Source organism: Podarcis vaucheri (genome assembly GCF_965113315.1).
Source record: "Podarcis vaucheri genome assembly, chromosome: 15".
In the NCBI taxonomy this organism is placed as follows: Eukaryota; Metazoa; Chordata; class Lepidosauria; order Squamata; family Lacertidae; genus Podarcis; species Podarcis vaucheri.
In genome coordinates, this window is record NC_138753.1 from 732,360 (window position 1) to 866,814 (window position 134,455).

At 49.3% G+C, this 134,455-nt stretch overlaps 4 protein-coding genes and 1 long non-coding RNA gene across 8 annotated transcripts; 3 read left to right on the plus strand and 2 right to left on the minus strand.

Annotated features, from left to right (window-relative positions):
- Positions 1-1,533: 1,533 nt before the first annotated feature.
- Positions 1,534-17,683, plus strand: ALDOC (aldolase, fructose-bisphosphate C). Its single transcript, XM_082201921.1, has 9 exons — positions 1,534-1,777; positions 8,029-8,155; positions 9,292-9,503; positions 9,807-9,861; positions 11,588-11,748; positions 12,644-12,727; positions 13,550-13,724; positions 14,024-14,223; positions 16,859-17,683. Exons 2-9 carry the CDS (start codon positions 8,044-8,046, stop codon positions 16,952-16,954), a joined length of 1,095 nt encoding a protein of 364 aa, XP_082058047.1. The 5' UTR covers positions 1,534-1,777; positions 8,029-8,043; the 3' UTR covers positions 16,955-17,683.
- A 3,110-nt stretch (positions 17,684-20,793) lies between these two features.
- On the plus strand, positions 20,794-34,023 carry PIGS (phosphatidylinositol glycan anchor biosynthesis class S). Its single transcript, XM_082201813.1, has 12 exons — positions 20,794-20,910; positions 21,799-21,938; positions 23,027-23,138; positions 23,933-24,022; positions 24,957-25,048; positions 25,336-25,546; positions 27,574-27,716; positions 27,809-27,923; positions 29,977-30,122; positions 31,088-31,188; positions 32,393-32,603; positions 33,167-34,023. Exons 1-12 carry the CDS (start codon positions 20,868-20,870, stop codon positions 33,440-33,442), a joined length of 1,680 nt encoding a protein of 559 aa, XP_082057939.1. The 5' UTR covers positions 20,794-20,867; the 3' UTR covers positions 33,443-34,023.
- A 1,648-nt stretch (positions 34,024-35,671) lies between these two features.
- Positions 35,672-60,045, plus strand: UNC119 (unc-119 lipid binding chaperone). The gene is made up of 5 exons (XM_082201957.1): positions 35,672-35,864; positions 55,520-55,633; positions 56,722-56,824; positions 57,639-57,811; positions 58,518-60,045. Exons 1-5 carry the CDS (start codon positions 35,702-35,704, stop codon positions 58,628-58,630), a joined length of 666 nt encoding a protein of 221 aa, XP_082058083.1. The 5' UTR covers positions 35,672-35,701; the 3' UTR covers positions 58,631-60,045.
- Positions 60,046-61,117: 1,072 nt separating this feature from the next.
- Positions 61,118-64,739, minus strand: LOC309520349. The gene is made up of 2 exons (XR_014214225.1): positions 61,977-64,739; positions 61,118-61,942 (listed from the first exon to the last, which is right to left on the minus strand). It is a non-coding gene; the product is annotated as an uncharacterized lncRNA (long non-coding RNA).
- Positions 64,740-70,195: 5,456 nt separating this feature from the next.
- On the minus strand, positions 70,196-118,808 carry FOXN1 (forkhead box N1). Of its 4 annotated transcripts, XM_082201787.1 has the most exons (10): positions 104,438-104,734; positions 95,498-95,638; positions 93,624-94,130; positions 87,728-87,835; positions 84,561-84,688; positions 81,588-81,684; positions 75,167-75,374; positions 73,463-73,591; positions 73,094-73,276; positions 70,196-71,953 (listed from the first exon to the last, which is right to left on the minus strand). In XM_082201787.1, exons 1-10 carry the CDS (start codon positions 104,621-104,623, stop codon positions 71,661-71,663), a joined length of 1,980 nt encoding a protein of 659 aa, XP_082057913.1. In that variant the 5' UTR covers positions 104,624-104,734; the 3' UTR covers positions 70,196-71,660. The 4 variants fall into 4 exon arrangements, with proteins under 4 accessions (XP_082057913.1, XP_082057914.1, XP_082057915.1 ...); XM_082201788.1 differs by lacking the exon at positions 104,438-104,734 and adding an exon at positions 118,480-118,808 and having other exon boundaries at positions 73,094-73,591; XM_082201789.1 differs by lacking the exon at positions 104,438-104,734 and adding an exon at positions 118,367-118,522 and having other exon boundaries at positions 73,094-73,591.
- Between the last annotated feature and the right edge of the window lie 15,647 nt (positions 118,809-134,455).

Here is a 134,455-nt window from a genome sequence, read left to right on the forward strand (position 1 = left end):
GGGAAGTAATAGTACCGCCCTATTCTGCCTGGGTTGGATCACACCTGGAATACTGTGTCCAGTTCTGGGTGCCACAACTTTAAAATGCCATTGGTAAGCTGCAATGTGTGCAGAGGAGGGCAACAAAGATGATCTAGTACAGTGGTACCTCGGGTTACAGACGCTTCAGGTTACAGACTCCGCTAACCCAGAAATAGTACCTCGGGTTAAGAACTTTGCTTCAGGAGAGGAACAGAAATCGTGCTCCAGTGGTGCAGTGGCAGCAGGAGGCCACATTAGCTAAAGTGGTGCTTCAGGTTAAGAACAGGTTAAGAACGGACCTCCAGAATGAATTAAGTTATTAACCCAAGGTACTACTGTATATCTGAAGGAGCGTCTCCACCCCCATCGTTCTACCTGGACGCTGAGGTCCAGCTCCGAGGGGTTCTGGTGGTTCCCTCACTGCGAGAAGTCAAGTTACAAGGGAACCAGGCAGAGGGCCTTCTTGGTGGTGGCACCCCCCTTGTGGAACACCCTCCCATCAGATGTCAAAGAGAACAACAACTACAAGACTTTTAGAAGACATCTGAAGGCAGCCCTGTTTAGGGAAGCTTTTAGTGTTTGATGCATTACGGTATTTTAATATTTTGTTGGAAGCCGCCCAGAGCAGCTGAGGAGGCCCAGCCAGATGGGCAGGGTATAAATAATAAATTGTTGTTGTTGCTAAGTCTGGAAACCAAGCCTGATGAGGAACGGTTGAAGGAGCTGGATATGTTTAGCCTGGAAAAGAGAAGACTGAGAGGAGATATGAGAGCTATTTTCAAATATCTCAAATATCACAAGGAGGATGGAGAAAGCTTGTTTTCTCCTGCTCTGCAAGGTAAGACTCGAACCAGTGGAATCAAGTTTACAAGAAAGGAGATTCTAACTCAACATTAGGAAGAACTTTTGACGGTAAGAGCTGTTCAACGGTGGAACAACGGCCTCCCTTCCGAAGGTGGTGGACTCTCCTTCCTTGGAGGTTTTAAAGCAGAGATTGGACTGCCATCTGTCAGGAATGCTGAAATTCCTGCATTGCAGCGGGTTGGGTGACCCTTGCAATCCCTTCCAACTCTATGAAAGCCGTTCTTGCCGTCCCTGCCTCCTGTGGCAGTGAGTTCCACAGTTTCACACTGTGCTGTGTGAAAGAGGACCTCTTCCTTGGACGCCGTCTATAAAGTTTGGGTGAAAATAAAAAAATAATGTGGGCTGTGTGGAGCTGCCCAGCTGGGAACTCCAGATGTTCTGAGTCTTCCTCTCAGCCCCAGCCACCAGGCTGAGAGTTGCTGCGGTCCAGAAAGGGCAGTCACCTTTCTCCGCCTCTAACCTACCTCGCAGGGCTGTTGTGAGGATAACAGGGGGAGGAGGGAAACCACGTACTCAGAAAGGTGAGATACAAACAAACAAACAAACAAACAAACAAACAAACAAACAAAAAGATGCTCAAATATACAAGCGAGGCTCCCCATCGCCGTTGCGCATGGCGCGCTACGCCCTTCAAGGCGGCATCTGTGCCCCTCTCCGTCGAAACCGGCGTCGGCTCCGTCCCGGGCAAGGCTGAGCACGGGGGGGACCCTCCTTCCTCGGGTCAGGGGAGGGGACGGCGGGGGGTGGCTCCTCCCTCCCTCTCCCCCGCCTCCCGCGCCGGAGTCACGTAGCTCTGCGGCACCGCAGCCTCTTTTTACAGCCGGAGCCGCGCCGCCCGCACACGCAGCTTGCTCCAGCCTCGACGACAGACGGACGCACGGACGGGAGGCCGGTAAGCCCGCCAGGATCGGGTCCCAGAGACCCCCCACACACACCTTCCTCCTCCGTGGCACCGTTGCCTGTCCCCCCCTCCCCATAGGAAGGCAAGACCCCCACCATTTGCTCGAGGGGAAGGACGCACTGCACCCCACCAAAAGACGGTCCGAGGACAGGACACTTGGTGGTGGGGCTCCCCTGTTTATTTTTTTCAGCCCCCCAATTCCTCATCTCTGCCTGGTTTTCTGGGGAGCGCCCTACACATATTTCTTGGAGGGTTTTTTTTGGGGGGGAGCAATCCCCAGCCTCCCCCTCTGTGCTGAGGTGCAAAGTGATGAAGAGGTGTCATATGGGAGGAAGGAAAGGAACGTGGGGTTCAGATGGAGCCCCTTAGCGAGGTTAGGGGATTGCTGTGGGAGTGGTGGCGGAATGCACTCTGCATGTTCTCAGAGGCACCCGCCGGGCAGGCAAAGTGTAGGGCAGGATTGGTTCCAGCTAATGTGCGTGCGTGGTTGAGGAGGGAGGCCCACCCATCAAATTCCTCCAAACGCCACCCCCTTCCCATCTTTTGCTAATTCCGGCATCCTGTCTCCTGCGAAAAATACCCCTTTAAAATTATTATGTTTGCATTTCTGTAACCCAGGAAGCAAAGTCCCAAATGGCGGGGAGGGGGTCCAGAGAGGCAAGGGGGCAGACTTCCACCCTGGGGCTCCCCCAGCTGCTGACCGCCGTGTTAGGGTCCGTCTTGGTGGTCCTGCCAGCCTCCACTTGGATTTGGGGCTCCTGTTCTGGGCCTCCCCACTTGGTAGGTATAAAAATATGTGCGGGTATTTCTTGCACCCGGAATTCTGGAATGGCGATTCCTCCTTGCCTGCCTGTTTGCTAGTCGTTCCCTGGCACCCGTTGCCCAGGGATGGGGAGGGAGCCCTGAGTCCTTTGGCGCTGGCTGGGTTGGGGGTGCGGAGCTGAAAACAGCTTTTCTGGGACGCTTTCGGAATGGCAACATCTCTTGTTCCTGGCTCAAAAAAAGCTTTTTTTGTGAGCCTGGCAGATTGATGGCTTGAATTAAATCTTCCTTTCTGGACAGATGGCTAAGAGGCAAGTCTCTCCTGCCCCCCCCCATCACTTTTCTTGCCTGTGGCTCAACTTGCTTTCTTGAAAGCAGAAAGCACCAGATGAGATGTTGAATTTTAATATATTGATCGATCGGTTGGTTGCTTTCCTATTCCATCTCTAAGGAACTCAAGGTGGTCTACAGGGTCCGCCCCCCCCCCACAACAACAACCCTGCGAGGCAGGCAGTGGCAGGCCCCCAAGGTCCCCCACCCAGAGAGCTCCATGGCCAAGAGGGAGGATTTGCACCCTAGTATCTCTGACCACTATACCACACTGCCTCTCTGGCGTGCGTGTTACATTTACAGGGAATGTGGGGCACAGCTCAGCGCTCCAGAGCCCCTGCTTTGCATGCAGAAAGTCCCAGACTCAGTCCCCAATGGTAGGGCTGGGAGAGACTGCAACCCTGGAGAGGCACTGCTGCCGGTCAGTGTGTGCAATACTGGGCTGGATGGACTCTGTATAAGGAAGCTTCCTATATAGGTAGTGGCAAAGCACCTCCATTGCGTGCAGAAGGTCCCAGGCTTGGTCCCCAATGGTGTCTCCAGGTAGGGCTGTAAGAGAGTCTGAAATCCTGGAGAGCCATTGCTGCCAGTCAGAGTAGGCATTATTTAGCTAAGTGGAGCAAGCCTCTAACTCACTATAAGGCAGCTTCCAGAGTTTCTATGAACCAGCATGGCAGGGTGGGGAGAGTGTTGGACTGGGACCTGGGAGAGACCAGGGTTCAAATCCCTTGAGCTCCCTGGAGAAAAAGGGGAGATACAAAGGCAATAAATCCATGGTCCACCCCTATTTCATTCTCACAACAACCCTGCCAGGTAGCTTGAGAAGCAGTGACTGGCCCAAGGTCACCCACTGAGCTGAGGGGGAAGATTTGAACTCTGGTCTTTCTCAGGCTGACACCCTCGTCCACTGTGCCACATGGGGTGTGTTGGGGGTGTGTGTGAGCTTCCTGGGCTTTGCCAACCAGCCCTGAGAAGGGGGCACATGGTGGGTTGCCGTCTCCCCAAAAATGGGGCGAGAACCGGCTGGCGGGTTGGGGCAGCCAAGGACGTAGCAAGGTCACCGGGCCCCTGGCCTGGGGTGGGGGTCTCTGGCCCAGCTCTGGCGTCCAGTTTGGGGTTGTTGGTGCTAATAATAATAATAATAATAATAATAATAATAATTTATTATTTGTACCCCGCCCGTCTGGCTGGGCTTCCCCAGCCACTCTGGGTGGCTTCCAACAAAGATTAAAAATACAGTGGTACCTCGGATTAAGAACTTAATTCGTTCCGGAGGTCCGTTCTTAACCTGAAACTGTTCTTAACCTGAAGCACCACTTTAGCTAATGGGGCCTCCCACTGCCGCCGGAGCACGATTTCTGTTCTCATTCTGAAGCAAAGTTCTTAACCCGAGGTACTATTTCTGGGTTAGCGGAGTCTGTAACCTGAAGCGTATGTAACCCGAGGTACCACTGTACATTAAAATGTCACACATCAAAAACTTCCCTGAACAGGGCTGCCTGATGGGTATCTGGCAGCGTTGTGGGACCGCCTTGCCCCTTGTGTTGGTGAGGGAAGAGGGAGGGTGTTGGCCCCCACCTAGGAGGAACTTCTCCTCCCAACTGGAGATACCCAGGAAGCAGGATTAGGATCACGGAGAGGGGTCCAGTCCTTTAGGAGAAGAGCTTAAGGGGAGCAGTGTCTGCCTGCACAATGAGGACTAGCGCATCTTTCTCCAAAGGGAAGAGAACACACGACAGAGTCTTGGAAAAGGTTCTGGAAGGGGCAGCCCAAATGACCCAGGGGGTGGAAAGACTCCCCAGGGAGGAGAGCTTGCAGCGTTTGGGATGTCCCACAGTGCAGGGTTAAGCTGTGGAACTCCCTCCCACAAGGGCCCCCAACCTAGATGAGTTTAGAAGAGGATTGGGCAGATTCCTGGAGAGGGAGAGGGCTCAGCTCTGGCTGCGCTTCTGAATCCCAGTTGCTGGAACCCACAGGAAGGGAGAGCGCTCTTGAGTTCGAATCCTGCCACGGGTTTCCCATGGGGGCATCTGCTTGGCCGCTGTGGGGGCAGGAGACTGGACCAGATGGGCTATGGGCCTGATTCAGCAGCCGCTTCTTATGTTCTTATATTTCTATGTTTCCACGCTCTCCTGGAGCTCCCAGAGACAGGGATTGCTTCATGCTGACAGGTGGCTTTGATGGAAAAACCATTGTAGAATTGCAGAGTTGGCAGGGGCCCCCAGGGGCCATCCAGTCCCACCCCCTGCAGCGGCTTGCAGAGAGTTGGGGGGCAAGAAGTAGCAAACCCCCTTTCTCCCTTATGAGAAAGGGCAGCAAGGCTTGGGCCTTATTAGCTTAGGAAACCAGGCGAATTGCGGAGGTGTAAACATTTATGTGAGGTGTGATAGAGATGGCGAGAGGGTTCTTCCCCCCTTTTGTTTATTAATTATTGTCTATTTATTGTATTGATATCCCAAGGAGCTCAAGATGATGAAAATGATGATGATGATGATGATGATGATGATGATAATATATTATATATACCCCGCCCTTCCCGGTTCAGAAACCGGGCTCAGGGCAGCTAACAACAAATTTAAAACACTTAATTGATGCAACAAAAAACAGCATAAAACATGGATAACAATTAATTCAGAATTCAAAAATCAATTTGGGGGGGGGGGGGAACCATCCAATAAATATTAGATGATTACCAGGGCTAGCTGGCTAAATTTGGGCCAACGAGGAGAACAGGGGAGAATTAGCTGTGGGATCCCAGATCATAAAAGGGGGGGGGGGAGGGAAAAAGATGGCATGGAAAGTTCTCTTCCTCCTCATTTCATCCCCCCAGCAACCCTGTGAGGTTGCTTATGCCGAGACTGAGCGACTGGCTTCCAAGTTCAGGCAGTGAGAGCTTTGTGACTCAGCTGGGTAATTTGAACCCGGGTCTTTCCCAGGTCCTGGTCTGGCACCCTCACCACTAGGCCACCACAGGCTCTGCATAATGCGATGATCCAAAAGGGGCTGCCCAATGAAGCTCAGGACAGGCAAAAGGAAGGACTGCTTCAGGCACCGTGTAGTTGAACTATGGAACTCACTGCAACAAGATATTTATTTATTTTAAAAACGGCGTCCTGTTCTCTCTCTGCTTGCTCCATGCTGTGCGATGGGATGTAGACATCTGAAGGCATCCTTGTTTGGGGAAGTTTTTAATGTTTAATGCTGTATTGGGTTTTTAATATTCAGTTGGGAGCCACCCGGAGTGGCTGGGGAAGCCCAGCCAGATGGGCGAGGTATAAATATTATTATGTTGCGTTATCTCTAAGTCCCAAATGCTCCTGGCTTCTTGGAAGAATATTTGGGGATATTGTTGTAAACAAAATCTGCCCTTTTCCCCTTATGGGGTATCCAAGAGCCCATAAAAATCTTATCACTATATCCTACTGATTCTCTGGATTTGGGGCCTGTGCTGCTGATAATAATGATGATGGTGATGGTGATGATGATGATGATGATAATAATAATAATAATAATAATAATAATAATAATAATAATAATATTAATATAGCAATAATTAATAATGGGTCCCTATTTGGTGGCCGCAGAAAAGAAAAGCCCTTGCCGGGAATGTTTGTTTTGCAGGCTGTGCTGGAGAGGGGAAGGGTGCTTAATCCACAGGGGTCACTAACAGCAAAGCCCTCGGCTGCCTGTGGTTGGGAGGGGGGGGAGTGCCTGGCCGTGTGCTGCCATCTGGCTGGGGCTGCCACGAGACTGGGCACGTGTCTGGGCCGGTGGCTGTGATCGCCCTGCTCTCCGTTACGTAACTTGTCCTCTGCTACGTGCTCCCTGGATGGGCAGGCGGGCAGAGGGGGTGGCGGCTCTGTCTGTCTGTCTGTCTGGTTGAGTGGCGCAGCTGGGTGGGGGGCTTGGAAGTCCCCCACCCCCGCAACTGCCTGAGCAGATGAGGCCTGGCAGAGAGGGGGCTGGCCCAGCACCCGTCTTTTTAAATTTATATACTGCCCTTCATCCAAAGATTGGGGGGGGGGCGGCAGAATAAAATACAAGATAAAACACAGTACAGTAGTGTTACCTCGGGTTAAGTACTTAATTCGTTCCGGAGGTCTGTACTTAACCTGAAACTGTTCTTAACCTGAAGCACCACTTTAGCTAATGGGGCCTCCTGCTGCTGCTGGAGCACGATTTCTGTTCTCATCCTGAAGCAAAGTTCCTAACCTGAAGCACTATTTCTGGGTTAGCGGAGTCTGTAACCTGAAGCGTATGTAACCTGAAGCATATGTAACCTGAGGTACCACTGTAAATAATTAAACCAAAACAACAAAAGAATAGCTCCCCCTTCCCACTGATACCTTAAAAGGCTTTAGAATACTAATCAGCCAAAGGCGTTAAACTGTGGAACTCCCTGCTACAGGAGACAGTGGATGTTGGACTAGCTGGGCCATTGGCCTGATCCAGCAGGCTCTCCTTACGTTGTGATCCTGGAATCGTTGCCACTCCTTTTGCAAAACCAGATCCCCGAATTGTCTTTCCCAGGCCTGATCAGCTCGTGACACTCAGCAGAGCTTCTGTTTTAAGCTCTCTATCTAGCTCCATCCCCCAGCTGGGAACTGGTTTAAGGGGTTAGATAGATAGATAATTTATTACGGTCGGAGACCAGCTTATAAAGCACACTTGGGGGTACCGTCCCAGCAGGAAAGCAAACAATTAGAACATTGTACAACAATAAATTTAAAATTTATAAATGCGATAAGCGTTTACGGGGTTGAAAAATGGAATTAAACTGATTGTTCTTTCGATGCACAGATGTCGACTCGATCGATATTTGCACATAAAGTTTCCATGAGCTCTGTAGCAGATATTGATTGAGTAAATTGGAAATCCCTAGATTGGTTTTGGATAACAAAAACGTACAAGGTTGCGGTACTGACTTGCTATGCATATGGGTTGACTTTCTGTTTATTCTGGAAGCTTTTTGTCATCGTTTAAAGACAAGCAAACAAGGCTTGCATAAAAGCAGTGAGTGGACGGAGGCCTTGGCAAAGTTGGCGGGAGTTGGTGACCCCCATTTGCAGGGTGGGGGAGCCCTAGAAAGAGCTGCCCCCATGGGTAGGGGGTCTCTGCTAACTTGCTTCTTGTGCCTTCCTTTGGCACAGGAAAAACAAACCAAGATGACGCACCAGTACCCCGCCCTCACCACGGAGCAGAAGATGGAGCTCTCGGACATCGCCCAGCGGATCGTGGCCCCGGGCAAGGGCATCCTGGCAGCTGATGAATCCGTGGGTAGGCCTCTTTTTCTTTTACAAAGCACCCCTGGACATTTCCTGCACTGGTTCTCCACTTAGGCAGGAAGTCCCAGATGCACAACTATAGGATGGGGGGCACATGGCTTGACAACAGAGCATGTGAGAAGGATTGGGGTGTGTGGGGGGGTCTTAGGAAACCACAAGCTGAACAGGAGTCCACAGTGTGATGCGGCAGCAAAAAAGCGAATGCTTCTCTAGCCTGCATTAAGAGAAGTCTAGTGTCCAGAATCTCAGGGGTCAGTAAACTTTTTCAGCAGGGGGCCGGTCCACTGTCCCTCAGACCTCGTGGGGGGGGGGGCGGACTATATTTTGGAGAGGGGAAAAGAACGAATTCCTATGCCCCATAAATAACCCAGAGATGCATTTTAAGTAAAAGCACACATTCTACTCATGTAAAAACACACTGATTCCTGGACTGTCCACAGGCCAGATTTAGAAGGCGATAGGGCCGGATCCGGCCCCCGGGCCTTAGTTTGCCCACCCATGGTCCAGATCAAGGGTCCTATTCTATTTTGCCTTGGTCAGATCACACCTGGAGTCCTGTGTCCAGTTCTGGGTGCAACAATTTAAGAAGTACGTTGACAAGCTAGAAGGTGGGCAGAGGAGGGCGACCAGGATGATCAAGGGCCTGGAAGCCAAGCCTGATGAGGAATGGTTGAAAGAGCTAGATATGTTGAGCCTGGAAAAGAGGAGTCTGAGAGGAGATAGGAGAGCTATCTTCAAATATCTCAAGGGCTGTGACATGGAAGATGGAGCAAGCTTGGTTTCTCCTGCTCTGGAAGGAAGGACCCGAAACAATCCTGTCAGGGATTTTTTAGTTGAGATTTCTGCATTGCAGGGGGTTGGACTAGATGACCCTTAGGGATCCCTCCCCATCCTAGGATTATATGATACCAATTCTCTGCTGGCATTACCTGCTGGCTTTGGCTGACCTTCTTGAGTGACTTTTGATTCCCATTTTACATATGGCAACTGAGGCTGGGAGTCAAGGTCCCTCGAACTAGGGGCGCCGCAGACTCACATACCCCTGACCCTTCTGCTATTGCGCTTCCGAACATTTGCGTGGGTTTTTGGTTTGCTAAGCCCCCCTCTGCCTTCCTCCTCTTCCGACAGGGAGCATGGCCAAGCGGCTGAACCAGATCGGGGTGGAGAACACGGAGGAGAACCGACGTCTCTACCGCCAGATCCTCTTCAGCGCCGACAGCCGGGTGGAGAAGTGTATCGGAGGGGTCATCTTCTTCCACGAGACCATGTACCAGAAGGCGGACGACGGCACGCCCTTCGTCGAGATGGTGAAGGACAAGGGCATCGTTGTGGGCATCAAGGTGCACGAGGCGAATTGGGGCTGTGGGTCGCGAGGTTTCTCCCCTTCGAGGGAAAGGAAACAACCGCCAGCTCTCATTTACAGGGTGTCTCAAAGCCAGACCCTGGCGACTCCGTGCCCTCCCCACCTCTTGGACTACAACTCCCATGGGTGTATAATGCCGGGGCTGATGGGAATTGTAGTGCGGCAAGATCAGGAGGGCAGCAGGTTCCTGGCTTGTTCTGGGCCTTGGAGAGGGTCTGGGTCCCTAGAGGGTCTGTCCCAGAGGCGTCGGTCACCCTTGGGTGTCTTGTGTCTTTCACAGGTGGACAAGGGCGTCGTGCCCCTCGCTGGGACCGATGGAGAGACCACCACCCAAGGTAGGAGCCTTTGAAGCCCAACCAAACCCATCAGATGAGTTGCTAGCTAGATGGTGTTCAAATGTACATGCAGGTCAAAGCGATGTTTTGGAATAGCTGTTTCCTTAGCCATCCTAGAGACGATGTTGAGCTGGATGGATCAATGCTCTGATCCAGTACAAAGCACATTTGCTGCCCTTGCCCATTGTTCCAAAGGTCAGGTTGGGATTAACTTGATCTGCTCTTTCTGTAAGTAGATTAGGTCTTAGATGCTTCACGGCATGAAATTTTAGGGCCGAGGGTAAGGTAAAGGGACCCCTGACCATTAAGTCCAGTCGTGGCCGACTCTGGGGTTGCAGCGCTCATCTCGCTTTACTGGCCGAGGGAGCCGGCGTTCAGCTTCTGGGTCATGTGGCCAGCAGGACTAAGCCGCTTCTGGCGAACTAGAGCAGCACACGGAAACACCATTTACCTTCCCGCTGGAACAGTACCTATTTATCTACTTGCACTTCGTGCTTTCGAACTGCTAGGTTGGCAGGAGCAGGGACCGAGCAACGGGAGCTCACCCCGTCACGGGGATTCGAACCGCCGACCTTCCGATCAGCAAGCCCTAGGCTCTGTGGTTTAACCCACAGCGCCACCCGCGTCCCAGGGCCGAGGATAGGCTCTCATAAATAAATGAATAAATAACCAAGAGTGCTAAGAAGATGAGAATAGCCTGCTAGATCAGAGCAGTGGCTCATCTAATCCTGTATCCTCTTCTTGCACGTGCCAAAAGCCCCAAAGCACCTGGGAATCGAGATAGACTGCCTCTGGACCTGGAGTTTCCATAGGAACATCAGAAGAGCCCAGATGCTGGATCAGGCCAAAGGGGGGCCATCTAGTACAGCCTCCTGTTCTCACAGTGGCCAACCAGGTGCCTCTTCTGGGAAACTTGCAATCAGATCCAAGCCTGAGCCCTTTCCTTTACTGAGGTTTTCATCAACTGGTAGTCAGAAGCATTTACTGGCTCCAGCCTGGCTAACAGCCATCGATAGCCCTCTCCTCCTCCATGAATCGGTCCAATCCTCTTTTAAAGCCGTCTAGCTTGGGGGTCATCAGTGTTTCCTGTGGGAGAGAGTTCCATAGTATAAGTCTGCGCTGTCCTTTCTCACTAATAATGATAACATCTGCGGAAACCTCCTATTTCATCAGACCTGTGTAGGCATTAAAGACATGTCAACGGTTTGTTGATGCTTGTTTTAAAATAGTCTCTTTTGCTTCAAAATAGTTTTCATCTTTTTATGTGGTTCTCTTTTTTCATATTGTAACACGCCTTGATATGTTCTGTGATTTAACAGTGCAGAAATACCTTGATAAATAACTCAGGGCTTGTGAATGATTAACTGCCTCCATCAGGCAACTGAAAGCTCTTAAAAAAAAGAAAAAAGATTTTATAAAGCTTTATCACAATACAATGAGATAAAAGAAACTAATCTAAATAAAAATACAGAGAAAGAAAAAGGAAAATGCAGAGTCCTCTCTCAAAGGCAGCTCTTAATTGCGCAGAAGGTGGTTCACCCCCATAACTGTTTAATTGGAGTAATTAAACTCTGCAGCCCTAAACCCTGGTACCACCGGCTAATTATTTTAAATATCTCCAGCCCATCCTTTAGGGAGGTGCCAGTTAACAGGTCAGGCTTTTGATTTTTAAAATACAAATATATTATTGTCCCCCCTCAATTCTTCCCTTCCTTCCTCCTGCCAGGCCTGGATGGGCTCTCTGAGCGCTGCGCTCAGTACAAGAAAGACGGGGCGGATTTCGCCAAGTGGCGCTGCGTGTTGAAGATCAGCGATAACACCCCCTCCGCCCTGGCCATCCTGGAGAATGCCAACGTCCTGGCACGCTATGCCAGTATCTGCCAGCAGGTGAGGGCACCCGGCTGCCGGGAGCGTCTGGAACAGAGGAAATCTCCTTGCAATGACTATCTAGCTTGGTATTGTCTGCACTGGCTGGCAGCAGCTCTCCGGGTCTCTCACAGCTCTGCTTGGAAATGTCACTGAGGACTGGACCCAGGACCTGCTGCATGCAAAACAGGCCATGGCCCTTCCCCTACAAAGTTTCTAGTCCTCATGTGCTTAAATAAAGCTTCGCCTGAAATAGGAACATGGGAAGCTGCTTTATGTAGGGTCTGGTATTTGATATTTTCAACACTGACTGGCAGCTAGAGCCCTTTCCTTAAAAACCCCCCGCAAGGCTATAGTCCTTATGGTTCTAAATAAAGGGGCAAACAGGAAGCTGCCTGGTGCAGAGTCAGACTACAGTCCATTGGGACTGCGTACGCACTGACTGGCAGCAGTTCTCCAGGGTTTGAGCTGGGAGGTGTCATTTCCAGCCTAGATGCTGTTGGGGTTTGAAGCTGGGGCCTTCTGCAAGCCAAGCAGGTTCACCATACCCCTGGGCTCTGGCCCTGTGCTAGCCTCATGCCTTGCCACATGCCCAGAGTGGCGAGGGGGAAGATGGCAGTGTGGCCCAGTGGTGAGAGTGTCTGACCAGGACCCAGGAGAGATCCCCCACTCACAGGCCAGTCACGCTGCCGCTCTCTGCCCAAGCTACTTTGCAAGGTTGTTGTGGGGTGAATGGGGAGGAGGAGAACCAAGCTGAGTTCCTTGGGGATAAAGGTGGGCTAAATAATGGAATAAATAAATAAAAATGAAATAAAATTATGCGGCCGCCACACTGTCAAACTGGGAAATCCAGCCATCTTCCGGGGCAAAGAAGCCTCTCGCGTCTTAAGTGCTTGTGTTGGCCTTTCTGCTCTAGAACGGCATCGTGCCCATTGTGGAACCGGAGATCTTGCCCGACGGGGAACACGATTTGAAGAGGTGCCAGTACGTGACTGAGAAGGTGAGGCCTCTCTCTCTCTCTCTGTGTGTGTGTAAGTTTAGAAAACAGGCAAGGCTGCCCCATCCCTTTCAAAATTTCATTTTATAATGTACATAATACAGAACAATTATAACAGATGAAAAAAACTAAACTGTGAATTGGGTACATAGAACACAGCTGCACATGAGTTAAAATGGCAAAGTGCAAATGTAAATTCTCAACGTTATCAGATTATCAAGCTTGGTTTAAACAATGCTTCCATTGCATATGTCACAAAAAGAACACCAAATCACATAAACGGCACCTGGAAGCCTTAATTTTCTCCATTATAGCTCTATTCCAGAATGAGGGGTACCAAGTGTAAGATTTTGGGCTGGAAAACAGGGCTGGCTTAATCCACATGGTGAAAGGCTATCTTTGGGTTTTTATGCTTTTTCTTCTTAAAAGTTTACAGACTCCTCCAAAGTGTTTGGCAGAATGCCAGCAAGGCTGAGCGTCCAACATTCAGCGGCTTCTGGAAGGTTGCATAGCGGCCTCTGACCGTGGAGGAAGAGATCGCTGTTGTGGCCAGGAGCCATCAATAGTCTTTCCTCCTTGAATTGGCCCAATCCTCTTTTCCCCCCAAATTTTTTTCAATTCATTATAAAGCTTCTCCCAGAAGTCTTTCACCTTGGGGCAGGTCCACCACATATGAATTGGCCCAATCCCCTTTTCTAGCCTCCTGGGTAGGAGCAGTTGAGTCTCTATGGGGTTCCTTTAGAGCTGGGTCCACCTGGCACTAAATGGGGCACATGGCAAGAGCGTTGGGGAGTCTCACTGCAGCTGCACCTGTTGGATTTCCAGGTCCTGGCCGCCGTCTACAAGGCGCTGAGTGACCACCACGTCTACCTGGAAGGGACCTTGCTCAAGCCCAACATGGTGACCCCGGGGCACGCCTGCCCGACCAAGTACAGCCCGGAAGAGATCGCCATGGCAACGGTGACCGCCCTGCGCCGCACGGTGCCGCCTGCCGTCCCAGGTAGGCCAGCGCTCCCTCCCTCCCTCCCGCCTGCCTGCCCCACAGCTCCCCTGGGGAAGCCACACAAGGGTCTTCAAAGACAAGCCGTACCAATTGGTGCTGCCTCCAGCTTCTGGCACAGTCTACCTTTGAATGCCAGTCCAAGTGGGCAGGGGGCGCCGTTGCACCCATGTCCTGCTCCTCGGGCTTCCCAAGGGCGCTACTCCTTCCCCTGTTCCTCGGCCTCCCTCGCAGGGTTGTCGTGAGGGTGAAATCCCCGATTGCTCAGCCGTCTCCTCCTTCCCCACGCTCTCCTTCAGGGGTCACCTTCCTGTCCGGAGGGCAGAGCGAAGAGGAGGCGTCCATCAACCTCAACGCCATCAACAACTGCCCCCTGCCCCGTCCGTGGGCGCTGACCTTCTCCTACGGCCGGGCGCTGCAGGCCTCGGCCCTCAACGCCTGGCGCGGTCAGCGGGAGAATGAGGACTCGGCCACGGAGGAGTTTGTCAAACGCGCCGAGGTAAAGGGCAGGGGGGAGGCAATGTGGGGTGTGTGTTTCTCCTTTTCCTCCTGTGGGGCAGAGGGTCCCAGGACAGGCAGCGAAAGGCTCCTTCTTTCAGGGCAGGGAGCGAAAGAATGCGGGTGCCCCAGGCGAGGCAAACAGGCCAGTGACCCACCCAGTTCAGCACCCTCTTCTCACAGTGGCCAAAGACCCATAAGCCCCTAGGAGTTGAGATAGACTGCCTCTGGAGCTGGAGGTTCCACAAGAGCATCAGAAGCACCTGGTTGCTGGATCAGGCCATTGGTCCATCTATAATACAGTCATACCTCCGGCTGAATGTGCTTCAGGTTGAGCACGTTTGAGTTGTGCTCCACGGCAACCTGGAAGTAACAGAGCGCATTACTTCCGGGTTTCGCCGCTCGCGCATGCGCAGACGCTCAAAATGACGTCACATGCATGTGCAGAAGCAGTGAAACGTGATCCACGCATGCGCAGACGCGCCATCACGTCTTGCGTTCCATTCAGGATGTGAACAGGGCTCCAGAATGGATCCTGTTCGCATCCTGAGGTACCACTGTAGTAGTAGTAGTAGTAATAATAATAATAATAATAATAATAATAATAATAATAATAATTGTTATTTATACCCCGCCCTTCCCAGCCAAGACCAGGCTCAGGGCAGCTAACACCAGGTATAAAAACAATTGATTAACATACAATTTAAAAACAAGATTAAGTACAACGTTAAAATGCAGCCTCATTTCAGTAGAAACTCAAATCAAAAACTTTTGGAGGATGAAAACATCAAATCTTCACCAAAGCCAACTATCTAGACTGGTCCTTTGTGGGCCAGAAAAAAGCCAGGGAAGTCCCCAAATAGGAGTTCCATCACAGAAGGAGAAAGGAAAAAAAGAACGAAAGAGGGGAAGGGAACCAAATAGATCTAGTCTTCCATCCTCTTCTCACAGTGACCAAAGACCCCATAAAACCTAGGAATAGAGATAGGCTGCCTCTGGAGCTGGAAGCTCTATAAGAATATCATAAGAGCCTGATGGATCAAGACTGCGACCCACTTTGCCCGGCCTCCTGTTCCCACAGTGGCCAACCTGGCGCCCCCAAGGGAAACCTGCCAGCAGGAGCTGGGCACAAAAACCACTTTGGAGGGGTTTTAAAGCAGAGGTTGAAGGGCCACCCGTCAGGGATGTTCCAGCTGAGATTCCTGCATTGCAGGGGGTTGCGCTAGATGACCCTCAGGGTCCCTTCCCCCAGCATCCTTCCAGGGGCTCAGGCAGAAAAAGGCTGAACCCTCGTCCCCTGCTCCCTGCTCCCTTCTCCAACCGGTGATGCAGATGCTGGCACCAGGACCTTCCATAAACAAAAAGCAGGTGCTCCATTGCTGAGCTTGCTTTCAAAGTAAAGATTCTGGTCCAGAAGAGAAACCGAGGGAGCCGACTTGGATATAAACGGGCAAGAGCTATGGCCATTTCCATAATAATAATAATAATAATAAATTTTTATTTATACCCCGCCCATCTGGCTGGGTTTTCCCCTCTGGGAGCCACTCTGGGCGGCTTCCACAAAAAATATTAAAATATTAAAATACTGTAGTACACCAAACAAAAAAGGGGGCAGGATTCTAGTCTGAGGTCCAGCGTCGAGGGCCTTCTGGCGGTTCCCTCACTGTGAGAAGCCAAGTTACAAGGGAACCAGGCAGAGGGCCTTCTCGGTAGTGGCGCCCGCCCTGTGGAACGCCCTCCCACCAGATGTCAAAAAGAACAACAACTACCAGACTTTTAGAAGACATCTGAAGGCAGCCCTGTTTTGGGAAGCTTTTGATGTTTGATGTATTATGGTATTTTAATATTCTTTTGGAAGCCGCCCAGAGTGGCCGGGGAAGCCCAGCCAGATGGGCGGGGTATAAATAATAGGAAACTCCTTTATGCAGAGACCATTAATGGCTCCATCTAGCTCAGAGCTGTGCACACACTGAGCAGCAGTGCTGGCTTGGATTGATGGGAGTTGTAGTTTAAAAACTGTCCGGGTCAGCTGAGCCTGATGGGAGATGTAGTTTAAAATCTGTCCAGGTCAGCTGAGTGTGATGGGAATTGTAGTTTCAAATCTGTCCAGGTCAGCGGAGCCTGATGAGAGTTGTAGTTTAAAATCTGTCCAGGTCAGCTGAGTGTGATGGGAATTGTAGTTTCAAATCTGTCCAGGTCAGCGGAGCCTGATGAGAGTTGTAGTTTAAAATCTGTCCAGGTCAGCTGAGTGTGATGGGAATTGTAGTTTCAAATCTGTCCAGGTCAGCGGAGCCTGATGAGAGTTGTAGTTTAAAATCTGTCCAGGTCAGCTGAGTGTGATGGGAATTGTAGTTTCAAATCTGTCCAGGTCAGTGGAGCCTGATGGGAATTGTAGTTTCAAATCTGTCCAGGTCAGTGGAGCCTGAAGGGAATTGTAGTTTCAAATCTGTCCAGGTCAGTGGAGCCTGATGGGAATTGTAGTTTCAAATCTGTCCAGGTCAGTGGAGCCTGATGGGAATTGTAGTTGAAAATCTGTCCAGGTCAGCTGAGCCTGATGGGAGTTGTAGTTTAACATCTGCCCAGGCCAGCGGAGCCTGATGGGAGTTGTCTTTCCAAACTCTTCTTCTGCTTTCCAGGTCAACGGCTTGGCGGCCCTCGGCAAGTACGAAGGGTCCAGCGACGGTTCTGGCGCGGCGGGCCTGTCTCTCTACGTCGCCAACCACGCCTACTGAGGCCCCGCTGGGCTGGGAGCAGCCCCCCCACCCGCAGGTGGGGCCAGGCTTGTAGCCTCTCCCCACCCCCACCCCCACTGACGGAAAACCTCCCACTCTGCTACCTTGCATACCAGCCACGACAGCCACACCCAGCTTTGTCTCTACCGTAGCCGCCAGAGGAGCGAAGTAGCCGCAGAGGGTGTCCGGTGCCAGGGGCGACGTGCCAGGAGGAGCAGCCGAAAAAGGAGCCGGGTTTTGTGCAGCTGGGAGGCGGAAGGGGTGGAAATCCTAGCAGCGCCGTCCTACACTGCAGGGTCGTTCTGAGGATCCGGAAGAAGCGATAGGAAGACCCCCAAATGGGATGTTCCCATCCCGGAGGCGGAAGCGAGTGCGGGGTGTGGGGCGAGCCCATTGCACGGGGCGACAGGTTGTGGGGGGGGATCCCCTGGAGAAGACGTTTTGGGGGCCGCCCCTCCCTGCCTGTGTATTTGGGGAACCCCTTTTCCCTACCCCCTCCCATATGGCTCTGCACTTTGATGTTGGTCGTTGCTTTTGCAGAGCTGCGCCCCCTAAGTACTCCCACCACCAGGCGATGTCAGCATGGGGGGCTCCCCCAAGTCGCCATGGGGAGGCAGTTACCACCCTCTGTGTGTGTATGCTTGTGTGTCGAGTGTGCACTCTTTGCACCTTAAGTGTACCAAATAGACCTTATGACTAATAATAATAATAAACCGATAGAGGACTGAAGCCGTCCGGGTTTCGTTTTGTTTGCTTCTGAAACACCTCCGTCGTTTGCGATGCCGTCTAAGAAGAAGAAAATAATTTGTGCCCCGCTCTTATTAAAAATTTGGTTAGTTATTTTGCAAGATTTATACACTGCTAGACTGCAAATAACAACAACAACAACAACAATTTGTTTTGCATGCAGAAGGCACCTATTCCAATCCCCACTTGGCAGTATTTCCTTAACAGAGGAGGACCTCTCCCCCCAAAAAACCCCCTGGAGGGCTGCTGCCAGTCAGTGTAGACCGTTCTGAGCTAGATGAACCCTGTGATCTGACTCTGCAGCTTCCTATATAGAATTAGCAACAATAAATGATAATTTAACTCTTTTGAAGAGTTAAATCAACCATAAACCACAAACACATTAAGACTCACATTAACTTTCTAAATATCTGCGTAGGCTTAGCAACCAACTTTCTGGACTGTTAATGAATTTGTTTGTTTCCTTAAATCTATACACCGCTTGATTGTAAAATAAACTCGCCAAGCAGTTTGCAAAAGGAATAACATTATTGGTAACTGCTATTTGGCCTGTTCATACCCATATGCCTTGAAAGCACATTCCAAACTCGTGCTTTCCCTCAAAGGATTCTGGGTGTTGTAGTTTAACTCCCTCTCACAGAGTTTCCAAGCAAGCCCTTTACCAGGCATCCCCAAACTTGGCCCTCCAGCTGTTTTGGGACTACAACTCCCATGATCCCTAGCTAACAGGACCAGTGGTCAGGGGTGATGGGAATTGTAGTAAGAAAACAGCTGGAGGGCTGAGTTTGGGGATGCCGGTCCTTTACAAACTACATTACCCAGAATTATTTGAGGGGAAGGATGTGCTTTAAGCTGCAAGAGATTGAGTTGGAGACTCAAATCCTTATGGCTGGAGGCCGTGCAAGGGCCACATCACATCGTGGGATGACCACCTGGGGGCCACATGACAAGGGTGGGAGGAGCCAGTCAAAAGTGGGTGTGGCCAGAGGGAGAAAGGAGTGGGCCAAGAACTGGGACTTCTTCATTCTGGCTACACAAAAGTCAGAGGTTTTCACACAGACGTGCAAGAGGCATTGATCACACTTCCTAAGAACATGAGGGGAGCCTGTTAGATTAGGCCAGGGGTCCAATGAGTCCAGCATCCCGTCCTCCCGGTGGCCAACCAGATGTCTCTTCTGGGAAACCCGCAAGCAGGAGTCAAGCACTAGAGTCCTCTGCCCTCCCACAGTTTCCAGCGCCTGGGATCCAGAAGCATTGCTGCCCCTTACTGTGGAGCCATCAAAGCTAGGAGCCATCCATAGCCCTCTCCCCCTCCATGAATACGTCTAAACTATTTTAAAAGCCATTCAGGTTGGTGGCCACCACTGCCTCCAGTGGCAGGGAGTTCCATAGTTTAACTCTGTGCTGCACTTTCTTTTAAATGCAAAGGGGTTTGAGGAGGTTGGGGAGAGCAGAGCCCATGAAATCTACGGCCCAAGGATGGCTCTGGCCAGCCAGCAGAGAGGACCAGGGGCCAGGTGGAGAAGGGGCAGAGGGCTGCATTTCGGGCCCAGGCTTCAGGTTCTCAGCCCTGGAAGCTGTAACCAGAGCAGGACTGAGGGATCTTTGCCTAGAAATGGGAGTGGTAAATATCCTGCAATTGCCAGGCCTTGCAAACCCCAGTCACGAGGCCCTGTGACATTGCCTGCTTCTGTCGAAATGTGGTATGTATGCAGCCGGGCAGGCAGCTGGAATCATGGCACCGTTGTAAACAAAACCTGCCCTTTTCCCCTTAGGGGTATCCAAGAGCCCATATAGAGTCCTTACGTAGGTTCCCTATTGGTAGGATAGAATAACAGAGGCCAACCAGAGAATATTGAGAAGCAAAGCAGCTAGTGAGCCTGATCTTTATTGATCTGTTGCAACAGGGTCCTCACTCATCACACAAAGGAGAGAAGGAGGAACCCAGAAAAATGGAGCGCAAGGCCTTATAAAGACTTTTGAAATTGCCACCCTGTAGATCAAGACCACCCCCAGAAACATCATACATACATCACAGAAAGGGGTGTAACCTAAGACCACCCCTCAGATACATCATACCTACATCACAGAAAAGGCGGTGGCTCACACCCTATTCCTATCTTAAATGTGCCCTTAAGACAAGATTTGTGAAGGAAAAAGACCATGGGGAAGTTTCCCACTTTGACCTTGCAGAGAAATAACTGAGGTCAATTTGTTCAGAACTTTTTCTGTGGGGTTTTCAGACATGTGGTTTATATATTTATTTATGTATGTGTTTGCTTGGTACATTTATGAACATTTATTACATATCTAAGACCTTAAAACCTCGCCCAACCCCACAGGAAGGATCCACAGAGGTCTCCTGGGAAGGGTTTGGGAGGAGACTCAATGCACAGATTCCCCACTGAGCCTCTTAGCGCTCTTAGCCTCCAGGGATGTGGGCAGGTGGGGTTTGTATGGAGGGAAGAACTGGAGCCTCCTCTTGGAGCTGCCCCATTAGCTCTGTGGAAACAGGACAGTGCAATGGGATCCGTGGGTTTGATTCCCACGCTGAGGAGATGCACCCGAGGTCTCTGCAAGGGGGCTGGACTAGATGACCCTTGCGGGTCCCTTCCCACTCCACGGTTCTATGATTCTAAGGCAGAGCCATTAAAGTTGTAAAACAGGTCTTTAAAAAACATTTCACAGATGGTGAAAATCAGTAGCAACTAAAAAGAAATAAAACACATGTTAACTTCTAAAACCATGTTGAACTTTCTGGTCAACGTTAACAGAAGCAATTTGCCTTGAAGGAGAGGAGAGGGTTAAAAAAAAGCGTTTCTCCTTTCGTGTATTTTTTTATTCCCTTCAGCTTTCCGTACCGAAGGGTGGGCCTTACTTGGCTATTTCTTTTCTCCACTGGTCAGTCTAGCTGTCGCTCCGTTAGGCGGCGGCGTACGATTGGCTGACCCGCCTTCGGCTTCGACTCATTGGGTAGACCGCGGCTTGCCCTTATCTAGGGTCGGGCGAGCGGTCCTTCAGCCGGGGAGCGCCTTCGGAGAGCTCTGATTGGATGTTTTCCCTGCGGCTCATCTCTACCGCGCGTCTGATTGGGTTAATCGCTCCTGGGGGCCTTGAGCTCCGCCCCAGGGCTACGCCAGCCCGGCAGCGGCTTCCGGGAGCGAGGATGGCGGCCGAAGCGAGCGCCGTTGCAGCCATTGATGCGGCAGGTGCGAGGTTGGAGAGGGGACCCAGGTGTCCGGGAGGGGACCCAGGAGTCCGAGACCCATGTCGGCAGGGGAGGGGACCCAGGTGTCCGGGAGGGGACCCAGGAGTCTGAGACCCATGTCGGCAGGGGCACAGGGACCCAGGTGTCCGGGCACCGGAGTCACTCCAGTTTCGATCCGAATTTAGCAAGCCTCCTTGTGTTCAATGGGATTTACTCGCCTGTAAATCCTGTAAGGATCGCCTGGTTTGTAGGAAAATGTATTTTCTATCCCGCTTGAGTGAATGGGAGGTAGATTCAGTGGGGAGGGCAGGCGCGGGAGGGTTTCGCTTTACACATAGCCCTAGCTGAACTGTGGAACCCACCGTCACAGGACCTGGTGGCAGCTGGCTGCAAAAGGAGCCGAATCAAATACCCAAACTCCACAGTAAGACGGACTGGAATCTGGAACCGGAATGTCAAAGGCTGTCTTTGCGTGAGCTGTGCATGCCTTTGCAGGATTTGGAGGCTATTTGTTTTATTTTTATAAAATTCATAGAATTTATACACCACCTGAGTATAGAAGAAACCTCAGAGCAGTTTACAAAAAGAGGAAACAATAAAATCATCAAGGAAAAATTCACAACATTAATTAAAAACATGTGGAAAGTTAAAATACCAAACTGGGTTAAAATTCATACCAGCTTTCTAAGCCTCTGCACAGGCTTCTCTAAACAGGAATGTATTTGGCAGGTACCGAAAAGAGTACAGGGAAGGTGCCGGCTCAATATCAATAGGCAAGGAGGTCCAAAGGTTCCTCTGCCATTGGGAACTGAACCAAGGAGATCTTTGCAGGCCGAATGTGCCCTTTACAAACCAGAGACTCCCTCCCCTCCCTTCCGTGTCTCCCCAGAGAAGGCGCGAGGGAAATATGCTGCTCTCTCCTTCGCCGCCATCGCCATCGTGGTGGGGCTTCCGCTCTGGTGGAAGACGACAGAGACCTACCGCGCTGCGCTGCCCTACTCGGAGATCGCTGAGCTGGACACCCTCCTGGTGAGGACACACTCTGCCTCTTCCCCTCCTCAGCACTGTGCTCCAAGGGTCCCCTGCAGAGCCGGAAATAGGCCCCTCGTAGAATCATAGAACTGTAGGGTCCCCCACAGGTCATCTAGTCCAGCCCCCTTCAATGCAGGAATCTCAGCTAAAGAATCCCTGGCCGATGGCCTCTCTTTAAAAACCTTTCCGCTGCCAAACTGTCAGAAAGTTTATCCTGATGTTTGGTTGGAATCTCCTTTCTCCTAACTTGAATCCGTTGGCTCAGGTCCTACGCTTTGGAGCAGCAGACAAGAGTGGAAATTCAGATATTTGAAGACAGCTCTCATGTCACCTCTCAAAATCTGCTGAACAGGTGGGGTCTGACCAAGGCAGAATAGAGCAAGACTAAGACTTCCCTTCATCTGGGCACTAGACTTCTCTTGATGCAGCACAGAATAGCAATAGCCTTTTTTGCCGCTGCATCACACTGTTGCCTCCAGACTCCTCATATGTGCTGCTTGCTGTCTCAGGCAATCCTAGCAGGACGGGGGTCTGCCTTTTGTTAGGTGCTGACATTGAAAACCCTAAACAGCCTCAGTCCTGTATACCTGAAGGAGCGTCTCCACCCTCATAATCCAGCCCGGACACTGAGGTCCAGCGCCAAGGGCCTTCTGGTGGTTCTCTCACTGCAAGAAGTGAGGTTACAAGGGCCTTCTCGGTGGTGGCACCTGCCCTGTGGAATGCCCTCCCAGCAGATATCAAGGCAATAAACAACTATTTTACTTTTAAAAGACAACTGAAGGCGGCCCTGTTTAGGGAAGTTTTTAATGTCTGATGCTGTATTGTTTTTAACATTTGGTTGGAAGCCACCCAGAGTGGCTGGGGAAACCCAACCAGATGGGTGGGGTATAAATAATAAATTATTCTTATTATCATTATTATTGTTAACCTGGCCGTCCCACGAAATCTTCTGGACTAGGAACTTTGACCTGGATTTGATCAGCCCCAAACAGCATCACTACAAGTCTCGTGGGGAAAGCTCAGGTCCTCCTTGCGGGCTGGTTGCCCATGGTTGCACCTGCTGACGTTGCGCTTTTCGGATTCAGTTCCAGCTGACGGTGCCCGTCTCGGTGGTGTTTGCCAAGGGGACCCTTCCAGGAGATCTGGAGCGGAAACTGCCCTTTAGGAAACCGCAGGAGGCCGAGATCCCCTTGAACCGTGAGTTGGTTGATGTTGCTTCCGGGTCTGGCTCTGCAGGTGATGATCCACTGTGCGTGGGGCAGGTGGCCACCCAACCTCTGCTTAAAAATCCTGCCTCCCCCCCCCCCCACTTCTCTCTCAGTCCTGAGAGTTCCTCTTTCACCATCCTCTGAGAGAACGAAGGAGCCAGCATGGGCTGTCTCGATCTTCTCTGGTTTGGTTAGTTAGACTATACAGGGATCAGCAAACTTTTCCAGCAGGGGGCCGGATCCACTGTCCCTCACACCTTGTGGGAGGCCAGACTATATTTTTTTGGGGGGGAAAGAACGAATACCTATGCCCCACAAATAACCCAGAGATGCGTTTTAAATAAAAGGGCACACTCTACTCATGTAAAAACACACTGATTCCTGGACTGTCCACGGGCTGGATTGAGAAGGCGAATGGGCCGGATCCGGCCCCCGGGCCTTAGTTTGCCTACCCCTGGACTAGAACTATAAACGTTGCTGCCCAAGTTCTATATTTCCAACAATAAAAAACTTTGGTCATTTTCTTACCTGCAAGCATTTCCGGGGTTGCGTGATTTCAACGGATGAAGGGCCTTGTCTAAGCAAGAATCGGCGGCTTTAACGCTGCTCACTCTGCATCCCACAAGGCTTTCTGCTGTTAACTGGACCCTGTTATCCCCGAAGGAGTGCTGGGGGTGGGTGCTGGGGACCCAGTTATGTTTGGGTTTCGGAAGCAGCCCGGGGGTTGGCTGAGGACCGTCACCCGCAGAGCAGACGGCCTCATCCTGTGTCTCCTTCCTCCAGCCAAGACCAGCGTGACATCCCGCTATGAGGTCTCCTACCGCCGAGCCACTTCTCAGGAGGAGAAGACGCTGTCCCGGGCCTCGGTGCCAGGTAAAGGCTCCGATCTGTGTGATGGAGATGGGTGGACCACAGGTTCCCCAAGTGGGCGGTGGCGTCTCCTGGGGGGCAGGTGGGATTGCCTGGGGGCAGCAGGGGGATGCGGGAAGTGTCAATGACTGTCAGATTCTGAAGAGCCGGTATCGCTGGAGCAACTTCATCAATTGTATTAAGTTAATTAAGCTAAATGGCTTTTGACTAAACGTGCAATTCTTTGCTCCCATTTTTAACTTTACTGTGCTATTCTTCCTTAGTGGGCTGTGCAAACTGCTATTCTGAATAATGATTTTTTCATAAAGTTGGGTGGTAGGCTCTGGGGGGGAGTTTATGGGACGCAGGAAAAAGTTCAAGAACCCCTAGATTTCACCTAGGATAATAATAATAATAATAATAATAATAATAATAAATTTATCAGATGTCTTCTAAAAGTCAGATACTTGTTTTTCTCTTTGACATCTGATGGGAGGGCGTTCCACAGGGCGGGTGCCACTACCGAAAAGGCCCTCTGCCTGGTTCCCTGTAACTTGGCTTCTCACAGTGAGGGAACCGCCAGAAGGCCCTCGGCGCTGGACCTCAGTGTCCGGGCAGAACGATGGGGGTGGAGACGCTCCTTCAGGATTAGGATGCGATCCTCTCCATGAGGGATGCGGACAGAGGATTTTGGGGTGACTGCTGTGGGCACCATTACCCCCTCTGACTGCTTCTCCCTGCCCTATGAGACCCAAAGGGAGAAGGGGCCTGCACTGACATGTGACAGGAGTTTCTTTAGCGAGACCATAGAGAAGGTGCCTGTCTGATACGCAGTGGAAGGGAGTTCCAAAGGGGAAGGGGAGGTCCTGGTGAGTAGGTGGGCTTTTGGGGAGGGGCTTTCCCTCTGCATAGCTGGATGGGGGGAACCCCACAGCCTCACCTCCTCTTCTCATTCCAGAGGCGGGCGAGGGGCTCCTTCCAGCGCAGGAGGCTGCTGTGGGCTCCCTCACCATCTACGTGATCCCGAGAAACTCTCTTCTCCTGCCACAGGTAGACTGCCCCTCTCCTGCCCTCTCTGCTACTCCCCACCCTCCAGCGGGTGGGAAAGTCCCCTTTATGGAAAGGGGGCATTTAAATTATGCAGTAAATAATAATAATAAATCTTATTTATATCCCGCCCTCCCCGGCCAAAGCCGGGCTCAGAGCGGCTAACACCATTTTGGGTTGGCTCTCCATGCTTTATATGTTGTTCTAGCAAAATTGTGTGATTTGTCCCACCTCGCAGGGCAGAACTAACTCACTATAGTTTGCTCACTGCCGTCTTTCTTCCTCTGCAGGAGGTCCCCGTCTACATCGGCAAGCGGCGCAGCGCAGTGGTGCGGGCACCTCGGGGCTCGGGAGACGTCCTGGCAGCTGTGGATGCCCAGGTCCGAGAAGTCGCCCGTGCCATGTCCTTCAGCCTGGAATCCATCGCAGAGGCCCTCTCTGACCGCGTTCCCCTCGGCCAGCCGGGCGCAGAGTGGAAGCGCCCTTTCAAATCCAGTCTGGGTAGGGATTGGCGGGCAGAGAACCTTCCCTTTTCCCAGCCGGAGAGTCTTGTTGGAATCTCCGTTTGACCGAGCTCCTCCTCCAGTCGAGTCTTCAGATCTGCTCCGATGGTGATTAATGGCCTAAGCCTTTGATGAGGCTCCAGGCCTGTTCCCATTACGCAGAGTATACAAGTAGCAGCAGAAGGAAAAGAAATACGAGCTACATTGCTAAGAATTTTATTTCTAACTACGCAGAAAAGACAGAAAAGAAATATACATCCTCTCTCTGTGAAAGCAGAGAGGCAACTGGTACAAAGAAACAGGAAACCAGTAATATCAACATCCGTCTCCCATCTCCCGTGAGACTTCCAGCAGTCTGGAATGTAAACAGAGTCTTGTGACTCCAAGCACTGCACAGTGGCACAACAGAAACCCAACAAATCTCCCTTACCTGCTGGGGTTGCACCTGTGGGATTTCTGCCTGCCAGGAAGACCTCTCCCCCTTCTTTTGCCTCTGAGCCAAGCACACTGGCCTGTTGAGAGGATCCTGCCCCATCTATGCCCACTCAACCCGCTTTGATCGGCGGAACTGGCATTCTTTCAGCTGTGCTGCATTTGCAAGAATTTGATGTTTTAGTGTGGCAGCACCTGCACTTTGGAACTCTTGAGATGAAGGAAGCGCCTTTGCTGCCCTCTTTTCAGCACCTGCTGAAAACATTCTTCTTTGGGCAAGAACGTTTAGAAAACCGATTCAAGTCTTCGTCTGTTTTTAGTCCATTGCTATTTTTGAAAGTCTTAAATTATTGCCATTTTTTCATATATTTTTTCCATAAAATTTTGTTTATTTCGGTTTGCAATGTATATGAATCAGAGAGAACAGTTAGGACAACAGATGAAAATTGAAAGATGAAAAACAGAGCTGTAAATTAACACACAGAATGAGCACAGTTGCAGGTGCCAGCGAAGAATATCGCATTGATCTGGTTTATGAAATCTGTTTCCAGATTTGCTAAGTTTGGGTTAAGGTTGCCTTGGAAAAGATGGTTCTGCTGTGTATTTACTTGATTTATTTCATTAAACACCACTTGATTGTAGAAGAAACCTCAAAGCGGTTTACAAAAAAAGAGAAAACCATAAAATCATCACAATTTACAGCAGTAATTTAAAGAGTACAAAAAGTTGAAACAACAATGGATTGAAACAAATTAAAATTCACCTTAAGTTTCTAAGCACCTGGACTGGCTTGTCCAAACAGGAAAGCTTTGAGCAGGTACTGAAATGTTGGTGGCGAAGGCACCTGCTTCATATCAATTAGCAGGGAGTTCCGAAGTCCAGGTGCCGCCACGCTAAACAACTGAGTCCTTACGAATGTGAATGGGGTTTTATGTGGCACCCGTATGTTTTAATTTGTTGGGAGACATCCAGAGTGGCTGTGGCAACACATTGCGATGGGTGGTACTCAGAGACATATTGCGGTAAGAGTACCAATTCTTCAGATTAAAGAGGTTGGGTGGGCACATAACAAAGGAATACCAAATCATGTTAAAAGGGCCTGGAAGTTCTAGTTCCTGCTGAAGTCTCCAGCGTTGCCTAATTTTCCGCACTGTGACTCCATTCGGAGTGAGTGGCCCCAAGTGTCAGATTTCGGACAGTTTTCCATTCAGCCGCAATGGCTATTCAAACTGCCAAGATCAATTCTTTTGACCGTCAGAAACATTCAGCGATGTTAATTTTGGGCAGCAAACCATCGTTTCTTTAGTAGCATTTATTCTTGGTCAATTCTCTCAGTGGATAGTTTTATCATTTCCTTGTTTTTGTAAAGCCCCTTGTGGGTTCTTTTTAAACAATCAAGAGGTATATAAATTTTACGAAACAAGTAGCCCCATCCGTAGAGTGTGAGGCTCTTAATCTTGGGGTTGTGGGTTCGGGTCACACACTGAGCAAAAGATTCTCGAATTGCAGGGGGGTTGGACTAGATGGCCCTTGCGGTCCCTTCCAGCTGATTCTATGAGTAAGTCAATATATTCCCCCTCCGCTCTGCTGCAGGATACGAGGTCACCTTCAGCCTGCTGAACCCCGACCCGAGAGCTCACAGCGTCCACTGGGAGATTGAGGGGGCCATTCACCGCTACGTGGACCCCCTCCTGGGGAAGCTGAGTACACTGGCCGAGTTCTCCGTGGACTCTCAGGTGAGTGCCGGGTGCGAGTTTCCCGGGAGTCATGCAGCGCCCCTGCCCTGCGAGGGGGGCTTACGGACACATCTTTCCCCCTAATTCTGCAGATCCTCTACTACGCCGCCCTGGGGGTCACGCCCCGCTTTGACGCTGCTTCCTCCAGCTATATCCTGAGCGCCCACAGCCTCCCGCACGTCATTAACCCTGTGGAAGCCAGGCTGGGTGAGTCCCTCTTTCTCCCAACCAGGGAGGGGGTGGCTGGTTATTATTATTCCCCCCCAAAAATTTTATTGGTTTTCACAACATTATAAACAAACAAACACATAAGACAAACAAACATAAACCATAGCCTTATTGAAAATTACTCTTATTAGCATTGTTAAGTGAATTCCTCGCGTCCCCTTGGTTGAATTTCATTGCATATCCTTTTAACGGTTTTCCAAATCGCAGTTCTTATAAAATTTAACTTAAACATTAACATCCTTGGATCTTCACATTATGAAATTAAACATATTAATTTATCACTTAACATAAAATCCTAATAAATAAAATCCTAAGCCAATTAAGTATCTGCAAGCTGTTTTCAGTTAATTTAACTTAACATATTTAACTAAATAGTCATTAGATTTAATCCACTCTTCCGGATACGCCTCCTCCTCCTTCTGGTCGCGGACTCTTCCGGTTAGGTCGGCTAGCTCCGAAAAATCCATCAGGGGGTGGCTGGTTATTGGTTCTTCCCAAGAGATCCCAGAAGCCCTTGCTGCCCTCAGCCGGCCAGGCCAAGTGAACCAGTGTCCAGATTTGGCCCCTTAATTATTACGCATTTGCCTTTGTATCCCACCTCTTTTCTCCAAGGAGCTCAGGGTGGCGCCACACGGTTCTCTCCTTGTTTAATTCCCCCAATGAGGTGAGTTAGGCTGAGACAGGCAGTGAATGACCCCCAGTGTCATCCAGGGGGATTACATTTCATTTTCTGCCTTCATCTGAGGATCACAGGACAGTTTACATTATAAAAACGCAAAAATACATACCACAATATCAAAGAAAACCATAGCAAACGCATACAGTTTAAAAGGCCATCAATCTCAAAGCCCACACCCGGAATATCTTCCGACAACACCGTAAGGAAGAGGCCACCGCCCTACCCCCAGAATATTTCAGGTCTTAGAACTCACTGCGGCACCTATTTTTAAGAAAGAGATCTGAACATACCAACAAACAATGGAACAACTCCACTAGGCCAAACAATGAGATTTTAGTCCTTAGTTTCTGGGGCATTTAACACCAATGACTTCTCCTCGCTACTTATTTCGCCTAGTGGTTGATACCACTACTTTTCATTCCCCCCCCCCCCAAAGATCTTTACTGAAACTTAACATATATACATAATAACCAAAATTCCCAATGATTCCCTCACATAAAATATAATATCTAAATTACAACAGCTACTTAATTATACACTTAATTATAAAACCCACCCCCTACTTCCCTCCACAGCAACTCAACTCAATTTCTTTCTACCTTTTTTCTTTGCATTCTATAATAAATTATTTTTGTTACATTCTGATTTTTCCTTCTTTCTGTATTGGTTTTGTTATTGCTTACATTTTTTTATTCTAAGCCTATTAGCGCGTCATTTTTAGAACAGCATTTTGACATGTAATCTTCAAAACACTTCCACTCCATTCTTATCTTTTGATTTGATTGATAACTGAAGTTAGTTTTGCCAATTCTATATACTCACTTAATTTACAAATCCACTCTTCCTTTGTCGGTGTGTCCTGAGATTTCCATTTACCACTACTTTTCAAATGATCTCTTGCCATCATTTTGTGCAAATCAATGCCCCCGAGTGGCTCCCGGTTTCATCAGATGAAATAAAAATGTTAATTCCTGTTCAGGGAAGTTTTTAATGTGTGACAATTTAGTGTATTTTGGGTCTCTGTGGAAGCCACCCAGAGTGGCTGGGGAAACCCAGCCAGATGGGCGGGGTACAAAATTATTATTATTATTATTATTATTATTATTATTATTATTATTATTAGGCAAGGGAAAGCTGCTGGCTCAGATGGGATAGGCTCTTTAAACTAGACCCTGACTGGCCAACCTATTCACAAGGGTATATATGACTGGACTTATACCAGAGGCATGGGCAAGCGCAATCATTGTTCCCATATTGGCTCTCCATAGTGGGACTCCAGTTCCCCAACTAGCGCAGGACGATGGGTGTTCTAGTCCAAAACATCCTTCTCTCTCTCTCTCTCCCTTCCCGCAGGTTCCAGCGCCTCCTCGCTGTACCCGGTCCTCAATTTCCTGCTCTATGTGCCAGAGCGCCTGCACTCGCCCCTCTATATCCAGGACAAGGATGGCGCTTCCGTCCCCACCAACGCTTTCCACAGCCCCCGCTGGGGCGGCATCATGGTGAGGAAGTAGGTAGGGCTGCCACAAGCTCTGCAGGGACGTTGCAAAGTCATTTCTTGCTTGAGAGCAATGAGCAATCGAGCCTTTAGTGTTGTTGGCCCCGTGGAACACTCTGCCACTGGAGACTCGACAGGCGCCTTCTGTTTTGTTTTTTACTTTTAAGGCACCTGCTGAAAACTTTGTTTTCTTTTTTTGAAAACTAGTTTTTTAAATGTCTTTTTATGGTGTATGTAAGACAGACAGGACAGTTATAAAAAGAGAGGAAAATGAGAAGATGGAAGGCAAAACTGTAAAACAGGCCCACGGAATGAGCACAGTTGCACGTGGGTGAAAATAACAAAGCCCAAGGCAGGAAAGAAAGAAGCGAGGATAAATTTGGCCATCTCATAAAGAATATCAGCGTTATCTGATTGTCAAGTCTACTTCCTGGTTTGCCAGGCTTGCAGCAAGCGTTGTCTTGAACATGATGCTTCTGTTGTATATATTTCACAAAGGAGGACTAAACGGTATAAAAAGCGCCTGGAGGTTCTAGTCCTCATTAACATCTTAAATTATGCCCCATTTTCTCCATCCTAGCACTGTTCCAGAGGGGACCAAGCGGCCAGTCTCCTATTTTGGCCTGTTTTCCATTGAGCTGCAGTTGCTCTTAGCTGCCAAGATCATATATAAGACCAATTCTTTTGAAAATATATCTACATAGGTATAATCAAAAATACCCAGCAATGTTGATTTTGGAAAACAAACCAGTTTCTTTGGTAATATTGATCATTTCCATCAACATACTATAGAAAACTCTTTCTATTCCACCAGGTTTGTGCAGGCCTTCCATTGTGATTGATGTCTGCCTTTTAACATTTTTTGTATGCTTTTATGTGTATTTTTGTCATAAACCACTTGGAGATTTTTCTTTAACGCAATGGCGGCCCTTTTGTACGTGAATAAATGAATGGCTCTCTCGTTTCCAGGTGTACAACGTGGAGCGTGAGACGGCCAACGAGACCTCCCTCCCGAGGAGGGTGGATATCGACATGACGCGGGTGATGGAGGTGTTTCTGGCGCAGCTGCGGTGCGTTTTTACGGATCCTAGAATCATAGAGTTGGCAGGGACCCCCAAAGGTCATCTAGCCCAACCCCCTGAGAGCACCTGCTCCGCATGCAGAAGGTCCCAGGTTCCTCTTTCACGTTCAGCACCATGAGGACTAGGAACTTGCTTTTATTTTCAGGGGAAGGGCTGTAGCTGAGTGGCAGAGCATTGCTTTGCATGCAGAAGGCCCAGGGGCATAGGGCAGGGCTGGGATAGACTCTCGTTCTGAAACCCTGGAGAGTAACTGCTGCCAGTCAGTGTAGGCAATACTAAGCTAGATGGACCACCGGCCTGATGTCCCTATTTAAATGAACTGGGTTTTTTTTAAAACCATGAGGACTGGAAGCTTGCTTTTATCATCTGCTTTGCATGCAGGTCTCGGGTTCAGTCCCCAGCATAACCTCCACACAGGGCTGGGAGAGGCCCCTTGGCTGAAACCCTGGAGAGCTATTGCTGCCAGTCAGTGCAGGCAATGCTAAGCTAGATGGGCTGGTGTGGCGACTTGCTATATAAACACACACACACACTTATTAGTTTTTTAACATACCATTTTCAACAATAATTAAACATACTTTTACATCTTATTCATTTTTTTTTTACTTCCATCAGCCCTGTCTGAAAATTTTCCAATCTAATCTCTTAGTATGCATTTCTTATTTTCCCTATTGCATTTCAAACTCCTAACCAATACCTCTATCTTTTTCTACTTTGTAACACTTCGTATATTTCTCCTTACAAAACTTCTTGTAGTCCTACCAGCGTAATTTGTAGGTTACAGTTGCTCTTCAAATAATTCATATACTTCTTCCAATCTTCTGTAAATCTCTGGTCCCGCAGGTTTCGAATCCTTCCTGTCATTTGGTCCAATTCTGCATAGTCCATTAATTTCGTCTGCCATTCTTCTTTCGTAGGAATTTCTGGTGTGGCGGCTTGCTATTACGACAGCTACCCACATCCCTGTAGTTCAGTGTTTTCATGGGATTGTTTATTGTATATTTTGATTACAGGGGCTTGTATTCTAGTGCTTGTGTGTTGCTGATTTCTGTATTTTGTAATCTGCGTGGTTTTGGCATTAAGCCGTCTATAAATCTGTTGCCCTAAGCGGTGCATAAAACTGTTGTTGCAGAAGCAACAGATAAACCTGCTGGTGTCTAAATCGGCTCGCTGGGCCTCTTCCTCTCTGCAGCTTGCTGTTTGGGATCCTGCCGGGTCCCCTGCCGGAGGGGGCCATCCTCGAAAGCCCCGGGAACGAGGGTCTCTCCGACTGGGAGCTGGACCGCCTGCTGTGGGCTCGGACGGTGGAGAATGTGGCCACCGTCTCCACCACCCTGACCTCCCTGGCCCAGCTGCTGGGCAAGATCAGCAACATCGTCATCAAGGACGACGTGGCTTCTCAGGTAAACTCGCAGGCGGGTCTTCCGGCGCAGCACCGCTCCAGTTTGCCTCCCTCTTTGGGGCCCCGTGCTGAGCCCGTTGCTGCGGCCACAATTGCCAAGTCTCGTGGTGCCTTGAAAGGGGGTTGGTCTAGATGACCCCTGGGGGTCCCGTTCAACTCTGTGATTCTAAGCAGGGACTCTCCCACTCAGCTACAGCCCTTCCCCTAAAAATAAAAGATTCAAATGAAGGACAAAGGTTCCGAATTCAGGGCTGATTTAAACAGAAACTTTTCCTGTTGAGAGATAGCAAAGTGGGTGAAAATATAAGCAAACCAGAAACGCACGTTGGGGGAAGTCTTGGAGGGGAGGGAGAGAGGGAGGAATATATAGTAAATGTTAAGAATTTCAGGTGTATGTAATGAACGAAAATGAAAAATGAATAATTTTTTTTAAAAATAAAATAAATAGAAGTGAGGAAGCTGCTCTTTGCCAACCTTCTGCATGCAAAGCAGCTGTCCTGCCACCAAACTACGTCCTGGCCCAGCAAACCCGGCCTGATCCCTGTGCCCTTTTTTTAACCCTAGGTGTACCACGCTGTGGCATTCGCCCAGGAGGCGCTGGCTGAGCTCAGCCAGGGGCGCCTGGACTCTGCCTTCCAGGCCAGCAAGGCCGCCATCAACGCCTCAGAGAGGGCCTTTTTTGACCCATCCCTCCTCCACCTCCTCTACTTCCCTGACGACCAGAAGTTCGCCATCTACATCCCCCTCTTCCTGCCCATGGCCGTCCCCATTCTGCTGTCGCTGGTGAAGATCGGCCGGGAGATGAGGCAGAGCAAGAAAGTGGCCATCAAGGTGGACTGAGGCACACGCCCAGCGTGGAGAAGTTGGCACCCGGGGTGTGCGGGGGTGAGAGAGGGGTCTGGATGCAACCCTCTCCCTCTTCCTGGGATGGGGCCCCGTCCTCCTCTTGATCTGAGTTTCACGCTCTCTGTGTTGGAGAGTTTGCCGCTGGATTCAAAGGGTGCTGCCGAGACTGTGATGAGCCCATCCAAAGAAGAATGCTGCGGCGTTTGGGATATTATTATTATTGCCATTGGAAACAACTTCCGTTGTTTTATATAGAAGGCACAGTTGCATCTTGTTGCTACAAACACTCTCAGCGAAAACCAACCGAAAAGCCGAAATTCATAATCGTGTCCTCCCCAGCAGCCAGCTACCCCATCCAGACTCTCTTAATCCTACAATATTGTCTTCACTCTTTGCAAAGTCCACACACACACACAAAAAACAGGCGCCCACAACATAAATAAGTATAAATTTGTACTTTTGGATATAAGGAGTTTAAACGTGCCGAAAATGTCTTAGGCAGAGGCCAAATGAAGAAACGAGAAGTTTTGAGAAAACCACAAGCCAACGGCAAATAAATGATGTGTAATGAAATACTTCAGTAGCCAGCTATTGTTTCTAAAATTCGATGTAAATATTAATCGCATCACACACCCCCAAATGGATGAAATAAAAAAATTCATTCCAGTAGCACCTTAGAGACCAACTAAGTTTGTTATTGGTATGAGCTTTCATGTGCTAAAGCTCATACCAATAACAAAATTACTTGGTCTCTAAGGTGATACCAGAAGGAATTTTTTTATTTTGTTTTGACTATGGCAGACCAACACGGCTACCTACCTGTAACCCAAACGGATGGTTTGGGAAATATTATCTCCCTGGGGTTGTGGATTTGGTGCTTTTTAAAAAACAGATTTTCCTTTTTGCAGAAATAAGTTTAGGAAGAATGCAGTGGGGTGGAATGGGCCACTTCTCCTATTTCTGCCCCCCCCCCGGTCATTTTAAGGGTGGCCTCCAATAAATCTTGTTCACTTGCAGGGCTATGAAGGGGCTTCCTCCTTGGTTTGCCATGGAAAGTTTGCATGTTGGCATAAATTCTGCCCTTGTTGATGGAGAGGATGGCATGGACCAACTACCAAAGGACACTTAGGGATGTTCCATAAAAGTCTGGTTGGATGGATTCTCTTTCTGCAGGGTCGTCGTTCTTGGGCGGGTGGGGCAGCGGCACCCTCCTGTGGGTGTTGGGTTGGAGCAGCGAGGGGGCCCCTGTGGCCCTCCAGATGTTGAGGCCATCAGAAGGGCCCTGCTGCGGATGGATCAGGCCTCAGGGGGCCCATCTGGTCCACCTTCCTGTTCTCACAGCGGCCAACCTTGCTGTCCATAAGGAGGCAGGACCCGAGTGCGAGAGCAGCACTCCTCACTTGCGATGCTCCACTCTGACAGTGGAGGCAGAACACTGTTTGCTGGAGGGCAGCACTTTGGCTATCGCTGTGTTATAGGAACGGTGGGAGCTGCCTCTGTCAAAACTGAGCGAGACCGGTGGTCGATCTAGCTTAGTATTGCCTACACTGGTTGGCAGCTGCTCTCCAGGGTTTCAGGCAAGGGAGTCTTTCCCAGCGGAACCTAGAGAGGCTACCAGGGACTGAACCTGGGACCTTCTGCATGCAAAGCATGCACCACTGAGCTGCGTCCCTTCCCTTTAAGAGAAAGATGCTAGTCCTCATGATTCTAAATAATTTTTTAAAAAAAGATTTCTCCCTTACCCACCTGCTCCAAGGAGGGCGGGGCTGCCCTTCTTCCTCCTAGTCCTCCCTTCCTGCCATGTTCCTTTCACACTTTCACAACAGCCCTGCTAGGTAGAGCAGGCGCCCGGCAGCGAGCCTCGAAGCTCCAGACAGAGGCCCCTTTCCACTGTTTCCAATTGCCCCCCACCCATCTCTCCAAGGAGCGTGGGCTGCCCTTCTTTCTGCCATGTTCCTTTCACAACAGCCCGGCGAGGTTGCCAGCACCTCTCCTACCCCGCGCTCGCCGGCGCTCTGCACGCGCTCCGAGGCGCCCTTGCGTTCCCTCCTCCCTCCGCTGGGGAGGAGCCGGGCCCGAAGGGGCGGCCCGGCGGCCGCAAAGGCGCTTAGGGCGCGCGGCCGGGCGGGCATGAGCGAGGCGACCGTGGTCGCTGTCGCCGCCGCTGCAGCAGCCTCCGCGCGCGCCGCCGCCGCCGCCACTCGCTCCGCGGCCGTACAGAGCAGCAGCAGGAGCAGCAGGAGCGGCGGCGCCATGAAGGTGAAGAAGGGCAGCGGCGCCGGAGGAGGAGGCGCGCCCGGGGCCGGCGCTGGCGGAGGAGCCGCCGCCGCCGCCGCCGCTTGCACCGAGGAGGAGCTGCTGCGCAAAGCCGCCATCAGCCCCGAGGACGTGCTGGGGCTCCCCAAGATCACCTCCGGTAAGGCGGCCCCGCAGGCCCGGACCCCCCTGCACCTCTCCAAGCGCCGTGCGCCCTGGGCGCAGCGCCAAAGCGCAACCCCTCCGGACGCCACAACGCCAGGCCCCTTGCCCGCAAAGACCAGTCTTTTTGAAAGATATATATAGTGGGGGTGGAGGGGGTCCCTGAATATTCAGCCCCCCGATCTTCCACACCCCACCCACTTTCACTCGATCCCTCTAGGGGCCGCAAGGGGTGTCCCTGCTGCACCTCATTGGTCCTCCCCGGCAAAGTCGGCTGGGGGGGGGGCGTCTTCTGTCTCCACCCGCGCTTTTCCTACAGGGTAGTCTTTTCCGCGGGAGGGAGAAAGTTGAATGGAGGAAAGGAAGCAAATAAAGTAGAATAAATGCTGCTGTTCGTCTATTATTATTTCATTCCTGTTGGGTTATTAACATCCCAAGAGTGTCATTGTTTTGACTTTTTGCAAGTCTAGATGGTTATTTATGCTCCTTGTGGATAATTTTTTGTTGTTTTATCTTTTCTGGCAATCCACAATGGAATAAAGTATTGCTCCAGAGCCCCCTCCTGTGGTTGTTTACTCAGAAGTAGCCCCATGGGGCTCGCTTCCCCTAGGGCCTAGGTGACCCATGACCCAAGCAGTCCATGGCAGGTTGCGTAACCAGACACGCGAGTGCATGTCAGAAGCAGGCATGACACGAGTGTTACCGTCGCCTCTCAGTTTGCACCTGTGTTCTTCCAGGGGGCTTATGGCCTGCTATGGCTGGCTGGAGTTCTGGTGGGGCCCTGATGCTCAGAGGCTCCTGGATTCTGCCTGTGTCTGGCTTCCGCCCATCTGTGGAATCTCTCCCGCAAGGATTGACTTGCCAGGATACCTCCCTTGCATTGGAGAGAAGCGGAAAGGTGTCCCCACATTGAGTTTTCAAAGTTAGCATTGGAGGAGATGATAAGGCTTTTAATGTTTAGGGACTGGTAACTTGAAGTAGTCGTGCTTGATTTCCACCTCCTCCCTCCTCCTCCCCTTTTCCTCTTGTGCCATGTCTTTTTAGATGGTGAGCCTTAGTGCTGACTTTTTGGGAGCCACTTTCGAGAACATTTTGGGCTAAAGGCACAAATGCTGTCAAGAAAAGGGAGGTTTGCACGTTTCCAAGCTCTGTCACTTCCTGGAGTGTGCAAAAGCAAATGGGCTCTGTGAAGGTCTAGTCAGTGCATGGGTAGGCAACCTAAGGCCTGGGGGCCGGATGCGGCCCAATCGCCTTCTCAATCCGGCCCGTGGATGGTCCGGGGATCAGCGTGTTTTTACATGAGTAGAATGTGTCCTTTTATTTAAAATGCATCTCTGGGTTATTTGTGGGGCATAGGAATTTGTTCTTTTTTTTTCCTTTTCCAAAATATAGTCTGGCCTCCCACAAGGTCTGAGGGACAGTGGACCGGCCCCCTGCTGAAAAAGTTTGCTGACCCCTAGTCTAGTGTGTCCTTTGAGAGCTTGTCCAGGGCAGGTGTGCTTTTGACCTGCGTGGTTGCAGCTTTGTGGCTTTCCGCCCTCAGACAAGGCTCTGGCAGGGAGAGGAATAGCTCCGGTTTGAGAGCAGGGCTCTAAAGTTTCGGTCCCCAATGGCATCTCCAGGTGGGATTGGGAATGTCCCTCCTGCCTGAAACCCCGGAGAGCCACTGCTGCCTGCTGGTTAGCCTAGACCAGAGCTTTCCAAACTGTGTCGCGACATGTTTGTGTGTCATGCAAACACTGCTGACGCTCCTCTCAGAGCTGGAAAATGGTTAGTTTAACCAGGGGTCAGCAAACTTTTTCGGCAGGGGGCCGATCCACTATCCCTCAGACCTTGTGGGGGGCCGGACTATATTTTCTTTGGGGGGGGGGAATGAACGGATTGCTATGCCCCACAAATAACCGAGAGATGCATTTTAAATAAAAGGACACATTCTGCTCATGTAAAAACACACTGATTCCCGGACTGTCCACGGGCTGGATTGAGAAGGTGATTGGGCCGGATCCAGCCCCCAGGTCTTAGTTTGCCTACCCATGGTTTAACCTCTGGTTTGCTAGTAAAACTGAATTATGCTGCTGCGAAATGATGCGTGTCTAAAAAGTGTGTCACCTACAAGAAAAGTTTGGACTGCCCTGGTCTGAGGGCAGTGCCAGGATGGTCCAGTTGTCTGGTATAATATAGGGGAGCTTCCTATCTTCCTATTTAATCCAGCTCTTAATCCAGCCCCATGAGGACTGGAATTTTGCTTCTTAGGTCTAGGGCAGGGGTCAGCAACCCGCGGCTCCGGAGCCGCATGTGGCTCTTTTACACCTTTGCCGCGGCTCCGGGGCGGATACTAGCGAGGGGAGGAGGAGCATTGTGCGCCCCGACACTCCCCACTGTGGCGGGCGCTGTACTGGCTGTGACGTCGCATGGGGGCGGTGCGTGCATTAGTCACGCACCGTCCCGACGTTACCTTCCCGCCCGCTATCAGATCGCGGCTCCGGAGATATATTTGTTTTAAATGTCACAATGGTTTTGCGGCTCCCAGTTTTTCCCCCCTTCAGAAACGGGTCCAAGTGGCTCTTTTTGTCTTAAAGGTTGCAGACCCCTGGTCTAGGGGAAGGGCCTTAGCAGCCGCTTCCTCTCTCCCTTCTCTCTGCAGCCGCTCATGGTCTTGGTTTGACTCCTGTAGCTGTCTGTATATTGCTGAGGACTGCAATTCAAGCCTCCTGTATATTCCACTCTCAAAGTTTGGGTTTAAGTGCATGTGGCCTGAGATTTCCTCTGCTCCTGGCGAGCCAGACGGTTTTGTGGTTCATTTTTGGATCTCAGTTAATTAGGGGTGTATAAGATGTGGGAATGTAGGAAGTGACTTTGTCCCAGGTCAGACGGTTAACCCATCTAACCCAAATTTGTGCCTCCTGTTGATGCGTTGGACAGGTCATTCCCCTGCCAAACCACAGGGTGTAGAAAGCAGACCAGCAGTCCATCTAGCTCAGTATTGTCTGCACTGACTGGCAGCAGCAGCAGCTCTCCAGGGTTCCAGGCAGGGATCCTTTCCCCCAGGATTATGTGGAGATGCCATTGCGGATTGAACCTGGAACCTTCTGCATGCAAAGGAGGCAATCTACCACCAAGTTGCAGCCCCTAAAAAAAGCCATGCGAGAGTCTAGTCCTCATGGTTCTGAATTGTCTCTGAATTACCCCTGTTTATAAAAGGGCTCACACCGCATCATCTTCACGTCCCATATTTAGGAACACAAGAAACTGCGTTGTACCAAGTCGAACCATTGAGCCATCCAGTTCAGGAGTACCAGCACTGACTGGCAGCAGCTCTCCAAGGTTTTATGTGGGGAGTCTCTTCCAGCCCCACCTGGAGATGCTGCCAGGGATGGAACCTGTGACCTTCTGCAACTGAAGCCCTCTTGCTCCCCGCGCATTGGAGGATTGGAGTCGGGGGAGGGGCATCTTTGCCAATTTGATGCATCTTTGCCAATTTATTGATTCTGAAGGCTTCCCGCTTGGGCTGGGTGACCGTGTGCTAGGAGCTGCCAGGAATTTTGGCCCGCTGTTCATTCGCTCTATTTATTCAATTCTGTTTAATTCTTGACCTCCTCCCCGCAAATCATCCCAAAGCAATGAATGAGAATTTCAACGATTAAAAAACCCCACCCATATTCATCAATCAAATTTGCACCCAGGGAAGATGAGATAAGGATCTTTGCTCAAGAGATTTCTTTGAAAGGAAAGGTCTTTGATAGACCCTGGAAAAGCAGCAGAGATGGCATCTGCCTGAGACGTAAAAATAAGGCGTTCCAAAGGTTGGGTGCCGCCACACTAAAGGCCCCGTTCTGTAGGAAAGGTTCTGTGAGAGGCCATCTCCTGCAGAGCAGAGGGATCAGTTGGGCATATAATGAGTTAGAGGATCTTTTAGGATCCCTCCAGGCTGGTGGCGTGTTTTTGTGTGTGTGGAGTTGAGTTCTGTAGCATGACGTTGATGCAACAAGAGTGTATTAATAGCAGATTTTTACTGGACCGTCCACACGTCGTTCCGCAATATTAGCTGTTCTGCGATAACTACTCCAATGTTGCCACAGTATTGCCCTCTGAAGGGACACTCTTGGGCTATAGTGTAACAAAAGATAAACTGGAACTTGTGCAGCTATGGAAAGTTGGACGAAATTATCCAGAAACTTTGGAGCATGTGCCAGTGAGGAACTAAGTGTGTGCCCACCACGAAATCTTTGCAGGCACAGTGTCAAAAGTGTGACAGTCTAACCGCCCCGTTAACGTCTTGCGCGCAAATAATTATTTGTTTATTTCATAAAAATTATACACCTCTTGATTGAACCCCCCTCCCCCCAACCTCAAAATGGTTTACAAAAAGATGAACATTAAAGTCAGGGGGGAAAACTACAATGCATTGAAATATAAAAGCTGTTAAAATGCCACAGCGGATTAAAATTCACACCAGCTTTTGTGGGGAGGCTTGTATAAACAAGAATGTTTTCAGTAGACTCCAGAAAGAGTGCAGGTGACCTGATCTCAAGAGGCAGGGAGTTCCGAAGTGCAGGTGCCGATGGAAGTGGCCAACACTGCAACAGCTCAGTTTGTAGAGCACGAGACTCTTAAGGACATGGGTTCGAATCCTGCGGTGGGCAAAATATTCATTGTATTGCAGGGGGTTGGGCTGGATGATCCTCGGGGTCCCTTCCGCCTCTACAATTCTGGCATTCTAAGTTGAATGCATTATGAAAAGGGTGTCTGGAGGACCCCTTGGGTATCCGGTTTCCTTGTCTTGGGGAAGGGCTGCAGCTCATTGATAGAGCCCCTGCTTTGCACCCAGAAACTCAGATTCAGTCCTGGGCAGCATCTCTGGGTGGGGCTGGGAGAGACATCTTTTCCTACATCCTGGAGAGCCATTGCTGCCCGTCAGAGCAGACACTGCTGAGCTAGATGGAGCAATGGTTCCGGCTGGCAGAAGGCCACTTCCTATGCTCCTTTGGGTCCAGCCCCGACCAGGGTGAGGGCTACGGGGCACATGCGGGTGTCCTGTTGGGGACATCCGGGCAGCCGCTATGGGAAGCTGCCTGCCGGCCTCTCTGGGCCTTTCGTCCGACCCAGCAGGGCTGAGTCCTGTTCCTACTGCAAAGCGAGATCCTCTTTGTCTTAAGAACATCAGAAAACCCTCCTGGGCATGGCCAAGGCGGACCCACGTGTCCAGCCTCCTGCTCTCCCAGTGGCCACCCAGATGCCCCCAGGGCAAACCCACAGGCAGGATTCGAACACAAGATATTCCCACATTGCAGGGGGGCTGGGCTAGATGACCCTCGGGGGTCCCAGTTTTGTGGTTCTATGAGGAGCCTCGCTGCTTCCGACTGTGGAGGCAGAACATCAGATCAGGCCTGGCTGCAGGATCAGGCCAGTGGCTCCTCTGGTCCGGCATCCTGTCCTCAGATGGCCACCCCAACGTCCTGATGGGTAGCCCGCAAGTGGGATCTGAACCCGAAATCCCTCTCGTCTCTTGTGGTTTCCAGCCACCGGCGTTCAGAAGCCTCGCTGCCTCCCCATAGCCCTCTCCTCCTCTGGGAATTGGCCTGATCCTCTTTCAAAGGGGTTGGGGGCCCCTCCTGCTCTCCTGCAGGACGTCCAGTTCCCCCTGTCCCCTTCCTGAGCAGCTGGCGCTGAAAAGGTGTCCTTCCAAGGGATTAAGCCCAACTCGAACCCTCTGCGTCCCCTTCCCTGTTGCCCAGATTTGCGTCTCGCTCTCAGGGCCTCGCGCAAAGAGGGCGGCCGATTAGCCGGGCATTATCCCTGGGTGCCTCTCACCTCCTCGGTCAATAGTGATGCTCCCTGCAGAGCGAGGAATAAATAGACTGTTTCGGGCATCTTCTGCGACAGCTGGTTCTGCACGGCACTTTTTCGATTTCTCTTGGGCACTTTGCCTCTCGTCGTTTCCATTTATTTGCTTCCTAGAAATTCACACGCCGCTCGATTGCTTAAAAACAAAGCCGCCCCTCCAGGCCGGTTATGAAAAAGAGACAATTATCTAGGAGGAGAAGTAGCAACAACCGTAACCGAAGGCTGTTGAAATGTTAGGTGAAAACTCGCAGCAGCTTTCTGAATGTCTGGATGGGCTTGTCTAAATAAAAAAATGTTTTCAGTAGGCACTGAAAGCAGTACAGGGAGGGTGCCGGCATGGTGTCAATAGTCAGGGAGTTCCAAAGGCCACCACTCTAAGAGATTGAGTTATTGCAAATGCATGCGTGTTATTTATGCAATTCTTTGACCCAAACCTTTGCTGTAACTTGGTGCCAGGATGGATTTGTTTAAAATGCAACATTAAAATACTTGGGAGTCCTTTGTCCATTTCTAGGCACCCCAGTTTAAGAAGGACATTGACAAGCTGGAAGGTGTGCAGATGAGGGTGACCAAAATGATCAGGAAACCAAGCCTTGTGAGGAACGGTGGAAGTAGCTGGTCAAGAGGAGACTGAGAGGAGATACGATAGCCATCTTCAAATGTCTCGGTTGTTTTCTCCAGCTCCAGAGGGGAGGACTCAGAACAATGGCTTCAAATTGCAAGGAAGGCGACTCAACATCAGAAGAACTTTCTAACAGGAAGAACTGATCAAAGTGGAACGGATTCCCTCTGAAAGACCCTTTTAAGCAGCAGTTGGATGGCCATCTGTCAGGGATACTTTAGCTGAAATTCCTGCATTGCAGGGGCTGGACTAGGTTACTTTGGGTATCCCTTCTGACTCTATGTTTCTTCAATTTATCGGAGGTTATTAAAGAGAGCTTGCTCCTTCATGGATCACTGCCTTGCCGTGGCGAAGGGGCTTGAATAACTCAGAGAAGCTATGAGCTATGTTGTGCAGGGCCATCCAAGATGGACAAGTCATGGTGGAGAGTTTAGACCAAACATGATCCACCTGGAGCAGGAACCGGCAAGCCACTCCAGTATCCCAGCCAAGAAAACTCCATGGACAAAAACAACAGATGTATGGAAGTGAGAGCTGGACCATCAAGAAGGCTGATTGCCGAAGAATTGATGCTTTTGAATTCTGGTGCTGGAGGAGACTCTTGAGAGTCCCATGGACTGCAAGAAGATCAAACCTCTCCATTCTGAAGGAAATCAGCCCTGAGTGCTCACTGGAAGGACAGATCCTGAAGCTGAGGCTCCAAGACTTTGGCCACCTCATGAGAAGAGAAGACTCCCTGGAAAAGACCCTGATGTTGGGAAAGATGGAGGGCACAAGGAGAAGGGGACGACGGAGGATGAGATGGTGGGACAGTGTTCTCAAAGCTCCCAGCATGAGTTTGACCAAACTGCGGGAGGCAGTGGAAGACAGGAGTGCCTGGCGTGCTCTGGTCCAGGGGGTCACAAAGAGGAGGACACGACTAAATGACTAAACAACAACAAAGAGAGCTCGGAGGGCTACCTGTTAGGGATTCTTCAGCTGAGATTCCTGAATTGTAGGGTTTTGGACTAGATGGCCCTTGGGGTCCTTCCAGTTATAGGATTTTAAAATCATGTTTACACATCAGGTTGCGGGAGTGGAATTGGGAGCCGTTTTGTGGCCCAGGTGAGGGGGATTCCTTCCTCCGACCCGGGATGCACTTCAAAGGGAGCTCACAGGCCTCTCCTCCTCCTCCCTCCGCCCATCCATTTTTCCTTTTGCAGATCACCTTCCTATTTATAGCTGTGCTGTGGTAACTGCTAATGAACTTATCTCAGAGCCAAATCCCTCCGAGAGAGGGAATTATCTCCTTGCTACGCAGATGGGCTCCTGTGTGTTGATGTGGGGATTCACCGGGGCTCTTGCGTCATTAAGGTGGGATTCTTTGGGACTAGTAACTTACAAAACAACCCTCGCTGGTCCGTGTCGGCGGCTGGTGTTGACCGAGAGAGACCCAGGCACACCCTGGCACAGTAATAGCGCAGATATCTGTGGCCAAAGTGGATTGATTTACGCTGTGTTTAAATATGCAAAGTGCTTCTCCCCTAACCCCCATTTAAGATATTATTATATCAATCTCTATCAACTAATCTAGTTTTTGTTTTGTTACATATTTTGCGTCCTCATTTTGTATTTTTATGTTGTTAACTGCCCTTTGATCCTACGAAAATGTAGGTCATAATACAAATGTAATAAATAAATAAATAATAATAATGTAGCTCCCATTTTGCAGATGGGGAAAACTGAGATGGAGAGGGAGTTGGCTGCTGTGTAGAGCTGGTGGCCTACACAAAGTCCCTGGGTAGGAACCCCCTTATTTCTTGGTTAGAAGACTAGGACACTGGAGACAGGGTTCAAATCTTCACCTGACCTTGAAGCTCTCTGGGTGTGACCTTAGGCTGAGAGAGGCTCTGGGTGGCCCCAACCCACCTCACAGGGTTGTTGTGAAGACAAAGCAGGGAAAGGTGTGTGTGGAATGTCTGTCCCACCTCAAGCCCCTTGCAAGAAACCTGCTTTTAGTCTATTGCTATTTTAGCACTTGGAATGTCTCGACTTATTCTTGTTTCCCCCAAGGCATTGCTAATTTTATCGCATTATCTCCCCCCCACCCTTTTTGCAGACACGTGGTGTATAAGCGTTAAGAAGTACCGTAAATAAGCCTGGGATATGAACGCCCTAGCAAAAATAATAACATGAACGTCAATAAAATAATTTCATCTTTTAAAAAATGCCTCTTTTGGTGCTCTCAACACCAGAAACACTTTAAAAAATAAATAAACTGCAAGCAGAGACGCTTTGGGATGTCGGGTTCCTTCTCCTGACCTCAAGGGCTTGAATGTGCAACTTGTGTGCCCACTGTATCTGCCTGCGGCTTCCTATCGCTTCCTGTCTTGCCACTCCGAGCGAGAGACCTTCCTTCAACTTCCTCTCCCTAACACCCTAATCGCTGATTCTCTGGGCGTGGGTGTCCTCGCCTTATACCTGGCTTACCTCGACACTGCGGGGTTTTAAAAATAGCCCCTGAGCTTATCAGTTACCCGAGCAAAGCTTGTTAGGCAACAGGGCTTTGGGGAAAGGGGGGTTGGCCCGTTTTCCTCCTCTGGGGGTGGAAGAAGACGTGACGGCGTCCCACAGCGCTGTTTCCATTACGCCGCAGATTGCCTCCCTCCAAAAACGCCGACATGATTAGCCATCCGCCGTGGCAAAATTGCTTAACTTCTGCAATGGATCGAGGCAGCTTCCTTTGCAGAATTATGTCGTGAGTGACGTTTTCTCCCTGGTCCTTTCAGTGCAAAAGGAAGCTGTGTGTGTTTGTCAGCTGCGTATTTCTTGCAGACTGAAAGTTATAACAGTTGTGTCAACCCATTGATTCCTCCACTGCAACAGGTTGGGTAGATGGCCCAACTCTACCAATTCTTCCAACTCTACAATTCAATGATGATGATGATGATGATGATGATGATGATAATATATTATTTATACCCCACCTATCTTTGTGGCTTAGGGCCCTCGTATTTACGGGACCGGCTCTCCTGGTCTGCCTTGCAGAGGACCTTAAGGTCCATGAACAACCATAGTTTAGAGGTCCCAAGCCCTAAGAAAGTCAGACTATCCTCCACCAGGGCCAGGGCCTTCTCAGTGATGGCTCCGACCTGGTGGAATGCTCTGTCCCATGAGACCAGGGCCCTGCAGGATTTAACCTCTTTCTGCAGGGCCTGTAAGACAGAGCGATTCCGCCTGGCCTTTAATTTGAATTCAGCCTGATCTTTTATTCCCCTTCCTTCCCTCCCTCTCCCCTTTTTATGAAGATTTCCCGCTCTGGGATCCCACAGCTGGTAATTCTCCCCTGGTCTCCTCGCTGGCCCAAATAGGACTAATTTAGCCAGCTAGCCCTGGTGATCGTCTAATGTTTATTGGATGGATTTTCCCTCTAAATTGATTTTTGAATTCTGAATTTATTGTTATTCACTTTTTATACTGTATTTTATGCTGTTTTTTGTTGCATCAATTAAGTGTTTTAAATTTGTTGTTAGCCGCCCTGAGCCCAGTTTTCTGAACTGGGAAGGGCGGGGTATAAATAAAAATTTATTATTATTATTATCTGGCTGGGTTTCCCCAGCTGCTCTGGGCGGCTTCCAACAGAATATTAAATATATTACTCCTGTTTATGTTTTGTGCACTGCTTGATTGTAGAAAACCTCACCTCAGGTTCCTCTTATCTCACTAGCTTATCTAAGATGTAACTTATTTCAAAGAGTGGTGGTTTTCCTGTGACCTTTTTGACTCTCTTGAGTTTCGCATTCGGGGCTCATTGCTTTTGCGTAACGAGCGTCTCTTCCTGCACGTTGCGCAGAGCTGCTCGCCTGCGTGTTGCCCGGAAGCCGCCGGCCTCTCTCAGCATGTTAAGAAAGAACATACCGACGGCATTTGCACCTGGCGTTTTCCCAGTGTGCGCCTGTTCAGCAGCCGCTAAGTGTCACCAAATCTGCCATTCCCCCCATTTTTCAAATCTTAAATTCAGCTCCCCGCGTTTCCACATCCGGTTGTGACTTTTTTCCCTTAAAAGAAATTCTCAAGAAAAATCTGCAACATTTGGTGTGAATTTCTTGAATTTTTCTACACAATTTTACGATTACGATATCTTTATGGTCATTGTCCCATGCAGAACAATGAAATTGAAAAACTACATAAAACTACATAAAACCTACATAAAACTACATAAAACTACATAAAATCACATTACGTGATATTGTGTGTGGGGGGGTTGTGTGTGTTTGTGTATTTGCAAAGTGGTATTCCCTGATAGGGGAAACGGGTGGCGCTGTGGTTTAAACCACTGAGCCTAGGAGTTGCCGATCAGAAGGTCGGCAGTTCAAATCCCCGTGACGGGGTGAGCTCCTGTTGCTCGGTCCCTGCTCCTGCCAACCTAGCAGTTCAAAAGCACGTCCAAGTGCAAAGTAGATAAATAGGTAGCACTCCGGTGGGAAGGTAAATGGTGTTTCCATGCGCTGCTCTGGTTCGCCAGAAGCGGCTTAGTCATGCTGGCCACATGACCCGGAAGCTGTACGCCGGCTCCCTCAGCCAATAAAGCGAGATGAGCGCTGCAACCCCAGAGTTGTCCATGACTGGACCTAATGGTCAGGGGTCCCTTTACCTTTACCTATTCCTTGATAGACTGTTTAGGGAAGCTTTTAATATCTGAAGTACTATTGTATTTTAATATTTTGTTGGAAGCCACCCAGAGTGGCTGGGGAAACCCAGCCAGATGGGCAGGTTATAAATATTATAATTATTATTATTATTATTATTATTATTATTATTATTATTATTATTATTTTGCATTTTTATCTGTCCTTTTCACTTATATGTTCCTTTTTTGATGTACTGTTTACTGTAGCATATGTATTTTTGTACAAGTTCCCTGTCTGGAGATTTGCATTGCAAAAGTCAAAGAAGAGCAGATTTTGGAGGACAGCTACACTCTCAGCGCTTGCCTTGTTTATTTATTGTGCATTTATTCGCATCTCTCTCCCACCTTTTCTGTCGAGAAGCTCAATGTGCCTTACACGGTTCCCCCCTCCTCACGTAACCCCCACAACACCCCTGTGAGGCAGGCTAGGCTGAGAGAGGCAGTTTCTGACCCCCAAGGTCTCACCTGGTCTCTGCTTCATGGGCCAAGGGGGTGATTCGCACTCTGGTCTCTCCCAGCCCCTAGTCCTCATTTAATCCCCCCAACATCCCTGTGAGGTTGGTGAGGCTGAGAGGCAGGGATGGGCCCAAGTTCACATGCAGTGAGCTTCGTGGGCCAAGGCGGGGTGTGTGTGTGTGTGTGAATTCGAACCCTGATCTCTCCCAGTTCAGAGTCTGATGCTGTAACCACTCCACAACCGCTGCCTCTTAGAAACGGCAAACCGGGTAGGGTTGTTTTTAAATGCAAGCAGAATCGACTTCCTTTCTCCTCCTGACACATTATTTTGTTGGCTTGCCCACAAGGTGCGTTTGATTTAAATCAAATTGATTTTTCAAGTTGATTTAAATCACTAGTCAGTAAGACCTGATTTAAATCATTATTAATTTTTTACAGAAAGACTCATTCTTGCTGGTATAATCTTAATATTTCCAACCAGAGGAAGGTTTCATTTATGGAATAATAAATTTTCAGGGTAGTTTTTACAGTTATATCAAAAATTACTGATTTGGTTATACTATTAGAAATACATAGACAGATAATTATGAAATAATTGAGAGGTTTAATAAGGTAACTGTTTATATTTGGACAACTTTTCTGCTGTACTTTATTGGAAGGAGAAAAACAATCATTTCCTTAATAACAATTTAAACAATTTATTCAACTTAAACAATAACATTATAGCATATGTATCCATGTTTGTTAACTGATGTGGTTAAATATTTTTTTTTTGTTTAAAAAACTTTAACCGAGTTTTAGCACACATGAAAAACTTAAAACAAATCCTTATTTCCTGATGAATAGCCTTTGGACTACAATGTAACTTAAATAGAAAACAATCTTTAGTAAGATATTTCCTCCAAAAGCATTTTATTTAAAAAATCCAATTTTATTTTTTTAAAAAAATCCAATTTAAATATATATATATTTGATTTAAATAAAAAAAAATCCAATTTTTAATTTTTTTTAAAAAAAGAATCATTGATTTTTATCCACCCTGGTTGCCCATCTTCCTCATTGACAGCCTTGTGGGCACTCATCTCAGGGGGGGGGGCTGGTGATGGGTGCCAAGGCCCGATGGCTTCCTCTCGCTGCAATTCTCGTGTTGGCAGGGGTTGGACTAGATGACCGCTGGGGATCCCTTCTGTGATTCAAGAGCCTCGGAGCAGAGGGGCTGTGGGAAAGGGAGGATGAGCAAGCTGGTGGGAGCCCCTTTTGCTCCACCCTGGGGACTGGACCGCTCTATCTCCCTCCCACCCCAGATGAGCCATGGCCACACCATCTCCATGGCAACCGTTGCTGAGGGGAGATGGCCGTTGCCATGGTGCTGGGAGGGAGGGAGCAGAGTGGGCAACTCTGACTGGCCTGTGCCATTAACCGGGGCAGGATTCACCAACCTGGTGCCCCCACCGTGAGGTTTTACAGGAACATGCGAGATCGTGCAAGGGTTTCACCCGTCTCAGTATTGTCTGCACTGACAGGCAGCAGCTGCTCCCCAGGGGTTTCGCCAGGGAATATTTCTCAGCCCTACCTGGAGATGCTGCCGACGGGGATGGAACCTGGGCCTTCTGCATGCCAAGCAGCCGCTCTGCCGCTGATCTACGTGCCACCCTTAAAAGAGAGGGGCTAGTCCTCGTGGTTCTCATTAAAGGGATGCTTTGAATTAGCAACAGAGGAAGCAGCCGTCTACCGAGTCAAAGCATTAGCACATAAAGCCCAGTGTTGTCTACACTGACTGGCAGCAGCACCCTTCTAGGGTCTCTCCCAGAACTTCCTCTAAAAAGAGAATAAGTTTCCAGCCCTCATGGTTCTGAACTAGAGGCTGGTTTAAGCAGGGGCAGAGGAAACTGGCTTAATCACACGGCAGACGATTTGTGCACCTAGTTCAGTATTGTCTGCACTGGCTGGCAGCAGCAGCAACACCTCCAGGGTTTTGGGCAGCAGATCTTGCCAGCCGGCTTACTCACCAAGAGGGGAAGGAATCTGCACAGCTGTTTCCCACTGAGTTTCAATGACTATTTGCAGATAATCTAGAAGGACAATTATTTTTAAATATATCTACATTGGTATCCTCAAAAATATTCAGGAACATTAATTTTGAACAGTGTGTGTGTGTGTGTGTGTGTGTGTGTGTGTGTGTGTGTGTGTTTAAATTTTCTGCTTCATAATTTAAAATACTCATTTTACACCCTTCAGATATCAATGACTTCCCTTCTCGTTTTCCATGGTTCATTTTACATATCATATATCCCTGCATATTTTACAAAAAAACTATACTATTCACTATTCCATTATGACATCCATCAAAGCTTATTTGCACTGTTGAATTTATCTTAATGCTGCCAGCGTTTTCAGCTGTACACTGTTATTTCCCATATATTAAACGTTTTTCTGTCTTCTTTAAATGTACAGTGGTGCCCCGCAAGACGAATGCCTCGCAAAACGGAAAACCCGCTAGACGAAAGGGTTTTCCGTTTTTGAGCTGCTTCGCAAGACGATTTTCCCTATGGGCTTGCTTTGCAAGACGAAAACGTCTTGCAAGTGTTCCGATTTTTTTTTGCTCCCCCCCTTTTCTAATCCGCTAAGCCGCTAATAGCCTTTTAGCCGCTAATCCGCTAAGCCTTTAATAGCCGCTAAACCGCTAATAGCGCTAATCCGCTAATAGGGTTGCTTCGCAAGACGAAAAAACCGCTAGACGAAGAGACTCGCGGAACGGATTAATTTTGTCTTGCGAGGCACCACTGTATGTTTGTGCACAACTTCTTTCTTTTGTAATATTTATCCTTTCTGTCAAGATTAAATTAAAAAAACCTTGCCCAATTTACATTGCCACCATAAATGATAACACGCTGAGTTTATCACAACCCCTCCAACAATGGGGAGATATGGAAAGAAGCATTTTTGACACCTGGAAATGAGGAGGATGTCTTCCTTGTGCATTATTTTTCCTAAGGAAACTAGATACAGATTTCAAGGGTTGGAATTCCTATATTTCATTCCAACCTCCAGGAAAAAATTGTGTGCCGGTATCTGTTTCCTATGATGCGGGTGCCGCTGTGGGTTAAACCACAAAGCCTAGGACTTGCTGATCAGAAGGTCAGCGGTTCGAATCCCCACGACGGGGTGTGCTCCCGTTGTTCGGTCCCTGCTCCTGCCAACCTAGCAGTTCGAAAGTACTTCAAAGTGCAAGTAGATAAATAGGTACTGCTCCAGCGGGAAGGTAAAAGGCGTTTCCGTGCGCTGCTCTGGCTCGCCAGAAGCGGCTTAGTCCTGCTGGCCACATGACCCGGAAGCTGTACGCCGGCTCCCTCGGCCAGTAAAGCGAGATGGGCGCCACAACCCCAGAGTCGGTCACGACTGGACCTAATGGTCAGGGGTCCCTTTACCTTTCATCTGTTTCCTGTATCCTGTTAAGGGGTTCCATAATATTTGCACGTTATATTAACTCTGGGCCCCTGCGGCTTGATGGAGGTAGAAACTGTCTCTCAAGCCTTGTTACGCTACCGTTTCTACGGGGATGTACGCTCGGTATTTATTACCCCTGCTATGCAAAAATCTCCAAATGAATCTGAACTTCAATGTCTAAAATCCCTGGTAGAGGACAAGGATCCTGAGATCACGTTGAGGGTAGCCAAATTCTGTGCGACTGCCATAAAACTTAGGGAACAAGCTGTGCTATCATAATGATTAAGGCCTTAAATGATAATTTTAGGTTATATATTAGTGACTAAGTTTTAATTTATATATATTTTTAAACTTGCTACATGTGTATTGTCTCTGTTATACCGAATTGCAAATTCAAATGTATCCCTATCGTGTTTTGTGACTTCCTTGAAATTGTATGTGGGCTGGAACTGGTCTGTGACCGAAATAATAAAATGCATTCATTCATAACTTTGGCTGATTGACATCCGATGCCCTTTTTAAAATGTGTTGTAGAAGGGGAGGATTATTGGGTTGTTCTTGTTTTTATTATGTATTGTGTGATTTTATATTGTGATTTTTAACGCTTGACGCTTTATTATGTTTTTATATTCTGCTGGAAGACGCCCAGAGTGGCTGAGGAAACCCAGCCAGATGGGCGGGGTGTAAATAATACAAATTTATACTTTATATTATTTTATATTTTATGATCTGCCCCGAGACCTGTGGGGACAAGGCAGAATACATGTGCAGTAAATAGATAAATAATAAATAATAACAATTAATCAATTGTGCAGAGTACCATCTGGGGCTCTTGGGCTTCCTCCTTGAAATACCCTCGCAGCTGACCGCCCCCTGCTGATTCGCTGCATCCGATCCGGCCAATCTGGGATCTGCCCAGATGGTCCATTTGCCGATGAGGGTGGCTAACCTCGTTAGCCGTCCGGAATTAGAATCCTTTTAGGGCGCGGGGGCCGGGGTGGGCGGTCGCTCTGACAGGCTTAGGGCGAGCGAGTGCCGCGGCCTCTGGGCAGAAGGCAAGAGGGGAGCTACTCTCTGTTAGCAGCAATAACAATAAAAAGGCAAAATGCTATTATTGATTTATTGCTGTAATGTCACAGAGCACAGGTTGCAACTTTAAAATGCAATACCCAAAACAATTTGAAAGCACTTGCCTTGTTTACCTATGAGATTGACTTGAGCCCATTTGATCACTGTGATCGGGGAAGTTGGCGCTGCCAGGTCACACCCGTTCTGCCCTTGTAAGAACTCGGCTGCTTAGCGTGGCAGCGTTTGCACATTGGAACTCCCTGCCTCTTGATATCAAGCACCTGCTAAGAACAATTTTGTTCAGGTAAACCTGCCCATATGCTTAGGAAGTTAGGGTAATTCTAACCTGTTTGAGTATTTTACCTTTTGCATGCTTTGAAGTAGGCTTGCAAATCTTTCTTGGTAATCTTGTAAACCACTCTGACGTTTTTGCCATCAACTGATAATAATTGGAGTCCTGGGGTAAGTCCAGTTCTGGGCACCCCAATTTAAAAAGGATGTTGACAAGCTGGAAGGTGGGCAGAGCGACCAGGATGAGCAAGGACATAGAAACCAAGCCTTATGAGGAGTGGTTGAGGGAGTTGGGTATGTTTAGCCTGGATAAGAGGAGATTGAGAGGAGAAAGGATAGCCATCTTCAAATATCTTCAGGATATTCAAATATCTCACATAGAAGATGCAGCAACCTTGTTTTCTCCTCTGAAGGGTAGGACTCGCGCCCGTGGCTCCAAGTTCTAAGAAAGGAGATTCCGACTCAACATCAGGAAGAACTTTCTGACAATAAGAGCTGTTTGACGGTGGAACAGCCTCCCTTCAGAAGGTGGTGGACTCTCCATCCTTGGAGGTTTTTAAGCAGAGATTGGATGGTCATCTGTCCTGGACACTTTAGCTGAGATTCCTGCATTGCAGCGGGTTGGACTAGATGACCCTGGGGTCCCTTCGAACTCTACAACTCTATGATAAATTGTGCCACTAACTCACATGAGTTTTTAAAGCCCTGAACAATTCAGGCCCCACATAGAGGGAGGGCCTCCTCCTTCCCCACAGTCCCCATTGAGTATTGAGATCGGCAGGCGGTGCCTTCTTGGTAGTTTCTCCCCCTGCAGATTCTCAGCGGCTGAGGGAAAGAGGGCCTTCTCTGTGGTGGCCCCTAAGCTAGGCAACTCTCACCCCAAAGAAGTGCACCTGCCACCTTCATTGTCCTGCTTCCATTGAATGCTGAATGCCTTTCTACTCAGGCTCGCAACATTCAAGGTACGTATTTTAGGACCGACTTGCTTTTTGTGATTGTAAACTCATGGAAACAGAGAGCTATTGGAAGGGACCCTGAGGGTCATCCAGCCCAACCCGCTGCTGCAATGCAGGAATCTCAGCTGAAGCATCCTGGACAGGTGGCTGAGGATGGAGAGTCCACAACTTCCTGAGAGAGTCTGTTCCACCATCAAACAGCTCTTGCTGTCAGAAGGTTCTTCCTGATGTTGAGTCAGACAAAAAACAAACAAACAAAAAAACAGCTTAAAATACAGTATAAAACATGAATAACAATAAATTCAGAATTCAAAAATCAATTTAGGGGGAAATCCATCCAATAAACATTAGGTGATCACCAGGGCTAGCTGGCTAAATTAGTCCTATTTGGGCCAGCGAGGAGACCAGGGGAGAATTAGCTGTGGGATCCCAGAGCGGGAAATCTTCATAAAAAGGGGAGAGGGGGGGAAGGAAGGGGAATAAAAGATACTAGACTTCTGTGGCAAACAGAAGCAAACAAAGCAGCTTAGAATTGGCTTTTCTTGCCGCTGCATCTCGCGTCGAATCTGACTATGTACTAACATGAACTTACTGGATTCTGATCCAAACTTCTGACTTGCTCAATGATTGAAGCGAATTATTGTGTTATACATATCTTTATAAGTTTGAGTTTGTAATCTCTGTTAGAGTTTGTAATCTCTATTTGAGTTTGTAATGCTTGTCAGAATACATTTGAATGGATCAGTTTTTGTTAAAATTGACTATTGATTTGTGAGTAGGGACCACTCCCACTATGGAAACGAACATTGGCCTGAGGTCTTGGTGTGCTTTTTTCTTGGTATATTTAATAACAAGAACTCCAACTTATTTAGCGCATCTCACTGTTGGCACAGATTTCCCGGGGTTCCCTGGGAGAGCGCCTTTCTGTCGGGGAGGAGGGGGGCCCAGATCCGCCTCCTCTATTTAGGTGTATTGGGCTTAGCGGCTGCAAAGGAGCTTATCCTTTTTGTTCTGTCAGAGGGCAAAGCCTCTTAGGGTTGGCAAGGCCGCAGGGGCCGCAGGGGCCCCACATGCCAGCCTGGGAGAGGGAGGAGGCAGAAGGGAGAGGCTTTGCGAAGGAGGAGCTGGCCTTTCCTCGTGGGGGTGAGAGGCAAGGCACCATGCTTCCTTTGATACAAAAATAAAATAAAACAAAAATCCTGCGTTAAAGAATTTAAAATTGTTGCCGCTTCAGGACTCTGACAAAATAATAATAATAATTTAGAAGCTGCCATAAAGCAGTTCTAGAAATAAATTAGCTGGATTCTGCAACCTGTGTGGGAAATTTGAACGCTTTTTATTCTGCTTGCGGAATGGGGACAGGAGGAAAGGATTGTATTATTAGTTTTTTAACATATGATTTTCAACTATCATTAAACATACTTTTATATCGTATATAATTTTTTTTTACTTCCATCAATCACATCTGAAAGTTTTCCAATCTTTCCCACTTAATTTACATTTCTTACTTTCACTATTACATTTAAGTATCATAACTAATGTCTCTCTGCTTTCTCTTCTTTGCAATGTTCCATATATTCCTCCTTATAAAACTTCTTGTAGTCCTACTAGCGTAATTTGTTGATTGCAGTTGCTCTTCAAATAGTTAGGAGGAAAGAATTGTATTCACCTTCCTCCTCTGGTTACAAGCAGATGGCTTTGGCTGCATGTTTCCGGTGTCTGCTTCCAGTCATAAGGTCTAGAAACTTGCTTTGAAATTCAGTTTTTGCAGGATTATGGTGTACGCACAGCCACAACACCAAGCCTGTTTCCACCTGTTGATGTGGATTTAGGTTGAGTTCAGTCGCAGGCCTATTCTCTGCATAGACCCCACAGCAAGAGGAATGAGAGATGGGCGAATCTGGCAATTCTGATGTCTCTCATTTTCTCATTTCTCACTCAGCTCACCCCATTTCAGCATCGTAGAATGGTAAGAGTCGGAAGGGACCCCCGAAGGTCATCCATTCCAACCCCCTGCAATGCAGGAATTGCAAACAAAGCATCTATCAATTTGCAATTACTATTATTTGTTTAAGTCCCTTGTGAGAATTCATCAGCAACATACATTTTCCCTACTGTACTCAATTTATACATGCACTTTTAAAAAACAAATCAGTGAAATCTGACCTGCACCAAATTTCTCCCCCCCCCCATGAAAAGAAAAGCGGAGCAGCTTTCGAACCCTGCACCTGCCTATGGGGCTGGCCTGAACCCTTTGGCCCACCTGCCCTCCTAACTGCGATGACCCTTCTCTCCCGCAGACTACCTCTGCACCCCGGAGGAGAACGTCTACAAGATAGATTTCACCCGGTTCAAAATCCGAGACATGGAGTCGGGCACGGTGCTGTTTGAAATCACCAAGCCGCCGGCTTCAGGTAAGTTCCTAGTCCTCATTATTCTGATGGAAGGGACTGCTTCGGACAGGAAGCTGCCTTACAACTGAAACTGACCATTGGTCCATCTGCCTCAGTATTGTCTGCACTGGCCGGCAGCAGCTCTCCAGGGATTCAGGCAGACAGGCTTTCCCCCCAGACTTACCTTGAGATGCCTCTGGGGTTTAAACCTGGGACCTTCTGCATGCAAAGCTGTTGCAAGGCTCTAGTCCTCATGGTCCTGCTTTAAACAGGAGCCTCGTACTGTGTCTGCTCAGTGGCAAGGGGTCTACAGAGTTTCTGGCTGGATGTCATTCCCAACCCTACCAGGGATCGAGCTTGGGACCTTCTGCATGCCAAGCAGGGGCTCTTCCTCTGAACCACACCCCTTCCCAGAGGTCTGGATGCTTTCTCGCTTTGCCACAGATTTCTAGCATTTTGTTTTAGTGCTTTTTGCTGTTGTTAAACCATGGAACTCCCTGCCACAGGAGACAGGATCCCCTTGAAGAGCCCTCTGGTGTGAGACCCTTAGATACATCAGAGAAGGATCAGCACCCGCCTTGTCTTCAAGAATGGCGGTACCAAAAGATCCAGGTTCGGAACACGGGTCTGTGGTCTCCAAGCCACTGTGTTCCTAAGGATTCAGGGGGTTTCCTCATGAGGAAGCAATCCCTGGATCTCCTTCACAGCCGCCATTGGTGGTCCAGGTGTGGTTTAGGAGGACAGCGTATCTAAGGCAGCAGTTCTCCACCTGTGGGTCCCCAGATGTTGTTGGACTACAACTCCCATCATCCCTGAGCTCTGGCCTTGCTAGCTAGGGGTGATGGGAGTTGTAGTTCAACAACATCTGGGGACCCACAGGTGGAGAAAGGCTGTGATGGACCCCCTTGGCTTGGTCCAGCCAGACTCTCCCCTCCATCTCCTCCCAGAACTCCTCTTTAGAGAACTCGCTTTTGCTTTCAAGAGTCAAGTTCCTCGTCTTCATGATTCTGTGGGAGGGAACTGGGTGCTGGACTAGACGGGCTGGCAGGCTCCTCTTGCATTGGGATACCTGCCCTTTATTTTTCATTTCCTCTCTCTTCTCCTTCCAGAGCGAGAGCACAGTGACAAGAAGGACGTCGACCCCAACGCCGGGCGCTTTGTGCGCTACCAATTCACGCCTGCGTTTCTGCGGCTGCGTCAGGTCGGAGCCACGTAAGTGACCTGGCAAGGCCTTCGCTTGGATGCAGAAACCTTCCCTCTTCCATGTCTGTTTGAATAAATGCACCTTCTAGGCCGGGGAGGGGCAGCCTTCAGCTCAGGGTCCAAATGCTGCCTGGAGCTGATGGGAATTATAGTTTGCAACATCTGGATGGCACCCGGCTGGGGAAGGCTGTTCCACACAGGCTGGCAGCAGCTCTCTTGGCGTTTCAGACCAGGGATATGCCCAGCCCTAATGGGAGATGCCACCTGGGGCCTTCTGCATGCCAAGCAGGTGTTCTGTACCCACGAACTGTGCCAGGGGCTCTGCCACTTCGCGAAAGCCCTTCTCTGAAAGATCAATATTCTAGTCCTCATGGTTCTGAGCTCAGAGCTGGTTTAAGGGTCGCAGGAAGTTACCTTAGACTGAGTCAGACCGTTGGTCTGCCTAGCTCAGTGATGCCTACACTGACTGGCAGCCACTCTCCAGGGTTTCAGGCAAGAGTCTTGCTCTGCCCAACATTGCGGGTTGAACCTGGGGCCTTCTGCAAGCAAGACATCTGCTCTGCCACTGAGCTATGCACTTCCCCTCTCTTTGAGAGTTAAAAAAGTGACTCCTCGCCGAGAAATTGTCTCCCACTTTTTCACAGAATCATATAATTATTGAAAGGGGCCCTCAAGGTTTCATCTAGTCCACCCCGCTTCAGGGCAGGAATCGCAGTCTGCTAACGTTCTGTTCTGATAGTTTTATGACTCCGCTGTTTTGAAAAGTCTGCCTTCCGCCGCTACGTTTTGCAGGGACCTCAGCTTTCTCTTCCCCCTCTCTCAGGGTGGAGTTCACCGTGGGCGACAAGCCCATCAATAACTTCCGCATGATCGAGAGGCATTACTTCCGGGACCAGCTGCTGAAGAGCTTCGATTTCGAGTTCGGCTTCTGCATCCCCAGCAGCAAGAACACCTGCGAGCACATCTACGAGTTCCCCCAGCTCTCCGAAGACCTCAGTAAGCGGCTGCCAACGCGGGGGGGGGGGGGAACGGGGGACGGACAGTAGGGCAGCAGGAGCCGGGGCGGCGACCTCCGGAAGTCGTTGGACCCCACCTCCCAGCAGGCATTGCTTGGGAATGCTAAAAACTCACAAAGACCAGCCCGGGTTCGAAAGCTTCCTTCCGCCATCTTGATTCAAAATGTCGTCTGATTGTACCAACCTGCTCCATTTTGGGCAAGGTCACTATTGGCAAATCATTTTATCCATCTGTATTATTATTATTATTATTATTATTATTAATAATAACATCCCACCTTTTGCCCAAGGCTTCTGCCAATTAAAACAACCGCAACACAAAAGGCTAAAAGCATACAGAATCATTAATCAAACTCTTAACAGAAATGAAATAATATAAAAAACTGATCTATTAAAATATGGGTAATATAAGCAGCACAGGGCTATTTAAAAGCCCTTTCCTTAAAAAAACAAACCAAAACAACAACAACAGCCAGTCAGTCCCCAAAAGCCTGTTGGAACAGAGCGATCTTCTCCTGCTGGCAAAGGAAGCGGTGAACCTGGTTTCTCCAGTGGGCCTGTGAGGGTGGTGGGACCTAGAGGAGAGACTCCCCCTGGGCTGGGCATCTTTGTTTGGGGCGTTGCAGTCCACCCTATAGCCAGGCTGTCGGCTGTGAGCCTCTTTCTTTCCCCTTCCTCCTTTGCAGTTCAGGAGATGATCCTGCACCCCTACGAGACCCAGTCAGACAGTTTCTACTTTGTGGATAGCAAGCTGGTCATGCACAACAAAGCGGATTATTCCTACAGCGGGGGACCCTGACGCAGAACCGCCAGGCGCCTTCCCCGCAAATTCCTGTAGAAATGGGTTCGCGTTTCCGCCGGCCGGCGTTGGCATGGAGAGCCAGGATCCGAGGACCCTGCCAGGAGCTGGAGTTTCGGGACTAAAATTAGCTGAAGTCGTTAACTGTTCCTTGAGCTGTCGAGGCAACCCCCCCTGCCCACCCCCTCTCCCAGGGAGAGCCTCTTCACACCACTGAGTAACCCCGTAGTTGTGGCTTGAAATAGCTCCATGTAGTTAACTCCAGGCCAACGAGGTCTGCGTTTCATGCCGGCTATGGTGTGTGTGTGTGTCTCTCTCTCTCTTCGTCTTTGGCCCAGGGGTTTGGGTTTTTTTTGTGGAAAACCCACCCCATATGCTCTCTCCAAGAGAGTGGCATCCTCGATGAACCCCTTTTTCTCGGAACTGGTGGCAGGCGGATGCGAGCTCTGAGACGTGCACCTTCCCTCTGGTCGGACAAAGGACCTGTGTGGTCCTTGGGGCAGAGTCCTAACCTCCTGTTCCCATTTCCTTTGCCCTTTCAGTGTTCTGAGAAGCGGAAGCAAATCAGGACAACATTTAGATAGGTGTGTGTTTTTTTTAAAGAGGGGTCTTGCTGTGGGAGCCTCTGGCACTTGCAAAGGGCGGCAACTGTCCGTCTCAGGCTGGGTGGGAGCCCAGATCCCAGAACACCTCATTCAGCCCAATCCCAGGGTCTCCCGCGTGCCCCACCCTTTGCCATCTCTCTTGGGGGGATCCTGGAGGCTTGTCACAGAAACGGGCCGCTGGGGTCTATTACTCCCATTGTCATACTTCCCCACCCCAAGCCCAACAAATCTCTGCATTCCAGTGTCTGGTGTCATTTGCACTTAGAAAGATAGCTGTGGGTATATTAGACCAGATGGGATATTCCTCTTCTGCCAGGCCTCTTCCATCTTCCGTGCAAATCCTGGAGAGTTGGGGGTCTCCAGTCCTTTCGTGGGTCTCCCCTCGTCCTCCGCCCCTTCTGCAGACACCTCTTCCTTCCCATACAGAACTGGCCGACTGAACCCCAACTCCTTAACCCAAACCCAACTTCTTTGTTAAAGGAGAGCCACTCAGGCCAGAATCCTATAGACATTCCAGCCAGGGGGGCTTTTTTTTTTTGGGGGGGAGAGTAGCCTGCCCTGTTAATGAGGATTTGGGGAATGGGATTTTCTTATTTTAAGCACTCTCTCTCTCTGTGTGTGTGTGTGTGTGTGACTTATTTATTTCTTTTGGCTTCCTCTCTGTGCGAATCACCTGGGAAACATCCCTTCTCCGAAGATGCGCAAGCCCAAAGGTCAGGGGTCGGAAGCGACTTAGGGTGCTGGGGTGCCTGTGTGGGGCTCAAGCTCTCCGTGGGCATTTGACTCCAGAACGTCCAAGGAGAGGAAGGCGGGGGGGGGGAGTCTTCCCCGTTGGGGGGCTCAGAAGCCGAAAATGCAACCAGTCTTTGGGTGGGAGACAAGGAGTCCCCTTTATTCCTGGCGTAATCGTGGAGCCTCCAGGCCACTGGTGTTTGGGTGGGTGTGTTGGCCATTCTGCAGGGAGCTCTTTAAATACTAAGTGTGAGTTAATCGAAACAGCCATGTGCCGGCCTCCGAAAAGGGGGACTTTACCGGATAGCAGATTAAGCCCTGTTTCTCACTCCCTCTCGGGACGCATCCTTGTTGAAGCAAGAAGTCCAAACAGAAAAGGCAGAGAGTCTCGTGGCGCTTTGCGTTGTGTACTCCTGAAAGTTATGCAGGCATCACTGGGCCAAGGGGGGTGTGTGTGTGAACTGAGGGGGGTTTGGCAATTCAGAGCAGGAGGTGGGTGGGAAAGCTCCCCCCCCTCTCTCTGTGTGCATCATCTCCTGGTTGAGTTGCTTTCCCTAATTTTGACCAGTCACATGAATTCCATTTTTCTATTTTCAAGCCTAAGTGTGGACCAGGGGCAGACCTTGAGCTGTGACGGTGCTCTTGTTTTATTTCCGCTCTTCCTTAACTGAAACGTCAAAATGAAAAGGCAGAAGAAGAGATGGCAGAACCCGTTTCTGGGGCTCAACCCAAGCGGTTTGCCATTAGCAATGATCACGACAGCATCTTGCAGCTTGCGGGGCATGGATAATTGTGCAAGAGTTTTAAGCGCTCAAGGGTGATCCTTCTTGGCACCTGTCAGTTAAGAAAAAGACAATCTCCTTATGGAAGATCGGAGGAATTACCTTGTAGCCGAACGGAGGCACGCAAAAGACCCTGTCTTCAGCAAGGATGGGGCAAGCAAGAGGCGTCATATGGGGACTGCTTCTCTATGTAGAGGCCGTGGCTCTGCCAGCAGTTCTCCTCGGCTGCAGAATTGCCGCGGTTTATTTTTATATAGCGTTAAAAATTAGGTTGGCTGTGTTGCAAGCAGCATGATTCTCTGTCGTCGGAGGAAAATGATTCACACTGGGCAGAGTTCTTTCCTCCCCACCTCTTTTCTTTGGGGGAAGGGTGGCAGGAGCAGCACAAAAGTCCCGGGTTCAAACTCCCAGGATGAGACCTGCCTGAACTCCTGCAGAGCCATAGCTGCCTGTCAGTGGGGGCAATACTGACCCGCAGTCTGACTTGGCAAACGGGCGGCTGCTCATGTTCCTCACTTCACTCACAACCATGATGACTGGAATCTTTATTTTTAAAAGAAGGGCTCTAGTGGTCGAGTGCCTGCTTTGGATGCAGAAGGTCCTGGGTTCAATTCTAGGGGCATCTCCTGGTAGGCCTGTCTGAAACCCTGGAGAGCTGCTGCTGCTGCCAGTCAGTGCAGGCAATACTGAGCTAGATGGGCCTGGCTCTGCACAAGACAGCTTCCTCCATTCCCACCATTGGGGTGGTAAGAGGCTCATGATATCCCCCCTCCAGCCTGGTTTCTGGGATTTCTAGGGAAAAAAGGGGGTCTGCAGGATTTCTTACAGAAACGGCTGCATTCTCCATTCTGTGCCGTTCTATAGTTCTGGTCGCCTTTTTCACAAATGGAAAGCTATGTAGAATAATGGAATTGTAGGGTTGGGAAGGACCCAAAGGTTGTCTCGTCCAGTTCCCCACAGTGTAGGGATCCCGCCCGCAGCCATCTCTGGGTGGGCTCAAACCACTGACCCCCCTGGTGAAGAGCCAGGCCTATTGGTGAGAAGTGCTTTTAAGACACGAGGCTGGGAGGGAGAGGAGGAGTCTGAAAAGCTCTGCCTGGGGGCAGCCAGGTGGGACCCCTGCCTCCCAAAGGAGTGGGGGAACACTCCAAATTGCAGCCTCGCTGGTCGGACCGGGGGGGGGGATCAATGGTCTGATTCGGCTGAAGCAGCGCCCTGTGTCCCTACTTCATTCATCTCGCTCTGCTCATGTCCTCCCACTCCGTCCGATGGAAGGCGCCCACAAAAGCTCCTGTAGTAATAATAAGAAGAAGTCTCTTCAGGCGCCACAAGACTGCCACAGAGCCACGAAACGGACATATTAAATGCACAGAAGCTTTTCATTGATTGGGCTTTGGGGAGATAGATTTTTAGCATCACCTGGCAAAACGCTCTTAAGAAATGTTTAGATTTTCTTTTTTGTGTGTGTCTCTTTTGAGTTGTGGGCGGGTGCGTTCGCATGACCTATCTGCTGTGTTAATAATATTTGAATGCAACGATTTAGCTGCAATTCCTGCATCGCAGAGGGTTGGGCTAGATGTCCTTCGGGGTCCCCTTCAAGTCTACAGTTCTCCGATTCAGTCACTGGGAATCAAGTTCCGGATGTGACACGTTGAGCTGCAGTGCATCATTTGACAGGTAGACGTTAGGATTCCTCCTTGGGGACACGGTAGCAATGTCCACCATATCAGTTCCCCTCTTGCTTAGCTACCAGACTCTTATCAGATTTCCTAGGAACATGCAGCGCGAGCTGCCAGAGCGCTGAGTGGTCTGCAACGCTGAATTTGGACCAAGAGCATTGGGTAATTATTCCAGGGAAAATAAAATAGGATTTATAATAGCCAGGTCTTCCTTGTAGGAATTGGAGGTGCCTAAAAGAGATTACAGATGAGTGGAGATTTTAAAGGGCCACATATAAGAAATGGGAGAAAGGGCAAACCACGAAGGAAGGGTATAAGTCTTGCAGGGAGAAGGTCAGGTGGACCAAAGCTCTGAAGGAGCTCCGGCTTGCAGGAGAGGTCATAAATTTAAAAGGTTTCCCCCACTGGCTTTATTCAAAGCAAGAGGGAGAATAAGCAAGGAGTAGGTCCCCTTTGGGGGTGGAAACTGGAGAATTGCTTTTGGGTGACAGGGAGAAGGCAGAGCTGCTTGGTCATCTACGGCCCGCCTCCAGACGTGGCTGGGCTCAGCCAGCCTGACCAATGGTTAGGGATGTGCAGCCCACAAATATCGAGAAGGCATCATGGATGCACCTCATCCTCGGGCAAAAGGGGAATTGTTTCAAAACCGTTTTGCGTTTCCACTTACAGATTATGGGGTGTGCTTTTTCCGGGTGGGACGGGAAAAGACTTTGAAAAAAAAGCAAACTTTCCCTGGAACAAATGTTTGCTCTCCTGTAAAACTAAAAATGATAAATCGCCCATCAGTGGCACAAACATCCCTCTCCAAACACTTGAAAGTAAACGAGTGATCAAAAATAAATGAGCTGGTGTTTTCTTTGCCTGTTTTTCACTCTCCTCTATTTGAGGACGTCTCTAGAGGATGTGTGGTGCCGTGGGTAGAGGGTGAGGACCTGGGACCTGGGAGAGACCAGGGTTCAAATGGACAAAATCAGGGCAGTGGGGCAAATCTCTTCCCTCTGCAGCAGGCAGGGGGAGCCCTTTCCAGCTGGTGGGCCACATTTCCTCATCAGAAACCTCCTCAGGGCCACATGCTGGTGGGGCGGAGCCAGAGGCAAAGGTGGGCGGAGCCAAGGCTGCATGAAGTCCGTAGCAGGTGACACAGCAGCCCTTTGAAACTCCCAGATTTCTATATGTACACGAACACACAGAGACATATATAAGAACGTTACATGATCCCCGAAACAGCTGGATGAACCAAAGCACAATTCAAAGTGTTGGTGCTGACCTTTAAAGCCCTAAATGGCCTCAGTCCAGTATACCTGAAGGAGCGTCTCCACCTCCATCGTTCTGCCCAGACACAGGTCCAGCGCCGAGGGCCTTCTGGCGGTTCCCTCGCTGCGAGAAGCCAAGTTACAGGAAACCAGGCAGAGGGCCTTCTTGGTGGTGGCGCTTGCCCTGTGGAACGCCCTCCCATCAGATGTCAAGGAAATAAACAACTATCTGACTTTTAGAAGACATCTGAAGGCAGCCTTGTTTAGGGAAGCTTTTACTGTTTGATAGGTTATTGTATTTTAATATTCTGTTGGAAGCCGCCCAGAGTGGCTGGGGAAACCCAGCCAGATGGGCGGGTTATAAATAAAATATTATTATTATTATTATTATTATTATTATTATTATTATTATTACAGCCTGCCTAGTGCAGCATCCTGTTCTCGCAGTGGTCAACCTCATGCCCCAAAGGGAATTCTGCAAATGGGATCTGAGTGCAACATCAAGTCTCCAGTTGTTCCGCTTTGCCTGGTATTGAGAGGTAGACTGCTGCTGGGCTTGGAGGTTCTGCTGTCACAATAGACCTCCACAGTCCTTTTTTTTCTAAAGAAGAATGTTTAGGGGTACTCTCATTTTCCTACTCATATTGAAATGCTGCCCCTCAAGGAGGCCAAACTTGAATGCACAAACTGTTGAGGGATATGCGTACCCCCAGGAAAAAAGCACTGGGCCTCCGTATGAGGAGCCTGCTGGATCATGGCCATCTGGCCTTTTTAAAAAAACCTCAAATGAATGAATTGTTGGAGGGAAAGGGGGGGTCCCACTGAGTAATGCCCCCCTTGAAAGAGTCTTGCTTGGGTCTTGCTCTGAAAGGAGTCTTGGGGAAGAATAAGATAGCTACCTGGATAAACCTCAGGGGGTTAGGGCCATCACAAGACCATTTGGGCGAGGGCCCATCTTTCTGTGGGCAGAAATGCAGCCTTTGCAGGCATCGTGGAAAATGTAAATGTGCAGCCGTGGAGCGAGACAGCCTGACTTTCGCAAGAACCGATTTGACCTGGGGCTGACACCGCATCCCTTGAACAGGGATAGGCAACCTAAGGCCCGTGGGCTGGATGCGGCCCAATCGCCTTCTCAATCCGGCCCAAGCATGGTCTGGGAATCAGCGTGTTTTTTACATGAATAGAATGTGTCCTTTTCATTAAAATGCATCTCTGGGTTATTTGTGGGGCCTAGGAATTCTTTATCTCCCCCCCCCACAATATGGTCCGGCCCACCACATGGTCTGAGGGGCGGTGGACCGGCCCACGGCTGAAAAAGGTTGCTGACCTTGAACCACAAAACCTCCATGTGTGGTCTGGGGCTCGGCTAGACGTCTCTCCATCTTGGCCTTGCCAATCCCTATCTGTAAAATGGGCGTATGAGTGAGCTAGCTCTCACAGGTCTTATCGCTGCCTATCGTAGAATTGCAACACAGCAATCCCAGCTAATGAATCCTTGACAAATGGCCACCTAAGCTCTGTTTAAAGACCTCCAGCGAACCGATGAATCAAAGGAGATTCTGACGCAACCTTAGGGAGAACATCTTGCTGATAAGAACTGTTCAGCAGTGGAATGGGCCACTTCAGAAGGCGGCAGACTCCTTCGTTGGAGGTTTTTAAAGAGGCCGGTTGGCCATCTGTCAGGATTTCCTTTGTTGTGATTGCTGCATTGCAGGGGGTTGGACTAAATGACCCCCCGGTGTCCCCGCTCTATAATTCCCATGCACCAAAGCTCTCTCCCCTCCCGTAGTGCCCGGCATCTGGTGACCATGGAGGCTGGGCACAGAGCCATCTCTGTGCCAGGCAAACACATTCCTTTACTCCCATGCCTGTGGCTAATTAAACCATCTATGTGTGCGTCTGGCAGTGCTTTTGTTTGTTACTATGGTATGTGTTGTATTTTCATTTTATAAACCACCCTGTGATCCTTGGATAAAGGGCAGTACAGTGGTACCTTGGTTTACGAACTTAATCCATTCTGGAGGTCCGTTCTTAAACCGAAACCATTCTTAAACCGAGGCGTGGCTTTCCCTAATGAGGCCTCCCTCTGCCAGTGCCCTTCCACCATTCGGCTTTCATTCTTGGACCGAGGTAAAGTTTGCAAACCAGGACACTACTTCCGGTTTTGCGGAGTTTGCAAACCGAATTGTTCTTAAACTAGACTGTTCTTAAACCGAGGTACCACTGTACAGTGATACCTCAGGTTACAGACACTTCAGGTTACATACGCTTCAGGTTACAGACTCCGCTAACCCAGAAATAGTACCTCAGGTTAAGAACTTTGCTTCAGGATGAGAACAGAAATTGTGCTCCGGCGGCGTGGCGGCAGCAGGAGGCCCCATTAGCTAAAGTGGTACCTCAGGTTAAGAACAAACAGGAAACAGCAGAGAGGCCTCTGAGCAGGCTGCCTGCCTGAATCTGTTTTGCCTGGGCTGCCGAATGGGAGCCCCAGTGAATCACCAAAAGCTAGAAAAGGCATGTTTTGCAGGTGGGTGTGCTGGGCACTGGGACCGGCTGGCATTGCACAATGACGGAGGGCTGACAAAGCAAGCCATGTGCGCCTTGATGAGGGAAACGGTTGGGCAACCCCGTTCACACAAACCGGCAGGAAGAAGATGATTTGCTTATATAGGTCTCTCTTCCCCCCCAAGAAGCGCAAAGTTCTTCAGCAAGGACCAGGATGTACCAAATCAGGGCTGGATTCCGTGTTTGCAACATGGCAAAAGCATATGCGCCATCTGGGGTTCCTTTTTGCCATGGACCAATGCTCAGTGCGAAAATGTGCAGAAAGGAAAAGGCGCTGGCCCAGCCCTCTGGAATTCACTTGAAAACCATCACTTGTGGTGCTGGACTTCCATTTGGTGCTGGCGACAGGCAGCTCTTTCCAAACAATTTAATTCGCTTTTAATTTGAAATATGCCCCTACCCAATGCTATGAGCATGCACGTCCCATGCCTGCGAGTTTCTCTTCTGCCAATTGTGTCACATACGGATGCAAGGCAGAACGAAGGGAAACAATTGAATTGCAGGGGGTTCCTTCCAACTCTACAAATATAAGATGTTATGAGGTCAGCTACTAGAGACAGACGCTTTTTGGTGTTGGCAGCCCCAGGGGGTCTTCCAAGTGCCTCTACAAGGAGCTTCATAGGTGTCAGGTAAAGACTTCACCAGTCGTAAATATTTTCCACTGCTTTTTAAATTCGTTGCCATTCACTGTCACTGGTTTTATTCTGTGTTAGAGCTTAGTTTTCTATTGTATTTTACGTTTTTAATTTTCCCCTTTGCAAACCACCCAGACGCTTTTGCCGTTAGTTATTTTATTTGCAATAATTATATATCACCTAAGCATTGGGACTCACTCTGGCGCACGGGGTCTGCTTCCCCCCAGCTCTCCCCATGGGTTTCAAACACCCTTCCTTCTCAGTGCCGGATTTACCTATAAGCTAAACAAGCTATAGCTTAGGGCCCCACTCTCTTGGGGCCCCAAAAAAAATTTAAAGGAAAAAACCCACTGGATATGCATTTCCAAAATATAAGATAAAAAATAAAATAAAACCTACATACAGTGTTTTGTGATGTGTAGGCTCCTATTTGTTATGTGCAAATGGCTTTAGATACCTATTAGGTCCATAAGTTACCATGTATATAGCATATATTCAACACAAAAAACAGCAACAATTTGTTGTTGATAAAGGACAGCCAGACATATAAAGGGCCCCATTACCTTCCATAGCTTAGGGCCTAATCAAACCTAAATCTGGCCCTGTTCCTTCTATCAGGAAGCTCAGGTGGTGATTGCCAACAGATTGAGGTCCTAAAAATGTAAGGAAGTGCCTGGCTCTTGCATCAGCATCCCATCTATCCCGGCCTCCTGTCCTCACGGCGGCCAATCAGAGGCCCCCCAAGGGAAGCCCCAAAGCACAACCTGAGCCCGACAGCAGCAACCTTCCATCTGTTCCCCATCCTCTGGTATCCACAGGTAGACTGTCCCTGGTCATGGAGGTTCTGCTATCAGACTAGACCTCCCTAAGAAAAGCCTGGCTGCATCAGGCCAAAAGGGGCCCGCCTGGTCCAGCCTCCTGTTCCCACAGCGGAAATCCATGCGCAGGACTTGTGCGCAACATCCACGGGAAGCCCTTGACTCTGCAAGTGTGAGTGTGTGTGTGTGCAAGGGGGCTGGCTGGCTGTTTATCACTAACCAAGTGTGACTGTTGCATTTTTATACCCTTAAACCGCCCTGTGGTCTTCGGATGAAGGGTGGCATATAAATTTAATAAATAATAATAATAATTAAGGATTATTTACTTTTGTGAGAAGGCGGAGAAGGAGACCAGCTCTCAGGGAGTGCCGGCTCTTGCCACACACCCCGTTGCGTAACCCTGTGTTGCAACGCTGCTTGCTCATTGCCGGAGATTTCTCCACCAGCTGCTTCGGAGGTCACCAGCCCTTTCTCCCCCTTTTATCTCCTCCCCGCCCTCCATGCTTTGCCAGGCGACCCATAAATACCCCTCCCTTGGGCGGAGAGGGAGGCTCAGAACATCTGCATCTCTGGCAAGCCTCTGTCTCTTTAAATCCCCCCTGCGGGGTGGGCAGGCAACAAGATAGCCATGTCTGTATCTGTGGGAAAATTGGGAAGGCGGAGGTCACTTGATGGCAGGCATGGCCCACGGGAGCCACTAGGGGGAGGCAAAGAGCCACTGGCTTGATGGCAGAAAGAGAGGAGGAATTAAAGAACCTTTTAATGAGGGTGAAAGAGGAGAGCGCAAAATATGGTCTGAAGCTCAACATAAAAAAAATGAAGATCATGGCTGCTGGTCCCATCACCTCCTGACAAATAGAAGGGGAAGAAATGGAGGCAGTGAGAGATTTTACTTTCTTGGGTTCCATGATCACTGCAGATGGTGACAGCAGTCACAAAATTAAAAGACGCCTGCTTCTTGGGAGAAAAGCAACGACAAACCTAGACAGCATCTTAAAAAGCAGAGACATCACCTTGCCGACAAAGGTCCATATAGTTAAAGCTATGGTTTTCCCAGTAGTGGTGTATGGAAGTGAGAGCTGGACCATAAAGAAGGCGGATCGCCGAAGAATGGATGCATTTGAATTCTGGTGCTGGAGGAGACTCTTGAGAGTCCCATGGACTGCAAGAAGATCAAACCTCTCCATTCTGAAGGAAATCAGCCCTGAGTGCTCACTGGAAGGACAGATCCTGAAGCTGAGGCTCCAATATTTTGGCCACCTCATGAGAAGAGAAGACTCCCTGGAAAAGACCCTGATGTTGGGAAAGATGGAGGGCACAAGGAGAAGGGGACGACGGAGGACGAGATGGTGGGACAGTGTTCTCGAAGCTGCCAGCATGAATTTGACCAAACTGCGGGAGGCAGTGGAAGACAGGAGTGCCTGGTGTGCTCTGGTCCAGGGGGTCACGAAGAGGCAGACACGACTAAACGACTAAACAACAACAATTACGCTTTAGCTGGGATTCCTGCTTTGCGGGGGGTTGGACTAGATGACCCCAGGGTCCCTTCCAACACTATGAATCTAGGATTTTATAAAAGGGGAAAGGGGTTTGGCTGCCTGTCTCTTTGTTCTCCACAGGTTTGAGCGTCACTTGAGAGATCAACACCCAACCTGGCCCAAGCATTCGCCCAGTGGGGTGGGGGTGGCAATTTTCATTGACCAGTCACTGGTGTGACTGGTCCAAACTCACAAATTACACCATCTATCTAAAAAACACAATTTTGAGGGTTTTTTTTTTTTTTAATCCAAGGCAGTGCTGGGCTCATTCCCTGCTAGTAATATTATATATGTGTTTGTATCTGCAGCTATATAAAGCAAATGGCTTTCCTTTCAAGAAAATGACCCTTATTCCTTGCCCATAGCAATACATTTGTTGCATGTAAGACTTTTCGGAGCAGGAATCTGGTGGCAAATTGCTGGCAGGTAGTGATGGGTGACCTGTCAAATTCAGTTCTTCTCAATTTCTCATTTTTTCAGACCTGAGTTCCATTCTCCACAAGGCCATGTCAGATTGTTTTATATATATATATGTGTGTGTGTGTGTGTGTGTGTGTAATGTCATTGTGATACCAATCAGCAGTTTAGCGTGGATTTCTTATTAAAAACATTTTTTGTAGGTAACTGTGTCCCAAAGGCACATTTTTGCAACACAGTTTTCCTTCTCTCTATTATATCCATTTTCCAGCATGCATTATTCCGATACATGCATTTTTGGAACCATTACAAAATTTGGCAAAATACAATTTTCGCAGGCATTTTGTTTGTGGAGAGTGAGAATCAGGCCGGCCCATGCATAAATGCAAACTGAATTGGATTTCTCCCCCAGTGCAGAGAATCTGATGAAATTAATGGGCAAGACTTACGCAGGCTGCTTATGGCTCAGTCTGTGTACATGAAAGAAAGCAAACGTATCAACTTCCTACTGTATATAAGGAAAAGAAGCAGTTAAAAATGAGCAGGTTCACTGTTTTATTGAAACAAACAAGGTGTGTGTTTTCTTGTGGGGGATTTGTAGTGCAATCCAGGATGAGCCCATTCAGAAATAAGCTACACTGACATCAAGGAGGCTTACGCCTGACCTTGGCAGATGACCGCCGAAGGTGGCAGGTTCTCTGTTTTTAAACAGAGGCTGGATATCCACCTGTCAGATTATCGAGCTGTGATTCCTGCTAGATGACCTTTGGGATCCTTGCCAACTCTACAATTCTATGACTCTACATTGATCCATTTTATTGAATTAAGCTAAATAGCCTTAAGTTGATTTGGAATAAATGCATAGTTAATTGTGACTGTCTTGAATTCTATTGGGTTACAGTCGTACCTTGGAAGTCAAACGGAATCCGTTCCAGAAGTCTGTTCAACTTCCAAAATGTTCCAAAACCAAATCACAGCTTCTGATTGGATGAAGGAAGCTCCTGCAGCCAATCAGAAGCCCCGTCAGACGTTCGAGTTCCCAAAGAACGTTTGCAAACCGGAACAATCACTTCCGGGTTTGCGGCATTCGGGAGCCAAAATGTCTGAGTTCCAGGGCCTTCGGGATCGAAGGTACGACTGTACTGCCTTCTGTAGTAGGTCACCCTCTTCAGAATAAAACTTTTGATAAGGGAGGATAGGCCATGGGGCACCAGGGATGAATTTATGGAGCCGAGACTGGTGGCGGCGGCCCACTGGGTTAGAGACTTCATCCACATATATATTTTTCTAACCCTGCCACAGCCTCTGTACATCACCCACCCTTGAGGCCCCCAAACCTACTTCTAAAAGGGCATTGAAGTTTGTGGTTGCTGAGCAGAATGTTGCAGGCTGAGGGATATTTGAAAAGAGACGGGCTTTGAAAATAAAAGGGAACGGGAGTTTGCTTGCCACCTGACTTCTTCCCTGCAAGCCTTGGCCAGGAACGCTGGCTTGACGCCGACATGGTTTTAACAGATCTCTGGCTAGCTGTGGTTCGCCGTTCCAGGGGCCTACGACAATCTGGGTTTTGAAAAGATGGAACTGGCTTGTTTTCTGCTGCTCCTGAAGGGAGAACCCAAAGCAATGGATTCAATTGCTAAGAAAGGAGAGTGTAGCAAAACATCAGGAATAACTTTCTGACCATAAGAGCTGTTCAACGGAGAAATGGACTCCCTTGGAGGTTTTTTCAGCAGAGGTGGGACAGCCATATGTCAGGGGTTCTTTAGTTGCAATTCCTGCATTGCAGGGGGTTGGACTGAATGACCTTTGGGGGGTCCCTCCTGAATCTACAATTCTAAGGTTCTGTGCATATCTACATATTTGCACCACGGCACTTGGGCACGCCTCGGGTTTCTGCAGTCCGGGTCCAGAAGCAGTGAGTTTTGTTTCCTTGCTAGGCATCAGTGGCGGACTTGGGCTGGGGTTCCACACCCAACATTGGCACGGGCGATGTTTGGCCTGGCGGCCTAGACCAAAGCCACCGGTTTGGAGCCGGAGTTATTCAGGAAGGAAGGCGATCCCGTCTCCAGGTCCATGAAGGCAGAGTAGAGGGAGGTGAGGTGGATCTCAGGCAAACTGTGGTGCTGAGCGTCACCGTGTGCACCGAACTTCCCACTGTTGTCATCATCCATCTGGCACAGGGTCGAGAAGCAGGGACCGGGCGCCGAGGAGGAGGAGGAGGAGGAAGAAGAGGAGGAGGCGATGAGCACTAGGGGGTCACTGGCCAGGCTGTCATCCTTCAGTTCCTCCCAGAGGTTTCCTGCAACGACAGAAACAGACTTCACTGGATCATGCCAAAAGGTGTCCCGCTTAGGCCACCGTCCTGTTATCTCAATGGCCAAATGCCCCGAAGGACCTAGGAACCGGGACAGACTGTCTGTGGGCCTGGCGGTTCCATAAGGACGGAAGAGCCTGGCTGCTGCAGGATCAGGCACAAGGGGCACCCACCTAGCCCAGCCTCCTGCGCTCACAGATGACCATTATTGCAAGCTCATTAATATACAGTGGTACCTCTGGGTGCAAACGGGATCTGTTCCGGTGCCCTGTTTGCATCTGTGCGGGTCGTGATTCGTCGCTTCCGCTCATGTGGGTGACATCAACTTGAGCATCTGCGCATGTGCAAGTGGCGAAACCCGGAAGTAACACGTTTAGTTGCTTCCGGGTCACCGCGGAGCGCAACCCAAAAACGCTCAACCTGAAGCAACTTCAACCCAAGGTATGACTGTAATATTATTATATTATATTATATTATATTATATTATTATATTATATTATATTATATTATATTATTATATTATATTATATTATATTATATTATATTATATTATATTATATTATATTATATTATATTATATTATATTATATTATATTATATTATATTATTAATACCCGGCCCATCTGGCTGGGTTTCCCCAGCCACTCTGGGCGGCTTCCAACAGAATATTAAAACACAATAGTCTATTAAACATTACAAGCTTCCCTAAACAGGGCTGCCATAAGCGGAACCTGAGTGCAACAGCAACCCTGGTATGTCGTGGTAGACTGCCCCTGAGCAGGGAGGCTCTGCTATCACAACAGACCTCCGTAAGAAGAGCCCTGGTGGATTAGGCTGATGTCCTTTCTAATCCAGGGAATTCTGCAATACTGTATTGCCAGGTCAAAAATTATGAAACCGACATCACAGTATGGATTCAATCCTTGGCCATCACTGGCTTAGGACTGGGAGAGGCTCCCTGCCCAAGACCCTGGAGAGCCCTTGCTGCCAGCCAGTGCAGACATTACTGAGCTAGAGGGAGCAGTGGGCTGACTCAGTAGAAGGCAGCTTCCTCTGCTCCTATTCAAATCAGGACCCATGAGGACTAGAACCTTGAATGGACTCCCTCGAAGCAGGGCTGCGCACCTTGGAGCTCGAAGTCAGTGAGCGAAGGGCTCAGGGCGTCCACGTCGTGGCTGAGGTCGCCTTCCGCCATGGGCACCTCCTGCACGGCAGCCCGTGCCATGGCCAGCATCTTCATCCCACGTCCCGGAGGGGCCTGGGCGCCCCCCGACGGGGAGTCTTGGCCCTGGTGTCCGTTCTGGGCGTCTGCGGGAGGGAGAAGGCTTTGAGAGCCGTCCGGCTGCAGGAAAGTGGGCGAGACCTGGGAAAACCCTTGGGGAGGGACCCCGTAGCAGGAAGTCTGTGGGGCCCCCAGCATGCCAGGCTGTGGGGGCTTGGAGGGGAGGGCCCCATGGGTGTGGGGGGCACTGGAGGAAGAGATGGGGGGCTCACACAGGGGGTGATGCTGGAGCGGCAGCCCCCGGGAGATGGGGGGACTCGCCAAGCCGCTGGTGGGGGTGCAGGCCAGAAGGGTAGACCTCAGCTTGTCCGTCTTGTCCCCTATCAGGTCGTCCAGTTCCTCTAAAACACAAAGAAAAACAAAACAAAACAAGCCATGTTTATTCCTTCATTTCTGGGGGTTGGGCTGGATGACCCTTGGGGGTCCCAATTCTGTAGTTCTATGTTTCTAAGATGTGTTAATTCTGCCTGGGGTGGTCTTCTGCAAGAGACCAGGATATCTGCTTTGAATCATGTCGGAAGTGGGCCTTTATTACTTTTTTTAATCGTTTACTGATTATTTTATGATTATCAGCAATAATCCATAAAATTCTTCTGTAGGAAAAGTTCCATCCAATCATATTATTCTGCAGGAAAATATGACTTTTAAAGTTTTTATTTCTCCTTTTACGACATTTGCACAAATTACAAAACTTAAACTCTACCCTTCCCTTCCCTGGTTCATTTCCATTTCCCTGCGTTATTCCTTATTATTTCTTTTAAAAGTTCTTCCCTCAGTCTATAGTTTAACTGCTCAATTTATTCTAATTCTGCTAACATTTTAAATTGTTTACAGATTTTTTTTCAAATATTCAACAATTCCCCCCCAGTCTTCTTTAATAACTCTTGTTTCCTGATCTCTTATTAGGAGGAAAATATGACTTAATGTAAAATTACATTTATTCTAAGGGGGGGGGGGGAGAGAAATATCGAAAGCTAGTTAAGGACATAAGAAGAGCTGGCTGCAGGATCAGGCCAGTGGCACAGCCATGGACCCAGAGCTGAGCTGCCATGGCTAGTTCCATCGATGGCTCTCTCCTCCATGCATTATCTCCTTATTTAGTATAAGGAGAAACCATTTCCCTCAGAATTTATTTCTGGGAAACTATTTACAACAAATATTAAAACCAAGAATAACCTAAACACCAGATTAAGACACATGTCAGTGTCTTGGTGGGCTTTGCGTAAACAAAAGTGCCTTGAAGCAGGCACCGGACATAGGGCAGTGAAAGTGCTGGTGTCAAGAGGCAGGGAGTTCCAAAGGACTGGCAATGATGGCGGTTGTAGTCTAGCAACATCTGAAAGACTGCAGGTTAGGTGAGCTCCCCACCATAGAAGTTTCTGCATCCATCACCCACCTGCCTGCCTTCCTACTGTGCAACCAGCCCAGGAGGTGGCCTTGCATGTCCCTCCTCCCTCTTAGTCTCAGTGTTGCTCCTTGCTGAGCAGTCTCCTTGCTGCCTGCCAGTCTCTGGGGCTGCCAGCGTCCTCCTCCCCCTTAGCCTCAGTGTTGCCCCTCACCAAACAGCCTTTTGCTGCCTGCCAGTCTCTGGGGCTGCCAGCATCCTCCTCCCCCTTAGCCTCAGTGTTGCCCCTCACCAAACAGCCTTTTGCTGCCTGCCAGTCTCTGGGGCTGCCAGCGTCCTCCTCCCCCTTAGTCTCAGTGTTGCCCCCCACCAAACAGCCCTTCTGGAACTCAGCAGGAAGGAGGAAGAGGAAGGGGCAAAGCCAGAATGAGTTGGCTCTGCCCTTCATTGGCTCTGGCGCCCCCTACTGTTGGCTCCTGCCCTGCCAGTCCCAAAGGGAATCAGCCACTCCTGAACGCACCACCTGCAAAGGATGTTGGGGGGGGGGCCTGTGGCGACGCCCCTTGCCCACCTGGCTTGGCCATGCTTTTCCGGACCGCGATGGGGTCTTTCCTCTTCCACTTCTGCAGCTCCTCCTGCATCTTGTCCACCTTGGCCGGATTCAGCGCCCACAAACAGCCTTTCCTCGAGGAGCTGCCCGACTTATTCTCCACTTTCTCGAAGCATTTGTTCAGGGAGAGGTTGTGGCGGACCGAATTCTTCCAACCGTCTGGAGCTGTCTAGGAAGGGAGACAGGCACAAAAAACGAACGTAAGTTAATTGGGGAGGAGAAAGGCTTTGTTTCGTTACATCTGTACCATTCCTCAACTTCTCCTGTGGCAGAAACTTCCATCTGAGGTAGGCAGCAATAAGCAGTTTCAGTTCTTCCTACAACTGATTGTGATTCCTGTAACTGATGAAAGCAAAAGTCAGCTGGAACAGGATTTGTGCCCAGCTAATCTTGGCACCTTCCAGGAGCTTGTGACCTATCATCCCTAGCCATTGGGCATGCTGGTTGCTGGAGGTTGTCAAAGGCAGAGCTGAACATCATCAGATCTTTGAAGTGTTTCAGAAAACCTGGAGCAAAAACACTCAGCAGTGCATGGGCTCTTTCGTTCTGATTAATGATTATTAACTAATATTATTAACTTCCCATCTTTTCCCCAGGCCAGGACTCCAAGCAGCTTACACAAATTAAAACAGCACAGATAAAATATGAAAAGCTGAATGCTTTTTGTTAATAAAGTATTTCAGCACTGATAGAATTAAAATAAGGTAAAAAAATGTTGATCTATTAAAATACAGATAATAAAAACAGCACCACACTATTAAAGCAAAAAAACAAAAGACACCAGGCAGCTCTGCCCAAATAAGAATATTTTCACCTGCCAGTGAAAGGGCAGCATGGAAGGCACTGGTTTAATTTCTCTAGGGAAGGAGTTCCAAAGGTTGGGAGAAGCCACTACCGAGAAGTCCCTCTCCTTCATTCATAACTAGCAGGCCTATGAGGGGGGCAGGACAAAGAGGGGGGCATGTGGTCTGCCAAAGAGCTTGGGCCGAATTGTGCGGTGATTGCAGAAGGGCGGCGGATCAGAGCCCCTGCTTGGCACGCAGAAGGGCCCAGGTTCAGTCCCCTTTGGCATCTCCAGGTAGGGCGGGGAGAGGCCTGAAACCCTGGACAGTTGCTGCCAGCCTGTGCAGACAACACTGAGCTCGATGGGCCGGTATAGAGCAGCTTCCTAAATATGGAACATGACAGCGATGAAGACATCAGCCCAGCCCTGTAGCTTTTATAAATAGCAATACCTCAGACCTAATTGCGGAGCGTGGGATCTTCGGATGGGAAGTGACAAGGTTAGAAACGTACGAGGAGGATTGCGTTTCTAGAAGAGCCACATTCCCTTGCACCCATCCTGGCTGGGGCTGGGTGAGGGTGTGGCTCAAAGCATCCAGGATGGCAAAGGCTGCTGCCAGCCAGTGCCTGGCACTGTTTTTGGGAGCTCAGGCGCCATTTTTTTGGAAGGCGGCTAATTAACAAGAGCTGTTTGACAACCAAATCCCAGTTTTAACATTTGCATATGTTATGGGGTTTTTTTAATAGAAAAAACAACTCTGGGGTCAAAAACTCAGAAGACTGTTTTTGCTGGGACAATGCACTTTAATTATCTCTGCAAAATAACCTCCTCCTTTTTAAATTCATGTTCTCTCTGGTTAATGAGATAAACAAACGGCTCTCCTCTGCCTCAGGCAAAGCTCCCTGTGTAATTAATCACGCCTCAATTGGAAAGGGGGGGGGGATGATGGATACATGTGTCTACCAAAATAAATAATAATAATAATAATAATAATAATAATAATAATAATAATAATAATAAACTTGCAGCAGGAGTTTACCAACACTTGACAGGTTCAGGGGTCTAAGCTGTCCGTCCTCTGGAAACGTTTGCCCTGCCATATAGTTGTTCCCGTAAAAATAAGGATTCTGGACCTCATGAATAAAGGGGATGGGGAACACAGAAAGCTGCCTTATATGGGTTGCAGGAATTTATGTACAGGTTGGGGGGGTTGCCCCTCCAGCAGATATCATGTACATGCAGCCCACTACCAAAACCAGCACAATCACTTTTGCGACTTTTGTGATTTGTCCCCACAAAACACTTCCATCACAGTTTCTTCCTATCTATTCAAAGAGCCTTTGCTGCACGACACCAAATGTAAGAATTCACTGATAAATGCATCTGTGTACTGGCTCACAGGGAAAACTTCAGAAATTCATATAGACAGGTTAGCTCAGCTACTCAGCAGCCCCTCTGCCTGAGGGATAATCCCTGGCATCCTGATACCTGAGTGCCAGACAGGTAGCCAATCCAGAAATACCAAACCCAGATGAAGACAAAAGGGTGGGATTAACTTGGCTGGGAAACAGGGAAATGTAAATATCTTTTTTTGTTCCACTTGATGGGTGTTTGGTGGAGGGCAAGGGGAACCATGGGGCAGGGTCCAGGATGCTCAGATTACTGCCACCAGACCCTTTCATGATGTAACCATGATGTAGTTTGGGGGGGGGTGTAACATGGGGATTAGCAGCTAATAACAGTTTGGGTTCTCTTTTGTTTGGGGCTTCCATCTTGTTCCACCTGGTGGCAGGTGGGAGTCCTTTCGTGACAGTCTTCAATCAAGACCAAGCCTACTGGCTGCTGTTTTGCTCTGGTATTCCTGGCTGGTGTCCTCGTTTTTTGTCCAAGGGAGGCCTCAGATTTCTCCACTAACATATGGAACCAGAACATTAGTCCATATAATTCAGCATTGCCTAAACTGGCTGGCCTCTCAGGCAGGGGACATTCCCAGCCGCATCAGAAATTGACCCTGGGACCTTCTGTATGCTAAGGCTCCTTCCCCGCTTATCCTTCACCTGAGATTCCTCCATCACAGGGGGGTGAGCTAGATGACCCCTGGGTCCAACGTCCAACGTGACAATTCTATGGTTGCATGACAACCTAAACTCTCTTTGGAGCTGATCAGAAACAGAGCATCGTTGGCTAGGTTTTGCTAGCCCAAGGATGGAAAACCGCCGAAATACCAACTAAAGAACAATGGCAAGAGAAAATGATGGAATATGCTGAGATGGCAAAGTTAACTGAAAGACTTGGAAACAAAGACAAGAGAGACTTTAAAGAAGACTGGGAACTATTCATGTTGTACTTACAGAAGCAATGTAAAGAAACGGACTCACTAGCAGGATTTGACTAAACACTTAACAATGAACAAAATGAATACAGAAATTATTGATATGATAAATTTACAATAATATACAATTTAAAGATTTTAGAATTAAGAGATATAAAAGCAAGCAAGAGGAGCTAACATGTTAAAAAACAAGAAGAGGAAGTTGAGGGAAGTCGTTGTGGGAGGGCGGGGAATATTTGGGAATTGTATCTTTTGTTTTTTGATGTGGTGTTATCATGATAAAAATGTAAAACTTGATAAAAATCGTTTTTTAAAAAGAAAAAGAAACAGAGCATCACCAATTCCTCTTGAGCCACGGTGGGAAGGGGAGGATAACCAGTCCCTTTTAAACAAAGGTGCATTTCAGGTGAGATGGCATCTCTCGCTGGGCAATGGGGAAACCTGGGATCTGGTTCTCCGGCAAGAGGCGTGATGTTAGTGGTCAGTGAGGTGATGTCTCCTCGCTTGGAGTGGCAGCGCAGTTATATAAATCTCCAACTTCCAGAAAGCTGAGCTAGGCCTGCCTTCGTTGTCCTACGCTGGTGTTTCTGCTGATTAGCTAATTGCGTTTATAATTAAATTTCTGGCTCTCTGTTTTGTCTCTGACATATTCCCGGGAATCTGTCAGGTTCTGCAACTTGTTTCCTGTGTCATCTTCTGCGGTGAGCAATGGTCTCCCCCAGGAAATGACTTCGGGAGTGCGCTGCGGCCGGATCAGGCCAAAGGGGGCCCCGTTCCACTCCAGCCAGTGGCCGAGCCCATGTCCCCAAAGATAAGCAAAAAACTCTGTCGTTTGGGCAAAGACTCCCTGGGAACACAGACCGCTGACCAGTGACTTCATCTGGTTTTCATCTTACCACTCATTTTACTTATAATAACATCAGAAGAGCCTGCTGGCTAGTAGCCATCAACACCCCACTCCTCCTCCCTGGATTCAATCCTTTTTTAAAAGCCAACCACTTTGGCTGCCATCCCTGCGTCCTGTGGCAGGGAGTTCCACAGTGTAACGATGCACAGCATCTGTCCTGAATCTTCCAGCCGTCGGCTTCATGGGATGCCTGTGAGTTTTGGTGTTACGAGAGAGGGAGGAAAACTTTTCTCTGTGCTTTGCATAATTTTAGACACTTTTGTAAATGTCCAGTTCTAGGTTGCTGGCCATTACTGCCTCCTGAATTTTCAAACCATTATTATTAATAATCATTATTGTTAAATGTTTTAAATAGCTGGGTTTTTACTGATAATTTGTTTATTCTTTTAGTAAACAACTCTGAGGTGTTTGCTGAGTTTTCTTTTACAAGCCATTGGAATATAGATTTTGTGAACTGAAACAACAAATTTAAGGATATATATATACGAAAGCAAATATATATATATATATATATATATATATATATATATATATAATGTTCATGGATATGTGGACCACATGTCTGGAGCAGCACAAGAAGACTGCCCTGAAACCATTTTGACTCCCAAACTGACCAAACATTTCTCTGCAAGGAGGGAGGGGGTGAGGGAACCTTCCCATTGTCTCAGGAATTGGGTAATCACCATCTCAAAGGAATGGCCAGACTACCAGGAAAGGCAATCAGATAAGGCATTATCCAATAACCTGACAGACAGGAAAAACAATTCAAATTTCTGTTGTAGACCACCTTTTCTGTGATGTATGTATGATGTATGGAGGGGTGGTCTTTCTTGAGCTCCAAGCAGGGAATTTAAAAGGTCTATATAAGGGCAGGCACACCTTTGTTCTAGGTCTTCCTCCTTTCCTGTGTGTGAAGGGGGCGCCTTGTTGCAACAGTTCAATAAAGATCAGGCTTACTAGCTGCTTTGCTTCTCAATATTCTCTGTCATTTTTTCCTCCTGATGGAGAACCTATAAAGGACTCTATAAGGGCTCTTCTGTCCCCCATAAGGGAATGAGGGTAGATGTTGTTTGTTACAGAACTAAACAAATGGAATAACCTCCCTTTGTACTAATCGATCAAGCCAAACCATTTGCACCCACCCAAGCTAGCCTGCCTTGCAGGGGATTGGCCTAGATGCTCCCGTCCAACGCTACAATTCTGTGCATCTATAAGCCCTTCCAGACCACCTTCTCTGCCTGCCACCCTGCTGGGCGCAAAGCGACAAAGAGTCCCTGGCACGAGCAGATTCCCAGCTTGACATTCGCTTTCTCCTCTTGCCTGCTGCACACCCTTGCTTGCTCACTGAGCCTGGCAAGAACCCCTTGATCTTTGGAAAGTTATTGGGCTCTTGCAAAACTCTCTCCCTTTTAGAAATCTGGTTCTGCTGAGCGAGGAGAGGCACTTCAAAGCGGCTCAAATTGTGAGCGTACCTTCCCTGCCCCTTTTTACCCCACGGACGTGGGAGTCAGATTGCTGTGTTTCAACTAGAAAAGGGGCCAGTTGCATCACTGCAGTTGCCACCTAAGTGCTGCTTGTCCTTTCCCTCTCTCGCCGTGTATTTTATTCCCAAATTGTGCTCTCCTCCACCCCTTGGCTCTCTCTGCTCCGAGAGCAACGGAGGGATTTCCTTCTCTGCCTTTTTTGGCAAGGATTTGCCCCATGAGGCTGAGAGTGGAAACATGAGAGAAGGAGAAAGGGCAGGATAGGCAAGTAAGAGGTAACCGGAAAGCTCATAAAATTCTGCCAGGAATGGAGAGAAAAGTTTTCCTCCCTCTCTCGTAACACTGCAACTTGGGGGCATCCAAGAAAACGGAACATTGGAAGATTTGGGACAGAGAAAAGGAAGCCCTTCTCCACGCAGCGCAGAGTTAAATGGTGGAACTCACCGCCACATGAGGCAGAGATGGCCACCAATCTGGCAGGAAGCTGGCCTCAGTGGGCCAGCAGGCTTTCCCCCCTACATTTTTAGCTGAAATATTGCTTGCTGTTTCTTCTACGATGCCCAATTTTGCTCGAAAAATTCTTTTTCTTGTGTTTGTTGCAAGGAAATCTGGGCACCTCCTGCGAGACTGAAGGAAAACCGACCGATCAAGCCAGGCGGTGCCCGGCATTGGGCAGGTTTCCTGGAAGTGCCTCCTTCTGGAGGAAGTGGCGCGAGGTCTGGTGGGGGGAATCCCCCAGCTCAGGGGCAGAATACCTGCTTTGCATGCAGAAGGTTCAGTCTCCAAGAGCGTCTCAGGGAGAGCTTGGAATGTTCCCAATCCGAGTTCCAGGCCTACAGATCTGCAACGATCCATCGCTCGCCACAAGAGCTTACCTTGAAATAAGGGAAGTGTTCCGTCATGAAATTGTAAATCTCGCTGACTGGGAGACTGCCGGTTTTGCTGTTCTTGAGCGCCATAAATATGAGGATGCTGGTCAAAGGAGAAAAACAAAACAAAACACAAAAGGGGTGTTAAAGCTTCCTTCAACCTTCAGTTTCTCTGCTTTTGCTCAACAGGGACTAGCAGCTTGGCACTCTGGCAGCTGTAGCCCTGCTTACTTCAAGACTGGGTTACTGCAATGTGCGAGATTATAGGGAGAGCTTTGCATGCCAGCCTCACCATTTCCTTCATTTGGTGCAGGGATTTTATTTTCAGTATGAACAGGGCTCCGTTTTTGCACCTACATACACAGCAAAGGCTCCTGTTTCCAAAAAGGTCTTGATTGGGGCACCTGATCTCTCCACCACTTTTAATCGAGATGAGGAGGGCAGGAATAAGGAAACGCAGGACAGTCCAGGATCAGATCAGAAACCAGGACAGCTTCTGTAATTCCAGGACTGTCCCTGGAAGATCAGGACACTTGGAGGGTACGGTTTAGCTTTGGGTTCGTCTTGCCCCCACAGACGCCCATCTGACCCCTTCAGGCACTACTGGCACTACTGCAGGGGCCACATGCCCCCCCCCTGCATTCGTAAGAACTTGATCATTCAGTGTGGCAGCATCTACACTGCGGAACTCCCTGCCTCTTGATATTAGGGCAGGCGCCTTCGCTGTTCACTTTTGGGAGCCTGTTAAAAACATTCTTTTTAGACATGGCTGACTGATGCGACTTCTAATCTTAGTCTATTGTCATTTTAACTTTTCAAAGGTCTTAAACTGTAAACCGCTTTGCGGTGTATCTTTTTACAATCAAGTGGGGTGTACGTTTCACGAAACAAATGAGCAAACGCCTCGCATTGCTTGGGAATGACAAGGAATGAAAAAGAGTCTATGCTGTTTTGAGAAGCTCGGTCCACCATCTTGATGCACCCTGGCGTCCAAGTGTCTCCAAATTTAAGCAAAAATCCTGCTCCTTGATCTCAGAAACCATCATGAAAAAACTGGTTGAAATCAGGACAGTTTTGAAAGGTTGTGGGCCGTCTTGATTGAAAATGGCACCCAGTGGTGTCCAACCCTAGAAAAGAACCGGTTCTTTTCTCTCAGGAAAAGTCAGGCAACATGCAGCTCTGATTTCTTAAGAGGCGTCCAATCACATTGCGGACAGGCAAGCAACTTTCCAAAATATATAGCAGATCGACACAAAGTCTGGCAATAGAAGGATTGACTGGCAAACAGGCTCATCTTATTTTTATTTATTCAATCAATCATTTATATCACATAATGTCTCCATGGCTTGACTGTAAAAAACAACAACCCTCAAAGCAATTATGAAAAGATAAAATAAGAAAATCAAGAAAAACTTACAGCCATACTTTCAAACATACAAAAAGTTAAAATACGGAGGCAGATTAAAATCACCTCGACTTTCTAGGCATCTGGAAAGGTCTGTCTAAAGAGGAATGTATTTAGCAGGCGCTGAAAAGAGTGCAGCGAAGGCACTTGCTTGACATCAATAGGCAGGGAGTTCCACAGGGCACATGCTGCCACACAAAAATATTGCGTCCTTACCAATGTGGAACAGGGATTATGTGGCACCTGGAACAGAGCCAGTTCGACTGAGCGCAGCAGGTCAAGAGGGTCAGGTGAACCTGTCCAACTTGTTAAAGGCTTTATGTCCTAATAGTAACACCTTGAAGATGGCCCAGTAGCAGATCAGCAACTGGTGCAGATTTCTGAGTCCAGGTGTGATGCTCCTTGTCAGCAGCCGTGCTGCAGCATCCTGCTCTTACGTTGAGGCCCAGGATACCTGAAGGAGCATCTCCACCTCCATCATTCTGCCCGGACACTGAGGTCCAGCTCTGAGGGCCTTCTGACAGTTCCTTCACTGTGAGAAGTGAGGTTACAGGGAACCAGGCAGAGGGCCTTCTCAGTGGTGGCACCTGCCCTGTGGAACGCCCTCCCACCAGATGTCAAGGAAATAAACAACTACCTGACTTTTAGAAGACATCTGAAGGCCGCCCTGTTTAGGGAAGTTTTTAATGTTTGATTTTTTATCGTGGTTTTAATATTCTGTTGGGAGCTACCCAGAGTGGCTGGGGAAACTCAGCCAGATGGGCGGGGTATAAATAATACATTTATTAATTATTATTATTATTATTAATACTGGAACTCGTTGGGGGCACCCCACGAAGCTGGACATTTGGAGGTTCAGGACAGACCACAGCTTGCAGTTGAGCACTGAGGCCTCTTGTGCCTGAGTCCTGCTGGGGGGTTTCCTACATGCCTCTGGTGAGTCAGTGGCTGGTTCTGACGTTCTTCTGACGTCCTCATGGAACCTCCAGGTGCAGAGGCAGTCTATCCAGATCCCTCTGTTCTGTGGGGCATTTGTGAGAACAGGGTTCTCAATGGGCCTTCGGGAAGGCTATTGGCTAGGATCACGACAGAGTCTCCAGGCACAGGGGCAGCCTACCTCCAATTGCCAACTGCAAGACGGGACGGGGCTCTTGCACTCAGGGGTCCTTCTTGTGGGCTTCTGGTGGCCACTGTGTGAACAGGATGCTGGCCTGGTTTGCCCCCTTTGGTAGCCAGGCCTCTTCTCGTGGAGCCTCCAGGTCCAGAGCAGACTATCTTGAGTCCTAGGTTCTTGGGGGTGTTTGGCCACTGCGAGGACAGGGTGGGTGGCCTTTGTCCTGGTCTGGCAGGCTTTTCTGATGTCCTTTTAGACATCACTCCAAAAATCGAAGAGAAAAACCCGAATTTCTCTTTTTCCACCAGCCATTATCTACTGATGCTTTCCATTATGTTTTTATGGATCGTTTTATTGATCTTGCTAGTCTGTCTGTTTTAAGATGCCTTGGGGGGATCTTACGAAAGAGCAGGTTCTAAGCATCCCAATGAGGAAATAAAGTGAAGGTGCAAAGGCTTACCTGTAGGAGTAGATGGGCTTAGGGAACAGGGGCTGGTGGTGCTCTTGGCTGCTGTGCGGGGCGATGCGTTGGTAGGGGTACTGGGAGCTGGAGATGTAGGAGAACGAGTAGCTGTTCCCTGCAGGATACTAGGGACACAAGGAGACGAGAGATGGACCTTCATTGTTTCAAAGGCTAGAGTGCAAAAAACCAAAACAAACTCCAAGAGATTTACAGAAAGGATAACACAATGAACCCATCAGTTTTAAAAAAACACAACACAGGTAAACTACTATTTAAAACATTCATAGAATTGTAGTGTTGGAAATCTGACCCACTGCAATGCAGGGATTACAGCTACAGAATCCCCAACCAAAAATAATTAAAATCAAAATTGCTGTATGAACCTCCATCAAAGTCACAAAGAGGTTATGAAGGCGGCCAGCCCAGGCCCTGGTCTGCAGCCACCATGACTAGTAGCCTTTGCTAGCCCTCTCCCCCTCCACGAACTTGTCTTTTAAAGCCATCTAGCTTGGTGGCCCTCGCTGCCTCCATGTGGGAGGGAGTTCCACAGTCCATCCATGTGCTAACTCCTTGTACTCTGTAAATGAACACCGAGGGTTCTGCGTCTCATTATCCATTATTAGTGTTCCTGAAGGAGCAGCATTCCCGTTGCCTGTACGCATATCTGAGGGAACAGGGAGAGCCCTTCTCAAGGCCGAGGGAGCCCAGGCTGCTTGAGGGGAGGGAGGCGGCCCCAGGAACCGAGCCCAGAAAGCTCTTGGGCAGCCAGGGAAGATGCTGTCTTGTGTTGTGGGCGATATTCTGCTCTCTGCAGCCCGTCCTGGGGAGATTTGCCTGTGGAAGCTGCAAAGCCCTACAGAGGAATATTAATGGCAAGGAGATGGTGTGCCCTTTAAATGTTGCTGTACTAGCTCCGGGCAGCCAGCATGCCCAATGGTTAGGGATGATCAAGGGAACAGAGGGACTCCCCAATGTGGAAAGTTTGCAGCGTTTGGGGCATTTTAAGTAAGTGAGGTGACACGACAGGAATTTATAAAGTTCTGGAGGGCAAGGAGAAAGCAGACAGAGGTGATTTTTTCTCCCACTCATAACATTGGAACTCTGATGAAGCTGAAGGTTAGGAGATGCAGGGCAGATGGAAGAAAGTCCTTCGTCACGCAGCACGGAGTTAACCTGTGGAACTCCCTCCCACAGGAGACAGCGAGAGCTGCCAATTTGGAGGACTTCCAAAGAAGACCGGAGAAATTCTGGGAGGAGGAGATCATGCGGCTGGACGCAGTGAGATCAGGATGCTGGACTAAACGGGCAACGTAAGATCAGCTTATGATCTTACAATGGGAGCTGGAGGAAGAAACGGAGGGCCACAAGTTCACCCCCCTGACGTGCGCATTCTGCATCCGGGGAGGCGTCCAAATCGTTTTTGAACCCCTGCCTTAATAGCTCAGCTGGGATGCTGAGAAGGTGGCGTGAGCCCCCGACATTGAATGCACAGTCCTGGGAGCTGCCGTTTGCCCCAACACCATCAACAAACTTCAATTCCCAGAATTCTTCTTTTTAAATGTCTGGCATGTGTGCTACCAAAGACATGGTCATTGGTTGCAAGATCCCAGTCAGGGGACAGCAAAGCCTTGCTTAGTTATTGCTATCAGTTTGGGGCTCCAAGGAGCCTAAACGGCTGTTGCTGGACTAGATGGGTCACTTTGGGCTTGATCCAGCAAGGATCAGGTCCAACTTGTGGGTTTCCTGCTCTTAATCTTGGGGCTGGGGGCTCAAGCTCCATTTTGGGCGAAAGATTCCTTCCTTGACGTGGGGTAGACTGCATGATGCCCCTTGCAAATCGATGATTCTATTATTCGATTGGGGCATCTGGTCAGCCACTGTGAGAAAAGGGTGCTGAACTAGGTGGAACCCCTTTGGCTGGCCTGACCCAACAGAGGTCTTCTGTTGCTCTCGTGGAACCTCCAGGCCTAGTGGCAGTCTATCTGGATTCCTAGGCTATTTGGCCATGGTGAGGCTGGGCCAGAAGGGACACTGGTCTGATCAAGTGGAGCTTTTCTGGTGCGCTTGGGGGTCAGACCCTGTGCCAGGGCTTTTCTTGGCATCTTGGGCCACATCCTGCCCTCCAGTGAGGCTCCAGGGGTCACCTGCCCCACCCTGCTCACCTGCGGTTCTGGGGCCAGGCGAGGAAGTTCTTTGCTCTGCAATTCTGATTTTATTGGTTTCAGTCTCTCCTTCAGAAGTTGGGGAAGGAGCTGGCGGAGGTGTCCTCATTACGGGCTGTTTTGAAAGGCCATTTCTGTTTTATGAGTTTCAAGGCAGTCGGTGTCAGGTGTGTTATTTCGTTTTTTATAGGCAAATGAAGGACAGCAGAATGGTCCGACCGCCTTTCGGGAGTTTTACGACGGCAAGGCTGGCACCACCGTCCTCATAAGGCGGCGGGTGGGCAGGTGACTCCAGGCCAGCCAGGAGATGGTTTCTGACTGAGTCAGCCTTGACCCAGCAAAACACGAGGCAAATCCGTTCTGCTGGTCAGGGCCAGAAATGAACGAGGACGCTGACCTCCCTGGATGACAGAGAGCTTGGTCAGGCAGTCAGAGGCCAGGATGCTCTGCGGAAGGAATCCGATGATGGCAACCTGGAAGTGGCTCGTTCTGCTGGATCGGGCCCCTGTCCTGCCTGGTCCAGCATCCTGTTCTCACAGTGGCCGACCAGATGCCTTTTTGGGGAAGCCCACCAGCGGGAGCTGAGTGCGAAAGCAACTCTCGTCTCCTGCACTTTCAAGCAACTCATATTCGAGAGCATTGCTGCCTTGGACCGTGGGAATAGAGCGGATTCACTGTGACTGGTAGGCACTGAGAGTCTTAGCTTCTGTGGCCCATCCAGTCCAGATCTCCCAGTGTGAAACGTGCAAGCAGGATTCGAACACAAGAGCAACTCTCTCCCTCCTGCGGTCTCCAGCGGCTGGTATTCAGAAGCATTTCCTGCCTCCGACCGTGGAAGCCCTCAATAGCTCCCTCCTCCATGAAACGTGTGCAATCCTCTTTCAAAAGGGGTTAGTGATTGTCAGCGTCTCCTGCAGGAAGGAGTTCCGTAGTTCAGCTGCTGCACACTGCAATCTGGGTGCCACTATTGTTGTGGGTGGGGGTCACCCCATCCTGTCTTACCTGGTGGAAAGGATGAGAGGGGCAATACATCTGGGGGGCCTGAGGTTGGTAGCAGTAGGGGCTGGTCTGTTCCTCCAACGGTGGGGTCTTCAGCTTGACCTCTGTTTCCTGGTGGATGAGAGAAGAATGTCATGGTGCCATGTTAAAAAAAACCCAAACCCCAAAACCTCAGGTGTGGGAAGCCTGTGTTGGTACTACTTGAAGTGAGAGCTGGACCATAAAGAAGGCTGATCGCTGAAGAATGGATGCTTTTGAATTATGGTGCTGGAGGAGACTCTTGAGAGTCCCATGGACTGCAAGAAGATCAAACCTCTCCATTCTGAAGGATATCAGCCCTGAGTGCTCACTGGAAGGACAGATCCTGAAGCTGAGGCTCCAAGACTTTGGCCACCTCATGAGAAGACTCCTTGGAAAAGACCCTGATGTTGGGAAAGATGGAGGGCACAAGGAGAAGAGGACGACGGAGGACGAGATGGTGAGGCTACTGACATGAGTTTGACCAAACTGCGGGAGGCAGTGGAAGACAGGAGTGCCTGGCGTGCTCTGGTCCAGGGGGTCACAAAGAGGTGGACACGACTAAACTACTCAACAACAACAACTACTACTACTACTCCTCAGAGTAGAGCCACAATGAAATGAACAGGTAGCTTAGATCCATTCGTTCTAAGGGGTCTACCCTGAGGAGGACCAGCGATTGAGCTCATGGACATGAAGGTGAGGGTTGGAAGATTCAGGGCCGATAAAAGGCAGGACTTTTTCATGAACCCCATAAATAAACTGTGGAACTCACTCCAGCAGGAGGTCAAGTGGGATGGCTTTAAAAGTTCAAGCAAATTCATGGAAGAAGAGAGGGCTATCAATGGCTTTGGGGCTTTGAAATTCTGAATCGTGTCGTGCAAAATAAAAATTGCAAGCCTAATGCATATATTAGGGGAAAGTGGCTGCCAAATGTTTATGTGAGTTAAAATAAAGCTCAAAGATGTGTTCTGTTAGTGGAAACGGCTTGCTGGGAAATGTGTTTATGTAGAAAAGTGTCTATTGGGAGAAAAAGGCACAGAAATGTAGTTTTTTTTAGTATTTAAAAAATTGCAAGCTGATGAAGAAATGAAGCAAATTGGGCTGAAAGATGGAAAAATGAAAAACTGAAACGTCCAGATTCTTCCACCCTAATGTTATGAGTTTGGGGAAAGTAGACTGTATGCAAAGACCCTTCTAATCCCTGCATCCAGCAAGTGTTAAACTCCAATGAAGGCTCCTAATTCTTGGAATAGCCAGACTAACCTCCTGGTGATGTGCAAAGGGATGGGCAGTAATGTGACCTAGAAGTAAAACAGCAACCAGGGGAAAGAGCCACAGCAACGTTTGAGAGCCGTATTTGATTTCTGTTTGACTGCCGCTATGGGAGCAGCAAGACCATTTTTGGGTGTAATAACAATAATAGTAATAGTAGTAATAATAATAATAATAATAATAATAATAATAATAATAATAATAATATTTATACCCCACCCAACTGGCTGGGTTTCCCCAGCCACTCTGGGCGGCTTCCAACAAAATAATAAAATAGAATAGTCCGTCAAACATTAAAAAGCTTTCCTAAATTGCTGGAAACTCCCCCAGGTTGTATATATGTGTAAACAAGCCATATTATTATTAATAATAATAATTGAATTTATATACCGCCTGATACAAGGAGGTCTTAGGGCAGTTCACAGAATAAAATCAAAATATAAAACCACAAAATACATAATCAAAATAAAGACAACAACCCAATAATTCTCCACCCCCCAAAAGAAACAGCAACCACATTTTAAAAGGGCATAGGATGTCAATCAAATCAACCAAAGGCCTGGTTAAAAAGGAACGTTTTTTGCCTGGCGCTTGAAGTGTAAAATGAAGGCACCAGGTGAACTTCCCTGGGGAGAAGCCTTCCCAGAACCTTTTGAGAAGGTGGCACATGAAGAAGGGCCTCGGAAGATGATCTCAGGGTCTGGGTAGGTTCATCTGGAAAGAGGCGGTCCTTGAGATACTGTGACCCTGAGCCCTTTAAGGCTTTCTAGGTCAAAACCAGCACTTTGAACTGAGCCTGGAAACTGATTGGTAGCCAGTGCGGTCAGACTAGGATCGCCAGTGTAATGTGCTCAAACCGCCTTGTTCCGGTGAGCAACCTGGCCATCGAATTCTGCACCAGCTAAAGTTCCCAAATCGTCTTCAGAGACATATATCATAAAGACACCACAGTCTCTGCTCTGCTTCATTTCCAAAAGGAAACACAAATGGTGGGACCCCAGAATCTTGCACTGGTCAGAAACTGGGGTGCCATTCAACAATAACAGGATCAGAAGCAGGTAGCAGCGGGGTGAGGCCAGAGGGGGACCCTCTAGTCCAGACTTCCTTGAACTCGGCCCTCCAGATGTTTTGAGACTACAATTCCCATCATCCCTGACCACTGGGTCCTGCTAGCTTGGGATCATGGGAGTTGTAGGCCAAAAACATCTGGAGGGCTGAGTTTGAGGAAGCCTGTGTCTAGTCTAACCTCCTGTCCTCATCTGGGGCCACCCAGATGCCCCCAAACGAAGACCACAAGCCGGACACAAGAGCCCTCTTCCTTCGCTCGGTTCCCAGAAACTGGAATTCAGAGGCATTTCCTTCCACCGGTTGTGGAGGCAGAGTGCGGCCATCCCCACTAGCAGCCACTGACGACCTCCCTAAATTTATCTAACCCTCTTTTAAAGCCATCCAAGATGGTGGCTGTCAACACCTCCTGGTTTGGGGAAGAAACGGCAATTGGGTTTTCTGCACAATAACATTTGTTCCCATCTAGCAGGTTTTCCAAAGGCAAAACCGCTTGGATGCATACCTAGAAAAGCATTGGACACTATATATATAAAAAAGAAGAAAAAACTTCCTCTCTTTTCCAACACATGAAAGAAACAGGACACGAAATTAATTTTGCAGATTCCAAATTGCTCTTTAACATGGAACATCACCACAAGAGAATAATCATGGAAGCCATCGAGATAGAGAAACACCCTCACAACATGAACAAGCGTGACGACACGTCCCGCCTGCCAGACATCTGGAAATTAGCCCTCCCCACAAAAACCGACACCAGAACCAGAGGCACACAGAACGCCGTCACCAATCAACCACACCAGACCCAAACCCAGACCCTCTCCACAGACATATTACAGACTCCATCCAGTAGCCAAACTATAGTGGCACCTCCGGATGCTGCACCCCCCTGCAATCCCTACACAGATCTGGCTGGCACAAGGCACAAAACCACAGCTCGCCCCTATACACGAAGCCAAGCCAGAGCACAACTAAATGCAGCACAGCCATCTTCTCAGAAAAACTCTTCACAAGCTCAAGAGGTCAAGACACAAAAGCTTTAGCAACTAATCTACACTTAATGACCCACCCAGTGGTATTCAGAATATCACTCATGAAATCACTCAAGATATCCCTCAAGTAATTAAGGAACAAAAGAAGAAGAGGCACACTAATCTAGGAACTTCCTCTCTGCCCAGAACGTTGGAGGCTATACACCACACCCCTCAACAGTATTTATAGGAACTCAAACACCAGATTCTGCTCTGTTCCAGTAACAAGAAGCCGAAAGCACCAGCCTGAAGATGACGAGTGAGACCTCGTCGAAACGTCGCACAGACACCCCGACTCTTACACGGGAAGACACCCGAAGACACCAAAACCTGCATATATATATATATATATATATATATATATATATATATATATATATATATATAACAATTTCAATTAATCCCTTCACCTCCCCCCCCGCAGCCCAGCACTTCCCTCCACAAGTGTGTGATCTTCTTTACCTACTATTATTTTTGTTATTGTTGCGTTATTCAATTTATTTGTTATCCCATCCTTGATATATTATTACCCTATCTCCTTGTGCCTTTTAAACTTTTCCATGTTAATTTTTAAATTCCAGCTCTGACTTTTTTCATTGGAGATATATAGTTTGGAGTTGTTTGTTGTAAAGAATGTATATAAAGAATGTATATAAAGAAGGTACAGGGTTATAAAGACCAGGAATAGCCGCCTGAGAAACAGTTTCTACCCAAATGCAATTCTGGTTTTAAACGCAGTATAAGGAGTCTCTATAGGAGTATATTGTATTTTAAAATGGGGTTTCAGAGTTTTTAGGGTGTTTTGAATGTCTTATGTAGATTTTTCAATTTCATTGTTCTGTATGGGACAATGACAATAAACAGATCATATCGTGTGTGAATAATTGTTTTTTTTAAAAAATGGGGGGGGAGCAAAAAAGCAAGAAGAAGAAGAAGAAAAGAAAATAGGAAAAGCATTGGACAAAAGGAAGGCCGCTCGGACTCCTGCTTTCTAGGCATGGATGGGGCAAGCGGGAGGAGCCCAGAGATTGGTCGCTGGGAAAGGGCCAGCGGACTCTTTGGTGTCTCTAAGAAACACCTTTCGCACTGATTCTGCTGCAGTTGCAGCCGGAATGTACTGTACAGAGAAGGCTTGGCTCCTTTGCAATCCTGTGCAACTCCAGAATACGTCTTGCCAGCCAGGAGACCTTGTGACTGTTACACCTCTAATTAAAGCAGCAAGTGATTTTAAAATGTCTTAATTAATGGGTATAACGCATCTCTTTTCCTCTCTTTTCTTTGGCCGGTCTGTAGAGCCTAAGACCGAAAGTTAAACAGAGAGAGGAGTGTGTGGATGTGCTGCTTTCGGGGGTGATCTCCTTGAAACAGCTTTGGGCGCCTAAGAAGACCAGAAGAGCAGCCTGCAGGATCAGGCCAGTGGGAGCCTCCCTGGTCCAGCCTCCTGCTCTCACGGTGGCCAGCCAGATGCCCGTTTTGAGCAGCCTGCCTTCAGGATCCAAACCCTCTCCTTTCCGGAGGCTTCCAGAAACTGGTATTCAGAAGGGTTGCTGCTTCTCCATGAATTCGCCTAAGCCTCTTTCAAAGCCATCCAAGTTGGTGGCCATCACTGTCTCCCGCAGCAGCGGGGAGTTCCGCAGTTTAACTTTGAGTGAAGAAAGACTTCTCTTTCGTCTCACCGGGACATCCCAGCATTCAGCTTCATGGAATTCTAGTGTTACGAGAGAGGGAGGAAAACTTCTCTCTATCTACTCTCTCCAGGCCAGGTTTATCATTTTACAAACTTAAACCATGTCACCTCCTAATCACTACTTCTCTAAACTGAAAAGTAGGGGACTCACTTCCTCCCCTCAATCATTTGCCCCTTTTCTGACCCTTTCCAGCGCTACAATATAGTTTTGAGGGGAGGCAGCCAGGGCACAAATCCGATCGCACCAGAGATTTGTATTATGATATTGGCAGTTTTCTTTCCAACATCTTTCCTAATGATCCTTAGCATGGCGTTTGCATTTTTCATGGCTGCCGCACACGGCACTGACATCTCCATTGAGCTGTGCACTTTCTTCATGGCCTGTGCGGTTTTCTATACCTCTGCCATGCGCTGCAACTCTCAGACGCTTCGACTTCACCCCCAAAGGCACACTCCTCCATTGTCTGTCGAGACAGACGGAGGCCAGCTATCATCTTGCGTCTTCCTTGACTCTTAAAAAGCCTTAAATGCTGCAACCCTTTCCCCATCCCTTTGATCATTTTGGTGGATGTAATAACTGTAAAAAATTTTTATCCAGAAGGGAGCCTGAGGGTCATCCAGTCCAACCCGCTGCAATCACAGCTGAAGAATACCTGGCAGGTGGCCACCCAACCTCTGCTTCAAAACCTCCAAGGAAGGAGAGTGCACCACCTTCTGAGGTCATGGAAGCATAGAACCGTAGAGTGGGGACCCCCGAGCATAACCTAATTTGAACCCACCTCCTAAGGAATGCCGCCATTTAATTAGAATGAGCCCAACTCACCATAGCCTGGGGGTGATGTTCCTGCCCAGGGTTGCAATACTGCAGGCCGTTGCACCAGGCTGGCTCGGAGGAGAGGCTGGGAAGGTGTGCCAGATACATCTCTGCCTCCCTAGTCATGGTGGGCCCACACATCTCCTCAAAGCCCTCCATGCTGGCTGCCTTGAACAGGTGTCCGTCCATGGCCAGGGCCTGCTGAGCTTCTGGGAAGGTCTCCTCCGGGAACTGCCTCTTGTAAGGGTGGAAAGGGGTGTTGCGGAGGGAGCTCTTGAACCGGCCACAGGTGCCGGCCGCGCTCTCCTCGTAGCTGTAGTGCCTGAACTTCTCGGCACCGCCGGAAGGGACCCTGAAGGTTTCCTGCTCAGCTGGGTTACCTTGGCCAGCGGAGAACCTCCCGTAGATGTGCTCAGGGGGCGGGGAGGAGGTGCTGGAGCTCGGGGAGGACTCCGAGTGCGTCCTCTCGGTCCGGGGCTCGCCATCATACGACGGGCAGCAGAAGCCGGGGGTCTCCTGAAAGCAGAGGCATAGCAAGGTCAGGGGGTACCCGGTGCAATTTTCTTTTTTGTTAACCCCCACATTGCAATTTTTGGGAACGTTGCCCAGAGGTGTTGAGCTTTTTAAAGGGAGGGTTGGTGCGAAACAGATACAGTAGTACCTCAGGTTACAGACACTTCAGGTTACAGACTCCGCTAGCCCAGAAATGGTACCTTGGGTTAAGAACTTCACTTCAGGATGAGAACAGAAATCATGCGGTGGCAGCATAGCGGGAGGCCCTTTAGCTAAAGTGGTGCTTCAGGTTAAGAACAGTTGCAGGTTAAGAACAGACCTCCGGAACAAATTAAGTACTTAACCCGAGGTACCACTGTACACCCACAGATCACGCAAATCCGACTGGCGATCACATGGAACCGTATCAGCGCCACCAGATGGGGGTGCAAGCATCGCCTGCCGGGGGTGCCAGCGCCGGCCACTGATCACGGAAATCTGACTGCCGATCGCATAAAACCACCCACCGGGGATGCAAGCGCCGGCCGCTTGGGGGTGCGAACCCCGCCGGCCGGGGGTGCCAGGCTGATCGCTGGCCGTATTTGCATGATCAGCAGACGGATTAGCCCAACGACGATCGCGCCAATCACAAAAGTCCACCTGCTGGGGGTGCAAGCGCTGCCATGACGATCCACCCAGAGGGATTTTGTCTCCCCTCCCAGGCATGGCACCTGGGATGAACCGCACCCCCCTTGCGACGCCCCTGCCTGAAAGCCACCAAACACCTTTGGGGAGGGTTAGGTCACTGTGAAAGCAGATACCGGGCAGGTAGAAGGTCCCAGGTTCTTTCCCCAATGGCATCACAAGGTAGGGAGTCCCGGCCTGCCCAGGCAATAACTCCTCATCCAGTCTACCCCCCCCAAAAAAACCCCCAAACCCAGCTGGGCACTATTCCCAACCATCCCTACAAGATAAGTAAGTCAAGCTCTATGGTGAGCACACCATAAACTCCACAGGCAAAACACCCCCTAGACCTAGGGGAGATCTCTGACTTGGGCAGGTGAGCCTTGGGGTTCATTCCATTTTATCCTCACAACAATCAAGGTGAGCTACATGGCTGAGTGGGGGATTTGAACCCTGGTCTCTCCTGGGTTCTAGTCTGACACTCTAACCACTAGGCGACGCTGGCTCATTACGTGATGTCAACAGACTCCAGCTCCCATCAGCCCCCGTGGCCCCAATGGTCAGGCGGGCTGGGAGCTGATGTCCAGCAGGAACACCTCTTCTGGACAGACACTGGTCAAGCGGGGAAGAAAACGCACGGCCATTCTCACCTGCGTTGCAGGGGGCTGGACTAAATGGCCTCCGGGGGTCTCTTCTAGGATTCTCACCTGCTGGATGGGGGACCCCGAATTGTCATGGGTCTGCATCCGGTCGCCGCGTGGGTTGCTGTCCAGAGAATCCGAAGGCGAAAAGGTAATGCTAGATTGGTCTTGGAGCAGTGAAACCATCCCCGACGCCAGCCAAGAATCCTGTTTCAACAGAGAAAAACAGCCAGCCGGGGAAATAAATACATGACCTCAGATGAATTGGAGACTTTCTGAGCTTCACAACAGGATGCACTTCAGTGCCTCTGATCCCAAGGAAAGGAGCTGGGCTTCCGTCTCCCTGAAATCAAGAGGATGGCTGTCGCCGGTCCTGTTGGTTTTGACGGGACAAGGGGGTGAATTTTCACTCAGTTGTTCATCTGCCAGGTGGTGGGTTCAGGAGGTAAGAAGAGGTGCTGGATCAGGCCCATGGCCCATCTAGTCCACCATCCTGTTCTCACAGTAGTCAAATGCCCATCAGTACCTAGGACTCGGGATAGACTGCCTCTGGGAATGGAGGCTCCATAAGTGCACCAGGAGAGCCTTTCTGGATCAGGCCACAGGGGGGCAGCCCCATGCCCCAAAGGGAAGTCCCCTAGCAGGATCCAAGCACAAGCAACTGGGATACAGAAGCATCCCTGCCTCCAGCTGAGCCATCATGCCCAGCAGCCATCAAGACTCATCTCCTCCTCCATGAATTTGTCCAATTCCCTTTTAAAGCCACCCAGGTTGGTGGCTATCACTGCCTTCTGTGGGAGGGAGTTCCACAGTCCAACTCTTCTCTGCACGAAGGAGGTCTTTCTTTCCCCGGTCCTGAATATTCAGGGGGTGACCCTGCCTTGTAACTTTGTGAGAGCGGAATAAAAGGATTTCCCTATCCACTTTCCATCAAAGCGCCATACAAGAGCATATAAATAGAGCAAAAGCCCACCATTGCCACCTGCAGAAGCCCACAACCCTGGCCAGACAAGCGGCTTTGAATCCCCCAAAACTGCCTACTTCTTGATATTTAAGAAGAGTTGGCTCCGGCGACTTTGAGCTCTCCTTTGCGAAACCTGGGATGGAAAGGCGACTGCTTTACGGCTCTTGTAAGGGGAGCAGAATGCAGCCGGCACCTCTGACAATCCAGAGAGGCACCTGCAAACTTTTTTTATTTCGCCTGGAATGCCTTCCTCGCAATCTCTGAACCTCCCGGGGCTTTTACACCCGGTTTCCGTTGCTGATCCCCCTGGGCGGCAAACATTTCAGCAGAACTTACTCATGATAAAACATCCTTTCCCCCCACCCCCACCCCCCTTTGAACTACAAAAGAGACTTTTTAGCATTTTTACAACCCTGCCTCTTTGTTTAATCCGAAACTGATAGATGAGGCTGGAACTTCCAGAGATAAACCCTTTGGGTGCAAAATCTGGGCGAAAGTTGCGGGAGACTGACAGGGCCCACGAAGAGGGCGCCCCAGATTTCTTGGGGCCACAGGGCAGTTTGGTTTTGCTTGGTTTCTACATCTGCTTGTAACCTTTCTAAACAAAAATCCGGATGGAGATTCATCAGCATTTTCTGTGCAAATTTCTCCTCAATGTACACATGCACACATTTTACTTACCGGTAATATATGGATTTTTGAAAGAACCTCCCCCAGAAGCATGCTTTATCTTATTTCCTCTAATAACACACATTTCTCTCCCCCACTTCGCTGGAAAACCACACCACAATGTTTGGAGGAATGCAACTGTTACGAGACAGCTGCATTCACACGTTCAGTTTGTTGTTTTCAGGTTGCGAACTGAGTGAATCTCTCTCTGCTCCCTAACAAAAACGCCCAAGGGCCCTGCCCTCTCCTTTGCCTAGATTTGACGCTCTGGGGTTTTCCACAGGGAACTTATTTCATTTCACTCGCCACACTCTTGTTTGCCAGGATGAGTGCTTTGTAAATAACAAGTTAATGAGCCATTTATGCAATTGATAAGAGAAGATGGCACCGCCTTAAAATCAGGAAAAGGGGGAAAGGAAAAAAACCAGACGTGAATGCTAGAAAACTCAATAGAACTGTGGTAAGGGGAACCAGATCTGTAAGCCTCATCTACCTTCCTAACAGTCAATTTTAAAATTATTATTATTATTATTATTATTATTATTATTATTATTATGCAAGAGGACTGGAGAAATCCATGGAAGAGGAGAGGGCTATCGATGTCAACAATGGCTCTTCTCCACAGTCGGAAGCAGTGTGCTTCTGAACAGGGATCTGGGACAGTGGCATGAGGTGAAATATTTAGTAGGGGGACAAGTTAGGGCTGCCAGAGGTTGCGAGGGCAATTGTGGGGGCTGATGTCCCACACGTGTGGCATCCCGATGTCCTGTGGTTGCGCGCATGAGCAATGTGCCTCCCTTCCTAAGCCAGGAATTTGGGCAAGAGGCACCAGGCTTTAATACTTTAATACTCTAATTTAGCAGGAACATTTAGGGGACCAGCCTCACCCCCCTAGTCCACTGACTGCATGCGACTGGTCTGGAAACCGCAGGAGGGGAGAGGGCCCTTGGGCTCAAATCCTGCTTGCAGGTTTCCCAACAGAGGCACCCGACCGGTTGGCCACCATGAAAACAGGATGCTGGAGTCGGTGGTCCCCTTTGGCCGGATCCAGCAATGGGTGCATACCCCCAAGGTTTAAGCCAAGCAGCATCACAGCTCCCACCTATTGCTGGCCTACAGCTCGGGCCGCATGGTATATTTTTAGGTCCCATTCTCAGCATCTCTCATAAAGTGCGTCTCCTGTTTGTGCAAAGGTGACCAGAACCGCACAAGCTCTTCCAAACGAGGTTGCGCCATAGATTCACGTAATGGCATTGCGGTATTTTTTCAGGGTTTGGAGGCGCAACCCCACTTAGGAGAGCAAAGGCATGGCTGCTTGAGTTTCTAGCGGGACGGATGGCAGCCAGCCAAGGCTGAGATTGCTCCTGACCAACGACCAAAGCCCCGTGTCTCCGCCGCACTCTGCAAATGGTGCGTGGCCATCGCCACTTCCCCTCGGATTAGATGCCTGCTTTGAAAAAATCAAGGAAGTGGAAAGCGCTTGGAGAGGCGACGCTGGCCAAGCTCCTTCGCTTGCGTGACTGACGGGTCCGGTCAGCGAGCCAGGCCTGAACCCGGCCCCCGTTTCGTTCTCGCTCTTGGATTCCCGAGGGCCGCTATTCTGGCGACACCTCTTTGCCGCTCGCGCATCTTGCACCGCTGCTGTGCTGGATGCCAGGTGCTGCTGCTCCCGAGCAGGCCTCCCGTGTCCCCGGAGGCTGAGATCAACTTTCACTGGAAGGCGGCGTGTTGGATGATCCCCAATTCGTAATTCATCCTCTGCTCTACATGCCTCCGAGGAAGTGCGTGATCCCAGGTTGACACCGGTGTTTCTGATCTTCCCCCTTCTCCCCCACCCCTTCCCCAAAGCACTAAATCACCCTCTTCCCAACCCCCCTTCCTTCCTTCTGGGATTCACTCCCATGCCTCTTGGTTCGAGTAAGAGCCAGAGCGTTGGAATAGGACCCCAAATCACCTCCACACCAGGATTCTTTAGCTGGGATATCCTGGCGGGTCCCTTCCATCTCCACAATCCTCTGATTCTAGATGGTACCACCACCATCAAGTTGCATCTCATTTCCTCATTTATTGCATTTTTCTCCCAGGAGCAGGAGGGGGAAGACGTGATTCTTCTCCTCATCCTTTAATCCCTCCAACAGCCCCGCGAGGTAGCTCAGGTGGAGAGGCAATAACTTGGGCCAGGCTCACCCAGTGATAGCTTCGTGGCTGAGCGGGAGGATTCGAACCCTGCTCTCTCCCCAGGCCTTAGCCTGACCCTCTAACCACTACACCGCACTGTCTCTCTAGCAAAGAGTGTGGCTGGAGAACCAGGCAGGCGGCCTTGTGGGATCAGCAAGGAAGGCTCCGTGGCAGGAGAGATAAGAGCCTCGAGAGCAGCCACAAAACAAACCACGGCAGATTCCCTTTTTTGCAGCCACAGCAACACAGCCACAGCATGACCTCAGAAGAAGAGGAGCAGGAGGAGGCAGCTTTGTGCGGCACCTTTGAGTCTTCCAGGGTGGGGTTCAGGGGTTGAGTCAGCAGCTGGGTGGGGACGGGCCCAGGAGGGCGAGGTGGGGGAATGGCTGGCCTCTGGATTCCTGAGTCAAAACACCTTGTCTCTGATCTCCATCAGATCCAGATTGCGGCAGGTTTGGCCCACAAAGTGTGTATTCCTGCCTGGTGGTGTGAAAGGCTCCTCCTTTGGATTTCCACACGTGCCCAAAACATCCCTGGTGATTTCATGGAATCGTGCAGTCGGAAGGGGCCCCTGAGGGACATCTAGTCCAACCCCCTGCAATTGCAGGAAGCAGAGCTGAAGAATCCCAGACAATCTCTGCTTGAAAACCTCCAAGGAAGGAGAGTCCACCACCTTCCAAGGGAGATCATTGAACTGTTGAAATTCCTTCCTGATGTTTAGTCAGAAAATCCTTTCTTGCAACTTGAAGCCCTGGGTTCGAGTCCTACCCTCCAGAGCAGGAGAAAACACGCTTGCCTCCTCCTCCAGGTGACAGCCCTTGAGATATTTGAAGATGGCTCTATCTCAGTCTCCTCTTTTCCAGGCTAAACATACCCAGCGCCTTCAACCGTTCCTCATCAGGCTTCACTTTCTGACTCTTGATCATCTTGGTTGCCCTCCTCTACACACCTTCCAGCTTGCAAATGCCATTTTTTAACTGGGGTGCCCAGCACTGAACACAGGACTCCAGGCAGCGCCTGACCAAGGCAGAGCAGAGTGATACTATTACCTCCCTAGATCTGGAAACTAGACGTCTCTTGATGGCAGCCTAGAATTGTGTTTGCTTTTTTTGCTGCTGCATCACACTGTTGCCTCATGTTACCTTTGTGGTGCACCAAGACCCCTCAATCCTTTTCACAGGTCATCTCTCAGAGTGCCAGGCTAACTGACTCTTTGCTCCAGCAAGTGAATGGCATGATAACGTGGCTTTCAAGTTGGTAGCAGGGCTGGCGATAACAGAAGCCGGAGAAAGCAGACAAATCACCCAGAAGAGGCTAGTTACGTCTCTCCTTTTCTTTGATGAGGTTTCTGCTTCATGCTAACAGCTTAAACAGTAATGCTGTGTGAAGGTGTTAATTTTACTGCATGCAGTGTACTTAAAGAAAATGTTATGAAACATTTGCCAAAATGTATAAGACAAGAACTAATGAGTGCTGGAAATGTAAAGGAAGGTATCTTTTACTACATGTGGTGGACTTGTAAAGAGGTAAAGGCTTTCTGGGAAAAGATATATAATGAGTTAAAGAAAATGTTGAAAAATACTTTTGTTGAAAAACCAGAAGTCTTTTTATTGGTTATAGTGGCTGAAGAGATACCAAGGGAAGGTAAAAGATTGTTTATGTATGCAACAACTGCGGCAAGAATTCTTTACAAGAAGTACCAACGAAAGAAGAGGGGCCGATGAAGATGTTGGACTATGCAGAATTGGCGAAGCTGGCGGGAAAAACCCGAAACCAGCAAGATCAAGCATTCCAAAAGGACTGGGGCACATTTATACGATATCTGAAAGATTATTGTAAGCAATTAACATCACTAGCAGGGTTGTCTGAAGACTCGCAACGAGAAATTTTCTACCTTTCTATATTTACAGTGGTACCTCGGGTTAAGAACTTAATTAGTTCTGGAGGTCTGTTATTAACCTGAAACTGTTCTTAACCTGAAGCACCACTTTAGCTAATGGGGCCTCAGCTTCAGAATCTGTCCTTCCAGTGAGCACTCAGGGCTGATTTCCTTCAGAATGGAGAGGTTTGATCTTCTTGCAGTCCATGGGACTCTCAAGAGTCTCCTCCAGCACCAGAATTCAAAAGCATCAATTCTTCAGCCATCAGCCTTCTTTATGGTCCAGCTCTCACTTCCATACATCACTACTGTGAAAACCATAGCTTTAACTATACAGACCTTTGTTGGCAAGGTGATGTCTCTGCTTTTTAAGATGCTGTCTAAAGAGCCAGGGATGTATAGTGGAGTGTTATGATGTGAACGTATATTATAAAATGGAAATGAAAAAAAAATGATCATGGGGTTGAAGTGTGTGTGTAATCATGGATCAACACCACAGCACTGGGAAACAGGTCATTCCTAGCAGGCCAGCCTAACTCCATCCTCCTGTACAATTAAGTGTTGCAATGTCTTCGCCTGCAATAGGGAGTGAGATGGTCCTGGCAACCTGTCATTTGAAACAAGCCAATGTGGTGCGCCTCAAGTGTATCTCAGGGAGACCTTTGCATACCTTGAGGAGGGATTACTCCGGCACACTATTTCCTCTGCCAATGTGCTCTGTTCTGTTCTGGAGCAGGTGGCTGCTGGTGCCCATTGGGGCGAGTAAGGTGGGCGACAGGCAGCCCCAGCGGTAGGCAGGACCAGAACCAGTGACGGGCAGCGGCTGATCCAATAGCAGGCCGCGTTTGGACGCCATCTGTATTTAAAGCAGCATCAACCCACAATCTTTGAAGAATTGGGTTGCACTGAGAAAATTCAGAAAACTGTAAACATTTGAAAACGTTTGTAGGCTTGAATGGAAATGTTTTGTAATGTAAATATAAGGAACTGATTTACCGATAACAAGGTGAAATACTGTAATAAGATAGAAGGTAAATATATAAAAGTGGAAAATTAAATAAATATTACTTTTTTAAAAAAGAGAGAAAATTCAGTCTCAGCCAACAGTCACACGACATGCAGGTTAGTTGCCACTGCTAGTCCTCCTCAGAGTAGAACCGTTGAAACTAATAGATGCAGCCAACTTACATTTATTAATTCAAAGGATCTACTTGGGAGAGAGCTCAGGGCATCAATGAAGCTGAATATTGGAAAATTCAGGGCAGACCAAAGAATGTCCTTCTTCACGCAGCAAAGAGTTGGACTATGGAACTCCCTCCCACAGGAAGCAATGAAGCCCACCAGCTTGGATGGCTTTAAAAGAGGATTAAACAATTCTTGGAGGAAGAGAGGGCTGCTGATGGCTGCTAGCCAGAATGGCTATGCTCTGTGTCTCCATGGTTGGAGGCAGTGATACTTCTGAATACCAGATTCTGGAAACCTCAGGAGGGGAGAGTGATGCTCTTGGGCTCAGATCCTGCTTGGGGACTTCTGGTTGGCCCCTAGGAGAACAGGGTGCTGGACTAGACGGGCCACAGACCTGATCCAACCACTTCATTTAAAGCACATGGCTTCTCCCAGAGAATCCTGAGAAGTGTAGTTTGTGGGGGGTGATGCTGAGAGGTGTTAGGAGGCCCCTTTTTGGAGAACTACAATTTCCAGAGTAGTTTAACTGTCAGTCCTCTCCGGGGAAAGGCTGGAAGGGGGAATAGGCGTCCCTATGATGCTTTAGAGCAGCCTTTCTCAACCTGTGGGTCCCCAGATGCTGTTGGACTACAATTCCCATCATCCCCGAGCTCTGGCCTTGCTAGCTAGGTGTGATGGGAGTTGTAGTCCAACAACATCTGGGGACCCACAGGTTGAGAAAGGCTGCTTTAGAGCAAGCAGGGATGGAGCAGAGTTCAGATTCGGTTGACACTTAAAGCCAGGTTTTTATGCTGTAAACTGCCCTGTGATTCTCAAACGAAGGGCGGTAGATATGTTCAGTAAATTCAACAAATAAATAAAATTGCTGCTGCTGTTGCTGTTAATTAACTTTGTACACCTCCCTTCCTTTGAGAATCACAGGGTAGTTTACAATATAAAAACACAACATTGCATAACAAACAAAAACATTAACTCCCACTTTATCAAAGAATTGTAGAGTTGAAATGAACCCTAAGGGTCATCTAGTCCCAGTGGCATAGCGGGTGCAGGGGGGGCCGGCCGCACCAGGCGCAACATCTGGGGGTTAGGGGGCGCAAATTACTTGCCTTGCCCCGGGTACTGACAACCCACGCTACGCCACTGTCTAGTCCAACCCCCTGCAATGTGGGAAATTTTCATCCAATGTGGGACTTGAACCCAAAACCCTGAGATTAAGAGTTTCATGCTCTATTAGCTGAGCTATCACATTCGCCAACCAAGCAGAGTTTGCAGAAATGAACAAGCTGTGTGTGTGGGGTGTGTGTGTGTGTGCATGAAACTGAAGACATCCGTGAAAATGGCCTTTAAAACGGAAAAGTGGCTTGCATCCAAGAATATGCTAGTCAAAATGGTGTCAACTGAGAGAAATTTGCACTAAATTGCTGAGGATTAAATACCGTATTTACTTGAGTCTAATGCGCCATCAAATCCAATGCGCACCTCAATTTTCAGAACCTTGAAACCCCAAAAAGTATTTGCTGGCAAATGCAAATGTGCCATCGAATTTAATGTGGATCTTAATTTTCGCAACGTAATCTGGCCAAAAAAAGGTGAGCACTGGGTTCGAGTGAATGTGGTAACAACAATCTCCATATTTCCACAGAAATGTGGAGATCCTGAATTTAAGACTGGGGGCGAATGAGAGAAGGGCAAACCCTTCCATCCCTGGCGGCTGAAGTGCTCACTTTTTGCCCTCTTCTTGCAACTAGACTACAACTCCCATAATCCCTTGGGGCTGGGACTGATGGGAGCTGGAGTGCTTGAGCCAAAGCTCCTCCTCCAAACTTCTGCCCCTTATCAACCAGCACTTTATCTGGAGCGCTGAGGTCTAGAATCTTGCTTCGCTTTCAGGGGGAGAAAGCTGCTTTGGTAGATTAGCTGCTTTGCATGCAGAAGGCCCCCGGTTCAATTTGCAGGCAGGGCTGGGACAAAAGACCCCCCCTGCCTGAATCCCTGGAGAGCTGCTGCTGCTGCTGCCAGTCAGCGCAGGCAACACCAAACATCTAAGGCAGCTTCCGATGTTCCTATTTAATTCGGAACCATGAGGACTAGAATCTTGCTTCGCTTTGGCGCTGGTGGTCAGTGTGGGTACCTCTGGGCCAAGGGTCCCCTGTGTCAGGTCTCTCCATCCTCTCCTGCACCTTCTCATCCTCCTGCTCCTCCGGGATCCTTCCCTTCCCGTGAGCTCATCCTGGGACAGTGCCATGTTCCTCCTTTTACGAGGAAGGTGTGTGCCGTGACCCGCCCTAATGGTTTCTGTCTCTGGCTGCGGCAGCATGTTTTATGCCGGGTGTGGCCTGGTGCTGTGCCTTTCATGCGTTCCCTCTGCTGCCCCACCTGGGACCACTCCTACCCTCCCACTGGGAAGCACCCACATCCTGCGTTGCAATTACCTTTATTTGATCTGCGGGACGGGTTTGGGAATCTTTCGCACCAGGGTTCTGGGGAGCTGAGTCGGGAGAAAAAAGCCTGGCAGGCTGCAGCGAGCGCCAAGGAATGGGCAGGATCGTAGCAGAGCCGGGATGGAACCCCCAGGGGTCATTTAGCAGGGGTGGGGGGCAGCCGCACAAGCTAAGTTGGCTCTGGGGGTGGAGAGGGCAGGGCTTCAGAGCATGTGCAGAGTAACGCTCCTACGTGAGGGAAAGTCAGACCCAAATGATCTGGGATTCTGGAGAGGGCTTTCCAGAATGGAGTCTGTGGCTTCTGGATGGGAAATTCATTTCATTTACTACGCTTGGCTAACGGCCAGTGACTGCAGGTCCTGGGACTCTTTGCCTTAGTGATTTTTTGAAAACCTATAAAATGGAATATCTGAAATCTGAAACTGAATAATTAGAAAACAACAACAAATACACCAGGGTATGAAACCAAAGGGATGCGGGTGGCGCTGTGGGTTAAACCACAGAGCCTAGGACTTGCCGATTGAAAGGCCGGCAGTTCAAATCCCCGCAATGACGGGGTGAGCTCCCGTTGCTCGGTCCCTGCTCCTGCCCAACTAGCAGTTCGAAAGCACCTCAAAGTGCAAGTAGATAAATAGGTACCGCTCTGGCGGGAAGGTAAACGGCATTTCCGTGTGCTGCTCTGGTTTGCCAGAAGCGGCTTAGTCATGCTGGCCACATGACCTGGAAGCTGTACGCCGGCTCCCTCGGCCAATAAAGCGAGATGAGCGCTGCAACCCCAGAGTCGTCTGCAACTGGACCTAATGGTCAGGGGTCCCTTTACCTTATGAAACCAAAATAGGAACACAGGTCTGCGTATTGTCTACACTGACTGGCAGCCGCTCTCCAGGGTCTCCGGGAGGGAGTCCTTCCCTGCCCTCCCTGGAGATGCTGTCAGGAATTGACCCTGGGACCTTCTACATGCAAGGCAGCTGCTCTGCCCCTGAGTCACAGCCCTTCAGGACACCTGAAGCTGAGAGGAATTTGCCCCATCACTGCATAAGTCAGCCCATCCAACCATGGATCCCCGCCAGAAAAAAAGCCAAAAGCAACCTTTTCTCCAAAGCAATCCCTATCCCTCCCTCCCCAGGTCTTCCCCCACTGGCTCTGCAGGTAGGAGAGTAAGACATCTCAGGTGCAGGCAGCACATAATTAGCAGGGAAGGCTGCCTCGTGGCGTGGCTGGCGGCCACCAGCCAGCTTTCTAAAAAGGGATGAGCAACTCATGGCAGGCGTCGAGGATGAGTGTGTACGTTACGGCTCCCATGCATGGTCCTCCTGCTCCGTTTGCAGTCCTAGGATCATTGGCCTGTAGAGTTGGGACACCCGGGGTCATCCAGTCCAACCCGCCGCAATGGAGGAACCACAACTATTTCAGCTTTAATTGCGTTGCCCCCTGACAGTACTTTAGTTTATACATCCCTTGATTATTTATGATCCAACCGAGGGAACTCTAGCCCACGAAAACTGGTGCCAGGATAAATCTGGTGGCCTTTAAGACAAGGGTCACCAATCATGCAACTCCCCTCCATCACCTCTGGAAAGTGCATAGAGCTGGAGGAGGAAGTTGGAAGCATGGTTTCCCCCTTCCACTTGATGGTGCTTCTCAAGGCACAGAGTGACTCTGCTGGATTGGACTCAAATCCTTTGAAAAATTAAACTGGGTCATTGGGTTCTTTCTTTCTGTGGGGAATAATCTGGGAGAGTGGGAGGTGCCTGCGGACATTCACTCCAAAATCCAAATGTCCCCATGGCTTAGAAAGGTGCACTATGTTGCTATTGATCCTGCCGCTCCCTGGAGCTGCCCAATCCTCTTTTAAAGCCATCTAGGTCATTGGCCATCACTGCCTACTGTGGGAAGGAGTTCCACAGTTTAACTCTGCACAACTTTCTTTTATCCATCTTGAATCTTCCAGCATTCAGCTTCACTGAATGCCCATGAGTCTCATGAGAGAGGGAGGAAAACTTCCTTCTGTCCACTTTCTCCATGCCAGTCATAATTTTTATACACCTCTAGCTCAGCTGGTACAGCCCGACCTTCTTAATCTCAGGGTTGTGGGTTCAAGCGACATGTTGGGCAAAAGATTCCTTCATTGCAGGGGGTTGGACTAGAAGACCCTTGCGGTCCCTCTCCCTCGCCTTTTCTCCAAACTAAAATGTCCCAAGCTCCACAACCTTTCTGCGGTGGGGAATCCCTTGATCATTCTGAACCTAAAAAAGCCCCAAATGAGTCCCGGATCCTTGCATGATTCACAAACCTCAGTCTCTGTCCTCTTATCTCTGGATTTTTTGCCTCTCCTGGGAAAGCAAAGGATCGGCTGGGAAGGAGCCTCAAAGGTGTTGCTCTGCTGGTGAGTAAGCAACTGCAGCCTCCCAGAGAGACTTGCTCCGGGCTGGGGTAGGGACTTGGTGCATTTAAAAGTGCTTTTTTCTCTCTCCTTCCCTGCCTCCTCCTCCTCTGTGGCACTTCAGCCCTTAATAAACAGAGCAGAGTCGTCAGAAAAGGCGCCCTTGTGCTGAAGGAAACTGGGGCTCCTAGCCACAGATGGCTCTGCAGCAATGCCCCTGAATCCCAGTTCCTGGAGGGAAGAGGGCTCTGGGGCTCAGAAGAGGCACCTGGTCGCTGGACCAGCGGGGCCACTACGGGCCCGATCCAGCAGGCTCTTCTCCTGTGAGCCAGCCAGGGAACCCGGAGAGGGATTTCCTTCCACGAATGGCATGCGGCTGCTACATTCTTGGGAGAACAGGTTCCTCTCTCTCGTCTCCTGGCTGCCTCTCGCTCGCTCCGAGCAGGGAGAAGGTTGGCCGGGACCTGCCAAGGCAGGCCTGGGCGAGCTGGCTGGCAGTCCCTGGCAACAGGAGGGCAGGAAGACCCAGCCCCGCTGCAGGAGGGGAGGGAGAGAGAGGGGTGGATGGGCTGCTGCGACCCGGGTGCTTGGTGAGGCTGCGGCCACAGTTGCCTCCAGGCCCTTTTTTTCTGGGTAAGGGGCACATCCACCGCTGTTTTTCACCTGCTGGGAATGGAGGAGGCTATCAAAGGATCGGCATCCTGGCCACATTCAGAGCGGCCCACACAGGCGCCAGGCGCCATCCCAGGCCAAGGGTGCCCCAGGCAGTTGGAGGCTTCTGGGACCGGGTGCGGGAGGCGACAAGCAGCCAGGTGACTTATTCACCTCCACCATCCTAATCTTATATTGATTGAGGCTGCCGGTGTTATGATGCCATCGCACAAATCTGTGGATGCAGCTGCATTGGGAGGCCTGGTACAGTTCTGGTCAGCTCAACTCAAAATGGAGTTGGAAAAGGTTGATAAAAGGGCAGTCAGAATGGTCCAGGCGATGGAGCAACTCACCTATGGTGAAAGGCGGCAGCGCTTGGGAATTATGGTTTTAGCGGAAAGGCGAGGAAGAGGCGACATGAATGATAGACATTTATAAAAACAAGCCTGGCCTGGAGAAAGGGGGTGAAGGAAAGCTTTTCTCCCACACTAGAACTTGTGGACGTCCAATAGAACTGAATATGGAAAGATTCAGGACTAATAAAAGGATGGACTTCTTCATACAGCAAATGGTTAAACTACAGAAATCGCTCCTACGCTTTGGCCTGATTCAGAGGCTCTTTGGATGTTCTAATGGAGCTTCCAGTTCCAGAGGCAGTCTATCTGGATTCCTAGGTTCTTAAGGGCATGTGACCGCTGTCAGAACAGGGTGCTGGGCTAGATGTGGCCGTTTTGCCTGATCCACTGGCTGTTTTTATGCCTCTGACCGCAGAGGAAGAACACAACCCCCCTGGCTAGCAGCCACAGGAAAGCCTCCTCCTCCTCCTCCTTGATGCCCTTACTTGACCTGAGTAACGTTAGGTCCATTCCTTCCAAAGGATCTACTTTGAGTAAAAGCTAGGCTATAACCCATTCTTTTAAATCTCCTTTTCTGGCCTTCTGTCGACCTCATCTATTTACTTCCTAAAACTTAGGCACTGCTTGTTTTGTTTGTAAAAAGCCTCCCTCAAAATGGTTTGCAAAGAAAGCAGTAATATTATCACTGGGGGGGGGGAATGCAACTCTCAAAAAGTTAAAACAACACTAGACGAAGAGCTCATTAAAGCTCTCACCAACTTTCTAAACATCTGGGCAGACCTTCAGTTGTGTTCAGTGACTGGCTCCCTAAATCGAGGGCGGAGTTATTGCTGGGCTCCAACACCCCTCTGCTCTGCCCATTGGGCGCTGATGGGAGTAGAGAGCCTCATGGCCTCTGGAGGAGGGCCAAAGATGTCCCCCCTGCTCTGAAATCTTGCCACCTGCACTGATACCCAGCATTGCCTCTGCCCAAAACCTCTCTCAGTAATCTCTGCAAACAGCCTTTCAAAGTAGGCCGGAGTTGGTTCTCCCCATTTTGCAAAGCTGCGAGAATCAGCTTGTATAAGGGCTATCTCATAAGCCTGTGATTCACCCTCCACACCCACTCTGCCAGGGCTGATTGAAATCTCAGTCTATTTAAACCTCTCTCTCTCTCTCTCTCTCTCTCTCTGTGTGTGTGTGTTTTGTTTTTCGTATTTCCCAGATTGCAGTCCCGGGACTTGCCTTTAGGGTCATTGCGACGTCTGCATTGATCGGGGTTGGACTAGATGATCTTGGGGAGTCCCTTCCCACTCCACAATTCTAAGAATCTATAAATTGTCCCAATTTCTGGTCTCTGGTTCCCCTTCTGGGGTGTGTGCGTGTGAAATGGGTTTGCCCACCTTGCCCCCGTCTCGGAGGAGCAGGCTGAGAATTGCCGCCCACCCACTGTCGTCATCAGGACGAATAAGCCTGTGAAAACGGGGACTGATCCCTTCGCACGTTGCTCCCTCCATTCCGCTCGGGGGCCGGTGGCTGAGAAAGTCGTGGCCCTTTGTGTGCCAGAGGGGGAAAGGTGTATCAAAGCCCTGTCATTTTCTTCTGCCGCTAATTTCGCCAGCGCAATCTCCAGGATTAATCTTCCTTTTCTTCTCCCTGCGACTTAATTCATTTCTTCAAGGTGGAAGGAGGAGGCGAGCGCTGAGAGGCCCGCCCATGCTGGGAGGCCTTGGCATATGCCAGCCTGCCTGCCGGCTGCCTTGTGTGTGCCAGTGAAAATCTGCTCCACTCTTGCACAGCTCTTCCTGCCAGAAAGACATTTGTACTGCAGGTGGCTTTCTGCTTGCCTCGGAAGGCTGTGTGTTTTGCTAGGGACCTTCTGTGGCACAACGGGGGGTGAAATTATTGCTGCTATTTATTAAATTTCTATACCGCCTTTTGCCCGAGGGTCACAGGGCGGTTGACAATATAAAACATGAACCCAGCTGGGCATCAAGAGAAATGGAGGCTTCCTATTCACATTTGCAAAGCAGCTTTGGGAGTCGCAGAAAGACGCCTTCTACTGTGTCAAACCCATTAAGCCCAGTGTTGTCTGCACTGACTGGCAGCAGCTCTCAAGCGTTTAATACAAAGGTCTTTCCCTGTCCCTCTTGGAGATGGCGCTGCCCCTGAAATGGAAGCAAGGCTCTAGTCCTCATGGTTCTAGACGAACACATTAACAGGCACATAGGAAGTTGCCTTAGACCACATCGGATCAGAGGGCCACCCAGCTCAGTGTCGGCCACCCTGACTGGCAGCACCTCTCCAGGGGTTCGGGCAGAGGATTCTCCCAGCCCAAATTGCAGATGCCAAGGAATGAATCAGGGCCCAGATCAGCAAGGAGCAAACCTCTAGGTCAGGAGGATGGGGCTGCAACAGAGTTTCTGGGTATGTATAAGATTTTGGGCAGGGCCCAAATCTGCATAAGATTTGCAGCAGTTCATTTATATGCAGAGATGCAAATCTAGCCTTTAGATTTTGCCCAAAGCAAGCCAATCAAGGTCCGCTCCAAATTCCCCAGTTTATTCCTTCAGTTTGCGCCTGTCCCACTTCAGATCTCCCCGAGATAATGTTCTCGTACCTACAGGACAGCCTCTCCTGGGATGTCCCACGGAGGACCTTACAGTCTTCAAATAAAAACATCTTGGAGGTCCCGGGCCACAGGGTGGTTAGGCTGGCCTTAACCAGAGCCAAGGCCTTTTCAGCCGTGGCCCCGATCTGGTGGAACGCTCTGTCCCAAGAGACCAGGGCCCTACGGGACTTGACATCTTTCCGCAGGGCCTGCAAGACAGAGCTGTTCCACCAGGCCTTTGGCCAAGGCACAGTCTGACCCCCTCCTTTGGTAATCCTCACAGAACTCTGGCCCAATGGTTGCCATTAATTTGACTCTGAATTGATTTTAGAACGATTTGATTTTAGAATGAATTGATTTTAGAATGCTGTGTTACTTTTATTGTTGTTAGCTGCTCTGAGCCCGGCTTTGGCTGGGGAGGGTGGGATATAAATAAAAAATTATTATTATTATTATTATTATTATTATTATTATTATGCCCCAATTAATTTCCCCAAAGGTTTCCTCCAAATGAAGGCTGCCCCTGCCTCTTCAGGACCCCCAGATCCCCACCAAGTACCTAAGGAGAGCCTGCTGGATCAAGCCAAATGGGACCCATCTAGTCTAGCCTCCTGTCTTCACAGGGGCCAATCAGATGCCCATTATGGGAACCCCCAAGCTGAATTCGAGGGCAAGGACATCACTCTCCTGTCCTACCGTTTCCAGCAATGGGCTTTCAGGAGCATTTCTGCCTCTGAGCGCGGAGGCAGAGCCCAGCCACCTGGGCTCTTGTAAAGCCATCCAAGTTGGTGGCCGTCACTGCCTCCTGTGGCAGGGAGTTCCACAGTTTATTTATGCAGTTCATTTATGCAGTCACTTCTTTTATCTATCCTGAATCTTCCAATATTCAGCTTCATTATCTAATGATAATGTTCTGGTGTTCTGATGCCAAGCTTACTTTTACAAACTTATATCATGTCGTCTTTTCTCTTAACTAAAAAGTCCCACACGCTGTGAACTTCCTTTGCAGGGAAGCTGCTCCATCCCCCAAATCATTTTGGCGGCCCTTTTCTGTACTTTTTTTTTGGCAACTCTACACTATCACCTTACATTAATATCCTACACAGGAATTGAGAACATCCCTCTGAATTCAAATTCCCCAGACAACACTTGGTGGGCGGACAGGCGGGTGGCAGCGGGGAATGGGACATTCACAAAAATATTCAGTGCCCCTGTCCCCTTATTCCATCCTTCCTGGGTGGATCAGCGTGTCTGGGAATCAGCGTGTTTTTACATGAGTAGAATGTATGCTTTTATTTCAAATGCATCTCTGGGTTATTTTGGGGGCATAGGAACTTGCTCATTATTATTTTTCAAAATATAGTCCGGCCCACCACATGGTCTGAGGGATGGTGGACCGGCCCATGGCTGAAAAAGGTTGCTGACCCCTGGTCTACAATCTCCCAAGGGAAAAAGTTCCACTGTTAAGAGATTCTGACTAAACATCAGGAAGAACTTTCATCTTGTAACTTGAAGTCATGGGTTCGAGTCCTACCCTCCAGAGCAGGAGAAAACAAGCTTCTTTCCTCTTCCCTGTGGCAATCTGAAGATTGCTCTCATATCTCCTCTTTTCCAGGCAAAACATACCCAGCTCCTTCAACCGTTCCTCATAAGGCTTGGTTTTTTGAGACCCTTGATCATCCTGGTCGCCCTCTTCTGCCCACCTTCCAGCTTATCAACGTCCTTCTTAAATTGTGGTGCCCAGAATTGGACACAGTAGACAGCATCTTAAAAAGCAGAGACATCACCTTGCCAGCAAAGGTCCGTATAGTAAAAGCTATGGTTTTCCCAGTAGTGATGTATGGAAGTGAGAGCTGGACCATAAAGAAGGCTGATCGCCAAAGAATGGATGCTTTTGAATTCTGGTGCTGGAGGAGACTCTGGAGAGTCCCATGGACTGCAAGAAGATCAAACCTATCCATTCTTAAGGAAATCAACCCTGAGTGCTCACTGGAAGGACAGATCCTGAAGCTGAGGCTCCAAGACTTTGGCCACCTCAGGAGAAGAGAAGACTCCCTGGAAAAGACCCTGACGACAGAGGACAAGGTGGTTGGACAGTGTTCTCGAAGCTACCAGCATGAGTTTGACCAAATTGCAGGAGGCAGTGGAAGACAGGAGGGCCTGGCGTGCTCTGGTCCAGGGGGTCACGAAGAGTCGGACACGACTAAACGACTAAACAACAACAACAAAATTCCAGCTGTGGTCTGACCAAGGCAGAAGAGAGCAGGACTAAGGCTTCCCTGTTGCTTCTGCTGATGCAGCCTAGAATAGCGTGATATATTTGTCTCTGTCTGGAACCCTGGAGCACCCCTGTGTTGCAGTATAGGCCAGCTTCCTGTGCTCCAAAATTTTCCTGTCAGGTTGGGGGGACACCCAGTATTTGGCACCCAGGAGTCTGTGGACCTGCCAAAAGGTAGATGTCACAAATCTAAAAAAGGAGGCCAAAGTTGCAGGCAGCTGGGCTCTCTGATGTCTCTTTGTAATGACTGCCTTGGGAGACAGAGCACGGTGACTGACTTGCAGGTGCCAAATGTTTTGTAAAAGTCAACTTGTTTTGCATCACTTCTGGCTTCTGCTCTTGGCAAGCAGTGGCCCGTTTTCTGCTGGTTTTGGCATTCTCCACAGAGCCACCTCCTCCTGCCTCTGACCTTGGAGTAATTTAAAACAAATAACTAGATCTGAAGATTGCATCTGACTGTGATCTTCTCCGAATTGAAATAAATGGATCTCAGCAAGTTGCACCTATTAATTTTATTTAAAAAAATAAAAAAAATTGTCCAGTAGCACCTTAGAGGCCAACTAAGTTTGTTCTGGGTATGAGCTTTCGTGTGCATGCACACTTCTTCAGATACATGGAAACAGAAGTCACCAGACCCTTATATATAGTGGGAGGGTGGGTTGGGGTTTTTCTCAGAAGGGTAGTAGGAGATGGCTGATTGACTCAATGGGTATAGTCAACCTGTTGACGACTGTTAATGACTGCAATTAGTCCTACAGGAAAAAGAAAGGGATAGTATGCAGATCACCAAAAATAACTTTAGCATATGTAATGAAGCAAGAATCTGAATATTCTTGTCTCATTACATATGCTAAAGTTATTTTTGGTTTACCATACCCATTGAGTCAATCAGCCATCTCCTACTACCCTTCTGAGAAAAACCCCACCCCACCCTCCCACTATATATAAGGGTCTGGTGAATTGTGTTTCAGTGGATCTGAAGAAGTGTGGGTGCACACAAAAGCTTATACCCAGAACAAACTTAGTTGGTCTCTAAGGTGCTACTTTAAAGGGACGCGGGTGGCACTGTGGGTTAAACCACAGAGCCTAGGACTTGCCAATCAGAAGGTCGGTGGTTCAAATCCCCGCAACGGGGTGAGCTCCAATTGCTTGGTCCCTGCTCCTGCCAACCTAGCAGTTCGAAAGCACGTCAAAGTGCAAGTAGATAAATAGGTACTGCTCTGGCGGGAAGGTAAATGGCATTTCCGTGTGCTGCTCTGGTTCGCCAGAAGTGGCTTAGTCATGCTGGCCACATGACCCAAAAGCTGTATGCCGGTTCCCTCAGCCAGTAAAGCGAAATGAGCGCCGCAACCCCAGAGTTGGCTGCGACTGGACCTAATGGTCAGGGGTCCCTTAACCCTTACCTTTAAGGTGCTACTGGACATCTTTTTATTTTTTTTATTCATTTTGACTGTGTCAGGCCAACACAGCTATCTACCTGAATCTATTAATTTTATGCTAGTCTTTTAGCTACTAATGGAGTGAAATAATAATACTAATACTAATACAATTAGATACTTTTAGAGTTGAAAGGGACCCCCAAGTGCCATCTAGTCCAACCCCACAATGCAAGAGTCACGGCTAGAGAATCCCTGACAGACAGCCATCCAACCAACCAACCAACCAACCAACCAACCAACCAACCAACCTGTACTTAAAAACCTCGAAGGAAGGAGAGTCCACTGCCTTCTGGGACAACAATTCAGCTGGTCTACTTTGAGTATGACTCATGCTGGATACAACCCTGATGAAGGACATTGCATCCTCTAGTTAACGCAAGGGCTTCATCCAGAGCAGCCAAGCAGATGGGAAGGTCCACCTGCAGGACCTGAGCACAACACTCAGGAGAGAGGAGAGTGCTGCTGTTGTGGCAGTGAGTTCCATCGCTGGAAAGAACTCTTTCCTTTTGCCTGTCCTGAATCTTCCTATGTTCAGCTTTGGCAAGTGACGCCTTTGGGCTCCCGTATGATGAGAGAGGCCAATCCACTTCTCACCACCACCGTGTGTAACCTTAGACCAGCGGTTCTCCACCTGAGGGTCCCCAGATGTTGTTGGACTACAACTCCCATCATCCCCGAGCTCTGGCCTTGCTAATTAGGGGTGATGGGAGTTGTAGTTCAACAACATCTGGGGACCCACAGGTGGAGAAAGGCTGCCTTAGACCAAGGGTAGGCAACCTAAGGCCTGGGGGTCAGATGCGGCCCAATCGCCTTCTCAATCCAACCGGCGGACGGTCCAGGAACAAGAGTGTTTTTACATGAGTAGAATGTGTCCTTTTATTTAACATGCATCTCTGGGTTATTTGTGGGGCATTGGAATTTGTTCATTCCCCCCCCCTTCAAAATATAGTCCGGCCCCCCACGATGGTGGACCGGCCCACAGCTGAAAAAGGTTGCTGACCCCTGCCTTAGACCCCCATTTAATGCCCTCTTTTACTTGCTCTGAACTAATAAGCAAAACCCCCACAAGCCTCATGAGGGAGTTGGGGGTGTTTCCGCCTGGAGAAGAGATGACCGAGAGGCAGCACAATGGCCATCTCCAAATATCTAGAGGGTTGTTCCATGGAGGGTGGAGCAGGCTTGTTCGCTCCTGATCGGGAGGGGAGGACTCGAACCCATGGATACAAATGACGAGCAGTGGCGTAGCGTGGGGGTGCAGGGGGGGCGGCCGCACCAGGCGCAACATCTGGGGGTTAGGGTTAGGGGGCACAAATCCACGGGTTAGGGGGGCGCAAATTACTTGCCTTGCCCCGGGTGCTGACAACCCACGCTACGCCACTGATGACGAGAAAGGAGATTTTGACTAAAGCTCAGGAAGAACTTTCTGATGGCAAAAGCCACCTGACAATGGAACAGACTCCTTCGGAAGATGGCAGACTCTCCTTCCTTGCAGGTTTTTAAGCAGAGGTGGGGATGCCTTAGTTGAGATTCCTGCATTGCCTCCCTTCTCAACTCCACAAGTCTACAAACGATTGCAGCCTCTTTTCACAGGGGAGCTGCTCCACCCTGTCAATCACTTAAGGTACCCTTCTCCGTCACTTAACAGAGAGGGCTTGGGAAGCCACGGAACGATTGCTGCCCACGATTTGCCCCGATATGGGCTAGAGACCTGCAGAGCTCCAGCTTGCCGGAAAGGTGTTTGCCCAGCCCTGCCTCTGGGTCCCCTGTTGCAATCCTCCCATCCCTTCGCACCAGCGCTCCGCACCAGGCATGCTTCCGATGCCTGCCTGGGCCTGCCTCCTTCCCTCTGGATGAAGAGCCGAGCGAAAGGTGGGGTGTGGCATGAGGCTGCCCTGGTACTCTGTGCACCTGTTGGCGTGGCGAGGCTGCTGCCAGTGAAGAGCAAGGTGCATTGGTTTGGCAGCTGCCTCGCCAGGCACCTGCCCGCTTTGAGGTGCTCCGTGGCATCCAAAGTCGCAACGGAGGTTAACTCTCTTTTGCTTTGCATTTATGTACTTAAACCTGGATTGTTTTGTTGTTGCAATTTATTCTGTTTTCCAAAGTATTGGCTTTTGTCGTTTTTGGATTTACTGATTGGCTCCATGTTTTGTATACCTGTATTTTCAATATTTCAATAGGTTGCTCTAAACCAGGCATATCCAAAGTCTGTTTCAGGGGCCTAATCCAGAGTAAAATTGTAAAAAACAACAACCAACAACTGCAATCCTAAAAAAAGGTCAACAACTTTGGTCGGCCCCCACGGCCCTTCACTTCGTCAAATCTGGCCCTCTTTGAAAAAAGTTTGGACACCACTGCGTAAGCTGTTCTGGGCAAAGCTCATTGTGGAAAAGAGGTATACAAGTAAAATCCACCCATCAATCAATCAATCCTCCAAGCGACTCCAAGTCAACAGAGCTTGAGGGTCGTTCTGCAACTGGTGCAGCTGCAAGGAGGGACTGATGTCCTGTCCTTTCCTCCAAGGAGATCCAGGTGACATTCACGACTCACCCCTCCTCATTTAATCCCCACCACCACCTTGCGAGGTGGGTGAAGCTGAGGGGCAGTGCCTGGCCCCCAAGGTGAGACCTTCATGGCTAAGTGGGGATTTGAACCCTGGTCTCTCCTGTGTCCTAGTCTGATGCTCTAACCACTACACCACACTAGCTCACCTCTGGGCGCTGGCTGAGGAGCTGGCAATGTTGCCAAGCCCACCACTGGCCCTTGCTGCTCTAGCGCTCTCCAAGTCAAGGGGTGGGCACCTGGACAGTGCCCAGGTAGGAGGTTGCACGGGAATATTTCCTTTTGCTCAGTGGCAGTGCCATCTTTGCACAGAGACCACCCCAGGTACGGTTAGGAAAGACCCCAGAGGCCGAGTCAAAGGCACTTCCCTGTGTGGCTCATTAAACCAGCTCTCCTTCCGGAGCTTGAGGACTAGGATCTTACTTTATGCTTCAGGGAAGCGTGGCAGCTCGACGGCAAAAGCGCCTGCTTTGCATGCAGAGAAGGTTCCCCGTCCCGTCCCAAGCAGGCTGAGGAAAAAACAACCTGCCTCTGAAAGCCTGGAGGCAGACCCTGCTGGTCAGAGTCGGCAGCACTGCCCTGAATGGAGCCAAGTGTCTGGCTTGGTCAAATCGGTTCCCCATGGTCACCAGAAGAAAAGTGACCGCCCAAACATGCCAAGCTTTCATTTTCCCCTTTGCACCAGAATGGTCTCCTCCTGCCGGCACCTCACTCCTCTGTCGCTTGCGCAGAGAATTCCTCAAAGGCAGCCTTTGCCGTCTTGGGGTCCTCCAGATGTTTCTGGGCCCAACACAACAGCTGGGTAGCTGCATTGGGGCTCCAAAGCAGCTGAAGGGCGCCCCCAAGTCCATCGCATGATGAGGGGATGAAGGAAGGGGCAGCAATCTTTCAACTGGGGCATTCTGCCTCCGCCACCCACCCCTGTCTCTGAGCTGTGATTCCTGTGATTCTACCCTTGGTGGTCCCTTCCAGTTCTGTGACTCCTGCCCAGGAGGAACTCTGGAAGTCCAAAAGTTGTTTCTTTGCGCCGTCGTTCCTCCTCCCCACCAAAATAAAACACCCGTCAACACTCAACCGCTGCCGGATCTTCCACCCGCAAATTTCTGGGAACGCGAGGTCAAATGCCCAGTTGACAGCAACCTCCAAGAATGTCACCGCGGTGAATAATAACTATCAACGGAGTTGCCCCATCCATCCGTCACACCGGCTCCTTCCCCAAGTGAGGGGAACAGCCAAACTTTAGAATTATGGAAAAGTTTGGGGATCTTCCTGGAGAAAGCGGAAGATCAGTTTCTCCCGCCTCATAGACGTTAGCGAGCAACATGTCTCACAAGCATACACAGAGTGCCAAGGGTCTGCTCACCTCGCCGCCGGGAAGCTGGAGAGGCTTCGGGGCCCCGTTCCCTCCGCCGGGAGTTGAGCGCTGCCCGGGTTAAGTGGAGCTGGGGACGGGACGGCGGAGAGGTCTCGGCTTACCTCTCTGCTCCGAAGCAGCACCTCCGAGACGCGGAAAGGGCATGCGGAGTGAGGCGCCCTTGGGTGGCTCTGCTGCGGCGCGCGCGGCTCAGCGACTCTCCGCGCTGTGGGAGCCCGGAGACTGCTGCGCTCTGCAGGTGAGGCGGAGAGGCATTTGGCGAAGAAGGCAAGGCGGCAATTATGATATCAGCAACTCCTAGCCTTGGGCAATCGAGCCTCTCAGAAGGCCGGGGGAAAAGTGACGGAGAAGGCGAAGGCTCCCGCTCTCCGCGCGCCTTTCCCCTGCCTCTCAACTTTCCTAGGTGCGACTCGGGAGGAGTGGGGATGAGCTATCCGAGGGTCACCTGGGCAGGTGCTCGACCCTCCGCAGATGGGGAGAAGGCGTGGGGCGGGGCCAGCCTGTAGCTAAACCTGCGTGCGTCTGGCAGAGGCAATTGCGCACCTCCTTCCCCCTTCCCATAGCATCACAGAATTGCAGCGGTGGAAGGGGTCCGAGGGTCATCTAGTCCAACCCGCTGCAATTCAGGGATCGCAGCTTAGGCGTCCCACAACTTTGGGGGTGGAAAGAGGGTGTGGGCCAGACCCCTTGCGCTAAAATGATGGTTTTAATGGGGATGGGGTTTTAACTCAGGTGGGTGTTTTGTTTTATTTGGGGTGGGTAGGGTTGTTTAAAATTGTTCTTAAGGGCTATTTGTTAATGTGCAGTTTGTATTTGCAGTTTTTGTTTCAGTATTTTGTTGGAAGCCACCCGGAGTGGCTGGGGAAACTACGATTATTATTAAGCCTTTCCTCTAAGCTCTGTATGCTCCTTGGGGCAGGGATCTGTCCCCTTTGGACACAAGGTACTCTGATGGCCTGGTGCAAGCAGGCAAGAGCAGCGGGAAGGCAGGGACCTGGAGATGCTGCCAGGGGATTGAGCCCCGGGCCTTCTGCATGCCAAGCAGGGGCTCTGCCGCTGAACTATGGCCCTTCCTTTAAAAATAAAGCAGGATTCTGGTCCTCGTGGTTCTGAATGGAGGTTTGAAGCACAGGAAGCTGCCTTATACTAAGCCAGACCACCATCTAGCTCAGCATTATCAGCACTGACTGGCAGCAGCTCTCCAGAGTTTCTCCCAGTCCTACCTGCCCCACAAGCCAGACTCCAGCACAGCAGCAACTCTCCCCACTTGCAACTGCCATTCAGAGGATGGAGAACAGAGGCGTTGTGTCTAATAGCCAGTCCTGACATTTGGGTTAGATCGTAGAACTGTAGGGCTGGCCCTGAGGATCACCCAGTCCAACCCCCAGGAATATGCAGCTGTCCCATGAGGAAATCGAACCTGCAACCTTTAGGAAATGTAAATTGAATATTCAGCCACTTATTATTGAGGGGAAGTGCATGGAACAGGTCTCGGTATTTTGATTTCTGGGAATGGAGTTGAGAGATGACCTAACCTGGGGAGAAAACAGCAAAGACCTGATGAAGAGAACACAGCAGAGGTTATATTTTCTGAGAATCCTCCGGAAAAACAGTCTCTCAAAGGACCTGTTGATGGCACTTTACCATTGTACTGTGGAGAATGTATTAACTTATGGTCCATGTGTGTGGTTTGGGAGCTGCACAGTCAGGGAAAAAACAATGCTGTCCAGGGTTGTAAAGACTGCGGAGAGCATAATCAGGTGCGCTCTTCCCACCTTGGATCAAATCTACGCTTCCAGGTGCCATAAGAAAGCTGCAGAGATAGCGCAGGATAGTGCGCACCCCGGAAATGATCTCTTTCAGCTTCTGCTTCTGGAAGAAGGTACAGGGTTATAAAGACTAGGACTTAAAGCCAGCATCTTAAAAAGCAGAGACATCACCTTGCCAACAAAGGCCCATATAGTTAATGCTATGGTTTCCCAGTAGTGATGTATGGAAGTGAGAGCTGGACCATAAAGAAGGCTGATTGCCGAAGAACAGATGTTTTTGAATTCTGGAGGAGACTCTTGAGAGTCCCATGGACTGCAAGATTAAACCTCTCCATTCTGAAGGAAATCAGCCCTGAGTGCTCACTGGAAGGACAGATCCTGAAGCTGAGGCTCCAAGACTTTGGCCACCTCATGAGAAGATTCCCTGGAAAAGACCCTGATGTTGGGAAAGATGGAGGGCACAAGGAGAAGGGGACGACAGAGGACGAGATGGTGGGACAGTGTTCTTGAAGCTACCAGCATGAGTTTGACCAAACTGCGGGAGGCAGTGGAAGATAGGAGTGCCTGGCGTGCTCTGGTCCAGGGGGTCACGAAGAGTCGGACACGACTAAACGACTCAACAACAGCAACAACAAGCCACCTGAGAAACAGTTTCTACCCAAATGAGATTTTGGTTTTAAACACATTGCAAGGAATCTGTATAGGAGTATATTGTATTTAAAAATGGGGTATCAGAGTTTTTAGGGAGCTAACCAGGTTGGGATAGCTGGGATAGCAGGCTTGTTGGTTTTTGAATGTCTTATGTAGATTTTTCAATTTCGTTGTTCTGTATGGGACAAGGACAATAAAGAATATTGTATCGTTATTCAGCACTGTGGTCTAACCAACTGAGCTATCCAGACCTGCCGAAGGGAGAACGAGACATTGCTGCTGCTCCTTTGCTGCCACCCTTGCAATGGCGCACGGGGTGTGTGTTTGTGTGTGTGTGTGTGTTTTGCGGAGCAGCGGCCTGGGATCCCCTCCAGGGAAACACGCCTGGGCGTAGCTCCCTCAACCGTCTGCTGCTGTGCCTTGAGAGAGGAGTTGGGGCTTGCCCTTTATCTCTCGCACAACGTCCTCCGGGGAAGGTGCGCCCCACATTGCTCCACCTGCGCTGGCCCTTTGGGTCCCCGGGAAACAACCCCCCAGGAGGGTGCGGGGGATCGAAGGGACTGATCCGGGGGCAAGGGGCGGCTGCCACGGTCACAGAGGCCACAAACCCAAAAGGAAATGGGGTCTTTTCCAGCCTCCCCCCCCAACCCACAGTGCCAGATTTACGTATAAGCTAAACAAGCTATAGCTTTAGGCCCCACTATCTTGGGGCCCCCCAAAAAAAATTAAAGAGAAAAAAATCCTGTTCATTTCCAAAATATAACATAAAAAACAAATAAAATAAAACCTACATAAGCAACAGTGTTTTGTGTTGTGTAGGCTCCTATGATGTAAGTCATGGGCCCTGCCTGCTAACCTGCTCCCTAAAATATCACTGGTTTGCTCATTTCTATATATAGGGTGCCTACATTCTTCATGTGCAAATAGCTTTAGATACCTATTAGGTCCATAAATTACCATATATATAGCATATATTCAACACAAAAAACAGTGACAATTTGTTGTTGACAAAGGATAGCTGGACATATAAAGGGCCCCATTACCTTCAGTAGCTGAGGGCCTCATCAAACCTAAATCTGGCCCTCCGTGTCAGTGGGGGGAAATGGTTCACTTATTATTTCATTTCATAAAAAGTTATATACCACTTGATTGTAAACAACAAAAGCGGTTCATGAAAAGGATAGAAAACAGTGAGATTATCAAGAAGAAGAATGAACAACAACTTAAGAAACAGAATATGTTAAAAAAGAAACACATTAAAACTAGCAGGCGCTGAAACGTGGGCAGGGAAGGTGTCTGCATGATATCAATAGGCAGGGAGTTCCAAGGTGTAAAAGGGGATTACAACCCAAATTGTTGTCTGCTGTGCCTTTGCACAGCTTGGGGAAAAGTCTCTGTGGGTGAGGAGCTGCAATATCTGTAATGAGAGCTAGTGGTGGCCAAGTGGTGAGAGTGCCAGACCAGGGTTCGAATCCCACACCCTCTCGGCCATGAAGCTCTCACTGGAGGTGAGCTCCTCTTTCAGCTGAACCCGTCACACAGGGTTGTTGTGGGCATTAAACGAGGAGGTGGGGAGAACCACAGGCCAGCCACCTTGAGCTCCTGGGAGGGAAACGGGGGAGAGAAATGCAGCACAAAAATAACTAAGTAACACCACTCCTTCTAACATTCACAGCCAGTTTGTGCCAACAGGACCTGGAAACCAAATGGGACCACTGAGAAGCAGTAGGGATGAAATGGAGAAGACGCCAGGTCCAGAGATGAACTGTGGAACTCCCTCCCACAGGAAGCAGTGATGGCTTTAAAAGAGGACTGGAGACGTTCGTGGAGGAGGAGAGGGCTTTTCATGGCTGTGCTCTGCACATGCTTTTGAATGCCAATTGCTGGAAATGGCAGGAGGGGAGAACTGTTCTTGGGCTCTGGTCCTGCTTTCAGATTTCCCAAGATGGCATCTGGTTGGCCGCTGTGAAAACAGGATCCTAGACTAGGTGGGCCCCCTTTGGCCTGATCCAGCAACCAGGCTCTTCGGACGTCCTTATGGAACCTCCAGCTCCAGGGGCAGTCTATCTCGATTCCTAGGTTCTCAGGGGCATGTGACTTCTGTGGGAACAGGAGGCCAGACTAGGGGTGCCTTCCTCGGGCCTGATCCAGCCCTGCAGGGCTCTTCTGATGTTCTGACCTTGAGATATACTCTCCTCGACGTATGCTAATTGAAAGAACAAAGGATCCAATTTTCCCCTTTATGTCCTAGAACCTCCTGCGCAAATATATTTTCTGGTCTATCATTATGACATTACTATTATTATTACTGCTATTATCATGATTGCATTTCCACGGATAGAAATCTCTCCTTCCTTTGTGACCCTGCCAACCATGGGAATTATATTTTTGTGTTCACGTTACGAGTCGCCACCGGGGTTTGTCTACTGGCCCCACTGCAGGCATTTTGAAACAGTTTTCTCTGGTGCTGAGTCCTGATATTTCAGCTGAGCTGCTGGGCTGGGTGAGGGTGAACTCAGGAGGAGGGAGAGGGGAGGTCCTTGAGGACTGGTGTGTGAGACCCTTAGATACATCAGAGAAGGATCAGCACCCGCCTTGTCTTCAAGAATGGTGGTACCAAAAGATCCAGGTTTGGAACACGGGTCTGTGGTCTCCGAGCCACTGTGTTCCTAAGGATTCAGGGGGTTTCCTCATGAGGAAGCAATCCCTGGATCTCCTTCACAGCCGCCATTGGTGGTCCAGGTGTGGTTTAGGAGGACAGCGTATCTAAGGCAGCAGTTCTCCACCTGTGGGTCCCCAGATGTTGTTGGACTACAACTCCCATCATCCCTGAGCTCTGGCCTTGCTAGCTAGGGGTGATGGGAGTTGTAGTTCAACAACATCTGGGGACCCACAGGTGGAGAAAGGCTGATCTAAGGTCTACTTCTTGAACCTTTCATTTTCTGGAAATGGCACAGATTGGAGTCCCCTTCTCTCCACACTGAGCCACTCCTTGTGGCTGAGCTACACCATCCCTGCAGTGTTGGCCCTGGGCTTGCCTGTAGGTCATGCTTTGGACCTGCTGGACCCTGGGCTTTTTTGGACTGCACTGCCCCATCATCTGCCCTGCAGTGATGGCCATCAATCAAGTTGGCTTTAAAAGAAGATTAGACAAATTCATGGAGGGGTGTTGCTGGCTACTAGCCAGGAAAGCTCTGCTTGGCCCCACAGCTGGAGGCAGCGGCGATGCTTCTGAACCCCAGTCCCTGGGAACCACAGGAGGGGAGAATTGCTCGTGTGCTCAGAACCCGCTTGTGGGTTTTCCATAATGTGCATCTGGTTGGCCCTGGTGAGAACAGAATATACAAAATGACGCAAAGTCGTGGAGAGAAGTTTTCCTTCCTCTCTCCTAGTTTGGGGGTGAAATATACTCAGAGTCGAGAGTGGATTTCATGCTCTTTATTCAGCTCATAGTGGTGAGGAGGAATGAAAGTTCCCCCAAAGTATCTGCTTTATATACATCATTTACACAATGGGCTGCACGTGATTGGCTAATTCCGGAATTCTCCTGTAGGCCAATCAGGTTGTGGATTCACTTCCACCTGGAGCTGGATTGGGTGGCTCCGGTGGACCAATCATACTGCTTCATTGTTCTAGGACCAATCAGACTGCTGCATTCTGAATCCTATTGTTCTAGGACTAATCAGACTGCTGCATTTTGGATCCTATTCAACTCAGTACATGACAGGGGGCATCCCATAAAGCTGAATGTTGGGGGATTCAGGAATGAGAAAAGAAAGTCCTTATTCATGCAGCACATGGTTAACCAATGGAACTCACTGCCACAGGAGGCAGCCATGGATTCCAACCTGGAAATTTTAAAGAGGCAATTGGAGAAATTAATGGAGGAGGGTGGCTATCAATGGCTACGAGCCACAGCTGGAGGTTGCAAGGCTTCTGGAAACCAGAGGAGGGGAGAGTATCATCCTTTTGCTCGAATCCTGCAAATTCCCTTGGGGGTATATGTTCCGATGCTAGACTAGATGGGACACTGGCTTGATCCAGAATGCTCTTCCTATGTTCTGAGGGTGCTGCCTTTTTGCTGGAGCTGTCTTAAGGACACCAGATTTCTGAAGCTCAATGGCAAATGTGAAAAAAGCAAAGGGGGAGCTTTAGAACCAAAAAAGGACCACTCCTTAGAGACATCCTTCCTCCAACAGTGGAGGGGAGAATAGAGCCATTGTAGCTCATAGCCTGAGCATCTTTTGAAGTCCTTGCCTGTTGCGGCATCTGCCACAGTGAGAAGAGGAGGCTGGGCCATCTGAGCCCCTTCAGCCTGATCCTGCACCCAGACACATCCTCTGATGTTCTGTGCACTGTGTTCCTGCAGAGAAAATTAACCCGACCGCCTGATGGAGGGAAGGGAGGGGATGTGGCCCCACCCTCCCCTCTTCCCCTGAGAACTCCTGCCTGTCTTAATGAATCGAAATTAATTCCTCAGATGATTTGCCCGAGGAAGAGGAGAGGGTGAAGGAAGGCACCCGGAGGACCGGAAACGCAGGCGACTCCAAAGCTAAGCTGGAATCAGATGGTTTTCTCTTAATGGTGCATTTAGTGATTCTGCTTTGTGTGTTGAATCCGTAAGCAAAAACTGAAGCCTCCTGACCTGCCATTTTGGGGCAGGCTGGGAAAGCTGGTGCCCTTCCAGTTGTTGCTGACTACACACCCCATCAGCCAGCATGGCAGCTGCAGTCCATCAACAGATGGCAATGCCTATACTTTGGAACTCCCCGCCACTTGACAGCAGATGGTCATCTTCCCTGAACTCTCTTCGCTGGTCACCAAGAACATTTTATCCTGTCCAGATGTTTAGAGAGCTGGTGCAAGTTTTGCTCTGCTTTCAGCCGGTTGCTAATTTAGCTGCTGGAGGTCTTACATGATACTTGTTAATTCTTCTTTTTGGGTAATGTTTTTGTTTCTAAATCCTTTTCATAAACCTTTGCTGTTTTATGGTTTGTTGGTTTCTTAACGAGCAAGCGGAATATACATTTTATGGAATGAATGAATGTATGTATGTATGTGTAAAGGTAAAGGTAAAGGGACCCCTGACCATTAGGTCCAGTCACGGACGACTCTGGGGTTGCAGCACTCAGGAGCCGACGTCCAGCTTCTGGGTCATGTGGCCAGCATGACTAATCCGCTTCTGGTGAACCAGAGCAGCGCACGGAAACGCCGTTTACCTTCCTGCCAGAGCGGTACCTATTTATCTACTTGCACTTTGATGTGCTTTCGAACTGCTAGGTTGGCAGGAGCAGGGACTGAGCAACAGGAGCTCACCCCATCACGGGGATTCGAACCGCCAACCTTCTGATCGGCAAGCCCAAGAGGCTCAGTGGTTTAACCCACAGCGCCAGCCACGTCCTTTAAGCAGCACCTTACTTGAGAGCAATGGTGCAGGTCTTTGGGAGCATGGAGAGCCTTGGCTGATGTGCTCTGCAAAGAAATTGGCTTGCTTCAAACTTAAGAAGAGCTTGCATGATCAGGCCAACGGTTCATCTAGCCTGGCATTCTGCTCTCACAGTGGCCAAATGCCCCCAAAGACCCTAGGATTCTGGATAGACTGCCTCTGAGCCTGGATGTTCCATGAGCACGTAAGAAGAGCCGGCTGGACCAGGCCAGTGACCCTTCTAGCCCAACCAGATGTCAATGAGATGCCCACAAACAGGATCCAAACACAAGAGCCCTGTGCCTTCCTGCGGTTTCCCGCCACTGGTCTTTGGAAGCATTGCCCCTTCGGACTGTGAAGGCAGAGCAGAGCCAGGGTTCCCAGCAGCCACCGATAAGCCTTACCCTCCACAAACCTGCCCCAATGCTCTTCTAAAGCTGTCCGAGTTGGTGGCCTCCAGTGGGAGGGAGTTCCACAGTTTACCTATGTCCTGGCGCCTCCCTTGGGAAGCAGCAGTTGTGGTGTGTCCTGCCCGGGGCCCAAGTGACGTTCAAAGGTTCAGCAATTTGTTGCTTTCTCAGTAAACAGTTTATTGCCTTTGTAATTACTGTGATTAAGCGCCTGCCAGGCGGTGCCAGGCTGCTTTTTCTGGTGTGGCAAGTGAGATCCCTGCCACAACAAAGGGTGGGTTGCTTTCTGGGTCTCTCCCCCCCCATTCCACTGCCCTCCTGCTTTCTCCCAGATCCTGGCATGCCCTCCTGCCCACAGCAGCACCCTGAAAGCCTTCAGAGCGTCTGAAATGGCCGCCTCTGCTCGGATCTGTTGCCCGTCACCTTGCGCGCTCTGGCTGGCAGCAGCTCCGAGATCTCAAGGGGAGAACCAGGCTGCACTGTGGGGCCACAGTTTTCCTTTCCACCCAGCAGGGCTGCTTCCCTTCTGCCGCAGTTCATGTCTTCCCTAAAAGTGACGTTTTTCGTCTTGCTTTTCTGCTGTGGCGACATCACATAACTCTCACAAGTCTTGCCGCAAGCACACTTGCAGTTTCTGCTCACTGTACTTTATTTGCTTCCACTACTTTATTTATCTAATCTACATATCTGGCTTATCTGACTCCTCTAACTTAACCTCTACCTTCCTGCATCATTTTGCAATTTTAAAAAGTCCTCGTGAAAAACCTCCGTCGCTTTCTAGCACGGATTTTCTGTATCACGGGCAGCCTGGAAACAATTTGTGGGTTGATTTCTTCTCCAGACACAGGACAAAGAAGTTTTGCATGTGATTTTGGCTGCGGTACAAATATGTATATTTGCCATTCTCCATAATATAAAACATTTTTTATGTCCGCGGTCATGAATCTATGTGCTTTTTTTGTATACTATGATAAATTCACATGGAAACACTGGTGAGTTTTCGTGAGGCATTAAAAATAATAATTCACAAGCAGGTGTGGAAATGTGAATGACTGGATTTAAGATTAGGGCAAGGGGGTCAAGAAAGTGGAATTGGCTGATGTTTGCAACGTCACCTCAAAAAGTCTCGGGCTGCCAGGTGCTACACCCTATGTTGCTTATACCAGAGATTCCGCAGGCAGAACAGTTCAGTGAAACTCAAAAGCTTACGCATTGTGTGTGTGCGTGAACTATCATGATGCTGTTATACAAATTTGTGGCATTTGGAGAACTGTGTGCAGTTCCAGTCGCCTCAAGAAGGAGATTGCAGAGAAAAGATCAGGAAAGGGGAACCAAAATGTTTCAGGGAATGAATGTAGGGGCTTGCTTATGAAGAAAAGTGGTTTGGGACTTTTTAGGTGAGGCAACATGACAGGTTTCTAAAATTATGCCCAGCATGAAAAAAGTGGAGAGAGAAAAACTTTTGGCTTCTCTCATAACATGAAAACTCCCGGGAATCCCATGAAGCTGAATACGGTGGTACCTCGGTTCTCATAGAATCATAGAATCATAGAGTTGGAAGAGACCACAAGGGCCATCGAGTCCAACCCCCTGCCAAGCAGGAAACACCATCAGAGCACTCCTGACATAACGCCTTGGTACTCAAACAACTTGGAACCCAAACACTGCAAACCCAGAAGTAAGTTTTTCTGAAGCCGAACGTGCTCCATTTTGAGTGCCACGCTTCCGTTTTGAGTGTTACACTGAGGTCTGTCTGTTTTTGCTCTTTATTTTGCGTTTTTGTTTTTGCTGCAATGTTTGTTTTGTTTTTGTAACTGTGTGGAACCCAGTTCAGCTACTGATTGATTGATTATAATAATAATAATAATAATAATAATAATATAATTTATTATTTATACCCCTCCCATCTGGCTGGGTTTCCCCAGCCACTCTGGGCGGCTTCCAACAAAATATTAAAATAATCAAGTCAACATTAAAAGCTTCTCTAAACAGTGCTGCCTTCAGATGATCGATTGCGTGTCTGCAGTACATTGTTTATTGCTTTCGTTTTATGGATCAATGGTCTCGTTAGATAGTAAAATTCATGTTAAATTGCTGTTTTAGGGATTGTTTTAAAAAGTCTGGAACAGATTAATTCGTTTTGCATTACTTTCTATGAGAAAGCGTGCCTTGGTTTTGGAACGCTTTGGTTTTGGAACGGACTTCCGGAATGGATTAAGTTTGAGAGCCAAGGTACCACTGTACTGGAAGATTCAGAATGGATAAGAGAAAGTCCTTCTTCATGGAACATACAGGGTCACTTACCCTTTGTCCTGCATTGAAGATTAGATGACCCTTGGGGATCATTCCAACTCTATGATTCCTTCTAGCACTTTAAAGCACCATGCCAGAGTGCTTTTTGTTTTTGCCTGGGCTCTTTCCCCGTGAAAACACGGTCTTTAATGCTGAGTCACAACAAACAGCAGTATGGGTGATCCACGGATTGCTGTGACCAAAGGAAGGTGCTCAGAGACAGCACTTGAAAGCACAGCCCTGTGCCTAGAAATCCAGCACGAAAGGAAGTTTGAATGAGCCCATGGGACTCCCTGTCACTGGAGGCAGTGATGGCCACCAACCTAGATGGATTTAAAAGAGGATGAGAAAAATCCATGGAGGAGGAGAGGGCTGGGCTGGGCCTTCGCAGTCAGAGACAGCAATGTTTCTGGCAAGCGCAGGAGGGGTTCTTTGTGCTCAGGCCTCGCTTGAATGTTTCCCATAACACAGGCATAGGCAACCTCGGTCCTCTAGATGTTCTGGGACTACAACTCCCATCATCCCTAGCTAACAGGACCAGTGGTCAGGGACGATGGGAATTGTAGTCTCAAAAACACCTGGAGGGCTGAGTTTGCTTCTGCCTGCTGTGACACATCTGCTTGGCCCCTGTGAGGAAAGGATGCTGGCCTAGGCAGGCCCCCTTGGGCCTGATCCTGCAACCAGGCTCTTCTGACGTCCTTATGGAACCTCCAGGTGCAGGGGCAGTCTATCGCGATCCCTAGGTTCTCAGGGGCATTTGGACGCTGTGAGAGCAGAACGCTGAACCAGACGGACCATTGGCCGGATTCTGCTGGGCTGCTCTGATGTTTTGAGCCCACATGGCCTCCATTTGAGGGTGGATCAGGAAAGGGGGGGTCCCAGGTGTGAGCAGGGGCTGGAGGGGGACGGTGACAGGAGGGGGGGCTGAGCCACCATTCCCCAACAAGACAAGTGATTTATGAGTGTTCATGTTTCCCATGGCAGGAATGAAACAGCAAGAAGAGAGAGCCGACTTTGCTCTGGGGGACACGGCACCTTCGCAGCGGCAGTGGCGGGGGGGGGGGAATCATTTTGAATTCCCTTGCAAGTCTCATCAGGACAGGCCTGTAGCGAAGCGGGGGTTGCTGGAGCAGAGTTGGGGGGAGGACGGACCTGCGCTGTTTCTTTCTTACTCTGCCCGGGCAGGATCCAGTCCCAAGTTGGGCTCTCCATAAGGCTGTCCGTTCAGAAGGTGAGATCGTGGTGGGGTGATCGGTCACGGGACTCACTAGGACACCTGTGGAACTCACAGCCTCCTGCCCTCACCAGGGTCAGTCAGAGGCCCCAAGTAGGATTGGATCACAGACCAGTAAGTTCATGTTAGTCCATAGTCCGATTCGACTCTTAGTTTCAATCATTGAGCAGAAGTCAGGAGTCAATATGGATCAGAAACCAGGACAGGGCCCTGTTTCAATGTATTCATCTTCATCAGCTAATTTTTAAAGGGTCATATATATATATATGTGTGTGTGTGTGTGTGTGTGTGTGTGTGTGTGTGTATATGGACTAACATGAACTTACTGGTCTCTGATCCATAATTGGATCTACATATCCTTATGAGTTTGTAATCTCTATTTGAGGCTGTAATCCTTGTCAAAATGGATTCATTTTTGTTACAATTGGCTATTGATTTGCAAGTAGGGACCACTCCCACTATGGAAACGAACATTGGCCTGAGTTCTTGGTGTGCTTTTTTCTTGGCATCAGGCCAACGGGCCATCTAGTCCGGCACCCCGTCTTGAAGCAGGGTACAAATGATCAGGGAATCACAGAAAGGAAGAATTGATCATTTGGGGATAGAGCAGGGGACTCTTGATCTCAGGCTTGTGGGTCTGAGCCCCGCCTTGAGTGAAAGATTCCTGCATCGCAGGGGGTCAGGCTGGATGATCTTCACAGTCCCTTCCAACCCTACAATTCTTTTTTTTTAACCCTCTGCGATGCAGGAATCTCACGACACCGACTCCCATACAACACCGGACTCCGCAAGAGATCACCAGGCCAGCCTGACTTCCCCCAGACCTTGATTAATTCTGACATTTGCTGGACCCAGGAATTTAGGGTGCCTTGCACCCCACAAATCTTGGAATGTGTGCATTTCGTAGATTTGTTTTTAAACGCAGGCGGAATTGGAGAGAGGGTCCTCTGCCAGATCAAACCTCTTCACAGTGGCACCTCAGGTTAAGAACTTAATTCGTTCTGGAGGTCCGTTCTTAACCTGAAGCTGTTCTTAACCTGAGGTACCACTTTAGCTAATGGGGCCTCCTGCTGCCGTCGTGCAATTTCTGTTCTCATCCTGAAGCAAAGTTCTTAACCCGAGGTACTATTTCTGGGTTAGCGGAATCTGTAACATGAAGTGTCTGTAACCTGAGGTACAACTGTACTCTCCTCTGGGGCAGATTTAGAGGAGCAGGACTGCTTCGGTTGTACAGAGGTACCTTGGGTTACAGGCGCTTCAGGTTACAGACTCTGCTAACCCAGAAATAGTACCTCGGGTTAAGAACTTTGCTTCAGGATGAGAACAGAAATCTTGTGGCGGCAGGGGGAGGCCTCATTAGCGAAATTGGTACCTCAGGTTAAGAACAGCTTCGGGTTAAGAACGGACCTCCAGAACGAATTAAGTTCTTAACTTGAGGTACCACTGTACTGGAAGCAGAGACAAATTTCTTTGTCGCCCAGGGGTGCTGCTGAAACTTGAGGCCCCAGGGTCTGGCACTTCTCTTCCTGCAGAACACTAGGAATACATTTCTGAGGTTAAGATGGATTCTCGAGGTGGGATTCCTGATTTGCAGAGGGTTGGACTAGATGACCCTTGGTGCCCCGTCTACAATTCTTTGTAAGGAAGGCGTGGGATTTGCTGGAATCTTTCTCTGGGTGTCCTGGACCTCAGGTGAGGTTAGAAAAAAGGTCCCCTGCCACGTATGGAGCAAACTCTCCTTTGAGGAAAGGTTAGAGCGTTTGGGACTCTTTAGGATGAAGGAAAGGCAAGGAAGAGGCGACGTGATAGACGTTTATAAATTCATGCCTGGCATGAAGAAAGCAGACAGAGAAACGCTTTTCTTCCTCTCTCCTAACCCCGGAACTGCTGGGAGATTCAGGAGAGGTAAAAGGATGTCCTTCTTCATGCAGTGCAGAGTTAAACTATGGAACTCCCTGCCACCAGAGGCAGCGATGGCAGCCAACTTGGATCGCTTTAAAAGACGATTAGATTGAAGAAAGGACTATCGATGGCTACTAACCACTACACTCTGCCACCCTGGTTGGAGGCAGCCATGGTTCTGAACCCCAGTCGCTGGAAACCCCAGGAGGGGAGAGGGCTCTTGTGTTCGAATCCTGCTTGCAGGCTTCCCATGGAGGCATCTGGTCGGCCCCTGTGAGGGCAGGATGCTGGTCTGGATGTGTGAGGAAAGGACTAAAATATCCGCCCTCTAAGCCTGTGTTTAGCAGCGCTGGCAGTGGTGATTAACACCCAATAAACGGGGGTTATTTTGGGCTCCTGGCACCTGATCAGTGCATGCCAGGCACCTAGGTGCTGGTTTGGGCACCTGAGCCTTGGCTGACTCCCATTGTAAAGCGGCGTGAGTCAGCCTGCAAGCAGTTTTTATGGGTGCCCCGTCGGAACAGAGGATCAGTTTGTAGGGTGCTGGGATGGGCCTGAGTGTGTGAAAGAAAGACAGGGGTTTTGGGTTTTTATTTGACACTTGTGGTGTTTCTGCTGTGTCTGTGGTTGTGTTGCACCTCAAACACAAAGGCTGTTGATCCATCAAGCTCAGTACAGCCTGCACGGACTGGCAGCAGCTCTCCGGGTAAGGGATCCTTCACAGCCCTGCCTGGAAAGGCCATTGAGGGTTGAATGTGGGCCCCTTTGCATGCAAAGCAGGCGCTTCACCCCTAAGCTGCAGCCCTCCCCTAAAAACAAAGCAAGATTCTAGTCCTCATGGTGCTAAACAAAGGTGGAATCTAGACACATATTAAAAAAACGCTGTGAAAACGCTTTTTTAAAAAAGCATTTTGAAAAATATATTAAATTTGCCATTGCCCACCATCGCCATCTAGTGTCAAATTTGTATAATGCACTTTTATTAAATATTAAAATACCGTAATACATCAAACATTAAAAGCTTCCCTAAACAGGGCTGACTTCAGATGTCTTCTAAAAGTCTGGTAGTTGTTGTTCTCTTTGACATCTTATGGGAGGGCATTCCACAGGGCAGGTGCCATTACCGAGAAGGCCCTCTGCCTGGTTCCCTGCAACTTGGCTTCTCACAGGGAGGGAACCACCAGAAGGCCTTCGGAGCTGGACATCAGTGTCTCGGTAGAACAATGGGGATGGAGACGCTCCTTCAGGTCTACTGGGCCTTTGAGGCAGTTTAGGGCTTCAAAGGTCAGCACCAACACTTTGAATTGTGCTTGGAAACGTCCTGGGAACCAATGCAGATCTCTCAGGACCGGTGTTATGTGGTCTCGGCGGCTGCTCCCAGTTACCAGTCTAGCTGCCGCATTCTGGATTAGTTGTAGTTTCCGGGTCACCTTCAAAGGTAGCCCCACGTAGAGCGCATGGCAGTAGTCCACTGGATCACCTTCATCAGTTGGGTTGACTTAACTGAACTAAATAGCTTTCAGCTGGATTTGGAGTCAATGGGTGAAAGAGGGTTCCTGTTTCGAATTTTACTGTGTTGTTACCTTCTTTAGCGGGTCGTGCTAATTGCTGTTCTGAATAACGCTTTTCACAGGGCAGAGGGTGAGTTTTCAGAAACAAGGGGGCAGTGGCTGGGCAAGAGGGTTGGACTAGGACCTGGGAGCGGCCCGTGGGGGCTTTCCTAGCCCTGCCTGGAGGTTGCATCCTGGGCCTTCTGCACTCAAGGCAGGTGTTCCCCACCATTGCACCGTAGCTTAGAGATGACAGAGGTGAGTTATGGCCACCTGCCATGGATGCTTTAGTTGAGATTCCTGCATTGCAGGGGGGTTGGGCTGGATGACCTTTGGGGGACCCCTTCCAACTCGACAATTCCATGATCCTCCCCCCAGCTAGTGGGGTGAAGTGGCTGGGATCCTAACGGGCAGGGGGATCCCTAGAGCCTTGCCTGGGGTTTCCTCCGAGGAAGCACCTGCCTCTCTTCCCCGCCTGCCATGCTCTGCACCTTGCCAAATTGGTACTTGTTTTACCAGCCGCACGATAAGGATCAGGCCTGGAGCGGAGGGAGAGAAAGGGCGTGTGCCCAGGCCGTTCCCCAAGATGCTCAGAGCTGCAGTTCCCGAACGAGGCGGGTTCCCCATGCAAATCCTCCGCGGGGGGAGTCATAAGCCTGAGACTGAAGGCAGCCGCAAAATGGGCAGCTGCGTTTGTTTTAAATTTAAAATATAGGCAGAACCATTGTGTTTTTTTCTGGGGGGATGCAGGGGTCTGCATGCCCCTAAACACTTTGTGAATCATTGTACTTTTATCCATTTACTGTATTTATTTTCCCCGATTTGAACTACAATATGATTTAAT

Coding starts and splice junctions, on each gene's coding strand:
- FOXN1 (XM_082201786.1), bottom strand. CDS start 104,623: ATGCTGCCGCAGCCAGAGACAGAAACCATTAGGGCGGGTCACGGCACA. Junction 84,689..87,727: donor CCTCTCATCCTTTCCACCAG/GTAAGACAGGAT, acceptor TTGTGTCCCTAG/TATCCTGCAGGGAACAGCTA. Junction 73,592..75,166: donor GAAAAGCATGGCCAAGCCAG/GTGGGCAAGGGG, acceptor TTTGTGTTTTAG/AGGAACTGGACGACCTGATA.
- PIGS (XM_082201813.1), top strand. CDS start 20,868: ATGGCGGCCGAAGCGAGCGCCGTTGCAGCCATTGATGCGGCAG. Junction 20,911..21,798: donor TGCAGCCATTGATGCGGCAG/GTGCGAGGTTGG, acceptor GTGTCTCCCCAG/AGAAGGCGCGAGGGAAATAT. Junction 21,939..23,026: donor CTGAGCTGGACACCCTCCTG/GTGAGGACACAC, acceptor TTTCGGATTCAG/TTCCAGCTGACGGTGCCCGT.
- UNC119 (XM_082201957.1), top strand. CDS start 35,702: ATGAAGGTGAAGAAGGGCAGCGGCGCCGGAGGAGGAGGCGCGCCCGGG. Junction 35,865..55,519: donor GCTCCCCAAGATCACCTCCG/GTAAGGCGGCCC, acceptor TCTCTCCCGCAG/ACTACCTCTGCACCCCGGAG. Junction 55,634..56,721: donor CACCAAGCCGCCGGCTTCAG/GTAAGTTCCTAG, acceptor TTCTCCTTCCAG/AGCGAGAGCACAGTGACAAG.
- ALDOC (XM_082201921.1), top strand. CDS start 8,044: ATGACGCACCAGTACCCCGCCCTCACCACGGAGCAGAAGATGGAGCTC. Junction 8,156..9,291: donor GGCAGCTGATGAATCCGTGG/GTAGGCCTCTTT, acceptor CTCTTCCGACAG/GGAGCATGGCCAAGCGGCTG. Junction 13,725..14,023: donor GGTGCCGCCTGCCGTCCCAG/GTAGGCCAGCGC, acceptor GCTCTCCTTCAG/GGGTCACCTTCCTGTCCGGA.